This window comes from Pelobates fuscus, chromosome 7, assembly GCF_036172605.1.
Source record: "Pelobates fuscus isolate aPelFus1 chromosome 7, aPelFus1.pri, whole genome shotgun sequence".
Classification (NCBI taxonomy): Eukaryota; Metazoa; Chordata; class Amphibia; order Anura; family Pelobatidae; genus Pelobates; species Pelobates fuscus.
The window spans coordinates 202,690,501-202,834,679 of record NC_086323.1 but is presented as its reverse complement, the minus strand read 5'-3'; the positions used below and the strand labels follow the sequence as shown (position 1 = coordinate 202,834,679).

Below are 144,179 nucleotides of genomic sequence, written 5' to 3'. Positions count from 1 at the left end.
GTGTGGTCTGCGTGCCATTCACCTAATAATGTGCACGCAGACCTGAGCTATCTGGGGATATGTTACATGTCTGTGTTTAATGTATAAAAAGTAACTTTATATATTTTAAAACATAATCCTGTATTTAGGTCCCCACATGTGTAATGGAGTTTTGTCTTTGACCTGGGAGATAATTGGATTACTTCTCCAATTATCTCCAGGGCAGAAGGAAGGAAGCCAGGATGCATTGTGGGGAAGTTTTACTTTTACTGTTTGAGCCAGATTAAAATACTGCCAGCCAGGGCGAACAAAATATACTTTTACTAACTTTTGAACCCCTGGTTTGATTCATGCCATTTTTTAATATGTTTGTGACGAGAGCAATCTCGCCACATTGCATTGGAGAAGCCTGGCTGCCCGCCTGCTGCCTTTGGACTATGGCCCTGGGAGATTGGGCCCTTTAAAAACAGTATGCGACCATACCAGAGTGTATGTCACTCATTCTGGCCCTTTAAATACAGTGGGGTCATTTGGTACTTGCCCTGTGTGAGCTGTGGTAACCCAGATAGCTATGCCATGGAGCCTATTCGTGTGATTAAAGACTTTGGCTCTATGGCGATTAAACTGTATTTGGTTGGTCTGAGTGCCATTCACCTAATAATGTGCACTCAGACCTGAGCTATCTGGGGATATGTGAAATGTCTGTGTGTTATGTGTAAAATGTGACTTTATGTATTTTAAAGTGTTTTATGTCGTTTTGCAACCATGTGGTTAATGGAGTCTGCCTCTAGTCCTGGATAATTGGATTACTTCTCCAATTATCTCCAGGGCAGAAGGGAGGAAACCGGGATGCATTGTGGGGATGTTTTTCTTCTGTTTGAGCCAGATTTTGCCATGCTGCAAGCCAGGGCCCAAAAGATACTTTTACTAACATTTGAACCCCTGGTCTGATTCATGCAATTTTTGAGTATGTTGTTCCCCCGAATGGATTGATTGTGAATATGTATTTTTATGTGAATGTGATGTATGGTTTTAAAGTTATGAAAGTTGTGTAAAAGTATATTTTGAACTGTATGCATAATGGGATTATGTGTCACACTAAGGGGAGGGGATGTGTGGGATGTAACATCTATGTCATTGGTTATTTTATGCCTCCCCCTGGGTGTGGCCTGTATGTGTACTCATGTAATAAAAACCAGGCTGGGTGCCCCAGCACCTCAGACCACTGCTTGACCTTCAACACGGAGCCTTGTCTCGTTCTTGGGGGGATTCACTGTATGCTGTTGGAGATTGACTGCTAGGAGTGTAAGCTGATGTCTGCTTTTCCTATTCATCTGCTAGGAGCTATTCGTGAGGTTCCAGCTTGGAGTGCTATCTTATTCCCTGGTATGCAGTTCGGGAGTTTGATGCATTCGCCTGTATCTAGTTCGGGAGTTTTGATGTTCTGCAGTAGCTGTGCCTTTCTGAGAAAAGGGGATTATCGCCTAAACGGATTTTAACCCCTCATATGCTGAAACGGTCCGTTACAATGTTGTTCCCCTGAATGGATTGATTGTGGATATGTATTTTTATGTGAATGGGATGTATGGTTTTAAAGTTACAGAGTATGTGTGGAAACTGTATTTTTACTGTATGTAATAATTATGTTAATTGCTTATCTGAGGGGAGGGGATGTGTGGGTTGTACTGTTACTTGATTGGTTGTTTTATACCTCCCCCTGGGTGTGTCCTGTATGTGCACAACTGTAATAAAAAGCAGGCTGGGTGTTCCAGACCTGAGATTCTGCTTAACCCTCAAAACGAAGTGTCGTCTCGTTATTGGGGGAATTGGATTGTATGCTGACTGCCAGGAGTGTAACCCCTTTTGCATGGTTTTCCTGTTCAGCTGATTCCAGGGTTCGTGTATTGGAGTTCGGAAGGTTGGTGATTGTAGTAGCTGCTGGTCTATGGAAAAGGGGATTATCGCCTAAACTGGGTTTTATCCTCTTGTAAGTGAAACGGTACGTTACAATTGGTGGCAAGCGGCGGGATCGTTCCTACAGCCAGAAGGACAGCTCCAGACAACACCAATTCCTTGGAGTTACAAATTGAGGGCAACGTTAGCACTCGTGCAGCGCCCCTGGCAGCAGAGGTATCCAGCGACTTGGAGCAGACAAGTATGGAAGGCTCTGACGCTGAAGATTATGGGCTGGCCGAGGTGAGGCAGCGAGTGGCCCAGTATGGGGGTTATGTATCCATGGAGATATTCCAGGGGATCTGGAACCAGGTCATGGCTAAGCGAAAATCAAGGATGGACGGAGAGTATACTCAGCGGAAAGAGTGTTACAGCAGCAGAGTAGAGGCTGCATCCGAGGAGGTTAGCCGTCTTCCCCTGAGGCGGCAGTGTGTAACCCAGGGAGCTAAAGGTTCCGTCCTTCCTCCCCAGCGGCAGATTGTATGACAGGGAGCTGAAGGTGTCGTCCTTCCTCCCCAGCGGCAGATTGTATCTCAGGGAGCTGAAGGTGCCGTCCTTCCTCCCCAGCGGCAGTGTGTGTCCCAGGGAGCTGAAGGTGCAATCCTTCCTCCCCAGCGGCAGTGTGTATCCCAGGGAGCTGAAGGTGTCGTCCTTCCTCCCCAGCGGCAGTGTGTACCCCAGGGAGCGGAAGGTGTCGTCCTTCCTCCCCAGCGACAGTGTGTATCCCAGGGAGCTGAAGGTGCAATCCTTCCTCCCCAGCGGCAGTGTGTGTCCCAGGGAGCTGAAGGTGCAGTCCTTCCTCCCCAGCGGCAGTGTGTACCCCAGGGAGCTGAAGGTGTCGTCCTTCCTCCCCAGCGGCAGTGTGTACCCCAGGGAGCTGAAGGTGCAATCCTTCCTCCCCAACGGCAGTGTGTATCCCAGGGAGCTGAAGGTGCTGTCCTTCCTCCCCAGCGGCAGTGTGTATCCCAGGGAGCTGAAGGTGTCGTCCTTCCTCCCCAGCGGCAGTGTGTACCCCAGGGAGCAGAAAGTGCAATCCTTCCTCCCCAGCGGCAGTGTGTACCCCAGGGAGCTGAAGGTGCCGTCCTTCCTCCCCAGCGGCAGTGTGTATCCCTGGGAGCTGAAGGTGTCGTCCTCCCTCCCCAGCGGCAGTGTGTACCCCAGGGAGCTGAGGGTGCAATCCTTCCTCCCCAGCGACAGTGTGTACCCCAGGGAGCTGAAGGTGTCGTCCTTCCTCCCCAGCGGCAGTGTGTCCTGCAGGGAGCAGAGACCGTCAGTCTCACACCCCAGCAGCAGGACAAAATAATGAAAGGGGAGACATCTGGTCCCCCTCTCCACCAGCAGAGAGAGTGTCAGGGAGAGGAGCCTGTTAACCCCTCTCCCCAGCGGCAGTTGACAGTCCAGAGAGAGGAGCTTGTTACACCCTCTCTCCAGCGGCAGCCTAACCCACCAAGGGGAGATGTTGAGCCCCGCAACTGTGCAGATGGGACCGTAGTCTCTGCACTTACAGCACAAGGGGTAGGGACGGTCGGTCCTGTCCCCCAGCCCCAGAGCTGTGTACCCAGAGGGGAGACGGTCGGTCTCCCCCTCCCACAACCCAATCAGGCTACTGCCCACTCAGCAACCCACCAAGGCAGTCTACCAGCTCCCCGCACAGCCGTGGTGAGGAACCTGGACCTGGACAAGCTGCTACTTTATCCAGGTGGAGTAAACATTTATTGTGGGTGGGAGGTACTGCTGTTTGTGCTTCGTGGGTGGGTTGCTGGACTAACCAGGGCACTGACCGGCAGGAGGTCAGATACCCTGTTAGTCTGGTGGGTAAAGGGGAGAAGTGTGGCGAAACCGACCTCGCCACGTGTCCTTGGAGGGGGCTGCTTGCCCACCTCTTGCCTTTGGACTATGGCCCTGGGAGATTGGGCCCTTTTACAAAACGTATTCGGCCCTAACAGAGTGCATGTCACTTATTCTGGCCCTTTAAACACAGTGGGGCCATTCGGTACTTGCCCTGTGTGAGCAGTGATACCCCCAGATAGCTATGCCATGGAGCCTATTCATATAATGAAAGACTATGGGAAAGACTTTGGCTCCATGGCAATTAAACTGTATTTGTGTGGTCTGCGTGCCATTCACCTAATAATGTGCACGCAGACCTGAGCTATCTGGGGATATGTTACATGTCTGTGTTTAATGTATAAAAAGTAACTTTATATATTTTAAAACATAATCCTGTATTTAGGTCCCCACATGTGTAATGGAGTTTTGTCTTTGACCTGGGAGATAATTGGATTACTTCTCCAATTATCTCCAGGGCAGAAGGAAGGAAGCCAGGATGCATTGTGGGGAAGTTTTACTTTTACTGTTTGAGCCAGATTAAAATACTGCCAGCCAGGGCGAACAAAATATACTTTTACTAACTTTTGAACCCCTGGTTTGATTCATGCCATTTTTTAATATGTTTGTGACGAGAGCAATCTCGCCACATTGCATTGGAGAAGCCTGGCTGCCCGCCTGCTGCCTTTGGACTATGGCCCTGGGAGATTGGGCCCTTTAAAAACAGTATGCGACCATACCAGAGTGTATGTCACTCATTCTGGCCCTTTAAATACAGTGGGGTCATTTGGTACTTGCCCTGTGTGAGCTGTGGTAACCCAGATAGCTATGCCATGGAGCCTATTCGTGTGATTAAAGACTTTGGCTCTATGGCGATTAAACTGTATTTGGTTGGTCTGAGTGCCATTCACCTAATAATGTGCACTCAGACCTGAGCTATCTGGGGATATGTGAAATGTCTGTGTGTTATGTGTAAAATGTGACTTTATGTATTTTAAAGTGTTTTATGTCGTTTTGCAACCATGTGGTTAATGGAGTCTGCCTCTAGTCCTGGATAATTGGATTACTTCTCCAATTATCTCCAGGGCAGAAGGGAGGAAACCGGGATGCATTGTGGGGATGTTTTTCTTCTGTTTGAGCCAGATTTTGCCATGCTGCAAGCCAGGGCCCAAAAGATACTTTTACTAACATTTGAACCCCTGGTCTGATTCATGCAATTTTTGAGTATGTTGTTCCCCCGAATGGATTGATTGTGAATATGTATTTTTATGTGAATGTGATGTATGGTTTTAAAGTTATGAAAGTTGTGTAAAAGTATATTTTGAACTGTATGCATAATGGGATTATGTGTCACACTAAGGGGAGGGGATGTGTGGGATGTAACATCTATGTCATTGGTTATTTTATGCCTCCCCCTGGGTGTGGCCTGTATGTGTACTCATGTAATAAAAACCAGGCTGGGTGCCCCAGCACCTCAGACCACTGCTTGACCTTCAACACGGAGCCTTGTCTCGTTCTTGGGGGGATTCACTGTATGCTGTTGGAGATTGACTGCTAGGAGTGTAAGCTGATGTCTGCTTTTCCTATTCATCTGCTAGGAGCTATTCGTGAGGTTCCAGCTTGGAGTGCTATCTTATTCCCTGGTATGCAGTTCGGGAGTTTGATGCATTCGCCTGTATCTAGTTCGGGAGTTTTGATGTTCTGCAGTAGCTGTGCCTTTCTGAGAAAAGGGGATTATCGCCTAAACGGATTTTAACCCCTCATATGCTGAAACGGTCCGTTACAATGTTGTTCCCCTGAATGGATTGATTGTGGATATGTATTTTTATGTGAATGGGATGTATGGTTTTAAAGTTACAGAGTATGTGTGGAAACTGTATTTTTACTGTATGTAATAATTATGTTAATTGCTTATCTGAGGGGAGGGGATGTGTGGGTTGTACTGTTACTTGATTGGTTGTTTTATACCTCCCCCTGGGTGTGTCCTGTATGTGCACAACTGTAATAAAAAGCAGGCTGGGTGTTCCAGACCTGAGATTCTGCTTAACCCTCAAAACGAAGTGTCGTCTCGTTATTGGGGGAATTGGATTGTATGCTGACTGCCAGGAGTGTAACCCCTTTTGCATGGTTTTCCTGTTCAGCTGATTCCAGGGTTCGTGTATTGGAGTTCGGAAGGTTGGTGATTGTAGTAGCTGCTGGTCTATGGAAAAGGGGATTATCGCCTAAACTGGGTTTTATCCTCTTGTAAGTGAAACGGTACGTTACAATTGGTGGCAAGCGGCGGGATCGTTCCTACAGCCAGAAGGACAGCTCCAGACAACACCAATTCCTTGGAGTTACAAATTGAGGGCAACGTTAGCACTCGTGCAGCGCCCCTGGCAGCAGAGGTATCCAGCGACTTGGAGCAGACAAGTATGGAAGGCTCTGACGCTGAAGATTATGGGCTGGCCGAGGTGAGGCAGCGAGTGGCCCAGTATGGGGGTTATGTATCCATGGAGATATTCCAGGGGATCTGGAACCAGGTCATGGCTAAGCGAAAATCAAGGATGGACGGAGAGTATACTCAGCGGAAAGAGTGTTACAGCAGCAGAGTAGAGGCTGCATCCGAGGAGGTTAGCCGTCTTCCCCTGAGGCGGCAGTGTGTAACCCAGGGAGCTAAAGGTTCCGTCCTTCCTCCCCAGCAGCAGATTGTATGACAGGGAGCTGAAGGTGTCGTCCTTCCTCCCCAGCGGCAGATTGTATCTCAGGGAGCTGAAGGTGCCGTCCTTCCTCCCCAGCGGCAGTGTGTGTCCCAGGGAGCTGAAGGTGCAATCCTTCCTCCCCAGCGGCAGTGTGTATCCCAGGGAGCTGAAGGTGTCGTCCTTCCTCCCCAGCGGCAGTGTGTACCCCAGGGAGCGGAAGGTGTCGTCCTTCCTCCCCAGCGACAGTGTGTATCCCAGGGAGCTGAAGGTGCAATCCTTCCTCCCCAGCGGCAGTGTGTGTCCCAGGGAGCTGAAGGTGCAGTCCTTCCTCCCCAGCGGCAGTGTGTACCCCAGGGAGCTGAAGGTGTCGTCCTTCCTCCCCAGCGGCAGTGTGTACCCCAGGGAGCTGAAGGTGCAATCCTTCCTCCCCAACGGCAGTGTGTATCCCAGGGAGCTGAAGGTGCTGTCCTTCCTCCCCAGCGGCAGTGTGTATCCCAGGGAGCTGAAGGTGTCGTCCTTCCTCCCCAGCGGCAGTGTGTACCCCAGGGAGCAGAAAGTGCAATCCTTCCTCCCCAGCGGCAGTGTGTACCCCAGGGAGCTGAAGGTGCCGTCCTTCCTCCCCAGCGGCAGTGTGTATTCCTGGGAGCTGAAGGTGTCGTCCTCCCTCCCCAGCGGCAGTGTGTACCCCAGGGAGCTGAGGGTGCAATCCTTCCTCCCCAGCGACAGTGTGTACCCCAGGGAGCTGAAGGTGTCGTCCTTCCTCCCCAGCGGCAGTGTGTCCTGCAGGGAGCAGAGACCGTCAGTCTCACACCCCAGCAGCAGGACAAAATAATGAAAGGGGAGACATCTGGTCCCCCTCTCCACCAGCAGAGAGAGTGTCAGGGAGAGGAGCCTGTTAACCCCTCTCCCCAGCGGCAGTTGACAGTCCAGAGAGAGGAGCTTGTTACACCCTCTCTCCAGCGGCAGCCTAACCCACCAAGGGGAGATGTTGAGCCCCGCAACTGTGCAGATGGGACCGTAGTCTCTGCACTTACAGCACAAGGGGTAGGGACGGTCGGTCCTGTCCCCCAGCCCCAGAGCTGTGTACCCAGAGGGGAGACGGTCGGTCTCCCCCTCCCACAACCCAATCAGGCTACTGCCCACTCAGCAACCCACCAAGGCAGTCTACCAGCTCCCCGCACAGCCGTGGTGAGGAACCTGGACCTGGACAAGCTGCTACTTTATCCAGGTGGAGTAAACATTTATTGTGGGTGGGAGGTACTGCTGTTTGTGCTTCGTGGGTGGGTTGCTGGACTAACCAGGGCACTGACCGGCAGGAGGTCAGATACCCTGTTAGTCTGGTGGGTAAAGGGGAGAAGTGTGGCGAAACCGACCTCGCCACGTGTCCTTGGAGGGGGCTGCTTGCCCACCTCTTGCCTTTGGACTATGGCCCTGGGAGATTGGGCCCTTTTACAAAACGTATTCGGCCCTAACAGAGTGCATGTCACTCATTCTGGCCCTTTAAACACAGTGGGGCCATTCGGTACTTGCCCTGTGTGAGCAGTGATACCCCCAGATAGCTATGCCATGGAGCCTATTCATATAATGAAAGACTATGGGAAAGACTTTGGCTCCATGGCAATTAAACTGTATTTGTGTGGTCTGCGTGCCATTCACCTAATAATGTGCACGCAGACCTGAGCTATCTGGGGATATGTTACATGTCTGTGTTTAATGTATAAAAAGTTACTTTATATATTTTAAAACATAATCCTGTATTTAGGTCCCCACATGTGTAATGGAGTTTTGTCTTTGACCTGGGAGATAATTGGATTACTTCTCCAATTATCTCCAGGGCAGAAGGGAGGAAGCCAGGATGCATTGTGGGGATGTTTTACTTTTACTGTTTGAGCCAGATTAAAATACTGCCAGCCAGGGGGAACAAAAGATACTTTTACTAACTTTTGAACCCCTGGTCTGATTCATGCCATTTTTTTTAATATGTTGTTCCCCTGAATGGATTAATTGTGGATATGTATTTTTATGTGAATGTGATGTATGGTTTTAAAATTACAGAGTATGTGTGGAAACTGTATTTTTACTGTATGTAATAATTATGTTAATTGCTTATCTGAGGGGAGGGGATGTGTGGGTTGTACTGTTACTTGATTGGTTGTTTTATGCCTCCCCCTGGGTGTGTCCTGTATGTGCACAACTGTAATAAAAAGCAGGCTGGGTGTTCCAGACCTGAGATTCTGCTTAACCCTCAAAAGGAAGTGTCGTCTCGTTATTGGGGGAATTGGATTGGATGCTGACTGCCAGGAGTGTAACCCCTTTTGCATGGTTTTCCTGTTCAGCTGATTCCAGGGTTCGTGTTTTGGAGTTCGGAAGGTTGGTGATTGTAGTAGCTGCTGGTCTATGGAAAAGGGGATTATCGCCTAAACTGGGTTTTATCCTCTTGTAAGTGAAACGGTCCGTTACAGAAACCCCTTCCGGGAGAACACTCTCATCAGGGCATCAGCCACAGTCTCTGCCCGAATTTTGCTCAGGGCGACTGCCTCGGGTTTCCGAGTTGTGTAGTCCACGATGGTCAGAATGTACTTCTTCCCAGATGGACTAGGCTTGGCTAGAGGACCTTTGATATGATATTGACAGCTACTTTGCTGAATGAATCTTCGATAGTGGGTAGGGGATAGAGGGGGGCCCTGCGCCAGTCCCCCCACTTCCCCACTCTCTAGAAGACATCGCAGGTCTGGCAGTACTGCCTCAGATCCTTGGAGATTTTCCTGGGAGATGCCTGCCCAGAAGAAGCTTTGGATGAGCCGAGATGCTGTCCCGCTCCTGCCCAAATGCCCTGCCAAGGGGCTATCAAGAGCTAGCTTCAGCTGCTCATACCGATACTTCTTGGGCGCCACCTGCTGCTTGGTGGTAGAAGGGGGTGTAGCTGGTTCCTTGGTTACATGTAATTTAATTGTAAATTCATATACTTTGACAGAGTATATCCACGGAAGAGTCTCCCTAGTCCTCCATTCAGTTTAACAGTAAGCCCGCCCAGATGCCTCCGTCTGTGAGATAAGTGAGCACTCGAGGAAAAATACAAAACCACAAAACACCCCAAAATGCATAAAAGTTTGATGGGAACCACCACAAGTATTATATCCCCGATTTCGGGCGCCAAGTTGTGCAAATATCACTCAAATCCATGTAATATAGCTGCATCACCACCACGGAAAGGAGATGGTGGCAAATCCACGGTGTGGAGTTCCTGTATCAACATAATCTAAGTCTCCCTCCGGCTCATACATCGTAAATGGTCCTTGTAACGGACCGTTTCACTTACAAGAGGATAAAACCTAGTTTAGGCGATATCCCCCTTTTCCATAGACCAGCAGCTACTGCAATCACCAATCTCCCGAACTGCAAACTGTACGAATTCTGGAAACTCCCGAACTGGAAACACACGAACTCTGGAATAGCTGAACAGGAAAAGCATACAATCCGCTTACACTCCTGGCAGTCAGCATACAATACAATTCCCCCAAAAACGAGACGACACATCGGTTTGAGGGTCAAGCAGAATCTGAGGTCTGGAACACCCAGCCTGGTTTTTATTACAGATGTGCACATACAGGACACACCCAGGGGGAGGCATAAAACAACCAATCAAGCAACAGTACAACCCACACATCCCCTCCCCTCAGATAAGCAATTAGCATAATTACTACATACAGTAAAAATACAGTTTCCACACATACTCTGTAACTTTAAAACCATACATCACATTCACATAAAAATACATATCCACAATCAATCCATTCAGGGGAACAACATATTAAAAATGGCATGAATCAGACCAGGGGTTCAAAAGTTAGTAAAAGTATCTTTTGTTCCCCCTGGCTGGTAGTATTTTAATCTGACTCAAACAGTAAAAGTAAAAACATCCCCACAATGCATCCTGGTTTCCTCCCTTCTGCCCTGGAGATAATTGGAGAAGTAATCCAATTATCTCCCAGGTCAAAGACAAAACTCCATTAAACATGTGGGGACCTAAATACAGGATTATGTTTTAAAATATATAAAGTTACTTTTTATACATTAAACACAGACATGTAACATCCCCAGATAGCTCAGGTCTGCATGCACATTATTAGGTGAATGGCACGCAGACCACACAAATACAGTTTAATTGCCATGGAGCCAAAGTCTTTCCCATAGTCTTTCATTATATGAATAGGCTCCATGGCATAGCTATCTGGGGGTATCACTGCTCACACAGGGCAAGTACCGAATGTCCCCACTGTGTTTAAAGGGCCAGAATGAGTGACATGCACTCTGTTAGGGCCGAATACGTTTTGTAAAAGGGCCCAATCTCCCAGGGCCATAGTCCAAAGGCAAGAGGCGGGCAAGCAGCCCCCTCCAAGGACACGTGGCGAGGTCGGTTTTGCCACAGTCCTCTTGTGCGAGAGGGTCTTTTCTCCGAAAAGTGCTCTCCTTGCTTGTCTGGGAACTGACCAGGCAACGTTATCATTTTTCCCGGTGTTTGTGAGGCATAGTTTCATTTTACATTTTGCCAAGTGAATAAAAGTAAGTGTGTATACGCAGTTTTTAGATTATAATGGGAATTGGAGCACACAAATATTTTCTAATTTTTAAGGTATTACTTAATCGCCATAATGTTTCATTGTCATATTTCTGATGTTTCACGAAAATCAAGTCAGTTTTTCTAAGTATTGGTAAACAATAAATCATTTATAGACAGATTTTTTATAACTCCCAGTACATTTTGTTTCAGATATTTCCAGCAGCAGAAGTTTTTCTGAAGGACAGGACACCAACAGAAATATACTAAGCAAGATTATGAAGAAATCTTTTAATAAAAAGACCAAGGATTCTAACTCTCCAACCTCAAGCAATCTCTCAGAATCCTATATGTCTACAAAGGAGATAGTAAACCTCAACACAAAACCTTTATCATGTTCTGTATGCGGAAAATGTTTTCGCTGGCAGTCAGAAATTGTAATACATCAGAGAACTCACACAGGAGAGAAACCGTTTGCATGTTCTGAATGTGGGAAATGTTTTAGCTGTAACTCGGCTCTAGTTATACACCAGAGAACTCACACAGGTGAGAAACCTTTCTCATGTTCTAAATGTGGGAAATGTTTTAGTGATAGCTCATCTCTAGTTGTACACCAGAGAACTCACACAGGAGAGAAACCGTTTGCATGTTCTGAATGTGGGAAATGTTTTAGCTGTAATTCGGCTCTAGTTATACACCAGAGAACTCACACAGGTGAGAAACCTTTCTCATGTTCTAAATGTGGGAAATGTTTTAGTGATAGCTCATCTCTAGTTGTACACCAGAGAACTCACACAGGAGAGAAACCGTTTGCATGTTCTGAATGTGGGAAATGTTTTATCTGTAGCTCATCTCTAGTTGTACACCAGAGAACTCACACAGGAGAGAAACCTTTCTCATGTTCTGAATGTGGGAAATGTTTTAGCTGTAACTCATCTCTAGTTGTACACCAGAGAACCCACACAGGAGAGAAACCTTTCTCATGTTCTGAATGTGGGAAATGTTTTAGTGATAGCTCATCTCTAGTTGTACACCAGAGAACTCACACAGGAGAGAAACCTTTCTCATGTGCTGAATGTGAGAAATGTTTCCGCCAGTACTCTCATCTTGTTAAACATCAATTATCTCACACCGGAGAGAAACCTTTCTCATGTTCTGAATGTGGGAAATGTTTTAACAGACATTCAACTCTAGTTGCACACCAGAGAATTCACACAGGAGAGAAACCTTTCTCATGTTCTGAATGTGGGAAATGTTTTAGTGATAGCTCATCTCTAGTTGTACACCAGAGAACTCACACAGGAGAGAAACCTTTCTCATGTTCTGAATGTGGGAAATGTTTTAGCTGTAACTCATCTCTAGTTGTACACCAGAGTACTCACACAGGAGAGAAACCTTTCTCATGTGCTGAATGTGATAAATGTTTCCGCCAGTACTCTCAGCTTGTTAAACATCAATTATCTCACACCGGAGAGAAACCTTTCTCATGTTCTGAATGTGGGAAATGTTTTATCAGACATTCAACTCTAGTTGCACACCAGAGAATTCACACAGGAGAGAAACCTTTCTCATGTTCTGAATGTGGAAAATGTTTCAGCCGTAGCTCAAGTCTAGTTGTACACCAGAGAAATCACACAGGAGAGAAACCTTTCTCATGTTCTGAATGTGGAAAATGTTTCAGCCGTAGCTCAGGTCTAGTTGTACACCAGAGAAATCACACAGGAGAGAAACCTTTCTCATGTTCTGAATGTGGGAAATGTTTTAGCTGTAACTCGGCTCTAGTTATACACCAGAGAACTCACACAGGAGAGAAACCTTTCTCATGTTCTGAATGTGGGAAATGTTTTCGTGATAGCTCAGTTCTAGTTAGACACCAGAGATCTCACACAGGAGAGAAACCTTTCTCATGTTCTGAATGTGAGAAATGTTTTAATATGCATTCAACTCTAGTTGCACACCAGAGAACTCACACAGGAGAGAAACCTTTCTTATGTGCTGAATGTGGGAAATGTTTTAGCTTTAACTCAGCTCTAGTTTATCACCAGAGAACTCACACAGGAGAGAAACCTTTCTCATGTGCTGAATGTGAGAAATGTTTCCGCCAGTATTCTCAGCTTGTTAAACATCAATTATCTCACACCGGAGAGAAACCTCTCTCATGTTTTGAATGTGGGAAATGTTTTAGCTGTAACTCAGCTCTAGTTGTACACCAGAGAACTCACACAGGAGAGAAACCTTTCTCATGTGCTGAATGTGGGAAATGTTTTAGCAAAAGCTCAGCTCTAGTTGTACACCAGAGAACTCACACAGGAGAGAAACCTTTCTCATGTGCTGAATGTGGGAAATGTTTTAGCTTGAACTCGGCTCTAGTTATACACCAGAGAACTCACACAGGTGAGAAACCTTTCTCGTGTCCTGAATGTGGAAAATGTTTCAGCAATAGTTCAGGTCTAGTTGTACACAAGAGAACTCACACAGTAGAGAAACCTTTCTCATGTGCTGAATGTGGGAAATGTTTTATCTGTAACTCCTCTCTAGTTGTACACCAGAGAACTCACACAGGAGAGAAACCTTTCTCATGTGCTGAATGTGGGAAATGTTTTATCTGTAGCTCAGCTCTAGTTGTACACCAGAGAACTCACACAGGAGAGAAACCTTTCTTATGTGCTGAATGTGGGAAATGTTTTAGCTTTAACTCAGCTCTAGTTGTACACAAGAGAACTCACACAGGAGAGAAACCTTTCTCATGTGCTGAATGTGGGAAATGTTTTATCAAAAGCTCAGCTCTAGTTGTACACCAGAGAACTCACACAGGAGAGAAACCTTTCTCATGTGCTGAATGTGGGAAATGTTTTAGCTTGAACTCGGCTCTAGTTATACACCAGAGAACTCACACAGGTGAGAAACCTTTCTCGTGTCCTGAATGTGGAAAATGTTTCAGCCATAGCTCAGGTGTAGTTCAACACCAGAGAACTCACACAGGAGAGAAACATTTCTGATGTGCTGAATGTGAGAAATGTTTTAGCCAGTACTCTCAGCTTGTTAAACATCAATTATCTCACACAGGAGAAAAACATTTCTCATGTACAGAATGGAGAAATAGTTTTGTCAGTAAACCAGAGTTTGTTAAGCATCAGATAACTCATACAGTAGAGTTTGTATAATGTGTTTATGAATTAACATCAGAATTAAACAACTAATACTATGAATTGCTTTATTGCTGACACAAGAAAATATACCTGTGATAGTAGCAATGTATAAATGATGCATTGGTATTGCGATTGTGTTAACTCTACAGAGCCCCTCTTTACTTTCCTCCCCTTTGATATTACTGTTAAATTTGAAAACGTCTGTGCCTTCCATGCACAACTTTTGTTTTCTTTAATGTTTGTTTATTTGTGGTTAGTGTGAGTTATTGCACATATTGAATCTGAATGTTGAAAATATTTTGCCTGTAAAGGAGAGCTTGTTATACATCAACTAATTCACACAGGAGAGAAACCTTTTTCTTTTTCTGAATGTGGGAAATGTTTTAGCCTGCGTGTACACCTTGTTAGTCATCAGAGAACTCACGCAAGAGAGAAATTGTGTGATGTTTTGATTGTTCCAAATGTCTCAACTCTAGTAATATATGAAGCATCTATGTATTAATTTGGGAATAAAATATATTTTACTGTGAATGTGAGACATTCTAAAATCATAATTCGAAGTTTGCTTATGTTTCAGCACCTTGTGTTATAGCAAAGCCTTTCTCATGCTAACACTATAAATAATAACTGTAACAGTAGCAGTCAGTGTACCAATGATGCATTGGTAATGTGATAACTTGTAAGCATCCCCTGTTAACTGAATGAAAATGTGCAAATTGACATAATGCTGACGTAATTTAGTGCAACTATGTCTATCTATATGTGCACTTTAATGTGTTTTAAAGAACTACTTGTAATATATATTTGATATAGTATTAGAATTGCTTATTCCCTATTTCTCTGTAATGTTGTATATTAAATGATTTTCCCCCAGGTGTTGAAGGACAATTCACTAAATGAATAGTCCTTGTTTAAAAAAAAGTATTGTGTGGTACTTCTTTTGGGAACTGTGTGTCCTATTTCGCTTGTTCGGGGATTCCAGTAGCAGTCTTTAACCCCTTAAGACCGCAGCCAAATGTACAAGTTGTGATCCAAAAAAAACGTAAACAAAACCTGGCATTTGCGCTATATGTCTGTCCAGCCGTAATTCACCTCTTTCATATTAAATGCATTGTGGCGAAACCAACCTCGCCACTGTGAACTGGAGAAGCCTGGTGTCTCGCCTGCTCCCTTTGGACTATGGCCCTGCAGGTTAAACCGTTTATTTTCCCTGCAGAAAGGCTTATTCGTGTGATCTGAGTGCCATTCATCTAATAATGTGCGCTCAGATCCCAGCTATCTGGGGATATGTGAAATGTCTGTGTGTTAGGTGTAAAAGGTGACTTTATGTATTTTAAAGTGTTTTATGTCTTTTTGCAACCATGTGCTCAATGGAGTCTGCCTCTATCCCTGGATAATTGGATTACTTTCCCCATTGTCTACAGGATAGAGGCTCTGTAAAACCTATTTGAGCCAGATTGCCATGCTGCCAGCCCGGTCCCAAAAGATATTTTTACTAACTTTTGAATCCCTGGTCTGATTCATGCCATTTTGTAATATGCTGTTCCCCTGAATGGATTGATTGTGAATATGTAATTTTTATGTGAATGTGATGTATGGTTTTAGAGTTATGAAGGTTGGGTAGAAAGTATGTTTTAACTGTATGTGTAATTGAGTTTCCTCTCAGGATAAGGGGAGGGAATATGTGGGATGTTACTGATATGTGATTGGTTGTTTTATACCTCCCTGTGGGCGGTCCTGTATTTGAAAAGACTGTAATAAAAACCAGGCTGGGTGTGCCAGCACCTGAGATTCTGCTTGACCCTCAAACCGATGTGTCGTCTCGTTTTTGGGGGGAATTGGATTGTATGCTGACTGCCAGGAGTGTAAGCGGATTGTATGCTTTTCCTGTTCAGCTATTCCAGGGTTCGTGCGTTTCCAGTTCGGGAGTTTGGAGATTTGTGTAGTTTGGAGTTCGGGAGGTTGGTGATTGCAGTAGCTGCTGGTCTATGGAAAAGGGGATTATCGCCTAAACGATTTTTATCCTCTTGTGAGCGAAACGGTCCGTTACATGCACCCACACTTATTATATATCATTTTATTCAGGGGAAACAGGGCTTTCGTTTAACATCAAATATGGGAGAAAGTAAGAATTTTTAAAATTGTTTTAGTTCTACGTGACATTTTAACTGTGAATGTCAAAATACTGTTTGCTTTTACTGCAATACAATACACACATTTGTATTCAGCGATGTCTCACGTGTAAAACAGTACCCCCTATGTACAGGTTTTATGGTGTTTTGGGAAGTTACAGGGTCAAATATAGCGTGTTACATATTTCAGTTTTTTCACATTGAAATTCGCCAGATTTGTTACGTTGCCTTTGAGACCATGTGGTAGCCCAGGAATAAGAATTACCCCCATGATGGCATACCATTTGCAAAAGTAGACAACCCAAGGTATTGCAAATGAAGTATGTCCAGTCTTTTTTAGTAGCCACCTGGTCACAAACACTGGCCAAAGTTAGTGTTAATATTTGAAAATGCAAAAAACTAATTTGAACGCAAATTTTGGACAGTGTTTGTGACTAAGTGGCTACTAAAAAAAAATGAACATACCCTATTTGCAATACCCTGGATTGTCTACTGTTGCAAATGGTATGCCATCATGGGGATAATTTTCATTCCTGGGCTACCATACGGTCTCAAAGGCAACTTGGCAAATTGTAATGTGAAAAAACTGAAATGCAAACCTTATATTTGACTCTGTAACTTTTGAAAACACCATAAAACCTGTACATGAGGGGTACTGTTATACTCAGGAGACTTCGCTGAACACAAATATTAGTGTTTCAAAACAGTAAAACGTATCACAACAATTATATCGTCAGTGTAAGTGCCATTTGTGTGTGAAAAATGCAAAAAAATGTCACTGTCATTGACGATATCGTCGTTGTAATATATTTTACTGTTTTGAAACACTAATATTTGTGTTCAGCGAAGTCTTCCGAGTAAAACAGTACCCCCCATGCACAGGTTTTATGGTGTCTTGGAAAGTTACAGGGTTAAATATAGTGCTAGAAAATTTAATTCCCTGAACTTTCGGCCTGGGTTGTCAGGCAGGTCCTGCAAATTGTAATTAATAAAATGACCTAATTATGTAAAATTATTACATAAATATATACGTAGAATTATTATATATATATGTGTGTAGAAATACAGAATATCCTTGCACTCACGCTAATGAACTGGTATAAGCCGGGTGCTTGTAATCCAGGGAAAAATATGCTTCTGGTGAATAATGATCAGCACTCTCGGTCTTTAGAAGATTAAAACTTACAGTTTATTGTAAATCTATTTAAAAGATCAACGTTTCAGTTCCATCTGGAACTTTCATCAGGATCAGGCATACATAACAAGTAAAAACAATGCATTTATATACCTAAAGTATAAGTGAAATTAGCCAAAAATGACTGTGACAAATCCATCTGTATAGACTTATATTGCTGGTTCGTCTGTTTGCCTTGATTTCCTGTCCGTATGCCCCTGTTCGTGTGTTTCCCCAAGTACCGATTGAAACTACCGAACAAACGGCCACCCAGGAGAGGAGTGTGCTGCTTGTTAACACCGTTGCGGTTAACCGCAGACACCTCTCCATTCCATTCGTACGGGTGGTCGTCGTTCGTATGCCGACCACGAGGCGGCGGCCATTTTGGGACACGAGGTGAATCAGCGGTGTTCGGTGCAAAACCTATGGAACTAAAAACGGATACTTTATCTGCCGAACACCGCTGGAAGCTGCCGCCCACCTTCTATTTTCGTCGAGGCGTACGAACACCGGTCAGTTTGGGAGTTTCTATCCTTCGTATGGACTTTACCCAGGTAGCCGTCCCATGGAGTCATTCGTATACGAAGGACTTGTGAGAGACTTTGACTCCATGGCGATTGAACTATGTACATCGGATCTGAGCGCTATTCGGTAGGAATATGCCCTCAGATCCAGGCTATCTGGGGATACGTTACACGAACCATATGCAATCGGTATTTCTGAATTTATGTATTTTATTGTATTTTTCTTATTATGATTTAAAATGGCGATGGTCTCTATCCTTGGAGATAATTGGATTTCTTCCCAATTATCTCCGGGATAGAGAAGAAGGATTTATGGGTAAAATGGGAAGGGCTTATATTGAAGCCACTGCGATTGGCTACTGTCTTAAATATTGTACAGTCTTCCACAAGGTCCCCTAGGGGAGTGTCCACCTTGTGGAGACCCGCATAAATACCGGGCAGGTAGCCCCATTAAACACATTCCTGTTTGACCTTCAAGACGGAGCTTTGTCTCGTTTGTGGAGGGATTTACTATTGGGACAGCGTTTTCGTTTATTTCTAGCTGTGAAAGGATTTCGGATGGATTGCTGATCGGGAGTTGCCGTGTTCGTATGCTCCGTTAGGGAGTTTGGCGATCAGCTGGACTAAAACTGCATTTCTGGAGAAAGGGGATTATCTACTAAGCGGCGGCTTCACTCCCCTGGCAGTGAGTGTCGTAACAATTGGTGGCAGCGGTGGGATGAATCCCACTGCCCTGAAGGCCAGCTACACACCCCAGATTGGAAATGCAGTATGAGGAACTAAGGCGTGCTACCCTTAAAGATATTTTGGAACGCAGAGGACGATCAGCGAGTAATCTCAAGAAAAGGGAGATTATTGCTATATTGTTGGAGATGGATGCAGCACAGGGAATGGAGAGAGCTAATGTGCCGGGCCGGATGGATTTAACACCCGAGGAGATACAGTTTAACCGGGCAGTCCAGATAAGGCTGGCACACTTTGTCCCCAACCCTGCAGCGGATATTGTGGTGCAAGTACAAGCCGCAGTAGCAGCACAACAGGCGCTCCAGGGAAGAGGAGCTGCAGCAGCAGAGGTACCTTATAATAATAATGGAAAGAGAAAGGTACCATTTGCTGCTTTTAGAAACTTTGTTGAGACTGAAGGAGAGATAGACGGGTTCCTGGCAGACTTTGAAAGGCAGTGTGCCCTACACCAGGTGCCCGCAGAAGAATGGGTTACTATCCTCTCTGGGAAGTTATCCGACCGGGCCAGTGAGGCTTTTCGGGCCATCCCAGAGGAGGAAATTACAAGTTACCGGGCAGTAAAAGATGCCCTTTTGGCCCGATACGCTGTTACCCCTGAGGCGTACCGGAGGCGATTCCGGGACACGAATAAGCAGGCTGCCGACTCCTATGTGGAGTGGGCATGCAGGGTACACCGCACAGCAGCCCACTGGATGGCAGGGTGCCAAGCGGTAACTGGGGAAGAGGTGCTGCAAGTATTTCTGCTAGAACACTGTTTTGACCGGTTACCTGCAGGAGTCAGAGAGTGGGTCAGGGACCGCAAACCCGCTACCTTACCTGAAGCTGCTCGTCTGGCCGATGAATACACGGATGCACGAAAGCTAGACCAGACAGCAGCCAAGGTCCCTACTCGAGTGTAGTACAAACCGGCAGCACCTCCAACCACTACCGTGTACCACCCCCCAGTGCAACGTACCCCCACAATGCCACCAGCCAACAACTATGGGCAGCCAGCCCGGTTCAACGCCCGGGATTATTCGCAGCAGATCCGGTGCTATGGATGCAAGCAGTTGGGGCACAAAAGACCAGAGTGCCCCTTGAACAATGCCAACCAAGCACAGTCCTGGAGAAGACCAGCCGGCGGAGCCCAGCAGCCACCTCAGCCTTCTGCTCACTGCTTTGAGCAGGAGGAGTTTTGGGGTATCCTACACGAGGCAGACCCCGTACAAGCAGCCCAGCAGGACAACCGCCAACAGCACAGACAGACCGTTAAGCTGAATGGTAAAGTGGTCACTGGTCTGAGAGACACCGGAGCCACTATGACCCTGCTCCAAAAGAACCTTGTCTCGGAACACCAACACACGGGAAATACTGTAGCAGTGAGGGTAGCAGGAGGCGCCGTGTTCCGTCTACCTGTTGCCCGGGTTCATTTGGACTGGGGAGTGGACTCTGGACATATGAATGTGGGGGTTATGAAGGATTTGCCTGCTGACGTTTTGCTGGGAAATGATTTGGCCCCTTTGGTTTCTGCCTATGCTCCGACCTGCTGAGGCCAACCCAGTAACTACCCATGCTGCTGGAACCAGCCCACCTGCTGCTGAGACCCAGGTAAGAACCGATTCCCCGACTAATACCCCAGGGCCGACTTTGGTTAGCTGGGATTCCCCAGAGGAGTTTGGGAGGGAAACCCAGATAGATCCAACTCTCCAGAAGTATAGGGATAAAGCAGATACTGGAGAGGAAGGAGTAGATGGGGAGCGGTATGAGTGGGTGGGGGACAGGTTATATAGGATCCCTAAGCCGTCCCAGAAGAGTGTTGCCCATCCGCCGAATCGACAGTTGGTGGTACCCGCAAAATACCGGCAGGAGATTCTGCGGATAGGGCATGATGTTCCGCTAGCTGGACATCTAGGGTCCCGCCGCACAGCCTATAGGATCATGCAGAATTTCTTTTGGCCAAGTTTTAATCAGGCTGTGCGGATATATTGTAGTACGTGTGACACTTGTCAACGGGTAGGAAAGCGGGGGGACCACCCAAGAGCTAGGCTTATGTCTATGCCTATCATTGGGGAGCCCTTTGCCCGCATAGCCGTTGACATTGTGGGTCCACTGGCCAGGGCTAGTCCATCCGGTAAGAAATATATTCTCACCGTGGTGGACTATGCCAGTCGCTATCCAGAGGCAGTAGCGCTGTCTAACATAGAGGCAGAGACAGTTGCTGATGCCCTGGTTAGAATTTTTACTAGGGTCGGGTTCCCTAAGGAGATTCTCTCCGACCAGGGAACCCAATTTACCGCTGTGCTCACTCAGCAACTGTGGAGGGTATGCGGCATTAAACCGATACTTAGTTCCCCATACCATCCACAGACTAACGGTCTCTGCAAGCGATTTAATGGCACCCTCAAACAGATGTTGAGGACCTTTTCTGACACTTGCAGAGACTGGGAGCGATTCCTGCCTCATCTGTTATTTTCCTACAGAGAGGTGCCCCAGGAATCTACTGGGTTCTCCCCCTTTGAGTTGCTCTATGGGAGAAGGGTCCGCGGACCCCTAGATCTCATTAGGGGCCACTGGGAGGGGGAGACAGAGCAAGAAGGGACCCCCATAGTCAGTGGTGTATCTTGGTTTTGTGCTGCCCTAGGCAGGACAAAACTCAGACACCCCCCCCCCGCGCCACCCCCACCCAACCCTTCCCCCGCCTTCTAAATACACACACATTCACTGACAGATACGCATACACTAGCTAACAGACACACACAGTCAGACACACACAGTCAGACACACACACACACACTAACAAACACACACAGTCGGACACACACACTAACAAACACACACAGTCGGACACACACACTAACAGACACACACAGTGAGACACACACACACTAACAGACACACACTCTCGGACACACAGTCAGACACACACACACACACACACACACACAGTAACAGACACACACAAACACACAGTCAGACACACATACACACACACTAACAGACACACACAGTCAGACACACAGTCAGACACACACTAACAGACACACACAGTCAGACACACACACACACACAAACACACAGTCAGACACACACACACACACACACACTAACAGACACACACAGTCAGACACACACACACACACACACACAAACACACAGTCAGACACACACACACACACACACACACTAACAGACACACACAGTCGGACACACACTGGTGGGTAGGGGTGCTGCTGGGGGGGTGGGGTGGGGTGTTGCTGTGGTGGGTAGGGGTGGTGCTGGGGGGGTGGGGTGCTGCTGGGGTGGTGGGGTGGTGCTGGGGGGGTACGGTGCTGCTGGGGGGGTGGGGTGGTGCTGGGGGGTAGGGTGCTGCTGGGGGGGGTGGGGTGGGGTGTTGCTGTGGTGGGTAGGGGTGGTGCTGTGGTGGGTAGGGGTGGTGCTGTGGTGGGTAGGGGTGGTGCTGGGGTGGTGGGGTGTTGCTGTGGTGGGTAGGGGTGGTGCTGTGGTGGGTAGGGGTGGTGCTGTGGTGGGTAGGGGTGGTGCTGGGGGGTGGGGTGCTGCTAGGGGGGTGGGGTGGTGCTGGGGGGGTAGGGTGCTGCTGGGGGGTGGGGTGGTGCTGGGGGGGTAGGGGTGGTGCTGGGGGGTAGGGTGGTGCTGGGGGGGTAGGGTGGTGCTGTGGGGGGTAGGGGTGGTGCTGGGGGGTAGGGTGGTGCTGGGGGGGTAGGGGTGGTGCTGGGGGGGTAGGGTGGTGCTGGGGGGTAGGGTGGTGCTGGGGGGTAGGGTGGTGCTGGGGGGGTAGGGTGGTGCTGGGTGCTGTGGTGGGTAGGGGTGGTGCTGGGGGGTAGGGTGCTGTGGTGGGTAGGGGTGGTGCTGGGGGGTACGGTGCTGCTGGGGGGTAGGGTGGTGCTGGGGGGGTAGGGGTGGTGCTGGGGGGTAAGGGTGGTGCTGGCGGGGTAGGGTGGTGCTGGCGGGGTAGGGTGGTGCTGGGGGGGTAGGGTGGTGCTGGGGGGTAGGGGTGGTGCTGGGGGGGTAGGGTGGTGCTGTGGGGGGTAGGGGTGGTGCTGTGGTGGGTAGGGGTGGTGCTGGGGGGGTGGGGTGCTGCTAGGGGGGTGGGGTGGTGCTGGGGGTGTAGGGTGCTGCTGGGGGGGTAGGGTGCTGCTGGGGGGGTGGGTGGTGCTGGGGGGGTACGGTGCTGCTGGGGGGTGGGGTGGTGCTGGGGGGTAGGGTGGTGCTGGGGGGGGGTGGGGTGGTGCTGGGTGCTGTGGTGGGTAGGGGTGGTGCTGGGGGGGTAGGGTGCTGTGGTGGGTAGGGGTGGTGCTGGGGGGTAGGGTGCTGCTGGGGGATAGGGGTGGTGCTGGGGGGGTAGGGGTGGTGCTGGGGGGGTAGGGTGGTGCTGGGGGGGTAGGGGTGGTGCTGGGGTGGTAGGGTGGTGCTGGGGGGTAGGGGTGGTGCTGGGGGGGTAGGGTGGTGCTGGGGGGGTAGGGGTGGTGCTGTGGTGGGTAGGGTGCTGGGGGGGTAGGGTGCTGCTGGGGGGGTAGGGGTGGTGCTGGGGGGGTAGGGTGGTGCTGTGGGGGGTAGGGGTGGTGCTGTGGTGGGTAGGGTGCTGGGGGGTAGGGTGCTGCTGGGGGGGGGTAGGGTGCTGCTGTGGGGGGTAGGGGTGGTGCTGGGGGGGTAGGGTGGTGCTGTGGGAGGTAGGGGTGGTGCTGTGGTGGGTAGGGTGCTGGGGGGTAGGGTGCTGCTGGGGGGGTGGGTAGGGTGCTGTGGGGGGTAGGGGTGGTGCTGTGGTGGGTAGGGGTGGTGCTGTGTGGTGGGTAGGGTGCTGTGGGGGGTAGGGGTGGTGCTGTGGTGGGTAGGGGTGGTGCTGTGTGGTGGGTAGGGTGCTGGGGGGTAGGGTGCTGCTGTGGGGGGTAGGGGTGGTGCTGGGGGGGTAGGGTGGTGCTGTGGGGGGTAGGGGTGGTGCTGTGGTGGGTAGGGTGCTGGGGGGTAGGGTGCTGCTGGGGGGGTGGGTAGGGTGCTGGGGGGGGTAGGGTGCTGCTGTGGGGGGTAGGGGTGGTGCTGGGGGGGTAGGGTGGTGCTGTGGGGGGTAGGGGTGGTGCTGTGGTGGGTAGGGTGCTGGGGGGTAGGGTGCTGCTGGGGGGGTGGGTAGGGTGCTGTGGGGGGTAGGGGTGGTGCTGTGGTGGGTAGGGGTGGTGCTGTGTGGTGGGTAGGGTGCTGGGGGGGTAGGGTGCTGCTGTGGGGGGTAGGGGTGGTGCTGGGGGGGTAGGGTGGTGCTGTGGGGGTAGGGGTGGTGCTGTGGTGGGTAGGGTGCTGGGGGGTAGGGTGCTGCTGGGGGGGTGGGTAGGGTGCTGGGGGGGTAGGGTGCTGCTGTGGGGGGTAGGGGTGGTGCTGGGGGGGTAGGGTGGTGCTGTGGGGGGTAGGGGTTGTGCTGTGGTGGGTAGGGTGCTGGGGGGTAGGGTGCTGCTGGGTGGGTGGGTAGGGTGCTGTGGGGGGTAGGGGTGGTGCTGTGGTGGGTAGGGAGGGTGCTGCTGGGGGGTAGGGGTGGTGCTGGGGGGGTAGGGTGCTGCTGGGGGGTGGGGTGGTGCTGTGGGGGGTAGGGGTGGTGCTGGGGGGTGGGGTGCTTCAGGGGGGTATGGGTACTTCTGGGGGGGTAGGGGTGGTGCTGTGGTCGGTAGGGTGCTGTGGTGGGTAGGGGTGGTGCTGGGGGGGGGGTAAGGGTATTTCTGGGGGGGTAGGGGTGGTGTGTTAGTATCCCACCCCCCTCCTTCTTACCTTCAATGAAGTGTGGGGGGGGGACACAGCCATCCCTGGTGGTCCGGTGGTGGTAAGTACTGCAGGGGGAGGGATCTGTGTAGCAGCTCCCCCTGTCCTCCCGCGCGATGCTGTGTGGAGCGTTGCCATGGTAACGCTCGGCAACGCTCCACACAGCTTCGCGCGGGAGGACAGGGGGAGCTGCTACACAGATCCCTCCCCCTGCCTCCCGACCCGGAAGCAGAATAGGCGCCTGCCGTTTCGGGCAGGCAGGCGCCTATTCTGCAGTGATGGCGGACCTGTGGCCGCACGCGTGCCATAGGTTCGCCATCACTGCCCTATGACAACCCCCTTACCGTATCCCTGAAGCAGTCCGAGAAGGAATGCGGAAGGAGATACAGGAGATGACCCAGCTTGGAGTCATCGAACAGTCCGATAGCCCTTGGGCCTCCCCTGTAGTTCTGGTGCCTAAGAAAGATGGGACCACCCGGTTCTGTGTGGACTACAGGAGGCTCAACGAGCGGACCACCACTGACGCCTACCCGATGCCCCGGGTAGACGAATTGCTAGACCGCATTGCCAGGGGACGCTATCTGACCACCATAGACCTGTGTAAGGGCTACTGGCAGATCCCCCTGGCCGAGGACGCTATCCCCAAGTCGGCCTTCGTCACCCCATTTGGCTTGTACCAATTTAAGGTCATGCCATTTGGGATGATTAATGCCCCAGCCACCTTCCAGCGCATGGTGGATATGCTCCTCGATGGATTCCAGGAATTTGCGTGTGCATACCTGGATGATATTGCGATCTACAGTGGGTCCTGGGAGGAACACCTGGTGCATGTAGGGGTAGTACTGGACAACATTCGGGCCGCTGGCCTGACATTGAAGCCAGAGAAGTGCCATCTAGGTATGGCTGAAGTGCAATACCTGGGTCACCGAGTGGGGTGTGGGAGCCAGAGACCAGAGCCAGCCAAGATCGAAGCAGTAGCTAACTGGCCCACACCTATCACTAAGACCCAAGTATTAGCCTTCCTAGGGACAGCAGGGTATTACAGACATTTTGTCCCTGACTACAGCTCTATCGCTAAGCCCCTGACTGACCTGACTAAGAAAAATCTCCCTAAGCAGGTCCTGTGGTCTCCAGCTTGTGAAGCTGTGTTTCAAGCACTTAAGCAGGCTCTCGTGAATGCCCCTGTCCTGGCTGCCCCAGTTCCTAAGAAACGTTTTCTCGTCCATACAGATGCTTCCATGTATGGACTGGGGGCTGTACTGAGCCAGGTCGGGAAAGATGGAGGAGAGCACCCTGTCGCATATCTCAGTAGAAAGCTGTTACCCCGAGAAGTGAGTTATGCGGCAGTGGAGAAAGAATGCTTGGCCCTGGTCTGGGCATTGAAAAAGTTAAGCCCTTATTTGTATGGACAGGAATTTTCCCTTGTGATGGACCACAATCCCCTTGTTTGGCTTAACCGGGTCTCTGGAGACAATGGTAGACTGCTGCGGTGGAGTTTAGCACTCCAACCCTATAACTTCACCATCAGCTACCGACCCGGTAAGCAGAATGGGAATGCAGATGGGTTGTCGCGGCAAACCGACGTTCTTGCTACCTCCTAATCCGGTCATCCCCAAGTTGACCCGCTAAAGGGCCAAGCCGGGTCTGCCGGAGTGTCCCACAAGGGGGGAGCCGTGTGACAAATCCATCTGTATAGACTTATATTGCTGGTTCGTCTGTTTGCCTTGATTCCGTGGATTTCCTGTCCGTATGCCCCTGTTCGTGTGTTTCCCCAAGTACCGATTGAAACTACCGAACAAACGGCCACCCAGGAGAGGAGTGTGCTGCTTGTTAACACCTTGACCACAATTAGAACGTTGCGGTTAACCGCAGACACCTCTCCATTCCATTCGTACGGGTGGTCGTCGTTCGTATGCCGACCACGAGGCGGCGGCGGCTATTTTGGGACACGAGGTGAATCAGCGGTGTTCGGTGCAAAACCTATGGAACTAAAAATGGATACTTTATCTGCCGAACATCACTGGAAGCTGCCGCCCACCTTCTATTTTCGTCGAGGCGTACGAACACCGGTCAGTTCGGGAGTTTCTATCCTTCGTATGGACTTTACCCAGGTAGCCGTCCCATGGAGTCATTCGTATACCGAAGGACTTGTGAGAGACTTTGACTCCATGGCGATTGAAATATGTACATCGGATCTGAGCGCTATTCGGTAGGAATATGCCCTCAGATCCAGGCTATCTGGGGATACGTTACACGAACCATATGCAATCGGTATTTCTGAATTTATGTATTTTATTGTATTTTTCTTATTATGATTTAAAATGGCGATGGTCTCTATCTATCCTTGGAGATAATTGGATTTCTTCCCAATTATCTCCGGGATAGAGAAGAAGGATTTATGGGTAAAATGGGAAGGGCTTATATTGAAGCCACTGCGATTGGCTACTGTCTTAAATATTGTACAGTCTTCCATAAGGTCCCCTAGGGGAGTGTCCACCTTGTGGAGACCCGCATAAATACCGGGCAGGTAGCCCCATTAAACACATTCCTGTTTGACCTTCAAGACGGAGCTTTGTCTCGTTTGTGGAGGGATTTACTATTGGGACAGCGTTTTCGTTTATTTCTAGCTGTGAAAGGATTTCGGATGGATTGCTGATCGGGAGTTGCCGTGTTCGTATGCTCCGTTCGGGAGTTTGGCGATCGGCTGGACTAAAACTGCATTTCTGGAGAAAGGGGATTATCTACTAAGCGGCGGCTTCACTCCCCTGGCGGTGAGTGTCGTAACAATGACTTACCCCTGTGCTCTGAGTAGTGGGAGTGGAACCCCTGGCGTCCACCATCGTTCCGTGCGCATGCACGGACGTGGCCACGCCCCTACGTGCCGTGATGACGTCACGTGTTGCCGCGGCAATGCTAAAGTCACATGGGGAATGAAACCAGGAAGTGACTAGTAGTGAATTGCAACCCGGCTAAATCACAAAACCTATTAAATTAAATAGAAATCCCACATTACAAGTCAAATCATCCTGTAAGAAGAGATAAAAAGGAGATATAAAGGATGGAAGTTCAAAAAGTATATTAATATGAAGTGATACTAATATGTGCTTACAGTGCTTAGGGAAATATACATACTTAATCCATTGGTTAATACCATTATGTTGGCAATTAAAAACTTGCCTTAAAGTGCCAATAACTGCTTTAAAGTGCTAAGACCAGTACTTAAAATTTATACTGGAGAGTAAATGTATTGTGTAACGGACCGTTTCGCCCACAAGAGGATAAAAAACGTTTAGGCGATAATCCCCTTCCAGATATTATTTATTTATTTATTTATTAAAAATTCTTAAGAAACGCAGTCTTGTTACCCATAGGGTCTCGATGCGCATTCGGTACTTGCCCTGTGTGAGCGGTGATACCCCAGATAGCTATGCCATGGAGCCTATTCATATAATGAAAGATAGACAAGCAGCTACTGCAAGCACCAATCTCCCAAACTGCAAACTGTACGAATCTTCCAACTCCCGAACTGGAAACACACGAACCCTAGAATAGCTGAACAGGAAAAGCATACAATCCGCTTACACTCCTGGCAGTCAGCATACAATCCAATTCCCCCAATAACGAGACGACACTTCGTTTTGAGGGTCAAGCAGAATCTGAGGTGCTGGAACACCCAGCCTGTTTTTTATTACAGTTGTTGCAAATACAGGTCCGCCCAAAAATGGCATGAATCAGACCAGGGGTTCAAAAGTTAGTAAAGTATCTTTTAAAAACCCCTGCCAGCATGGCTTTCCGGCTCAGACCGGTTTTACAGAGCCCTCTCTCCTGGAGACAATGGAGAAGTAATCCAATTACCTCCCAGGACACAGACAAGACTCCATTATGCACATGGGGACACAAAGACAGTAAAACACTTTAAAATACATAAAGTCACCTTTTACACATAACACAGACATTTTACATATCCCCAGATAGCTGGGATCTGAGCGCACAAAACTACCGAATAGCGCTCAGATCCTAGTCACACAGTTCAATTGCCATGGAGCTAAAGTCTTTTCCATAGTCTTTCATTATATGAATAGGCTCCATGGCATAGCTATCTGGGGTATCACCGCTCACACAGGGCAAGTACCGAATAACCCCACTGTATTTAAAGGGCCAGAATGAGTGACATGCACTCTGTTAGGGCCGAATACGTTTTTAAAGGGCCCAATCTCCCAGGGCCATAGTCCAAAGGCAGCAGGCGGGCAAGCAGCCCCCTCCAAGGACACGTGGCGAGGTCGGTTTCGCCACATATTGTAATTAAAGTGCCATTAATAATGAAAAGTGCAAACAGTGCTATAGTCATAACTTAAAGTGCAAAAAGGTGCTGACATGTTCAAATATACTTGTAACGGATCGCCTGGCACCCCGACTGGGTACCTCCGTTAAAGGATGCTCCTAGCGTTTCCTGAGGACTCCAAACACTGCAGCAGACACCACAACCACCGAACATGAGAAGCGTATAAATCCTCTCAAGCATATGAATGCTGTAGACAGTTGAATAGGAAACCATACGAATAGGTTTACACTCCTAGCAGTCAAACTGGAACAGCATACAATAAATCCTCCCCCAATAATGAGACGACACTTCACTTTGAGGGTTAAGCAGGAACTCTGGACTGGCTCATCCAGCCTGGCTTTTATTTCCATCTCACACATACAGGCCACACCCAGGGGGAGGCATAAAATAACCAATCCGAGATATGGTACAACCCACACATCCCCTCCCCTTAGCCTGAGAGATAATCCACTTATTATACAGTTTAAAACATAACTTTTACACAATATCTGTAACTTCAAAACCATACATCAGATTCACATAAAAATACATATCCACAATCAATCCATTCAGGGGAACAACATATTAAAAAAAATGGCATGAATCCGACCAGGGGTTCAAAAGTTACTAAAAGTATCTTTTGTCCCTTACTAGCCGCATGGCAAACCGTTTTAGACAGATTTTACCTAGGCCTCTATCCTGGAGACAAAGAGGAAAGTAATCCAATTATCCAGGCTAGAAGCAGACTCCATTAACCACATGGTTACAGAAAGACATAAAACACTTTAAAATACAGAAAGTCACCTTTTACACATCACACACAGACATTTCACATATCCCCAGATAGCTGGGATCTGAGCGCACAAAACTACCGAATAGCGCGCAGATCCTATTCACACAGTTCAATTGCCATGGAGCTAAAGTCTTTCCCATTGTCTTTCATTATATGAATAGGCTCCATGGTATAGCTGTCTGGGGTATCACCGCTCACACAGGGCCATAATCACTGCATAAAAGTCCCTACATTTTCAGGGGCCATAGTCTTAAAGGGTATTGTTACCCAAAGTCTCAATATGTCCCCAGACAGTTCTTAAAGGGCCAGCAGCAGTATAATAAAATACCATTCACTGTGCTTAAAGGGCCAGCAGTCACACAATAAAATACAATATGCCCCAAATAACCCAGGGGCCATAGTCAGCAGGTAGGAGGCGGGCAAACAGGCTTCTCCAGGGCCCAGTGGCGAGGTTGGTTTCGACACAATACTTAATAACAAAACTATGTTAATGAAGCATTCCCTGGTATATAAATGTATCAAATCATTAAAAACTTTATCATTTAAAATTACACATAATAAAAACAGTATTCCTATTGCATTTTTAAGGGTTCATAATGAAAGAAACGAATGGTAAGAAATCATTTCATTAAGTCCTCTAGGTGCAATCGTATTTAATTGGAAGATCCACTCTGTCTCTCTATTAAGGAGAATTTTACCACGATCCCCATTACTTGTTATGTATGCCTGATCCTGATGAAAGTTCCAGATGGAACTGAAACGTTGATATTTTAAATGGATTTTCAATAAACTGTAAGTTTTAACCTTCTAAAGACCGAGAGTGCTGATCATTATTCACCAGAAGTATATATGTGTGTATATATATATGTATATCATTTTTTTTTATTATTTTTATTTATATATAGGTATATATATTGTGATCAAATCAAGACTTGTTGTTAGTTAACAGGATTATATGCTAATGATTTTGTCCCTATACACATATTCTGCCAATAGGCATTAGGAAATTGCAAGACAGAAAAATCAGGACTTGTTGCTAGTTAACAGGACTATAGGACATAGTGAGTATTTTTTAGGTTTATTTTTTAGGTTTACTTAATAATTTTATAATTTTGTAAATAGCCTTCTGTGTATTTAATTAGTATTAATTCACAATTATTAGTCTTTATTTTTTAATTGTGTAAATAGCCTTCTGTGTATTTAATTAGGATTAATTCACTTTTTTTAAATCTTGATTGAGTCAAGAATCACCTGGCTAATATTCTGTTTAAACACGTCAATTATGACGTCACCTGTCCTCGTTTTAAATCTTTCACCCTCCAATAGGAATTCTGTAGTAACATATATAATCACGGTTTATTCAATGCATGAATTGTCTTAAGAAAAGTCTACTGTGACTGAAACGTCGACATTTTTTTGTATTCTGCACAATAAAGCAGTATTTATTTTGATATAATATTAAGACTCCAGAGTGCTCTCTACTTGGACGCTATACTTTGGTCAGAGATTACCTGCACCGGAGCACAGAAAAGACCGGGAACATTGAGTGCTGGGACCTGGGAAGATAGATACAATTGGAAACCTTTACCAAGTTTTCTACCCATGCACCGGACCCAAGTGGGGTGAAAGTTTTCACCTGGAATATTCACTATGGAAGATTTCCTGACTAAAGCAGGGGCTTATCTGGATCATGCTGAAACCGTACAGATTACAGATGAACAGGCACAAGCCATTTTATGGCCCCAGACAGATGCTGATTTACCAGCTTCATCGGATTCTAAGGATATTATACGTGAGTTAAAGAAATATTATACGTGAGTTAAAAAAATTCCGAGAGGATTTAGAATCAAAAATGTCCCTACCATTGGCAGAAATAATCCGGAGGTATGCCGGAAGTGGATTGGGATATTAAATAAATGTTCCTTAGACCTGATTCTGGTGGTGATTGAGAAAGTTGGAAGAGAGTTAAAAATAACTAAACATAAAATCAGTGAATATGAAATGAAACACACAGCGACGATGGCATTACCGAATTGTGACAATTTGATACAGAAATTATCTGAAGACCTGAAAGCTTACAAAAAAGATTTAGTCAGATTCAAACGCCAGAAGCTGGACAAAGTTAACTCTGACTATTCTGACCACCGTGTATACAGATGGCTATCTGGAGACCAACCCAGATTTTACCAACGACCTTACCGCCCAAGAATTAGGAAACCTTTAGCTTCTACTGTGGACTGTACATCTGGAGAATCTGCATCGGATGCTGAAGTAAGCAGTCAGTCTCAACATGTAGTCACTTCAAGGAGCAGAATGACTAGCAACGACAATTCATCTTTTTTAGACCCGGGTTTGGGACTCATGAGAGAACCAGTTCAAACAAGTATTCGTTACAAAGATACAGGAATAACAAATCCTATTTCACCCGGAGTAGATATACAAGGAGAGGCCAGAAGGGGAAGACGCACCGGAGTAAGAGGGAGACCACCACGCCGATGAATATTTGCCCTATTATTAATTTATCTAAAAGGACATTGAACATTTCTGAAAAATCCATACTTTCCAAGGGTTTGTCATTTATCCCTACATCTAACATTGATCAGTTTGACTAGGAAGTAGATCAATTTAAGTTCAATAGGAAATTACGCCTTGCTGACCACCGCAGACGGATTCATGCCATTCATGCATCTGAGGTGCTGGAACACCCAGCCTGTTTTTTATTACAGTTGTTGCAAATACAGGTCCACCCAAAAATGGCATGAATCAGACCAGGGGTTCAAAAGTTAGTAAAGTATCTTTTAAAACCCCCTGCCAGCATGGCTTTCCGGCTCAGACCGGTTTTACAGAGCCCTCTCTCCTGGAGACAATGGAGAAGTAATCCAATTACCTCCCAGGAAACAGACAAGACTCCATTATGCACATGGGGACACAAAGACAGTAAAACACTTGAAAATACATAAAGTCACCTTTTACACATAACACAGACATTTTACATATCCCCAGATAGCTGGGATCTGAGCGCACAAAACTACCGAATAGCGCTCAGATCCTAGTCACACAGTTCAATTGCCATGGAGCTAAAGTCTTTTCCATAGTCTTTCATTATATGAATAGGCTCCATGGCATAGCTATCTGGGGTATCACCTCTCACACAGGGCAAGTACCGAATAACCCCACTGTATTTAAAGGGCCAGAATGAGTGACATGCACTCTGTTAGGGCCGAATACGTTTTTTAAAGGGCCCAATCTCCCAGGGCCATAGTCCAAAGGCAGCAGGCGGGCAAGCAGCCCCCTCCAAGGACACGTGGCGAGGTCGGTTTCGCCACATATTGTAATTAAAGTGCCATTAATAATGAAAAGTGCAAACAGTGCTATAGTCATAACTTAAAGTGCAAAAAGGTGCTGACATGTTCAAATATACTTGTAACGGATCGCCTGGCACCCCGACTGGGTACCTCCGTTAAAGGATGCTCCTAGCGTTTCCTGAGGACTCCAAACACTGCAGCAGACACCACAACCACCGAACATGAGAAGCGTATAAATCCTCTCAAGCATATGAATGCTGTAGACAGTTGAATAGGAAACCATACGAATAGGTTTACACTCCTAGCAGTCAAACTGGAACAGCATACAATAAATCCTCCCCCAATAATGAGACGACACTTCACTTTGAGGGTTAAGCAGGAACTCTGGACTGGCTCATCCAGCCTGGCTTTTATTTCTATCTCACACATACAGGCCACACCCAGGGGGAGGCATAAAATAACCAATCCGAGATATGGTACAACCCACACATCCCCTCCCCTTTTACACAATATCTGTAACTTCAAAACCATACATCGCATTCACATAAAAATACATATCCACAATCAATCCATTCAGGGGAACAACATATTAAAAAAATGGCATGAATCCGACCAGGGGTTCAAAAGTTACTAAAAGTATCTTTTGTCCCTTACTAGCCGCATGGCAAACCGTTTTAGACAGATTTTACCTAGGCCTCTATCCTGGAGACAAAGAGGAAAGTAATCCAATTATCCAGGCTAGAAGCAGACTCCATTAACCACATGGTTACAGAAAGACATAAAACACTTTAAAATACAGAAAGTCACCTTTTACACATCACACACAGACATTTCACATATCCCCAGATAGCTGGGATCTGAGCGCACAAAACTACCGAATAGCGCGCAGATCCTATTCACACAGTTCAATTGCCATGGAGCTAAAGTCTTTCCCATTGTCTTTCATTATATGAATAGGCTCCATGGTATAGCTGTCTGGGGTATCACCGCTCACACAGGGCCATAATCACTGCATAAAAGTCCCTACATTTTCAGGGGCCATAGTCTTAAAGGGTATTGTTACCCAAAGTCTCAATATGTCCCCAGACAGTTCTTAAAGGGCCAGCAGCAGTATAATAAAATACCATTCACTGTGCTTAAAGGGCCAGCAGTCACACAATAAAATACAATATGCCCCAAATAACCCAGGGGCCATAGTCAGCAGGTAGGAGGCGGGCAAACAGGCTTCTCCAGGGCCCAGTGGCGAGGTTGGTTTCGCCACAATACTTAAATAACAAAACTATGTTAATAAAGCATTCCCTGGTATATAAATGTATCAAATCATTAAAAACTTTATCATTTAAAATTACACATAATAAAAACATTATTCCTATTGCATTTTTAAGGGTTCATAATTAAAGAAACGAATGGTAAGAAATCATTTCATTAAGTCCTCTAGGTGCAATCGTATTTAATTGGAAGATCCACTCTGTCTCTCTATTAAGGAGAATTTTACCACGATCCCCATTACTTGTTATGTATGCCTGATCCTGATGAAAGTTCCAGATGGAACTGAAACGTTGATATTTTAAATGGATTTTCAATAAACTGTAAGTTTTAATCTTCTAAAGACCGAGAGTGCTGATCATTATTCACCAGAAGTATATATGTGTGTATATATATATGTATATCATTTTTTTTTATTATTTTTATTTATATATAGGTATATATATTGTGATCAAATCAAGACTTGTTGTTAGTTAACAGGATTATATGCTAATGATTTTGTCCCTATACACATATTCTGCCAATAGGCATTAGGAAATTGCAAGACAGAAAAATCAGGACTTGTTGCTAGTTAACAGGACTATAGGACATAGTGAGTATTTTTTAGGTTTATTTTTTAGGTTTACTTAATAATTTTATAATTTTGTAAATAGCCTTCTGTGTATTTAATTAGTATTAATTCACAATTATTAGTCTTTATTTTTTAATTGTGTAAATAGCCTTCTGTGTATTTAATTAGGATTAATTCACTTTTTTTAAATCTTGATTGAGTCAAGAATCACCTGGCTAATATTCTGTTTAAACACGTCAATTATGACGTCACCTGTCCTCGTTTTAAATCTTTCACCCTCCAATAGGAATTCTGTAGTAACATATATAATCACGGTTTATTCAATGCATGAATTGTCTTAAGAAAAGTCTACTGTGACTGAAACGTCGACATTTTTTTGTATTCTGCACAATAAAGCAGTATTTATTTTGATATAATATTAAGACTCCAGAGTGCTCTCTACTTGGACGCTATACATTGGTCAGAGATTACCTGCACCGGAGCACAGAAAAGACCGGGAACATTGAGTGCTGGGACCTGGGAAGATAGATACAATTGGAAACCTTTACCAAGTTTTCTACCCATGCACCGGACCCAAGTGGGGTGAAAGTTTTCACCTGGAATATTCACTATGGAAGATTTCCTGACTAAAGCAGGGGCTTATCTGGATCATGCTGAAACCGTACAGATTACAGATGAACAGGCACAAGCCATTTTATGGCCCCAGACAGATGCTGATTTACCAGCTTCATCGGATTCTAAGGATATTATACGTGAGTTAAAGAAATATTATACGTGAGTTAAAAAAATTCCGAGAGGATTTAGAATCAAAAATGTCCCTACCATTGGCAGAAATAATCCGGAGGTATGCCGGAAGTGGATTGGGATATTAAATAAATGTTCCTTAGACCTGATTCTGGTGGTGATTGAGAAAGTTGGAAGAGAGTTAAAAATAACTAAACATAAAATCAGTGAATATGAAATGAAACACACAGCGACGATGGCATTACCGAATTGTGACAATTTGATACAGAAATTATCTGAAGACCTGAAAGCTTACAAAAAAGATTTAGTCAGATTCAAACGCCAGAAGCTGGACAAAGTTAACTCTGACTATTCTGACCACCGTGTATACAGATGGCTATCTGGAGACCAACCCAGATTTTACCAACGACCTTACCGCCCAAGAATTAGGAAACCTTTAGCTTCTACTGTGGACTGTACATCTGGAGAATCTGCATCGGATGCTGAAGTAAGCAGTCAGTCTCAACATGTAGTCACTTCAAGGAGCAGAATGACTAGCAACGACAATTCATCTTTTTTAGACCCGGGTTTGGGACTCATGAGAGAACCAGTTCAAACAAGTATTCGTTACAAAGATACAGGAATAACAAATCCTATTTCACCCGGAGTAGATATACAAGGAGAGGCCAGAAGGGGAAGACGCACCGGAGTAAGAGGGAGACCACCACGCCGATGAATATTTGCCCTATTATTAATTTATCTAAAAGGACATTGAACATTTCTGAAAAATCCATACTTTCCAAGGGTTTGTCATTTATCCCTACATCTAACATTGATCAGTTTGACTAGGAAGTAGATCAATTTAAGTTCAATAGGAAATTACGCCTTGCTGACCACCGCAGACGGATTCATGCCATTCATGCATCTGAGGTGCTGGAACACCCAGCCTGTTTTTTATTACAGTTGTTGCAAATACAGGTCCGCCCAAAAATGGCATGAATCAGACCAGGGGTTCAAAAGTTAGTAAAGTATCTTTTAAAACCCCCTGCCAGCATGGCTTTCCGGCTCAGACCGGTTTTACAGAGCCCTCTCTCCTGGAGACAATGGAGAAGTAATCCAATTACCTCCCAGGACACAGACAAGACTCCATTATGCACATGGGGACACAAAGACAGTAAAACACTTTAAAATACATAAAGTCACCTTTTACACATAACACAGACATTTTACATATCCCCAGATAGCTGGGATCTGAGCGCACAAAACTACCGAATAGCGCTCAGATCCTAGTCACACAGTTCAATTGCCATGGAGCTAAAGTCTTTTCCATAGTCTTTCATTATATGAATAGGCTCCATGGCATAGCTATCTGGGGTATCACCGCTCACACAGGGCAAGTACCGAATAACCCCACTGTATTTAAAGGGCCAGAATGAGTGACATGCACTCTGTTAGGGCCGAATACGTTTTTTAAAGGGCCCAATCTCCCAGGGCCATAGTCCAAAGGCAGCAGGCGGGCAAGCAGCCCCCTCCAAGGACACGTGGCAAGGTCGGTTTCGCCACATATTGTAATTAAAGTGCCATTAATAATGAAAAGTGCAAACAGTGCTATAGTCATAACTTAAAGTGCAAAAAGGTGCTGACATGTTCAAATATACTTGTAACGGATCGCCTGGCACCCCGACTGGGTACCTCCGTTAAAGGATGCTCCTAGCGTTTCCTGAGGACTCCAAACACTGCAGCAGACACCACAACCACCGAACATGAGAAGCGTATAAATCCTCTCAAGCATATGAATGCTGTAGACAGTTGAATAGGAAACCATACGAATAGGTTTACACTCCTAGCAGTCAAACTGGAACAGCATACAATAAATCCTCCCCCAATAATGAGACGACACTTCACTTTGAGGGTTAAGCAGGAACTCTGGACTGGCTCATCCAGCCTGGCTTTTATTTCCATCTCACACATACAGGCCACACCCAGGGGGAGGCATAAAATAACCAATCCGAGATATGGTACAACCCACACATCCCCTCCCCTTAGCCTGAGAGATAATCCACTTATTATACAGTTTAAAACATAACTTTTACACAATATCTGTAACTTCAAAACCATACATCACATTCACATAAAAATACATATCCACAATCAATCCATTCAGGGGAACAACATATTAAAAAAAATGGCATGAATCCGACCAGGGGTTCAAAAGTTACTAAAAGTATCTTTTGTCCCTTACTAGCCGCATGGCAAACCGTTTTAGACAGATTTTACCTAGGCCTCTATCCTGGAGACAAAGAGGAAAGTAATCCAATTATCCAGGCTAGAAGCAGACTCCATTAACCACATGGTTACAGAAAGACATAAAACACTTTAAAATACAGAAAGTCACCTTTTACACATCACACACAGACATTTCACATATCCCCAGATAGCTGGGATCTGAGCGCACAAAACTACCGAATAGCGCGCAGATCCTATTCACACAGTTCAATTGCCATGGAGCTAAAGTCTTTCCCATTGTCTTTCATTATATGAATAGGCTCCATGGTATAGCTGTCTGGGGTATCACCGCTCACACAGGGCCATAATCACTGCATAAAAGTCCCTACATTTTCAGGAGCCATAGTCTTAAAGGGTATTGTTACCCAAAGTCTCAATATGTCCCCAGACAGTTCTTAAAGGGCCAGCAGCAGTATAATAAAATACCATTCACTGTGCTTAAAGGGCCAGCAGTCACACAATAAAATACAATATGCCCCAAATAACCCAGGGGCCATAGTCAGCAGGTAGGAGGCGGGCAAACAGGCTTCTCCAGGGCCCAGTGGCGAGGTTGGTTTCGCCACAATACTTAAATAACAAAACTATGTTAATAAAGCATTCCCTGGTATATAAATGTATCAAATCATTAAAAACTTTATCATTTAAAATTACACATAATAAAAACATTATTCCTATTGCATTTTTAAGGGTTCATAATTAAAGAAACGAATGGTAAGAAATCATTTCATTAAGTCCTCTAGGTGCAATCGTATTTAATTGGAAGATCCACTCTGTCTCTCTATTAAGGAGAATTTTACCACGATCCCCATTACTTGTTATGTATGCCTGATCCTGATGAAAGTTCCAGATGGAACTGAAACGTTGATATTTTAAATGGATTTTCAATAAACTGTAAGTTTTAATCTTCTAAAGACCGAGAGTGCTGATCATTATTCACCAGAAGTATATATGTGTGTATATATATATGTATATCATTTTTTTTTATTATTTTTATTTATATATAGGTATATATATTGTGATCAAATCAAGACTTGTTGTTAGTTAACAGGATTATATGCTAATGATTTTGTCCCTATACACATATTCTGCCAATAGGCATTAGGAAATTGCAAGACAGAAAAATCAGGACTTGTTGCTAGTTAACAGGACTATAGGACATAGTGAGTATTTTTTAGGTTTATTTTTTAGGTTTAATAATTTTATAATTTTATAATTTTGTAAATAGCCTTCTGTGTATTTAATTAGTATTAATTCACAATTATTAGTCTTTATTTTTTAATTGTGTAAATAGCCTTCTGTGTATTTAATTAGGATTAATTCACTTTTTTTAAATCTTGATTGAGTCAAGAATCACCTGGCTAATATTCTGTTTAAACACGTCAATTATGACGTCACCTGTCCTCGTTTTAAATCTTTCACCCTCCAATAGGAATTCTGTAGTAACATATATAATCACGGTTTATTCAATGCATGAATTGTCTTAAGAAAAGTCTACTGTGACTGAAACGTCGACATTTTTTGTATTCTGCACAATAAAGCAGTATTTATTTTGATATAATATTAAGACTCCAGAGTGCTCTCTACTTGGACGCTATACGTTGGTCAGAGATTACCTGCACCGGAGCACAGAAAAGACTGGGAACATTGAGTGCTGGGACCTGGGAAGATAGATACAATTGGAAACCTTTACCAAGTTTTCTACCCATGCACCGGACCCAAGTGGGGTGAAAGTTTTCACCTGGAATATTCACTATGGAAGATTTCCTGACTAAAGCAGGGGCTTATCTGGATCATGCTGAAACCGTACAGATTACAGATGAACAGGCACAAGCCATTTTATGGCCCCAGACAGATGCTGATTTACCAGCTTCATCGGATTCTAAGGATATTATACGTGAGTTAAAGAAATATTATACGTGAGTTAAAAAAATTCCGAGAGGATTTAGAATCAAAAATGTCCCTACCATTGGCAGAAATAATCCGGAGGTATGCCGGAAGTGGATTGGGATATTAAATAAATGTTCCTTAGACCTGATTCTGGTGGTGATTGAGGAAGTTGGAAGAGAGTTAAAAATAACTAAACATAAAATCAGTGAATATGAAATGAAACACACAGCGACGATGGCATTACCGAATTGTGACAATTTGATACAGAAATTATCTGAAGACCTGAAAGCTTACAAAAAAGATTTAGTCAGATTCAAACGCCAGAAGCTGGACAAAGTTAACTCTGACTATTCTGACCACCGTGTATACAGATGGCTATCTGGAGACCAACCCAGATTTTACCAACGACCTTACCGCCCAAGAATTAGGAAACCTTTAGCTTCTACTGTGGACTGTACATCTGGAGAATCTGCATCGGATGCTGAAGTAAGCAGTCAGTCTCAACATGTAGTCACTTCAAGGAGCAGAATGACTAGAAACGACAATTCATCTTTTTGGGACTCATGAGAGAACCAGTTCAAACAAGTATTCGTTACAAAGATACAGGAATAACAAATCCTATTTCACCCGGAGTAGATATACAAGGAGAGGCCAGAAGGGGAAGACGCACCGGAGTAAGAGGGAGACCACCACGCCGATGAATATTTGCCCTATTATTAATTTATCTAAAAGGACATTGAACATTTCTGAAAAATCCATACTTTCCAAGGGTTTGTCATTTATCCCTACATCTAACATTGATCAGTTTGACTAGGAAGTAGATCAATTTAAGTTCAATAGGAAATTACGCCTTGCTGACCACTTTAAATCTGCAAGTAACTTTAAAAGCAGTGAGGATCTGGTTAAATTGAACAGTGGATATGACCCACCCAATATCAATGCTTCCTTGAAGGTATTTGCTCAGAATCTCAGAACAGATTCTATTAAAACGATTAAGGAGAAAAAGAGAGGAGCAAATATTTCTAAACAAGAACGAGAGTCTATTCAGAAATTCTCTCAAGATTCGTCTTTAGTCATTCGACAAGCAGATAAGGGTGGTTCTATAGTTTTGATGGATCATTCAGAATACAGAAGTGACATTTTAAGACAACTAGGAGATACTAGTGTCTACCGAGCGTCTAACACTGATCCGGGCAATGAATATAGCAAAAGAATTTTGAAATTATTAAAACATGGAGTTGAACGTGAATATATTACTCAGAATGAATTTGACTATCTATACGAATTACATCCTCGATGTCCTATATTATACACCCTCCCTAAAGTGCACAAAGACCCTGTTCACCCACCAGGCCGCCCGATAGTATCGGCGATTGGGGGCCTGTTGGAACCAATAGGGAGATGGTGGGATAAATTGTTTAAAGGACCCGTGATGTCATTGAATACATGCATCAAAGATAGCAACGAGGTGATTGAAATTTTGAAAGGATTAGCTGTTCCATCAAGTGGATTACTTCTGGCAACTATTGATGTTTGCAGTCTATATACTTCAATCCCTCATCAGGAAGGCTTGGAAGCAATGGGAGAAGTATTAAGGGAGGCGGCTTCCATTGAAAAACCTCCAATTGATTATATTTTGGATTTGTTACAAGCATGCTTGACCTTAAATTACTTCAGATTTGAATCTACATATTATACACAAATAACTGGAACGTCCATGGGAGCGCCGATGGCTCCTATGTACGCCAATTCTTTTATGTATATTTATGAGAAGCGGTACATTCTTGAGAAATATGCAACAAAGATTTTACAGTTCATGAGATTTATTGACGATATTCTATTGCTTTGGACTGGCACTGTAGATGAGTTTGAATTAATGATGCAGGAATTAAATAATTGACCATCTTCGATCCGCTTCACTTGGCAGACCAGTGTCTCAAAGATAAATTTCCTTGATCTCCAGATTTTTATACATAATAATGAATTTGGATATACGCTATATTCTAAGGAAACAGACCGCAATACATTACTTCATGCTTCAAGTTTCCATCCAGATAGATTGAAAAAATCTCTTCCGATTTCACAATTCATTAGAGTGTTACGCAATAACTCCAATCCAGACGTTGCAGAAAATCAACTCCAGGAGATGTACCAGAAGTTTAAAGCTCGGGGTTACTCAGAATTGATTTTGGATACAGCGTATGTCAAGGCTTTGCAATCAATTTCAAAGCAAAGGATTCATCTCAATATGGGGGATCGATTTGTTTTCCCTTAATCTTTCCATCCTAATTCTAATAAATTATGTCTAAATATTTTGGAGAATTGGAGAACTATCAGTAAAGATTAATCTCTACCTACAGTATTTCAGAAGCCACCTATTATAAGTTATAGGAAAGGGAAAATCCTGAAGGACTTATTGGTACATACTGATCAGTGGACTTTTGTACAATCTTCTAGGATAGCCTCCAATGTTGGATGTTTCCGTTGCTTAAATTGCCTAGCATGTAACTTTATGACACCAGGAAAGACATTTAACCATCCTAGATCTGGAAGAGTGTACAAAATTAAATATCACATTACATGCCAAACTACCCACGTAGTATACAAAATAATATGCCCATGTGGGTTGATATACGTGGGTAAAACGTCTAACGATTTGAGGGAGAGAATGCGTGGACATCGATCGACTATTCGCACAGCACTCAACAGTGCAATAGCGACGACTCCCGTGTCACGACATTTCCTTGAGGCAAGTTATAATTTGGCAACTCTACGCTTTATTGGTATAGATCATGTACCCATCTCCCCGAGAGGAGGGGATAGAGACTTGGCCTTACTTAAACGTGAAGCATATTGGATTCATACTTTGGGGGCACTATCACCTAATGGGTTAAATGAGAAAAATGCCCTGTATTGCTTTTTAAATAGAAGATAACAAGGTTGCATATGAAGTATCTGTGGGAAATTATTACATTGTGTTCATATTGTGACAATTTTTGCAACTGATATTATATTACTAAGATATACATTGTTAGGAGTTTTTGTGGTATAAATGGGATATACTGATCATGTCTCTATACACATATTCTGCCGATAGGCATTAGGAAAGTATAAGACAGAAAAATAAAGACTTGTTGTTAGTTAACAGGACTATAGGACATAGTGAGTATTTTTTAGGTTTACTTAATCATTTTATAATTTTGTAAATAGCCTTCTGTGTATTTAATTAGTATTAATTCACAATTATTAGTCTTTATTTTTTAATTGTGTAAATAGCCTTCTGTGTATTTAATTAGGATTAATTCACTTTTTTAAAATCTTGATTGAGTCAAGAATCACCTGGCTAATATTCTGTTTAAACACGTCAATTATGACGTCACCTGTCCTCGTTTTCAATCTTTCACCCTCCAATAGGAATTCTGTAGTAACATATATAATCACGGTTTATTCAATGCATGAATTGTCTTAAGAAAAGTCTACTGTGACTGAAACGTCGACATTTTTTGTATTCTGCACAATAAAGCAGTATTTATTTTGATATAATATTAAGATTCCAGAGTGCTCTCTACTTGGACGCTATACATTGGTCAGAGATTACCTGCACCGGAGCACAGAAAAGACCGGGAACATTGAGTGCTGGGACCTGGGAAGATACTTATGTATATAGATATATATATTATTTCGTTCTACCTGTATTTTGATATCAATATATATATATTAATTTTAAAATACAGTTAGAACGAAATTACGCATGTTTATATATTTTTTATCTATTTATTTTTAATTTTTTTATTTTATTTTTTTACGTATTTATATATTTATTTATTTTTTATTATATATAAATATATATAATGAAAATTATATATATATATATATTTAATCAATATCATTGTACGTGTATTCTGATATTAATATATATATATATATAATTATGTATATATTAATATTAAAATACACGTAGACAGTGTATGTATATTTATGTGTATATGTGTATATATATACTTAGATCATATATATAATAAATATATATATGATCTAAGTATATATAATCTTATTTTTACACTGTTTTAAATTTTTTTTTATTTTTTTCAGACAGCAGGGGGAGTACCTGTCATTACAGGCACTCCCCCTTCTGGCATTGACATGGACGGCCTTGCAAGGACCTCACGATCACATGGCCCTGGGGGTCCGAAGAGGACAGAGGGGGACTCCCTGGGCTCCCAGGTAAGTCCCCCATACAGCGATCACCGGCGACCAGGTAAGTAAAAAAGATCGCAGGACGTTCTATGCCGTCCTGGGGCGTTTAGAGCCACCAAAATAAGGACGGCATAGAACGTCCTGCGGTCTTGAGGGGTTATTCCTGCTTCCTGGGGCACTATTTCCTGGTTACATGGATTGCATGATGTTAGGCTGAAAATCACCTCAGGGTCTGGAAACCCTTACACTGCCATGGCCTTACGCAATAACAAAGAAGATGGTTCTACTTTCCATTTAACTCTCCAGCTGCTGGGAATACTTAAAGAATCACACCACACAGATATTGTATCAATAAGCATTCAAAGGTTTTAATGCAGTACATTGTATATACAAATACAGTTTGTCTAGGGGTATATGCATCAACGGCAATATCAACCAAGCATGGGAAGCTTAAAGGTGAACCGTCACTGGTATTTACACCAGTGAATAAAACATTGAGAATCATCTAAAACGTTACCATTATTTCATGCAAAGCTAAATCTTCTTATCAATTTGAATTAAATATTTAGCAAGTGACATCATAATCCAGTTCAGTGAAGGTACACATTGCAAATGAAGTGGAGAAATATAAACAGTTTCACTTCTCCTCCTCTGTCTGCTCTCTCTATTCTGACTGCCAGGCGTAAAGGGCGGAGCTTATAACAATGATTGACAGGGAGCTAAGATGGAGGTGGCTCTCTCTATACTGACTGCCAGGTGTAAAGGGCGGAGCTTATAACAATGTTTAACAGGGAGCTAAGATGGAGGTGGCTCTCTCTATACTGACTGCCAGGTGTAAAGGGCAGAGCTTATAACAATGATTGACAGGGAGCTAAGATGGAGGTGGCTCTCTCTATACTGACTGCCAGGTGTAAAGGGCGGAGCTTATAACAATGATTGTCAGGGAGCTAAGATGGAGGTGGCTCTCTCTATACTGACTGCCAGGTGTAAAGGGCGGAGCTTATAACAATGATTGACAGGGAGCTAAGATGGAGGCGGCTCTCTCTATACTGACTGCCAGGTGTAAAGGGCGGAGCTTATAACAATGACTGACAGGGAGCTAAGATGGAGGTGGCTCTCTCTATACTGACTGCCAGGTGTAAAGGGCGGAGCTTATAACAATGATTGACAGGGAGCTAAGATGGAGGTGGCTCTCTCTATACTGACTGCCAGGTGTAAAGGGCAGAGCTTATAACAATGATTGACAGGGAGCTAAGATGGAGGTGGCTCTCTCTATACTGACTGCCAGGTGTAAAGGGCGGAGCTTATAACAATGATTGTCAGGGAGCTAAGATGGAGGTGGCTCTCTCTATACTGACTGCCAGGTGTAAAGGGCGGAGCTTATAACAATGATTGACAGGGAGCTAAGATGGAGGCGGCTCTCTCTATACTGACTGCCAGGTGTAAAGGGCGGAGCTTATAACAATGATTGACAGAGAGCTAAGATGGAGGCGGCTCTCTCTATACTGACTGCCAGGTGTAAAGGGCGGAGCTTATAACAATGATTGACAGAGAGCTAAGATGGAGGCGGCTCTCTCTATACTGACTGCCAGGTGTAAAGGGCGGAGCTTATAACTATGATTGACAGGGAGCTAAGATGGAGGTGGCTCTCTCTATACTGACTGCCAGGTGTAAAGGGCGGAGCTTATAACAATGATTGACAGGGAGCTAAGATGGAGGTGGCTCTCTCTATACTGACTGCCAGGTGTAAAGGGCGGAGCTTATAACAATGATTGACAGAGAGCTATGATGGAGGCGGCTCTCTCTATACTGACTGCCAGGTGTAAAGGGCGGAGCTTATAACTATGATTGACAGGGAGCTAAGATGGAGATGGCTCTCTCTATACTGACTGCCAGGTGTAAAGGGCGCAGCTTATAACAATGACTGACAGGGAGCTAAGATGGAGGTGGCTCTCTCTATACTGACTGCCAGGTGTAAAGGGCGGAGCTTATAACAATGACCGACAGGGAGCTAAGATGGCGGTGGCTCTCTCTATACTGACTGCCAGGTGTAAAGGGCGGAGCTTATAACAATGATTGACAGGGAGCTAAGATGGAGGCGGCTCTCTCTATACTGACTGCCAGGTGTAAAGGGCGGAGCTTATAACAATGATTGACAGGAAGCTAAGATGGAGGCGCCCAGTTACAGGATTAACAGATGTTTATTCCTACAGTTAATTTTATTTTTCACATCTCACAAATACATATGTACTAAATATAAGAATAAATGTAATATGCAAATTGCCATCATACAGCAAAAACTGAAACATACCTGATGAGCATCCAGATCTATTATGGTTGCCGTGGATACTCCATGCACTGCAGCGGCCACAGCCGCCAGAGATATCCTTCCCTTCCTAGTGTGAGTAGTGCTGCAGCATTCCCGAGTGTGATGAATTGCACTTCGCCACTGGGTTTTGGAGAGACCTGCTTGCCAGCCTTTTGCCCTGTGACTATGGCCCCTGGGGTATTGCCTTCTAAACACTCTATTTGGGCATATTGGATTTTAAAGCACTGTTTCTGGCCCTTTAAATTCTATTGGAAAGGATTTGCACTTTTGAAGTGGCACTTTGGATACGGAACGGAACTTAGTAATGGAAATAGACCGGCCGTACATCCTAATTCTCTGGAACTGTTTTAGGCATGAAAATGTGCGTGCGGTCGGTCAAATGTGACTTCCACAAAACTTTTGAACCCCTGCTCTGATCTGGGTGATTTTTGGATATGTTGTTCACCCAGATCAGGGCTATCCAGGGATGTATAATGTATGGGGAAATGTTGGAGTTTTGGGGTGTTTCTGCACATTGGGTAAAAATTGGTAATTTCTGCCTGTGGATAATTAAATTATTCCATTAGCTATCTTAATTATATCAGAGGAAGAGGGAAGGACTTGCTGAGTGTATGTGGGAGTGTTATAGTAATAATTATTGTTCCCATTGTTTTATGTTCCTTGTGTCCCTGTGTTCCATTAGGTCCATTTGGTGTGCCTCAGGCCTCAAAAACTCTATAAAAGAAATGCAAGTTGCTCAATAAACCAGTCCTTCTTTACCCTCAACTCACAGCCTTGTGTTGTAGGGAACAGCTATAACTGCTATATCACTGCTAGCTCTTGTAAGAGCTATACTCTCCTATACAGCTATACTCTCCTGGAAGAGAGGTCCTTCCCACACAGTCTTGGATCCAGAGGTTGGAACAGGGTGGGAAGGAGACGGCTTGTTTTGTGGTGTTTTCTGTTTTTTGGGTAAAACTTTATATTTTCTGCCTGTGGATAATTGTTATTCCATTAGCTAGCTTAATTATATCACAGGCAGAGGGGAGGGTTTGTGTGCCTGCTGGGAGTGTCTTACTGTACTGTAATGTGTTGATTGGCTGCTGTAACTGTGTGTCCTGTGTTCCACAAGGTCCACGTGGGTGGTAACCTTGTGGAAAAACCTGTATAAAAGAAAGTCCTTTGGTGCTCATTAAACAGTTCTACTTGACCCTCAACTCATAGCTTTGACTCGTGTTTGGAGGGGTCAGCTATAATCACTACAGGTATTGCTATGCTCTTCATACTCCCTTAGCTGATCCTGCTTCGCTCTACAGAAGGAAGAGGTTCACCTACTGGAACCTAGAGCCTGGTCATAGGTCCAGGGTGGATAGCAGATGGCGAGACCCCAACCCAGCCGCGGCGGTTTGTGGGGTCTTTAGTACTTATGGTGTCGACGGTGCTGATGGTACTTTGGTGAGCACTAGGTGCATCCTTTCTACGGTCCAATAACTTCTGTTCTGGACAGCCTTAACTTGCCCCGAAAAGGAGTCAACCCGTGTCTGCCACAGTGTTCCACAAGGAGGGAGCCATGTTACAAAGTCCCCTCTGTCTGCTACACTTTCGTTACAATGTTTCGTGAGTTTCTAATAACCAAGTAACAAGTCATTTGTCTGTACGAATGACCGACCATCCGGCCCCTGATGTGTGCCGCCAATTAACCCCGTTCACCCTCCCTATGCTGAACTGAGTACCAAAAGAACTGTTGAATTACCAAATGTATATTAAAGTATATGATGTCTGAGTTATGTATTTTATGCTGTTTTCGTGTATCTGTAAAAGTTAGAATATTGCCTGTACTTGGAGATAATTAAGTTATTGTAACTGTTGGAACTAATTATCTCCAGGCTAGAGGGGAGGGTTTGAAAATATGCATTTTGTCCTCATTGGTTGTTGTCATTTGTCACCCTGTGTACCATCAGGTCCAGAGGGTTGTGCCTCTGAAAATATGTATTTAAGCAGTGCATTGCCAATCAATAAACCAGACGTATTACCCTCAACTCGCAGCCTTGACTCGTGTTGTAGGGAAATGCTTAATACTAGTGGTCCAACTCTCAGCCAGCCTGAGGCAACCATAACAATTGAGTTTAGTATAGTGCTTGACTCAATTATCTCCTAAGTAAAGGGTAAGGCTTATTGTATTGTATATGGGAGTGTCATGCATTGTAATAGATGATAAAACAAGTAATTCATTTTAAAACCAAACATGCAAAGTGACAAAGCTGCTTTGTGTGAACCCATCCCAACGTAATTATATGTGCTGAGAGAGCTGGGCTAACTGAAGGATAGAATATCCATATAAGGGCAATTTGAAACTTTATGGGGAACTTTTGCTTTTATGTTATTTCATTTATCGGAAAACCTTACTGCTTACGTCATATGTTCTTATTATTGTCCAAATGTTCCTTTCCTTTGGTATTTGTAACATCTGGTCATAATCAGCATATTTGTGTAAATCAACATAGGATATAACGAAAGAAAACTGCTTGTGATAAATAACAACTGTTACGCAACTGTTACACCCATACACCCACACACCCACAAGCATAAACAAGTATGTATAAAAATAACTTGAGTCTAAATAAATTTGGACTTGTTTGGAAAGCATTTTACAGTGTGTGTGTTTTTCCTCACTGGTTCCCGAAATGATTCGTAAGAGGGGGGGCCGGTCTACATCCATCAAACCAGAGGGTCTTTGTCCTGTGTATAGCTGAATTTTCCCCAACACTAACCTGCCGCCCAGTGCTCTCGGTCACTATTCTGGTTGAAATAATTTACAGTGAAAATGCTTATCGCTTAAGAATAATTTCTTCATTATAACAAGGGGCCGTTTATGAGTGTTTTTAATATGTACCAAAACAGTTTGATGAGAAACTGGCTGATGGCGCCTAAATTTGAAGCACTATAACCAGTGGTGTACACATGACCCATGGGGCCCCGATGCGAAAATTGATCCGTGGGCCCCCCTCCCGCGCTTACTCTGCGCGGGTCGGAACCGCAACACATGGCGGCGGGCACCTGGTGGTAGGGGTTGCAGGGCTGCGACTCCTGCGACCGCGGTGTGTACGCCAGTGCATGCAGATGCACACACACTTAAAGGACCACTACAGACACCCAGATCACATCAGCTCAATGAAGTGGTCTGTGTGTCAGATCCCTCTAATTTTAACCCTGCAGCTGAAAACATAGCAGTTTCAGAGAAACTGCTATGTTTCACTGAGGGTTAATCCAGCCTCTAGTGGCTGTCTCACTGACAGCCGCTAGAGGCGCTTCCGCGATTCTAAGACACTGAACGTTCATAGGAAAGCATTCAGTAATGCTTTCCTATGGGCGGTTTGAATGCGTGCGCGTCTCTTGCCGCACATGCGCATTCGGAGCTGACAAGCGGAGGGATCCCCAGTGCCAAGGGAGTCCGGCGCTGGAGAAAGGTAAGTGCTGAAGACACACACACACTCTCATGAACAGGCGCTTACACACTAACTAACAGACACACACATTTACTGACAGAGATACACTCAGCGACAGACATACATACACACTCACTTACAAAACAAACTCTCACTGACAAACACACACTAACAGACATCAAACAGACTCACTAACACACACACAAACACACTCAGTAACAGACACACACAGTAACACTCACTGACACTCACAAGCAGACACACTAACACTCACACACACACTAACATTCACACTAACACACTCACTAACACACACACTCACACATGTTTTTTTTTTAATTTAATCCCCCCAGCCTCCTTACCTTTTGGAGTGCTGAGGGGATTCCCTGGGGTCTAGTGGTGCTGCTGGGCTCCTGGGCAGCCGGTCACTGGGAGGGCGGGTAGGCTGGCGGGCGCGCGAGGGATCACTCTCCCCTGAGTGCTTCCTCTTCAGCTCCCTCGCGCGCCGCGTAGCGATGCCGGCGCCGGAAGATGACGTCATCTTCCGGCTCCGGTATCAGTACGCGGCGCGCGAGGGAGCTGAAGAGGAAGCACTCAGGGGAGAGTGCTCCTTCGCGTGCCCGCAGGACCGGCCGTGGTGTGACAGCAGGGCCAGCCTCGGGGGGGCCCTGAGGTGGCCGACTCCTGGGTCCCCCAGGAGAAGAGGCTGGCCACAGTGCGTACATACCGGGTCGCAGGGGCGGCCGGGCCCCCTGGTGGGCCGGGCCCGGTCGCAGCCGCGACCCCGGTATGTACGCCACTGACTATAACCACAACACTGAGCTGTAATAATACTACGAACTACAATGGTTATGATACTTAGTGTCCCTTTAAAATATATATCATTTTAAATTACTTTATTACATTTAATGGGATTTGTAACAATTTTTTTTTAACTTGTATTTGTACTACATGACAATTTCTGTAAATACTGTATTCCTCACTGCATCCATTTAGTCCAGCAGGGGGCACTTTTTCTTTCATATGACAAAGCTGTGATATGTACTGTCTTGTCACCTTGGGTCATCATTTATTCTTGTATTGCTGGGGCATGCAAGCAATGAGGCACTTCTGACTTTCTGCCCCTTGAGAGTGGCAGGACTGGCACAGGTTGCCCCAACCTTCAGATTTAGAGTGTTAATCCACCTGTAACATGACAATTAAGGAAATTAGATTCTGAGTAACATTTACTTTTATTACATACAAAGAATCAAGACAACGTAGGATTTACCAAAGCTCTATTTAATATACAAAAAGTGGTTGATTTTACAATTTTTAAAACAACAACAAACACTAAATGGTAACTGCAAAAAAATTATTTAGAAAAATATACTTCAACACAGCTCGGCTATTTTCACCTACATGTTTCATTCACGGCGATTTGGGGGGGATCTGTCCTGCTCCTGAAAGTACAATTGTGCTTAGGCCTACTGTTACTTAAAAATAATGAAAATTGTTATCATACGTACTGTAAATTTATTTTCCTAGCTATTATCGCAACAGCATCACTTATGAGTAAAACCCAAGCAAAAAAAAATTATGATAGCACACCTAGTTTTATTATCGAGAAGTAACAGAAGACAAAACAACTCTGCCAAAGTGGCAGATGAGGCCAAATCAAGACTGTAATGTTTATTAAAGGTCATAGGAGAAGACCAAGTAGCTGCCTTGCAGATTTCATCTGATGGAACCTCTGCCCATGAAGCCCAAAAAGTTACCAGGGGTCTCGTAAAATGTGCCTTGATTTTTTTTAATGAGATTTTCTAATTTCGTTAGTTACAGATATTTATTTGATAAGGCAGTTGCGGGCACCAAGTTCATGTAGCTTAGACTCCATTTGTGTGGAAGGTGCTGGTCAAAATGAGTGCAGAACAACTTTCAGAAGAAGGTGGAAGTTAGACATCAGTTTTGGTAAGAAATCACACCTGGGTTTTAGCACCACTCTGTCATTAAACACTGGTGTATGGAAATCCTCACAAGAAAAGGCTTGTATTTCAGAGACCCTTTTATCGGTCGTGACAGCAATGAGGAACAAAGTTTTAAATGTCAACAAAACTCAGGAAAGCCCTTTCACTGGCGCAAGGAAGATTATGTTTAGGCTGTTAGGACGAAAGGGAAATCCCAAGGAACATTTGAGTTTCTCCTCGGAGATCTAATGCAAATGATGGCTTTGAAAATCTTGAAATAAGAGGATCCAAGACCCAGAAGGTGTTACAGAGGGCCGGCAAGGCTGAAGATTGAACTTTCAAAGTACTAAGATTCAATTCCTTCTGCAAACAGGATTGAAGAAATTTCAATACTTGAGTTTGAGAAGAATGTAGGAAAACAAAAGACTTTTCAATTGTCCAATATCTGAAGACTTCTCAGATGCAGTAATAATAAGCAGATGTTGGTTTATTCATAGATTGTAGTAGAGTACTCTGATAAACCCTGGTTTAGTAGAGTTTCCTTTTTAAGTCATGCTGCTATGTACCACTGGTTGAAGTTGGAATGCACTGCTGGCCCTTGTAGCAGTAAATCTTTTCTTACTGGTAACATCCAAGGAGGTTCCCGACTTAATCTGCTCAACAGAGATAACCAGGGTCTGCTTGGCCATACTGAGATGATGGCTATAACTTTCTTTCCATCATTTGATATTTTCTTCAGAAAATGATGTATCATAGGTAGGGGAGGGAAAAAATACAGCAGATAAAAGTTCCAAGTCTGAGACAAGGCATCTTGACCTAGTGAGAGAGAGTCTGGTCTTGAGGAGCAGAATTTCCAAACTTGTGTATTCTTGGAGTTGGCCATCAAATCTATCTAAAGGCATGCCCTACCTGAGTGAAACTTCCAGGATAACTTCCGAGTTCATTCTCCATTCTCCAGAATATCCACTCTGCTCAAATAATCTGCCAGAAATTTTTTGGGACCTGGGATATAGACTGATTTTAGACCAAGAAGGTGAGTCTAAGCAAAGTTCATCAGAGGACACCATTATATCAAAATCTGGGTGCAGCGGGTGCCTCCTTGGTGATTGAGATATGACGCCACGGCTCTGATGTTGGTTTGAATCACCACCCACGGTTCTTTGAGACATGGTATAAAAACTATAAGAGCTTAGTAGATGACTCTCAGTTTCCTTATGTTAGAATGTAAATTTCCTTGGCAGACCATTGTCACAGTACCTTGTGTGACACTGCCTAGAGAGCTCCATGAAAGGGAGAGGGACCATTTCCACAGTCCTTCTCATCTCACTAGCAGTTGCGAGGCCAGCCACTGTAGCTCTGCCCCTTTTTATGACAAGCCACGTAAGCACCAACGTCATGATGTCAGTTGATGTCATGGCCCATCAAAACATTCAAATTTTAATGTTTTGGGGACGTAACTTTAGATTTAAGCTATAGGATATAAAAAGGGCACTTAGGGAAAGGATCCTTGCCCTATTGTGGTTTCTGTTTACATTTCCAAAGCCTGGCACCCCGACTAGGTACCTCCGTCAATCACTGCTTCTTAGTAATCCTTGAGTACCATAATCACTGCACCTGACACTATAACCACAGTAAAATAAACAAACCGCCGTAGCTTGGTTGGGGTGGACCCAACACCAGGATCCAGCTTCCAGTGGGTAGACCTCTCCTAGTCTAGAGAGCGAAGCAGGCTGTTCTTACAAGAGCAATCGTTGTGATGCAAAGGAGTATACTGATTATAGCAATCCCAGGAGTGAATATAGCTCATGAAGGGTAAAACGAATCTCAGTTTTAATGGTAGCCACAACTGGCCTTTTATGACAGTCCCCATGCAAGGGGCACTCCCTCCTGGACCTCAGAGTAGACTACAGTAAAAAGATATAGACAATTACAAAACCCCCCACAAAAGTTACATCTCCTGATAGCCCTGATCTGGGTGACCATCATATCCAAAAATCAATCAGATCAGTTTAGGGGTTCAGGAATTTCCTGGAAGTCTTATTTTTGACCGTCCGCATGCATGGTCCCATCCCCAAAACCGTTCCAGAGAATCAGGGCTTTTGGTCGGTCTAGTTCGGTAGTTTGGAAAACGAACAAACTACCGAACATAGTCAATGTTCTTACCCTGAAGCTTGTTCCCCTCATTGAGACAAACATTTTTAACCGAGCAGTGCCCGCCCTTCTAAATTGTATAGAACCGAATGCAATCCAGAGGTGTTCAGGAGTTTTTGTGTCCGATTTTAGTTCCATGAGATTCATACCCAAACACCGCTGCCTGCGTTCATGCGAACAAGAATTCTGCCACCTCGTGGTTGTCAATAGGAATTGTGGCCACCCAGACGAACAATTAGAACATTGCGGTGAGCTTGGAGTCTCGTTCTTCTTGCCACAAGGGTCAATTTTTATGTGCCTGATTATTGTTTTTATCTTGCAAGTGCAACCTGTATTAAACAGTTTCTCTGTGATTGGAAGCTCTGCACTTTTATTTATTTCAGTATATCTTCATATATTCATATCTTCATATATCTTCAGTTATAAGCAATATGCCTTCAATCGATTTGAGTTTGTGAGTAAATTTTATCGTATTATACCTCACCCCATTTTGTGTACAAAGCTTCTTTATTATTATTATTATTATTATTGACATTTATATAGCGCCAACAGATTCGTAGCGCTTTACAATATTATGAGAGGGGGATTTAACTATAAATAGGATAAATACAAAAAACTTATGGGAACAATAGGTTGAAGAGGACCCTGCTCAATCGAGCTTACATTCTATAGGAGGTGGGGTGTAAAACACATTAGGACAGGAATTTGCAGTCAAATAAGGTGGGCTGCCCTTTAGGAGAGAGCAAGAGACAGGTATGTGAGGTAGAGGTTAGTCTTGGAGGCCATAAGCTTTCCTAAAGAGATGGGTTTTAAGGCACTTCTTAAAAGATGCAAGACATGGGGAGAGTCTGATGGTGGTAGGCAGGCTATTCCATAAGAAGGGAGCCGCCCGCGAGAAGTCCTGCAAGCGTGAGTTGGCGTAAGGGTGCAGACAACGGACAGGAGGTGGTCACGGGCAGAGCTGAGAGACGGAGAAGGGACATACCTATGGATCTGTGAGAAGATATAAGAGGGGCTAGAGTCGTTCAGTGCTTTATAGGTGTGAATTAGTACCTTGAATTGACTCCTATGGCATACAGGAAGCCAATGTAAGGACTATGTTTTCTTGTTATGTTTTGTATTGTAGATAAATACCCCTTTGGGTATTTTTTGCATTCCTTATTGAAGACTTTGAGGTACATACCTACAGTGAAAAGGGGTAATCTTTTTGTTTGTTATATCACCCCTACTGAGTGTTTTTTTCCACTATTCAGAGGTGTTTCTGTTACATTTTTGTATTCTGAGATATGTATCTTCCTGTGGAGATTCCAAATCTTTCTGAAGATGTTACTATTTACGTTTCTCATATCTATAACTGCATCTAGGATGATTGTCTGATGAGAATGAATCAAAGAACGTTTCTCCTTGCTTAGCTTTCATCCATGGTCTTGAATGCAGTTGTGCAGTTGAGGACCTTTTGTGTATGAGCAGTTAATGTCTGAAATGAGGGAGCACACATGAGGATGTTGTCTAAGTAATGAAAGGCCACCAATGTTATTGGAATTTTAGAAACTGTTCTTAGTGCAAGGCTTATTCTGAAGGATGACCCTTGAATAATCTGAATTTAGAAAAGTCTCCCTAATATCTAGAATCTCAGAAACTGTACATGGTTCTTGTAAATTGAAATGTGGTGATAGGCTTCCTTCAGGTCTATTGAAAACGCATATCTATTAAACTGTTAATGGCTCCAAAAAAAACCACACTAAGTCTTTATTGAATACTATTCTACCAATCTACTTCCCTAATACTTCCCTTACCTTTTGTGTCCCTCTAGCACAGGGGTTCTCAACCTTGTCCTCGAGGACCCCCTACTAGTCCAGGGTTTAGGGATTACCTGGGTGTGTCTAAGGTGTTTAGAAAAAAAAAAAAAACCACCTTAGAGTCTAAGGTGTTTTTTCCCCCTTTTTTTAAACACCTTAGATACACCCAGGTAATCCCCAAATCCTGGACTGGTAGGGGGTCCTGAGGACTGGGTTGAGAACCCCTGCTCTAGCATGTAAGCTCATTGAGCAGGACCCCCAGCCCCTCTATTTCTGTGCGTCAAACTTGTCTGGTTACAACTACATGTTTGTTAGTCCACCCATTGTAAAGTGCTACAGAATTTGTTGGCACTATATAAATAATATAATTATAATAATGATAATAATTGATGCTATGCAGTCCCCCTTTTTGATACCTGGATAGATGAGATTAATACCATCTTAAATGTTCCTATTTTGAGTGATGTATTCAGACCTTTTAGATCCAAAAAAAAAAAGTGTCCATGTCCCCTTGTGGCTCGAATTGTTGGGCACACCTTTCAGCTAGGGGAGTTTTTTCAATCTCGCCTTTACCCACCATCTCAGTTTCAGACCAGTCCTCTAATGACAGAAAAATGTCATCATTGTGCTGTAGCAAGAGAGAGAAACTGACACTGGAGCCTGCTCTGTCAAGATGTTGCAAGGTGAAGAGATGTTCCAACTGCACATGTGTGAATCTGCCAATGCACGTTTCATAAAAAAGAGGCTGAACATTTTTTTTTTTAATTAACCTGCGTATTTCAGCTGGCAGAGTGAGGCAACTGTCTCATTTAAAGCTAAAGTTTTGACTAAGATGGTTCTCTCATTATAATACTTGACCATTTAATTTGGGTAATGACCTTAGGATGGATTTGAAAACTAGTGACAAGTTAAAATGTACCTTTCTGTTTAATCTGCCCCTCTCGCTCAGTCTCCAATTCTCCATGTACTGAATGTCAGTGGGTGATCTCTCTATCTCCACATGATTATTTTATCCCCATGTCCTTATTCTACCCAATGTCACTAGCCCTAATCAATGGCACAAACTCAAAGTTATTTTTTTTTTTTTTAAAAATGAGAATTTAAGTGAATTCAAACTTAATTTAAAATTTAAGTCAAAATTGCAGCACAGCGAATCCAGAAATATTATGCAGTTCGGCTATTTTGGCCTTAAATTTACTGACAATTCTTGCGTATTGAACAACCCTGAGAACCACTACACCTCTTGCTAAACATCATAAGTCCCAAACAGGGGATTTGAACCTGGATCCTTCAATGTGCTTGGCATGCTATACTGCCTCTACGCCACAGCAGATTTTATTGTTGAGAATAGTTCTATCCCTGTTACACCTTGTCATGTCTGCAGCACTGGGGAGCTGGACTTCATATGTGGCTATTTACCTTTGCTTCACCTGAGGCAGATCACTCATCAACCGGGTATTTAAGCACTGCCTCGCCCTGGGAACTTTGTCAGTTCTTTGACTCTGGTGATTGTGTGTAGTTCCTGTTTTCTTGTCACCTGCACTTGTTCTGCAGATTAACCCTGGCTTCTGACCTTGGCTCCACTCTCCATTTATCCTGACCTCTGGCTTCCTCTGACTTCGGCTTACCCTTGACTATCCTTCTGCTTGTGACCTTGTCTGTACTGAGTATTGGAGCACCTTTCCTGCACAGCCCACGTGCACAGATTACCTGGTCACCTTGGACCGTGTTTATCTGCGCTACAGACTTCAACCAAGGTAAGCTGTGACAGCTGGTAGTCAAAGTGTGTACAGCAGTGAAAGGGTTGATACGCTGATAATTCAAAGAATGGGTTAATAGGATGTAAAGGTGTTGAAAAACAATAAATCATAGCTACCTTTGAGTAAAATATTTTTGAAATGAACACTCTATAGTTCAATAAAATAAAAGATTACTAATCTTAGTTAAAGGACTTACCTATGTAGAGCGAGAAGCTGACAATCACATTGGAAGGGATTGTTTGCCAAGTTTATGACTTCCAGCCTATTAAAATTCTTCATGTTGGGAAGGTTATTCAGTTTATTATTTTCCAGATAAAGACTTTTGAAGCCCCGTCCAAGACCCGTAAATCCATCGCCCGAAATCTAAATGTATGAGATTAAACGTGTAAATATTTTGCCCGTACCAATATGTAATTTTTTCAAATTTGGTAATCATTGTAAAAAATGTCTGTAGTACAATTTATGATCAATAAAGTGTTTTTTCCACATTATATTTATTAAAATTACAATTGTGTATATATATATTTTTTTCCATGGTCTATAAAATACACACTGCCTGTCTAACGCTCAGTTGTAGAGGCCCTGGGCAGATAGCACAGCTAAGAAGACAAGGGCACAGGTATGAGTGTGGGGATGGATGCTTTTGATCGGTTGTATGTGTGCATGGTTGTGGTTATGGGTTTGGGAGTGGAATAGGGACAATCTTGCCTCAGTGCCTCTTGGGAGACGGGCCAGAAAACCACTTACCCTGTCTCTGTTGCTCCTGTTTTTCTTGGGGCTGGAAAACTGTTCTGCTTGAGGATGGATGTGGAAGGAATCCTCTCTGCCCTCAGAGCTGCAGCTGCCCTGGATGGGGGTAGGCACATTTGTGATGCACTTTTCTCACCTCCAACTTGGTGTGACTGCCGGTGTGGGATGGCCCCCCCAATAATCAGGCCCCTGGTCCTACGTGGCTGTCCGCCTGCTCGCTTAAGCCTTGATGCCCCAACTCTGCCCTGGTATAGGAGCCAGAGCCCGGGTCCGAGGCGCCCTCAGGCCCGCGCATCAGCTCCATCAGACAGGCGGCCTGCTCCCACTGCAGCATCCCGCACGCCCCCGGCATTGGACAGCTGGCCGGGGGCGCCAGAAGGACTGTGCAGCACGGACAGCCTGGGGCGTCTGGGAGGCCCTCCCGGGCCCCACTTGGTCAGTGCGACGGCTCTGGTGTGTCCTCTGGGGATGAGGGTCGGCTGGGGGAATCCCCCCCTCCCTGTTGGATTCCCCCTTCCCTCCCCCCCGGGATGTCCTCTTTCATTGCACCTTCTCCCTCTGTAGTCTCCTCTGCCTCTCTAGTCCCTTCTTCTGCCTCTCTAGTCCCCTGTATCTATTTTGGGTCCCTATTGTTACGACACCGCCAGGTAGATGAAGCCGCCGTTTAGTAAATAATCCCCTTCTCCAGAAATGCAGATTTAAACCAGCCGATCGTCAAACTCCCGAATGGAGCATACGAACGCGGCAACTTCCGATCAGCAATTCAGTCGAACTCCTTCCACAGCTAGAAATAACAAAAGTACTGTCCCAATAATAAATCCCTCCACAAACGAGACCAAGATCCGTCTTGAAGGTCAAACAGGAATGTGTTTTAATGGGGGCTACCTGCCCGGTATTTATGCAGGTCTCCACAAGGTGGACACTCCCCTAGCGGACCTTGTGGAAGACTGTAAAACATATTGGACAGTAGCCAATCGCAGTGGCTTCAACATAAGCCCTTCCCATCTTACCCATAAATCCTTCTTCTCTATGCCGGAGATAATTAGGAAGAAACCTAATTATCTCCCAGGATAGAGACGATCGCCATTTTAAAATACAATAAGAAAAATACAGTAAAATGCATAACTGAAGAAATACCGAATGAATATGGTTCGTGTAACGTATCCCCAGATAGCCTGGATCTGAGTGCATATTTCTACCGAATAGCGCTCAGATCCGATGTACCTAGTTCAATTGCCATGGAGTCAAAGTCTTTCACAAGTCCTTCGGTATACGAATGACTCCATGGGACGGCTATCTGGGTAAAGTCCATACGAAGGTTAGAAACTCCCGAACTAACCGGTGTTCGTACGCCTCGACGAAATAGAAGGCAGGTGGCAGCTTCCAGCGGTGTTCGGCAGATAAAGTATCCGTTTTTAGTTCCATAGGATTTGCACCGAACACCGCTGATTCTCCTCGTGTCCCAAAATGGCCGCCGCCTCGTGGTCGACATACGAACGACGACCACCCGTACGAATGGAATGGAGAGGTGTCTGCGGTTAACCACAACGTTCTAATTGAGGCCAAGAGGTTAACCAGCAGCACACTCCTCTCCTGGGTGGCCGTTGGTTCGGTAGTTTCAATCGGTATTCCAGCATCACACGAACAGGGGTATACGGACAGGAAATCCAGCGAACATAAGGCAAACATACGAACCAGCAATATAAGTCCATACAGATGGATCTGTCACACCTATGTTCCCCCTTTCTCCCCTGGCTACTTACCTCGGCTCCCCTCCTCTGCGGGGTGTGAGCTTACCTCTTCTCCGCTGCTATTCTCACAGGATCTGGCTGCTGTTCCTGGCACTGACCAGCAGGTGGTGTCTGGAACTCCTACAAGGCTGAAAAATGCTGAAAATTGACTTAACTCATTGCCTGGGTCTTCTTCAATTCCTTTGCCGCAAGTGGGCCCCCCTAGGCATTGGCTGGTGAGTATCGTAGTTTTTCTTCTTTGAAGTCAGGTGGGTACCTTGTTGAGGGGTTTCTGGTGTGGCTTCTGGGTTTTTCTGGATCAGTGGGAACAGGGGATCCAAGCGTGTTGGGATTCACCCTTACACAGTCAAGTTGGTCCACCACTCAGCAGCCGCAAGGTGTTGTTCAAGAGGTTTTGGGGTCCCCCTTCCCGTGTTTAGTGTCCCTTCTGCAGGGCTGGGTACCACAGTGCCTGCTGTAGTGGGGGTTCATCTAGCGACAGGTGATCCCTCTGGTGTTTTCAACGTAGCATTGGGGTCCGCGTATGTGTTGGTCCGGAACCTTGCGGGGAAAAGGCTCCGCACCTATGGCAGGCTGAGGTGGTGGCAATATGACGAGCAATTCTGTCAATGGTTGGCGGGCTGCCAGAGTCCTGTCAGAGGGCTTTGAGTATGGTTTCGGGATTCTGTTCACTAGTCCGCACCCCCCCACCCCTTCTCTGCTGGTTCGGAACCGTCGGTCAGGGATTTCCCGCATGTGGTCCGGGAGAAGCTTAGTAAGGAAGTGTCTCCAGGTTGCATGGTTGGTCCCTTTAGTGACCCCCCCTTGTCGGACTTGCAGGTCTTCCCCCTGGGCGTGGTGCCCAAGAAGGAGCAGGGGAAATACTGTTTGATTCCTCATTTGTCATACCCTCACAGGGGTTCGGTGAATTATGACATCTCGTTGGAACTCTGTCGAGTGTCCTATGCATCCTTGATGTGGCAGTCAGCATGGTCAGGGCCATGGGCCCTGGTGACTTGTTGGCCAAGGCCGATGTGGAATCTGCTTTCTGTTTGCTGCCGTTGTATCCTGAATGTCATCATCTTCTGGGTTGTGTATTTGAAGACATGTACTATGTGGATATGTGTCTCCCGATGGGTTGTTCCATATCCTGTTTCTACTTTGAGTGCTTCAGCACATTCTTGGAAAGGGTGGTTAGGAGGGAGGCCGGGATCGACTCCCTGCTGCATTACCTTGATGACTTCCTTTGTGTGGGTCCTGCAGATTCTCCACCTGCTGCTTGTTCTTCAACGCTTTGGGGTTCCATTGGCCCACAACAAAACGGTGGGTCTGGTTATGTGCCTCAGCTTCTTTGGCATTGACATTGATTTCTGTGGCAGGGGAATGCCGTTTGTCCGATAAGATTCAAAGTGGCCATGGCCCAAGGGATGCTCAAGATCGAGCTGCGGTGCCTGTAGTAGCTGCTGGGTAAGCTAAACCAATCATGCCGGTGGAAAGGGTCTTTTACAGGTGTCTGGCTGTGGCAACATCCGGGTCAGCGGGCTTTGGCATTTTATTCGGCTGACTCAGCCGCTGAGGGATGATCTGGCGGTGTGGGATTCCTTCTTGGCTACATATAATGGACGGTCCTACTGACAGGCGCCGGAGGTTTCTAACCCTGATCTGCACCTATTTACAGATGCGGCGGGCTTGGTGGGGTTCGGGGCAATTCTGGGCTCTAGTTGGTGTGCTGCCGAGTGGCTGGACAGTTGCTATGTCTCTGCCCTCACTAGGAATCTGGCGTTTCTGGAGCTTTTCCCTATATTGGTGGCAGTGGAGGTTTGGGGGTCCCACTTTCAGGATAAACGAGTCGTGTTTCACCGACAATCTGGGGGTGGTTCAAGCAATCAATCGGCTGACTGCTTCCTCCCCCTCCAGTGGTTCGCTTGCTTAGGAGATTGGTGCTCCGGTGTTTGTGTCAAAATTCGTGCTGTAGGGTGTGATGGACCCTCCGTCAATCGATTGCTTACCAAGAACTATCAGCACCGCACCAGACATCATAAGCACTGTAGAGCCCACGAACCACCGCAGCTTGGTTGAGGGTCTTGCCGTCTCCTACCCACCCTGGACCTACAACAAGGCTCCAGGCTTCGGTGGGTGAACCTCTTTCCCAAGAGAGTGAAGGAGGAACAGCTCTTAGAAGAGCTAGTGATTAGAACCCAGGGCAGTATACAGAGTATAGAAATCCCCAGTGTGATTTTAGCAGTACCCTACAACACGAGACGAGGCTGCGAGTTGAGGGCAAGAAGGTCTGAAGGTTTATTGAACACCTTGAGTTTTTATACAGTTTTTTCAGCAAAGGTGATGCCCAGGTGGACTTACTTGGGCACCGAATACAAAACATACATACCAATAAAAACGGTAATTAACAGCACGACACTCCCACATACATTAAGTGATATCTTTCCAGCCTTGTGTTTAAGAGCTTTTCTGGGAAACTCCCACCCTACCTGAACACAATGCTTTCCCCGGCTGTTCCCACTTCCTATAATCTCCGATCCAGTACCAACACTTTATTTAGTCTACCTCAATACAAAAAGAAAGCAACCCAATCCTCCTTCTCCTACAGAGCACCGCAATTGTGGAACGACCTCCCACACAATTTAAAATCTTCCATAAGCCTAAAGTCCTTTAAGACATCCCTCTCTACATACCTCAAAACAGAATGCACCTGTCATGGTTGATTATATATTTCCTACCTGTTCTATGTCAAATTTTGTATTTATTGTGTATTAATAGTTTTTGTATTTTATTGTACCCTAACTGTAACAATGCAATGATTTGTGGACCCAGGGCATACTTGAAAACAAGAGAAATCTCAATGTATCTTTCCTGGTAAAATATTTTTTAAATAAATAAATATTTTTGCCCAGGCGAACCCAGGATTTCATGCCCAAAACAGTTCCATAAAATCGCGGCTAAGTGCTGCTGGAGGACTGACCAGGAACCGCTAGGTTTTCATGCCAAAAATAGTTCCAGGGCATTCACGGCTCGAATGGTGGCCACTACGACTGTTCAGGAGTTTGAAAAAAACAATGTTTAAAGTGCCAATAGGCACAATTAGGGTGTCTCAACCAAAATACCGTATTTATTCGAGTATAACGCGCATTTTTTTAAAACTATTTTTTATTTAAAATTAAGGGTGCGCGTTATACTCGTCAGAGCTGGCCGCGGGTCTCGCGAGATTTACACTGGGAAGCTGGAGGAACTGCACGGAGGTGAGTAAACGCTTGCTGCCCACCCCCCCAGGACCGCTGGGCTTGTAATGAGCCCGGCGGTCAGTATTATTTATTCGAGTATAACAAGCACCCTAATTTTAGATTAAAAATCGGTATAAAATTTTATACCGATTTTTTTAATCGAAAATTAGGGGTGCGCGTTATACACGTGTGCGCGTTATACTCGAATAAATACGGTAAATTAAAAGGACCATAGTCACAGGGTAAAAGGCTGGCCATTAATCTTCTCCAAAAACCAGTGGCGAATTTGCTTTCGTCACATAAAGCTGAGTCTATACCTGGGGTTCACAATGTAATGGCGGATGCTCTCTTGTTCGCAGTGGTCGGAATTTCGGGTGGTGGAGATGTGGTCACGCGGTCAGGCAGAGTGATGGAATTGGTCCGTGGATCAGTCTCCAGGGCCACGTGGACCCAATACAGTATGTTGTGGTGTGAATAGGGAAAAAATGGGAGCACGATTTAGGGGTTTTGGTACCCTGGCTGACCGCCTCGAGGGGCTTTTGCAGCTCTTGGAACACTGGGAATTGGAGGGTAAGTCACCTTCTGCGATCTCCGCATGTTTTTCGGGTCTTAGCTTCCTGTTTAAGCTGCATGGGTGGGAAGATTTTCCTAAGGTGTGGCAAACCTAGCCACTTACAGAATGTACTTATATATATCTTGCTATTACTGCATTGCTATTCCTATCTGTGGCCAAACCAGACACTTAAAGTGTAACCCCCCCTGAATGTAATATGATGGAAAGTGTATCCCTGTGTACTGCTTGGTATCTCCTAAGGCAGGAGATGACTATCTGTAACCCATCCCCCTCCTGCCTGGGAAGTGTATTGTGTGGAATGCAGACCCCCCTGCGGAGGTCTGTGCTTAAAGTAAGCTGTAATAAATAAAGAGAGTGACTACGCTACCTACATTTTACCTGCTTCATCCTGTCTACCAGTGGAGATACCGTGAATAATACTACTACTCCGCTACATAAGGCATTTGTGATTTGCCAGGCGCTGAAAGGCTTGAGATGTCGGGTTGTTTCCGCAGACGCGGGAAGACCAGTCTCCGCTGTGCTTCTGACCAAAAAGCAGTTTAGCTAAATAAAGCAGTTTTAGTGTATAGATCATTCCCCTGCAATTTCACTGCTCAATTCACTGTCATTTAGGAGTTAAATCACTTTGTTTCTGTTTATGCAGCCCTAGCCACACCTCCCCTGGCTATGATTGACAGAGCCTGCATGAAAAAAAAACTGGTTTCACTTTCAAACAGATGAACAACGTTAGCTTAATGAAGCAGTTTTGGTGTATAGAACATGCCCCTGCAGCCTCACTGCTCAATCCTCTGCCATTTAGGAGTTAAATCCCTTTGTTTATGAACCCTAGTCACACCTCCCTGCATGTGACTTGCACAGCCTTCCATAAACACTTCCTGTAAAGAGAGCCCTATTTAGGCTTTCTTTATTGCAAGTTCTGTTTAATTAAGATTTTCTTATCCCCTGCTATGTTAATAGCTTGCTAGACCCTGCAAGAGCCTCCTGTATGTGATTAAGTTCAATTTAGAGATTGAGATACAATTATTTAAGGTAAATTACATCTGTTTGAAAGTGAAACCAGTTTTTTTTTTCATGCAGGCTCTGTCAATCATAGCCAGGGGAGGTGTGGCTAGGGCTGCATAAACAGAAACAAAGTGATTTAACTCCTAAATGACAGTGACTTGAGCAGTGAAATTGCAGGGGAATGATCTATACACTAAAACTGCTTTATTTAGCTAAAGTAATTTAGGTGACTATAGTGTCCCTTTAAGTCCTGCGAGGTGGAGCCTGTGGCGGGACATAGCCACTAAGTACCATGCCCACTATATATGCCTATGTGTTTGACTTGTATTATGTGTGCCCAATGTGTATTGTTATGAATACCACATGGAAGTCCGTGCCGACCGATAGAGGGAGCGCCCATTCAAACTGGGTTCGTGCTATTCTTCTGGTTGGTAGGCACGAGTGAGCGCTGATTGCGCATAAAAGAAGCCTGTGTTGAATAAAGATTGTGAGACAGCCTGGCAGAGTCCAGTGCTTAAACCTCCAGAACTGTGTCTCGTCCTTTTACTGGAGGGAGGGAAGATTTAACCCCTGTTTCTGCTGTTCCAGCTTGCACGGGATGCAATGGAGAAAAGTCCTGGTAAGGACTATGGGCTTCCGGGGCTGAGTGTCGTCTCTGCCTGGGAGCACATAGAGCTAAGTCCCCTAACCATGCAAGCATTCCTGACTGGGTGAAGGAAGGGAACTAATGGGAGGGAACTGGTTGGGTTAACCGGGAAGAGGACCATTACAGGGCCTCCATGGATCAGATTTGTTATTCCAGCACATCCCACAGATGCTTATTCAGATTGAGGTCTGGGGAATTTCAAGGCCAAGGCAACACCTTGAACTTTTTGTCATGTTCCTAAAACATGTTTTTCAGGTTGCATTATGCTGCTGAAATTGACTACGACCATCAGGGAACACCATTGACATGAAGGAATGTACGTGGTCTGGAACAATATCTAGGTGTGTGGCACCTGCCCTTGTAATTACTTGCATTATTTACTTTAATTCTCTCCTAAAGGTTCTCCCCAGAAGTCATACTGCCTTGCTACAGTCTGTAATGAATGTTGCCGCCAGACTGACTTTTCTATCCAGTTGCCCCTCACACTTCACCTCACCTGTCTACCCTTACATTGGCTTCCTGTTCCCTATAGGAATCAACTTAAATAACCTATACAGCTTGAAAAAACTCTAGCACCGCTTCATTTATATAGGTGACCTTTTCCTGTCCGCTGCTCGCAACCTTACTGCTAACTCCCACTTCCAGACTTGTCATGGGCATCTCATCTCCTCTGGAACAGCCTGCCTACCCCCATCATACTCTTCCCCTAGGATCCTCAGAGGGTTGTTTTGAGAATTGTAGGAAATTCAAAGTGTATTTCAAATTGAAAGGGACACTATAGGTACCAAAACGACTCTAGTTTATTGAAGCAGTTTTTATGCATAGATCATACCCTTGCAGTCTCTCCAAATGCGTACCTAGTAAAGATAGCACCTAACTGAGGGCGTGGCTTGGACACGGGAGTGAATGGCCGCATGAGAGCTGAGCTCCGCTCGGGACTGGCCTAATCCATAGGAATCTCGGAAGTTACAAAGACATGGCGTAGAATAAAACGAAGGCACAAGCGGGTAATGCACCCTCCATGACACTTACCGCTTCCAAAACCTCCTTAAGGCGATATTTTGCCGAAAAAGAGATGGACCCGCAATCCAAGATGGCGGTGAAAGGGGGAAATCCCCCGCCAGCAGCGCTCCAACCAGCCCTGCTCCCTCAGAAGGTTCTATAGACGGAACTGATCTAAAAGCACTCCTCACACAGTTACCATCCAAGCTGGATCTCGAAGCGATGTTTTCCAAAATGGAGATGAGCTTTGGAGACAAAGTACAAACACTCCATGAGGAGGTAAGCCACATAGGCAACAGGGTGCAAATATTGGCGTAAGAGGGAGAAATGACAGCACTACATTTAACAAACATGCAATCCCTGCCACAAGTCCACAATGAGGCCATACTATTCCTGCAAAGGAAAATAGAAGATCTGGAAAATAGAGGAAGGCACAACAACCTCAAAAAAGGAGGCCTGCCTGAAGCCAGAGATGGAGAAAGTGAGAAAATAATACACACACTCACAAGCCTCTTCAACAAACTGCTAGACAGGCCGCAAGACACAATCGTTAAATTTGACCAAGCACACAGAGCGGTTAGGCCTAAAGCATTGCCCCATGAGAAACCAAGGGACAAAATATGCAGACTACATCACTACCCACTTAAAGAAACTATCCTACAAAAGGCCAGACAACTCAGCAACATTAGACACAACGACCACAAGGTGATGCTCTTTCAAGACCTGGCACAATCGACACTCATTGCAAGAAGAGCACTACGCCCGGTTACGTCGGCCCTGTCAGAATGCAACATAAGATTCCGGTGGTTATTCGCTTTTGCACTGGTGGTGAACCGACAGGGAAATATACACTCAATCTCTACCCCCGCAGATGTACCAGCGTTCCAACAGGCCCTGGAACTCCCAGCAGAACCAGTGGAAGACTGGACAGGCCTACCATCAGAGAAGGACAAGCAACTCCCCCAAAGGGCTAAATGGCAAAGCACTCCGAGAAAGAGATGAAAACACGACACCAAAAAGGCGCGATGCACAGAACTTACTGAGAGACTTACTATATCCTTTCTTTCTGCTAAATTGCCTCTATGGCACATGATATTACTTCCTAACTGACGCCATGCCTCATGTTATAACATGTTCAATGTATATTCACATATATGCTGCCAAACTCTGTGTGACCAGGTTCCGCGTCTCCCCGGGGGCCCGGGCCTCGGCCACAAGAGAAAAGGGAACCAATTTAAATCACTGTCTTATGGATAACTGCAATCACAATGACATAAGCTAACAGTAAAAAATATGTATTTTGTTATATATGATATATACCATAGAATACAGGCCTTAAGTCCTGATGGTTCAAAACAACCTAACCCCTCATGAGGTGTCAAAGGGAGCACACGGAACTCAAATGATCCTGTGTGCTTGACACCATCTGTATAACGCATGTCCCACACATGCCTAATGTTCATAGTTCCCCAGGTTTAAATTTACTCTTTCCTACCCCCCTTTTTCTCTCCCTTCCCTCACTGGGTACAGATACTTATGTTATAAAATAACTACTGTATATGGTTATTCCCAAATTGCTGACTTCAAAATTATGTCCCTAAACATAAGGGGACTTGACACACCTGGAAAGTGCACAGTACTGGTGCATGAAATAGACCGACAACAGGTCGATATAATATTTCTACAGGAAACCAACTTCAGGGGGGATCAAACCCCCAAACCGAGGGCTAATACGATAGGGCAATCATACTTTAGTAACTACCACGGGGGCAAGTCTAGGGGTGTAGCCATCCTGATATCATCCTGGAAAACGTTCACGCTTAGTGAGTCCAAACTGGACCCCTGTGGTAGATTTCTATTCCTTAAGGGTAGACTGAACAACACACTGCTCACACTAGCGACTATATACGCTCCCAATACCAGAAAGGTATATTTCATAAACTCGTGCATTAGAAAACTTGAGAAATTCGCTGAAGAAATGGTAGTGCTGGGGGGAAGGGGGGCTGGAATATGGTCCTAGACCACTCCATGGACAGTTCCACGACCAGTAAAGAATTTAAAGAGTAAAAAATCAATTAGTGGCCTGTTGGAGAATCTCACACCTACAAGTGAAAGACTTTACATACTACTCACAGGTAGCACATAGCTATTCTAGGCTAGATATGTTTTTTTCTGGGGCATAGATACTTATAGCTTCTAAAGGAGGCCTCCATTGGAAAAATCACGTGGTCTGACCACGCCCCAATATTCCTCACACTATCCCTCACAGACACGGGGGCACCTACCAACTCACGGCGTCTTAATGAGTCATTATTAGACGACCCCAGAGTAACAGACAACCTTAATAACTCCCTCCCCGAATATTGCCTAGAAAATATAAACAAAGGCACTGCCGACACTTGGGTGTGGGAGGCACACAAGGGCACAACTCGTGGGGTCCTGATCAAGTGGAGGGCCCGCATAAAAAAGAAACGTATAGCGAAAATCTAGTCGCTTACCAAGGCAGAATTAATACACAAATCCAACCTCTCAACCGAAGCATTCAACACTTTAACAGCTCTTCGTATGGAGCTACGTAACATTCTCCTAGTGAAAGGACATAGGGCAGTTCAATTAACTAGAGGGACATACTATGCACATGGTAATAAGAGTGGGAAATAGCAATAAAAGACAAACACCAAAAATCTCCCATATTAAGACGACAGAGGGCACACGCCACGATAAAACAGAGGACATAGTCAAAACGTTTTAAGACTACTACAGTAACCTATATAACCTAGGCCCGCCAACGAGGCCCCAACATGAAATGAAGGCATATATTTCCTCCCACCTCCAGAAAACCTGAACCCTTCACCAGGCCACCCTCCTAGAGCTGCCCATTCAGGTTGAGGAACTACAAAAAGCAATAGCAACCTTCCCTAAAGGCAAAAGCCCAGGCCCAGATGTCTTAGTGGCTAGTTACTACCAATCCTTCCAACACATTCTAGCCCCTCAATACTTAGGAGTACTCAATGGCCTAATATTACACCACAAACTACCACCCCCGATGCTGAAAGCATCGATCACTATACTACCCAAACCTGGTAAAGATCCAAGCCTATGCAGCAGTTACAGGGCCATATCCCTAATTAACCTAGATCTTAAGCTGTTTGCAAAATAATTTGGCCAACCGAATTAAGTCCTTTCTGCCTGAATTGATCCATACAGACCAAGCTGGGTTTATACCTGGCCGAGAAGCCAGGGACAATATCACCCACATCCTTAATATCATACATGGCGCCTCAGATACTAAAACCCCAACAATACTACTCTCGGTCGACGCCAAAAAGGCGTTTGACCGAGTGGACTGGAACTTTCTATTTACCACTCTAGAGGCACTGGGGATGGGCTCCAACTACATAACGTGGGTGCAAACACTGTATAGAGGGCCGTCGGCCACAATAGGAGTTAATGGACAAAACTCACCCCCATTTAACATCAGCAACGGCACAAGGCAGGGTGCTCCCTTTCACCTCTCCTTTTTGTCATGGCCATGGAACCCCTCTTAACAGCAATTAGGACAAATGACTTCTTAAAGGGCTTTTGCACAGGAGGGAGAGAGACTAAGGTATCTGCCTTCGCAGACGATGTGCTCCTCACCCTCACATACCCAGAGCAGTCACTCATACATGTCAAAAAAGAAATAGACCAATTTAGTGCATGCTCAAATTTCAAAATTAATGCTCACACATGTGAAATAGAATTAAACACGACATGAACCACCAAGATCCTCGACCACTACAACTATAAATGGACAGACTCAGGCCTCACATATCTGGGCACTAAGCTAACACCCACAATCAAAGATAGATAAAAGTAGGTATAAAAACCTACACGTACTAGGAGATCCCTGACCAGATGTAATCTCTAATATATATTGGAAATCAATACAAAAGAAATAGAATACTAATTTGAACTCTAAAATGAAATATAGTAAAAAGCAGCAATTGAAATATAAGGAAATGTGGGCAATATGAACCACTTAAAACGGATAAAACAACGAAAAGCACATAGGAAAATACAAAAATAGAATTGTAGTGCTATTAGTAGTAGCATATGCAATATATGTGTGCTCACTAGGTGGCAGCCTTGTCTCATAAAAAAACCTCACGGGGGGGGGGGGGGGGGGGGGGGAGATTAACTAAACATTGCGTTGCCAGCAGACATTTTCTTTGAAAAATAAAATAGAAATATAAATGTAGTCCAAGCAGGACGACAACACAATCGAGCCCTCCCAACCAGACGACTACCCGGCAGGGACCGACCTCACTTACCCAAAGCACCCGGGCGGCAGGGTCAAGAACCACAATGCCGCTCACAGGCACAAAGAAACCAAAAGGGACCTGCTCTGGCCTGCAGACCGGGAAGTGGGCCCAGCCAAAACCGCACACTACCACCCCTAACTCCGACCTCCACAACTCCACAAGAAGGCGGGCCTGTCGGCGGAGACACCATGGGGCGCTCGGATACAGCACAGCCTCACACTCCTACCAACGGGGCAAGCCTACAGGACTTACCGACGGTGATATGGAGAACCCCAGAGGAAACTCCTACCTGCCGATCCACCACAGGATGGGTCAGCCTGCTGTATGCCACATGGCCACGGGACTCTGTGCACCATCAGGCGGGCATTGGCTAGGCAGTCCCCACTGCGATGACCCCACTATATCCAAGGGACTTGGCATGTATCTATGCAGCAAGGAACGATATCCTACCTATACCCAATCGTTAATTCTCATTGTTTATATGTTGCAGTTACACAATTTTCCTTTTGTCCGTATTTTGGAGACCCAGGTCCTCCTTATCTAAAAAGTTGTTCAATTGTAAAATATAAGTAAACTACCTAAGACTAGCCAGGATTTAAGCTACTTATGTACTTAAAGAAAATTTGGCTTTGCGCCATGTTTATAAGCAGCTGCTTAGCGGATAGGCCCTAGGCGAAATATATGCTCCCGTACCCACACATCTTGCTGGAGCTCCATATGATCAGCTAGGTAGGAGCCCTACCATATACCTCAGCTAACGTCTGATCCGGCTTAATATTTACTTACTCACACAAGATCAGCCCAGAATTCTGCCAATGTTATACTTTAGATGGTTTCGTTTTGCGCAATGTTTTTACACTACTGCTTAGTACATAGGCCCCGAGCGATACATAAGCACCGACACCCACAACTACTGCCGAAATGCAATACTGTATACAGCACATAAGGCGTACACCAACATGCCACTTAGCCACTTACACACTTTTGCTCACACAGGTGTTGACGCGTACACCGCTTAAGATTGTCTTTCCTGTTCACTAAATTGCAAAAACGTACTAAGTTAACTTATGCCATGCCATGAAAATGTTTTACTATGTTACACATGAATGCGTCTGTTATGGCTACACAGACACGGTTGACCACGTTTCGTCCTACATCTTGCTATCCATCACATAAAAAAAAAAAAAAGTGCAATTTCTCTGCCACTGCATAACTACTGTAACCTTGCAATACGCTGTTGTGGCGCTGTTAATTATCTGTAAACACCTGCACAACCAAAATAAAGAATTAAAAAATAAATAAATAAATAAATATAAATGTAGATGCGTCCTTTGGAATCAAATATAAATATATAAACTATCAGTAAAACTTTCAAAGTTTTAAAAATAAATAAATCGTTCAAAACTTAGTAGGGCACTGTAATATTCCAAAAATATATAGCAATAAAAGCCAAATGACAGTCTCTGGATATCAAAGTTCTTATAGTGTAAGGAAAAAGATACCAATATCACAGCCAACACAATGTGTTACTGTCAAATAAAACTGACAGCAGCATTTGTCAAGTTGTAAATACAATATAACCAATAATGGTCTGAATTAGTAAAAGCAGGGATATCCGATTGCAGCAGAAAAAACAGTTACTCATAGACCACCATTGCAGGTATATGGTGGTAATGATTCCTTAATGGTCTTGAAATGATGATAGAAAGCTGACAGTGCTTTTCAGTTAAAATCTTCACATTTATTAAGAAGAAAGGTTAAAATACACTTACAAAGATGAAGTGTAATATAGCAGCAAATGAGTCTTGTGGGGTCATCAAGAACGGGTGATGTTTAAGCAAACTGTGGAAGATCTTTCTCCGGCCGATGAGATGATCTCGCTGTTATGGGAGAGATAGAATACTCCTCGCTATATAGCTGAGATATCTATATAGCTGAGAGTACAGGTCTCAAGCTATTTCTTTATCAAAGATATAATTACTTTGATAAACTTTGACTAATTACTGCACGGAACTATACCCCGATCATCTAACTTCCTTTGTTTATCGGCATCTTAGCAGCCTAATGCACGTCTCTATCGTGGCACGTCACGTGATCGCAGGTATTCACTTCCAGGTATACACGGAGGGAATGAGGGATTTCTTCACTATTGGTGAGTACACATTTATGTTTCCTATATATAGAATATATTTGTATGGGTACATTGATCTTGAGGAAGACCCGAATGGGTCAAAACATCGATCGTATTTGATGAAATACCTCTATTTGGGATACCGTATTTATTCGAGTATAACGCGCACACGTGTATAACGCGCACACCTAATTTTCGATTAAAAATCGGTATAAAATTTTATACCGATTTTTTTAATCTAAAATTAGGGTGCTTGTTATACTCGAATAAATATTCGAGTGGGTGCTCGATAATACCGACCGCCGGGCTCATTACAAGCCCGGCGGTCCTGGGGGGGCGGGCAGCAAGCGTTTACTCACCTCCGTGCAGCTCCTCAAGCTTCCCAGTGTAAATCTCGCGAGACCCGCGGCCAGCTCTGACGACGTCAGAGCTGGCCGCGGGTCTCGCGAGATTTACACTGGGAAGCTGGAGGAGCTGCACGGAGGTGAGTAAACGCTTGCTGCCCGCCCCCCCAGGACCGCCGGGCTTGTAATGAGCCCGGTGGTCCTGGGAGGTATATTTATTCGAGTATAACGCGCACCCCTAATTTTAAATTAAAAATCGGTAAAAAAAATTGCGCGTTATACTCGAATAAATACGGTAAATTATTGTTTAACTATATAAAAGTCCTGAGAGTGCATCTCTTCATTTATCTTTATATACCTACAATGTGGGATTGCATCTAGGCATAAAACACTGTTATTATATTGGAAAAAGGAAAATATATAAAAAAAAAAGTATCTTTTACTCTATATTTACCTCCACCACTATTTTAGGCCTCCAGACAACCAGGATAGTCGTATCCACCTCAGGATCATAGAGTACTTACAACCTTGGTAGCTACAAGGTAAGTAATTTTCCAGGGTTCCGAAATCACACACGCCCCCGGTCAGGTCACACACCGGACAGACCAACAGGCATAAAAAGCCACCACAGAGGGGCCATTTAATACACACTAGTAGGTCCATCTAGCCAGGGCTGGCTTTAGGCGCATTGTGTGAAAAATCTTCATAGTGCCCCCCCTCCCTTGTTATCCATGTATAGGAGTGTAGTGATTGTATAAGGGATTTATTAAATTAATAATGATTTAAAAACAAATATTCATTTCTCCTTTCCTGTTACCCAGTTGGGAGAGGGGCATGATGATCTGAATCTGGTCTGCCCCTCCACTGGGTACAGACCATGCATAACTGTCTCACAAGCTCAGGGACATGCAGTGTCCTCTAGTAATCTGCAGCAGCTCCCTGATTATCCCGAGTTAGGAAGACCACTACTTATGGTCTGCAGCCCACAGAAGTACCAGGTTGCCTCCCCTACATTACAGAGCAGCGAACAAAGTATGTCACATAATACTGTGAGTGGTTTTGCTTTGGAGCTCTGGATTATACTTATTTACCTTGACCTCTTTGTAATAAAAAATTGTAGTAATGCGCTACTTCTCCATTTATCACAGAGCTCCACACCAATAAAACTCCCAGTAATGTGGAGCTCTGTGACAAGATCATACACTACACAACAATACAACTCTAATGTGTCTATTAGTGTATCACCGAGCTCCCTAACTATAAAACCTGGCACTCCGACTGAGTACCTCCGTCAATCGCTGCTTCCTAATACTGATGAGTACCATAAGCACTGCGCTGAAGCACCTGAAAGATAGGGGGTGATGGACACCCAATCATCAACCTGAGACATACCGGCAGGGCCGGACTGGGAGAAAAATTCGGCCCGGGCATTTTTTATCACAGCGGCCCACTAAGAAGGGGGCGGGGCAGAGGAGGTGTGTTTTGTCATCACCAATGACAAGCACGCCCCCTCTCAAAGTGAGCATGTTGGTTCAATGCTCTTCCAGGGCAGACCATGCGCAGGGCTCTGCTGAAGAGCTCTAGCATGAGAAAAAAAACTGTATTTGTTCTGCACAGTGCAAGCAAATTTAATAACATGCTTGCACTGTGTTTCCTTGCAACTTGTCTCTGGTGTCTCTATAAATGGATACCAGGAGACAAAAATGCCAGGAAAGAGTATTGTGCATGTGTTTGGAGCCTGCTTGTGGTATTGTGTGTGTGTGTGTGTAGAGTGAGCTGATTGTGGTGTGGTATTGTGTAATAAGGTTTGTTTTAGTCATGTTGTGTTTGTGGTGTAATGTGATGCATATGTGGCTAGGGAATGTATGTATAGGGGATTGTTACGGTTACCCTTAGGCTAGCTGAGAGCTGGACCGTTTAGTCGTCTGGACTCCTAGTTGCTGAAGAGGGGAGAGCCGATTTCCATAGTATTCCATACGAGTCCTGTAAGTGTAGAATCATCCCACTAGCTATAGCATAGCTAGGATACCTTTCTACCCACAAAACGAGTCAAAGCAGCGATTTGAGGGTCAAGTAAGAACTGAGGACTGGGCTGACCAGCCTGCTTTTTATTGTGGTTACATGCAAACAGGATACTCCCAGGGGGAGGCATAAAATCACCAATCACATATTGGGTACCTCCCACACATCTCCTCCCCTCAGATAAACAGTTAACCCAATTATACAGTACATATTTTTAACCAAGTTCTGGATGTACCCCAAAACCAGGGGGTACCCCTTTAAATCCTACACCGCTGTACAGATCTTGTTCAGGGGAGCAACATATCCGAAAACCAACCCGTTCGGATGAACGGTTCGGGAGTTAGGGGTTTTCAAAGTTTTGACCGACCGCACAGACTTTCTGGCCGAAAATAGTTCCACACGTTTAGGCCTTGCGGTCGGTCTCCGTTCGTACGGTAAAACTCCACGAACCCATTGCCATCCATAGTTATCCTGGGGGTCGCTGTACTCCCCATGCGAAGAGTAATCGTCCTACCGAACGGTGGGCCGTTCGGTAGGTCCAGCACGAAGTTATGCTATCCTGGAGGTCTCAGCGGTGTTCGCCTGTGTGCGTCTCCGTTTTTAGTTCCAGACGATTGCTGGCAAACACCGCTGTTCGTACGTAAGATGGCCGCGAACACGTGCAAAGTCCCGAAATGGCGGCCACCTATACGTTTACACAAAGGATTCGTGCTGAACCATACCAACGACTGCAAATAAGTCAGAAAGGCGAAAATAGCATTTAAAGGCACACAGTGCAATAAGGTTTTTGTAACAGGGATGTATGTAGAGAATGTATGTATAGGGGATGTAGCAAGTGTGTGCATACAGGCTATAGAGTGTGTGTGTATAGGTGATGTAGTGTTTGTAGAAAGTGTGTGTTTAGGGGTGTAGTATGTGTTTGCTTACAAGGAATCTAGTGTGTGTGTGTGTGTGTATAGGGGATCCAGAGTGTGTATGTTAAGAGTGTAGTGTGTGTGTGTGTGTGTGTGTGTGTGTGTATAGGAGTCTAGTGTGTGTTTGAAGGACCCAGAATGTGTAGGAGATCTAGTGACTGTGTGTTTATAACAGATTCAGAGTGTATATAGGGATCTAGTGTGTGTATGTGTGTAGATGATCCAGAGTTGGGTAAGGGATCTAGTGTGTGTCTGGAATGTAATGTGTTTTGGGGTGCAGTATGTGTGTGAGGGGTGCTGTGTGTGTGTGTGTGTGTGTGTATATATATATATATATATATATATATATTGTGTTTGGAACTATTGTGTGTGTGTGTGTGTGAGGGGTGATGTGTGTGAGAGTGCTGTGTGTGATGTGTGAGAATGCTGTGTATGATGTGTGAGAGAGTGCTGAATGTGCTGTGTGTGATGGGTGTGAGAGTGCTGGGTGTGAGAGTGCTGTGTGTGAGAATGCTGTGTGTGAAGGGTGTGAGAGTGCTGTGTGTGTGAGTGCTGTGTGTGGGTTAGAGAGTGCTGTGTGTGAGAGTGCTGTGTGTGTGTTTGTGAGTGCTGTGTGTGTGAGAGAGTGCTGTGTGTGAGAGTGCTGTGTATGATGTGTGTGTGATGGGTGTGAGAGTGCTGTGTATGAGAATGCTGTGTGTGATGGGTGTGAGAGTGCTGTGTATAATGTGGGTGAGAGTGCTGTGGGTGAGAGTGCTGTGGGTGAGAGTGCTGTGGGTGATGGGTGTGAGAGTGCTGTGTATGATGTGGGTGAGAGTGCTGTATAAATGTTAGAATGGATTTTGTGTGTAGGGGGGGTAAATAAACAAATAAAATAACAGACATTATGTCCCCCCCCTCCCTTCTTACCTTTAGCCTGGGAGGGGGGGACTGGTACCTGGGACTGGGAGGCGGGGTGGCGGTGTTCCCTGGTGGTCCTCGTGGTGAGTGAACTCTAGCCTGCGGGCTAGAGTTCACTCTCGCGAGATCCGGTCGTTGCCATGGCAGGCTGTCTCCCTCCCTCTCTCCCCGCCGGCGGCCGCATTTGGCAGCATGTGGGCCGGTGAGGGAGATCTTTGATATCCCCACCGGCCCTCCATGGAATACAGCGGGGCCGGCGCTCGGATAGTGCCGGCACTGCATAGACCGGCAGGGGAGATCCTGGGACTTCCTCTACCAGCCTCGGCCTCTGGCCACCGCGGCCCACCGGGCTTTTGCCCGGTGTGCCCGATGGCCAATCCGGGCCTGCATACCGGACCAACTAAAAGAGTCATCAGGGCCAGTAATTGTTTGTTGTGGGTGGGCTATTCGACTAACTCATGAAGCCATGGCATGAAGCTATGATTGCAGCTGGTCAAAAAGAGACCTGTTCTACCCTTCATGAAGTCTTGACTCATGTTTGGGGGATTGGAGAACTACCACACTCTGGGGATTGCTAGAATCACTATACTCCCCAGAGTAAGCTCTTGTAAGAAGTTGTTCCTGCTCTCTGGATTACAAGAGAGGTCTACCTACTGGAAGCTGGATCCTGGTCTTGGATCCAGAGTGGGTGAAAGATGGCGAGACCCAACCAAGCTGCGGTGGTTTGTGGGGTCTGCGGTTGAAAAAGACCCGCAGGGGTCGAAACGTCGTTTTTTGTTTGCTGTATGCACATTACTTAAATAAATCACATTATTTTTGTCAAAGTCCTGCGAGTGCATCCTGGATCCTTCTTTGTTTATATGCACACACACATATATATATATATATATATATATATATATATATATATATATATATATATGTATGTTCCAATTGCTTGCACTCCAGGATAGGGAGTTAAAGCCTGGTGCTTAACAGCCTGACGAAAGTTCCATTAGAGAACTGAAACGTTGATCTACTACTGGCAGATGCCTGAATAAAAGCTAAGTTTTTTCACAAAATATTTATTTGAAGTCCTTGGAGTGCTATCATTACTAAATTTCTATAGAATTTCTAATACGTAATGGAATGTAGAAGGAGATGCAAAGTTGGTTGAGGTGTGCCGAAACCAACGTACGAGTAGGCCTGTAATAAAAAGAGGGCCCACGAAGTGAAATGTGTATATATAGATGGGTGTAGGTGGGTGGGGACAAACAACTTGAATGTTAAAGGTGAGTAGGGGGGTAGGAGTTTATATAGGGGACATAACTCCTCCCACAAATACAGGCCTAATGGCCTTTTAACTTGTGCTCGGAATTTCTAACACATAATGGAATGTAGAAGGAGATGCAAAGTTGGTTGAGGTGTGCCGAAACCAACGTACGAGTAGGCCTGTAATAAAAAGAGGGCAAAAAGAGGATTCAAAGTAAACACACTTACTGAAGGCTTGCTTGAGCTCCCTCTCTGGTCGGGTTATATAAGTAAATAAAGGATTAGCTCATGGAATGGTGGTATCCTGGATGGTAGGTGGTGGCCGTAGGGAGTGCCTGGTAGACCTGATATAGACCTGATACGCCAGGAAATGAATGCAGACTAGATGGAAACCAGAGGTTGCTGCCAGCTGGGTCAGCTTGTGAATCAGCCTTATAATGGTTAACGAGGATGACCGCCCCTTGTCAACGATTTCACAAGCTGCGGAGTTGATTGAGTAGCATTTTTTGCCTTGCCAGTCCAGAGATGACCCGATGTGTGGGTGGCGGCCATTATGTGGTAGATCTCAAACAATGTGGATGTCTCTCTAAAGGCCAGCAAGGCATCCGTATCAGTGGGCCAGTAATCCCTAAACTAGTGGTTGTCGAAAATGGCTGTGAACCCTGCCATGATAAATTGTAGGTGAGCTCTGAAAGTGGAAGAAAGATCTGGGGATATGTTACATGTCTGTGTTTAAGGTATAGAAAGTAACTTTATATATTTTAAAACATAATCCTGTATTTAGGTCCCCACATGTGTAATGGAGTTTTGTCTTTGACCTGGGAGATAATTGGATTACTTCTCCAATTATCTCCAGGGCAGAAGGGAGGAAACCAGGATGCATTGTGGGGATGTTTTTACTTTTACTGTTTGAGTCAGATTAAAATACTACCAGCCAGGGGGAACAAAAGATACTTTTACTAACTTTTGAACCCCTGGTCTGATTCATGCCAATTTTTAATATGTTGTTCCCCTGAATGGATTGATTGTGGATATGTATTTTTATGTGAATGCGATGTATGGTTTTAAAGTTACAGAGTATGTGTGGAAACTGTATTTTTACTGTATGTAATAATTATGTTAATTGCTTATCTGAGGGGAGGGGATGTGTGGGTTGTACTGTTGCTTGATTGGTTGTTTTATGCCTCCCCCTGGGTGTGTCCTGTATGTGCACAACCGTAATAAAAACCAGGCTGGGTGTTCCAGACCTGAGATTCTGCTTGACCCTCAAACCGATGTGTCGTCTCGTTTTTGGGGGAATTGGATTGTATGCTGACTGCCAGGAGTGTAAGCGGATTATATGCTTTTCCTGTTCAGCTATTCCAGGGTTCGTGTGTTTCCAGTTCGGGAGTTGGAAGATTTGTACAGTTTGCAGTCCGGGAGATTGGTGCTTGCAGTAGCTGCTGGTCTATGGAAAAGGGGATTATCGCCTAAACTGGGTTTTATCCTCTTGTAAGTGAAACGGTCCGTTACATGTCCCAAGACTATGCCCAAGAAACCGAGCCTGGTAGAGGGACTAAGTGTTTTGCTTGGTGACAAAAAGGGGTGCTGTGGTGCTGTGAATACTGCTGGGTGTTTGTGATCCTGTTTTGATCGACATAAATCATCCAGATAGTGGATAACTGATGGATACCTGATTATGTTTAGGAGCAGTCAGCTGAGAGTTTCTGCGAAGAAGACAAATCACTTTCGGCTGCTCTTGGAGCCGAACGTGAACCGTGTAGAAAAAGTACTTATTCCTCCATTTAACATCGTACAAGTGTCATAGTGAAGGGTGAATGGGTAGGAATGGAAGGAAGAATGTGGTGCAGAGAGGTCTATAATCAAATGTTTTATTGGAGAATTTGTGAATGGCTACCCGGATGTGGTTGGTATGCCTAGATGAGAATGGTGAAGACAAGAAAGGGCCGATCATGAAACCAGCCTTGATTTCTGTGGACAGAAGGTGGTCCACCGTAAGTGGGTCATTGGATGCAAGTAATAGGTTAGGGCATCGAGTGTACCTGTGGGGATGGCGATAAAGCTTGGGTGAAACCCCTGTGAGAAACCCGTCACCAGAAAATCGAACAGATTTCCTAGCTGGATGTGAATGCAGATAGTAATCCAGTATGTCCATGTTAACCTCGGTTAGTCGTTACTTAGGTGACAGTTGGGCTGAGAACCTAGACTTGGTATGAGCTCTGAAGCAAATGGAGCAGATGTGCAACAACCTGCACGCAGTGAAACTGCGTGTCCACGCATTAAAGCTATTGCACACCCGAACCCTGCCCAGGAAATTAAATGGTCTGTCCAGCTTGTCCCTCTGCCCACCTTGCTGTGTTGTGTGTGTGGGGTGAAGGAGTGGTGAGAAGTGGAAGGGGCAAGGGCACGTGTCGGTGAAGTGGGAAGTGAAAGAGCAGTAGGCTCAGGACGTGGGCCTTGACCGGCAAAGTGACGCAAAACAGTTCTATGTCCATCTGACATCTGCTAAATCTACCAAATTAGCAGTTAGGGTCTCCTGGGTGGAAACTGAGGTGTTAGTATGACGGCCCTAGTGACCTAGTGTCTGGCCTGAGCTTGTTGGCCTGTGCCGTCATGAGCCTGTATAATTCTGCCTTTCTGGTGGTAGCTGGAAAGGGGATACCCCTGAGACTGAGCTCTGCTGATATTTTGGAATAGATCAATATCTCAGGGATCTGGGGGTAGAAGGGTTTTCACTGATCCGCGGGGGAGCAGTTCTGCCCAGAGAGTCCAGACAGCAACTCCCAGCCTGCAGAGACCACCAACAGCTCAGGTAAGTGAGGAATGGGGACACAGACACTGGGGGACACTGAGACATTAGGGGGCACTGTGAAACATGGGGACACTGGAAGACATAGGGACACTTGGGAACACTAAGACACTTGGGGGCACTGGGAGACCTGGGGACACAGACCTTACAGGAAACTGTGAGACATGGAGATCGTGAGAGACTTGGGGACACTGGGAGAAATGGGGACACTGAGACAATAGGGACACAGTGGCTCCATGTCTCTGTGTCCCCATGTCTCTGTGTCCCCTAGGGTCTGTGTCCCCCTGTCTCAGTGTTCCAATGTCTCTAAGTGTCCCCTAGTGTCCTAGTGACATGGGGACACTGGGAGACATGGGGACACAGACTCTAAGGGACATCGGGAGACATAAGGATACAAACACTAGGGGATACTGGGCGACATGGGGCCCTGAGACACTAGGGGGCACTGAGAGACATGGGGACACTGGTGGACATAGGGAGATATGGGGACACTGTGCGACTTTGATACCTGGGAGATGTGCAGCACTCCCAGTGTCCCCATGTCTCCAAGCCAGTGTCCGTAGTGTGCCAGTGTCCCTGGTTTTTCAGTGTTTCCTAGTCTCCCAGTGTCTGTGTCCCAATGTCTCCCAGTGTCCCTATGTCTCCCAGTGTCAGTGTCCTCTAGTATAAAAGAAACAATCTCAAGCACTCACTGTGATAGATTTAAGCAGGTTTATTAGACACCGACATGTTTCAACCTGTATCCAGGTCTTTATAAAGTCTTCAGTGTCCCCTATGTATCACAGTGTCCCCTATGTATCACAGTGTCTCAGTGCCCATGTCTCCCAGTGTCCCTGTTGTCTCTGTGTCCCCCAGTCTCCCAGTGTCCCCATGTTTCACAATGCCCACAAGTGTCTCAGTGTCCCCTAGTATAAGAGAAAAAAGTCACAGGCACTCACTGTGATAGATTTAAGCAGGTTTATTGGACACCTCAACATTTTGACCTGTACCCAGGTCTTTATCAGGTCTCCAGTGTCCTCTTTGTATCACAGTGTCTCAGTGCCCCATGTCTCCCAGTGTCCCCTCGTGTTTGTGCCCAAAGGTCTCCCAGTGTTCCCTAGTATCTGTGTCCCCATGTGTCCCAATGTCTCTCAATGTCCCTTAGTGTCCTAGTGAAATGGGAACACTGGGAGACATGGGGACACAGACAATGCCCCCTTTTAGGGTATGCTCGCCCCTTTCTGCAGTTCTTATGTGATTTGGGTCAGTGGCCCACCATTTTACTCCGTCCATAGACTTCCAGCTTTACTGGACACTGCTGTTAATGGGTGTGGATTACATGATACAGAAATTGGGCAGGTGGAAATCGGTAGCCTACAGCAAATACATCCCACAGCCAGAGAGAGAACTCAGGAAAGCATTCAAAGAACTGGTCATGTAACAACAGAAGCATTAAAAGTGTTCTGATTAAATCTTTTTTTTTTTTTTTGGTCTGCCAAAACTTCCAAGTTAGAACTATAGATGAATATGTGCAATAGAGATGTCCCGAACAGTTCGCCAGGAACTGTTCGCTGGCGAACATAGCATGTTCACGGTCGCCGTGGCGGGCGAACATATGCGATGTTCGGTCCGCTCCCTATTTGTCATGGAAGTGGGAGGGTCTGCTGCTGATTGGCTGGAATGTGTCTGCTGACTGTGAGGTACAGGGTCAAAGTTTACTCAATGATAACGAATAGGGGGCGGACCGAACTGTTCGGGACATCTCTAATGTGCAATGGTGAGGTTCCTAGTTTGTTAGATCTGGGTATGGCAGCTGGAGTCTCTGGCTGTAATAGGGTATAAGATTTTTGTATTTTTTCTGACAAGCACCAGGCATGGAATGATATATGGTGAGGAGTGCAGGAATCTTTGGATAATTTATATATGTAGAGAGGCCATTAGGCCTGAATTTGTGGGAGGAGTAAGTACCCTACTTAAACTCCCAGCCCCTACTCACCTCTGCCGTTCAGCTGATTGCTTATCCCCATAGCAACCAGCACTTCCGGTCCGAGCTTCCCGCCAGATCAGCTTCAGTGTCCTGCAGCAAGAGGTCCATAGCTTTCCTACGTCTGTTTGGAGGCCCGCCGCGCGTTTTTTCTCCCGGTCGCGGTACCCGGCTTCCGGTCACAAGACCGGCACACTCACGTAAGCTAAGTGAGGGAAATAGCGTTTGGCTATTTCCCTCCGATCGGGCCTAAAAACGTAGGGGTAGGCTCCCTCTATCTTCTCTACACGTATCCATGCTTGTTTTAACATATTCAGCGTTTGCGCCAAAACGGACGAACGCTCGTCACACTTACGCATCGTTCACGTATTCGTATGGAAAACTACCGAACTATGTATAAGTATAACTCTAATATTACTTGCGGTATTTATATGTTCCGTCCGGTCATTCAGTACCGATCTATTTCGTACGGTTTAAACAAACTCATGGTACAAATCCCCATTACGGTAAATTTTTCTAAACCATGCTATACAATTCATGTATTTCATTTACACGCATGCTACAAAACGTATATTCCCTGTTCGATCAGTTAACTGCTGATACCTACATGTCAATATTTGATTAGACAATCCGGTCTAACTACCAGTCTTTTTCTAAAATGTGTTGGCCGGTGGATATATCTTAAACATTTAAAAATCTCTACAATTATTTATAAACATATGGTTCTTTTCCTACACCTAATTAACTAGTAACCCACGTTCTTATAAAATAAATTGTATTAATTCTTATAGAGCTCCCATGTCACCATATATAAAAACAAGTTTTCTTAACTATACACCAACCCTATTCAAACCTTTCATTCAGATATTATTTTATTAACCCCTTAACGCCGTTACGGCGTTCCATGCCGTCCCGCATTTAGTGGGCTTTAAAGCCGTTGCGGCCAGTGGTGTATCCTGGTTTTGTGCTGCCCTAGGCAGGACAAAACTCAGACGCCCCCCCTCCCCCCGCGCCACCCCCACCCAACCTTTCCCCCCGCCCCGCATTCTAAATACACACACACACACATTCACTGACAGATACGCATACACTAGCTAACAGACACACACACTAACAGACACACTCACACTCAGTAACAGTCACACACACTAACAGACACACTCACACTCAGTAACAGTCACACTCAGTAACAGACAAACACACTCACTAACAGACACACACTCACTCACTAGCAGACACAAACTAGCAGACACACACACTCACTAACACACACACTCACTAACACACACACACTCACAGGCAAACACACACTAACAGACACACACACTAACAGACACACACACTAACAGACACACACACACACAGACACACACACACACACTAACAGACACAGACACACACACTAACAGACACAGACAGAAACACTAACAGACACAAACACTAACACACACAGAAACACTAACAGACACAAACACTAACACACACACACTAACAGACACACACACTAACAGACACAGACACACACTCACCCACCCACATTAACACATTTTTTTTTTTTTTTTTTTTTTAAACGCATTTTTTTAAAATTTATTTTTAACACATTTTTTTTTAAATTTAATTCCTTACCTTTGGGAATGCTGGGGAGGGGGGGTGTGTCTCTTCCTCCCTGGTGGTCCAGTGGCTGCTGGGCGATCGGGCGGCACTGCCTGGCGGGCGGCCGGCCGGCCGGCGAGGGAGCACTTCCCCTGAGCTGTCTGCTCAGCTCCCTCGCGCGCTTCAGAGTGAGGCTGGGAGCCGGAATATGACGTCATATTCCGGCTCCGCCTCCCAGCCTCACTCTGCGGCGCGCGAGGGAGCTGAGCAGACAGCTCAGGGGAAGTGCTCCCTCGCTGGCCGCCCGCCCGCCAGGCAGTGCCGCCCGATCGCCCAGCAGCCCGCCGGCATGTCTGTTAGCCGCAAGGCTAACAAGACATTTGCCTTGGGCATTTGGGGGCGGCTTTTTTTGCCGCCCCCTGGAAAATGCCGCCCAAGGCAAATGCCTTGTTTGCCTCGTGGCTAATACGCCCCTGGTTGCGGCGGCAAGGAACGCCGTAACGGCTTTGAGCCCTGGAGCGCCCGGGATACTTACCTACCCGGCGCTCCGCTTCGGGAGGACTGCCTGAGAGCCCAGGCAGCCCCCCCACGGCAAATCAGGCCCCCGGGGGCCATGTGATCGCTCTCAAAGAGCGATCACATGGCCCCCTATAGCTGGCTGTGGATCTGCCAGCAGGGGGACTGTCTGAAATATTAGACAGACAGTCTCCCTGCTGGTAGGTAGTTTAAAAAAAAATATTAGACAGGTTATAAAATAAATTAAATGCATTTATATATATATATATATATATAATATATATATACATATTATATATATTTAACGTCATACATAGTGTATTTTAATACTAATATAAGTACATATATTAGTATTAAAATACACTTAGAATGACGTTACATATATATAATATGTATATATATTATATATAATAGATCTATATATATACGTATAATTACAATAATAAATAAATAAAATAATAAAATGAATAAATAAAATATTGAAACAAAATGTAATATAAATTATATATACATATGTAATTTCATTCTAACTGTATTTTGTTATTAATATATATATATATATATATATTGGTAACAAAATACACTTAAAATGACATTCTATATATATCTATCTATATATAAAATGCAAATAACCGCAAATATATATATATATATATATATATATAGATAAATACATATAATTACATTAGTATACACGTAGAATTTAAATACCTATAAATGCACATATATTAAAATTCTACGTGTATATTTAAGTAATCTTTTAACATAATTAGGTGATTTGATTAATTAAAATGTGATTGACATACCTGACAACACGGAGAAAGTGCAGAGAATTTAATGCGCAAGCACTATATTTGACCCTGTAACTCTCCAAGACAACATAAAACCTGTACATAGGGGGTACTGTTTTACTCGGGAGACTTCGCTGAAGTAAAATATTAGTGTTTCAAACTGGTAAATTGTATTACAACGATGATATTTTAAGTAAAAGTGAAGTTTTTTGCATTTTTTACAAACGAACAGCACTTTTATGGACTATATTATTGTTGTAATATGTTTTACTGTTTTAAAACACTAATATTTGTGTTTAGTGAAGTCTCCCGAGAATAACAGTACCCCCATGTACAGGTTTCATGGTGTTTTGGAAAGTTAGAGAGTCACATATAAGGCTTGCATTTCATTTTTTTGACATTGAAATTTGCCAGATTGGTTATGTTGCCTTTGAGAGCGTATGGTAGCCCAGGAATGAGAATTACCCCCATGACGGCATACCATTTGCAAAAGTAGACAACCCAAGGTATTGCAGGTGGGGTATGTCCAGTCTTTCTTAGTAGCCACTTAGTCACAAACACTGGCCAAATATTTGTTGTTTGCTTTTTTAACACAAAAACAAATATGAACGCTAACTTTGGCCAGTGTTTGTGACTAAGTGGCTACTAAAAAAGACTAAACATACCCCACTTTCAATACCTTGGCTTGTCTACTTTTTCAAATGGTATGCCATTATGGGGGTAATTCTCATTCCCGGGGTACCATACACTCTCAAAGGCAACATAACCAATCTGGCAAATTTCAATGTCAAAAAAACAGTATTATGACATTCACAGCTAAAATGTCAGACAGAAATACAGGATCTCACGTTGCGCTCCTAACAGCCAATCCTCACTACAAACCATACGTCACCACGATACGCATAAATACATCAACATCTGTCTTAAATCCTCAGGCTTATTTTTCAAGAACAGCAGCAGACAAGACTCGTCACATTAAAAATACTAGAAGGTTCCAGTTATCATTTACAACATTTCAAGGTTAAGTATATTATTGAACTGGCTACTGGGTCTAGGCTACTGCTTTAGCTCACCCTATTAGGAAATCCGGTCCCGCAAGGCCATCTCCCACCTCAACATGGAGGTACGGCCCCACGCCCAAATCATAGTTATACGCCTCGCCCGCCCTACTACAGGGCTTTAGTCAGGGCCTCTCCTGTCATGGCCACACGTTTTGAATTCTCTTTACAGTCACCGAGAGGCCAACACCCTGCCACCACGTCTGTGGCCTCAATTTCCCAAGCCAAATCATAGGTAGAGCCTCTCACCGCCACTTGGCATTAGCAGGGCCTCACCTACCAAAGATCTCACAGATAAGTTTTTCGCCTTGGCACTAGCATTACAGTCCAGTTCTTCCAATAAATACCACCTCTCATACCCCCCCCCCACGTTTCCGCACTCCCCTTCTAATGCCTCATTCACAAATCATTTATTTTAGAATGTCCCAAGAAACAATCCCCATCGAAGAACTGCCAGAAGAGATACCGTTCACGCCAATCAGACCAGAGTCTCCAGGCGAATCTCTCACCCCTTCAACTCCCACGTCCTTGAGAGCATGGACTATTCCTATAATTACGGCCGCCCTTTTCCAGCCACAGCTAGAAAGGCAGAACTTTACAAGTTACTTACCTACCAAGCCCCTGAGCCTAGGCCAAGCACTAGCTCTCAAGGACATCCACCAAGCAGCGGCACGGCCACCCAGGATACCCTGGCACCAATCTTGGCCAACCTACAGACCCTTAATAGTAACATAGAAACATAGAAACATAGAATGTGACGGCAGATAAGAACCATTCGGCCCATCTAGTCTGCCCAGTTTTCTAAATACTTTCATTAGTCCCTGGCCTTATCTTATAGTTAGGATAGCCTTATGCCTATCCCACGCATGCTTAAACTCCTTTACTGTGTTAACCTCTACCACTTCAGCTGGAAGGCTATTCCATGCATCCACTACCCTCTCAGTAAAGTAATACTTCCTGATATTATTTTTAAACCTTTGTCCCTCTAATTTAAGACTATGTCCTCTTGTTGTGGTAGTTTTTCTTCTTTTAAATATAGTCTCCTCCTTTACTGTGTTGATTCCCTTTATGTATTTAAATGTTTCTATCATATCCCCCCTGTCTCGTCTTTCCTCCATGCTATACATGTTAAGATCCTTTACCCTTTCCTGGTAAGTTTTATCCTGCAATCCATGAACCAGTTTAGTAGCCCTTCTTTGAACTCTCTCTAAGGTATCAATATCCTTCTGAAGATAGGGTCTCCAGTACTGTGTACAGTACTCCAAGTGAGGTCTCACCAGTGTTCTGTACAATGGCATGAGCACTTCCCTCTTTCTACTGCTAATACCTCTCCCTATACAACCAAGCATTCTGCTAGCATTTCCTGCTGCTCTATTACATTGTCTGCCTACCTTTTAAGTCATCAGAAATAATCACCCCTAAATCCCTTTCCTCAGATGTTGAGGTTAGGACTCTATCAAATATTCTGTACTCTGCCCTTGGGTTTTTACGTCCAAGATGCATTATCTTGCACTTATCCACATTAAATGTCAGTTGCCACAACTCTGACCATTTTTCTAGTTTACCTAAATCATTTTCCATTTGGCTTATCCCTCCTGGAACATCAACCCTGTTACATATCTTAGTATCATCCGCAAAAAGACACACCTTACCATCAAGACCTTCTGCAATATCACTAATAAAAATATTAAAGAGAATGGGTCCAAGTACAGATCCCTGAGGTACCCCACTGGTGACAAGCCCAAGCTTCGAATATACTCCATTGACTACAACCCTCTGTTGCCTGTCACTCAGCCACTACCTTACCCATTCAACAATATTGGAATCCAAACTCAAAGATTGTAGTTTGTTGATAAGCCTTCTATGTGCAACAGTGTCAAAAGCCTTACTGAAATCGAGGTAAGCAATGTCTACTGCACCACCCTGATCTATAATTTTAGTTACCCAATCAAAAAAATCAATAAGATTAGTTTGGCATGATCTCCCTGAAGTAAACCCATGTTGTCTCTGATCTTGAAATCCATGTGTTTTTAGATGTTCAACAATCCTATCCTTTAACATGGTTTCCATCACTTTCCCCACTACTGAAGTTAGGCTTACTGGCCTATAGTTGCCCGACTCCTCCCTATTACCTTTCTTGTGAATGGGCACAACATTCGCTAACTTCCAATCTTCTGGGACTACTCCTGTTATCAATGATTGGTTAAATAAATCTGTTAATGGTTTTGCTAGTACACCACTAAGCTCTTTTAATAGCTTTGGGTGTATTCCATCAGGTCCCATTGACTTATTTGTCTTTACTTTTGACAGTTGAAATAGAACCTCTTCCTCTGTAAACTCACGTGTAATAAATGACTCATTTATCCTTTTTCTTAACTGAGGTCCCTTTCCTTCATTTTCATCTGTAAATACCGAACAAAAATATTCATTGAGGCAGTCAGCTAGACCTTTATCCTCATCTACATACCTTCCTTCTTTTGTTTTTAATCTAACTAATCCTTGTTTTACTTTTCTTTTCTCATTTATGTATCTAAAAAAGGTTTTGTCCCCCTTTTTTACTGACTGTGCTATTTTCTCTTCTGTGTGTGATTTGGAAGCTCTTATAACTTGCTTAGCCTCTTTCTGCCTAATCTTATAGGTCATTCTGTCTTCCTCACTCTGGTTTTTTTATAATTACTAAATGCTAACTTTTTGTTTTTTACTATTTTGGCTACATCTGTGGAGTACCACAGTGGTTTCTTGATTTTTTCGCTTTTACTGACAAGCCTAATGCAATTTTCTGTTGCCTTCAGTAGTGCAACTTTTAAATAATCCCATTTCTTTTGGACTCCATTTAAATTGCTCCAGTCTGATAATGACTCCTTTACACATATTCTAATTTTGGAAAAGTCTGTTTTTCTAAAGTCTAAAACTTTTGTTTTTGTGTGGTGTGACTCAGTCACTGTTCTTATATTAAACCACACTGACTGATGATCACTGGATCCTAAAATTTCACCTACAGTAATATCTGATACCAAATCTCCATTTGTTAACACTAAATCTAGTATGGCCTCTGTGGCGAAACCAACTTCGCCACTGTGAACTGGAGAAGCCTGGTTGCTAGCCTCCTGCCCTGCGACTATGGCCCCTGGACATATTGTACTGGAAAAACTATATTTGGGCATGTAATAATGTATATTACTGCTACTGGGCCTTTAAGGGCCATCCGTGGATCTATGGGGACTTTTGGGATACTGTACCTTTAAGACTGTGGAACGTAGTACAGTAATCCTGCCTTTAATACTTTAATGTCATGTATGTATTTTTGTATGCATTTAACCTGGGTTATATATATATGCAGCATTCATCTGATTGTTCGGTAGAATCACTCCATTCATTGTATTGAGGAAACTACCGAACAACCAGACCACCCAGGACTAAGTGTGCCTCCAATTACCGTTTGCAACAATGTTGCAAACGGGTAATTGGCAATCAGTGTAATGTGGTCTTTGTCCTCTGGGTGGCCGCCATTCGGGAAACAAACACGTGGCGGCGGCCATCTTAAACTACCGAACAGCGGTGTTTTGCCGTCGAGTGTCTGGAACTGAAATCGGACACTCGACTAGGCAAACACCGCTGAGACCTCCAGACTTCCAGGATTTCGTGGGGAAACTACCGAACGGCCCGCCGTTCGGTAGAAAGAAACGTACGAACTAGGGGATTCATGCGAATCCCCCTTAGTCTCTATAACACCAGTAATTCGTCTGTTTCATTCACTTGTTTGTGACCGACCGCAGGGCCAAAATGCATGGAACTGTTTTCGGATACGTTACTCATGCGGTCGGTCAAATCTTTGGAACCTCATATCTCCCGAACCATTCATCCGAATGACCTGATTCTTGCTGTTTTGGAGGTGTAGCATATGTATTTGGGGTACATCCAGGAATTGGGGAAAAAGGTGTACGGTATAATTATGTTAAGTGTTAATCTAAGGGGAGGAAATGTGTGGGAGGTACATCCATGTGATTGGTTAATTTCATCCTCCCCCTGGGAGTGTCCTGTATGTACTTAGAGAGAAGAGAGGAATACTATGGAGCGGGTCAAATCCACACCTAGATTCCTGAGGGGTTACAGAGATATCAAGGGGCATGAACCCCAAACACTAGGAGAGAGAAAAGACTAAAGTGGAACAGTAACACAACTACAGCTGAAACAGTAGGGTGTCTATTCCACTAGATGATATCTCTAAATATAAAGTAAAAATAATTGTGGGATATACCCTTTATTAAGCCGCTTGCGGACAAAACAGACACACAGTGATGGTGAAGCACTCGTGTAAACTAGAAGTGAATTAAAAACTGGGTGGATGTGATATTGGATATTGCCCAGTAGCAGTAAAGTTAGTAGAGAGGGATATCTGAGATATAGTATTGAGTAGATGCGGTATACAGTATGATCTATATTCAATCAGATATTTATAACCCCCTCACCCTTACATGCACGTAGGGTTTAGTAGATATCCTGGCTTTTTAAACTTAGAATGACAGTTCCTATTTTTAGACTCTGTTTAGAGATACATATAATTGAGAACGGACACACAGAATCTCTGTGTGGACGTGTCCGTCCAGAAATGCTACTCTAAGTATACAACAGTATGGTAGTGCGTACGGAACTGTTCAGTCAATGGGGACAGGAGTCAGAATCCATTAGTTTATATACATCTCTAATGGGTACAAAATAGGAGCCTTGGTATCGAATTTAGTCAGGTTTAGAGTATCTCAGAGGCAGACTTCATGTTTTGTCTAGTAGCCTCCGGATGGTAGAGGAGTAACCTAGTCCCCACTAGCCTTTATAGTTGTTTAGATCGAAACACAGTTTGTGAACCCTGCTGAGCAGCTGATGCTACAGGGTATGCCTGGACAACTTATATGAAGCACATCTATATACAGTCTCCCCCAAGGAGGTCAGCGATAGCATTGGCAATTAAAGTATATATACATATGTACAACGGTGGAAGGTATGTAACACAGCCGGTCCAGTGCTTATATACACTTAGTTAGACTGCTGCTTCGAGGCAGCCTGCCGCTAAATTGTGCAAGTAAGTATTCCAGCTAGCTATGATATCCTCACCCTCCGGTCTGACTCATGAGTATATTTGATTTAAATAGACTGCTGCTTCGAGGCAGCCTAGCGTTAGATAATCCCCACTGTCTGACTGACTAAGGAGGTATAGACTGCCTCAAAGGTCGTCTAATTATATATATAAAGGCATAAACTGCAAAGCCCCCTAGTACAATGCACTGCCAGGACTGGATATTGCTGTTGCTGATTGAGAGATTGCTTATCACTCTGGTCGAAGCCCAGTCACCCAGTCCAAAACATTAGCAGACTTCCCCCATTATTGAGTTAGCCAAATGCATCCCCCAGTATTAAAAACAAAATACGGCAAAACGCTCGACGCGCGTTTCGGCGTGCTCACACGCCTTTCTCAAGAGCTACTGGCACAGCTGAGGGGAAATGAATATATACCGAGGCAGATCCCGCCCTCCTACCCGTGTCTTCCAATTGGCATGGTTGCAGGCTGACCGGGGGCGGGGTTACACCTCGATATGCGTACTCATTGCTCATAGGTTCATTCATTAGGGAATCAAAAGTCTCCAACCTATCAGTTGCGTTGGCGGTCACCATGGTGACATACGTCGCTTTGTGATGTGCGCGCGCAGTGTCTAATAGCTGCACATAGTCCTAGATTTTAGAGACTCGGTTCCAACATTCAGTCACCACTAGATTTGTCCTAAGAAGATAGCGAGATAGCTGAACTGACTCCCGATCTTTCTGGGGGGTTAGTTCTAAGAGTCGATCCGCTTGTTTTATAGGGGAATATATATTGTAGTTATCCCGATCTAAATAAAAAGGTTAGATCGCTATATCTATTCCCGATAGGATTCATCAGAGGGCTTCCGCTTACCAGGGCAGTCACTCTAGTGGAATGCTGATGTGCGTAAATGTACCTTTGAATTAGCGCTCACTATTACTGGTGAGTTTACTGAAGTTCAAAAATAAAAATAAAAGATAGCTTTACATTTATTTTATCATTCATTTACATACGTTGACTAGCATGGTAGATTTGGCCAGAACTTACTTGAATCATTTTTCAGTGATGGACCCAAGTGTACATAGATCTACCTATCTACTTGTCATTATCTTAGTATTTTGAACCTGTGCCAGGTATAGGGTATACATAGTATAAAATTATTATATACAAATCAAAAAATTATTATAATTACAAATTGACAATATATACAGGTGAAGGTTTATTCTTAAACAGAATGGTGCCATTCATTTTCTATTATTTTTATCATTATTTATGTTGGCTGGAGAGATGGTGTTTTACATGTATGTGTTGCATGATTAGAGAGGTCACAGAATTGGAGGTAGATGGATCTTGTGTAGATGGTTATATATAAGGGGAGAACGAAAAGCCTTCATTCAAGCCTTTTGGGCTCAGAGTCTTGAGTTTATAAATCCACCTACACTCCTTTTGGCGTAAGAGCTTGTCAAAATCGCCTCGTCTCTGATCGCGTTTTACCCATTCCAATCGGCAAAACCTAATCCCACTCGAGACACCTTCATGAAAATTCTTCAGATGTCTGGAGATTGGGGTTTCCATGCGGTTTTTTGGGGACCTTACGTGCTCTTTTATCCGTTCCTTGAAAGGTCTGAAGGTTTTACCCACATATAGCATACTGCAACTACAAACTAGAAGGTATACCAAACCAGCTGTGTTGCAGTTGAAAAAATGGGTAATCTCAAACTCTTGTTGTCCGTCACTATCTTGGATTTTCTTTGAATCGCGTAGGATATATTTGCACGCGACACATCTGCCGCACCCGAAAGAGCCACATGGGGGATTGCGTCCTAACCATGTTGTTTTACTCTGTTTTATTGAAAAATGGCTTGGTACTAGCATATCGCGGAGGTTTTTGCCTCTACGCGCTGTGATGGTTGCTTTAGAGCTAAGGACGTCTTTCAGGTGGACATCCTTCAAAAGGATGGGCCAGAATTTCTCAATAGAGTTCTTCACTGTGTTCCAACCTGTGTCAAAAGTACCAATCATACGAATGAGTGTATTAGATGGTGTATGTTTCGGTTGGTCTAGGATAAGGTCCTCTCTATTCATTTCCAGGGCTCGTCTATATGCCTTTTTCAGACATTTGTTCGGGTAACCTTTCTCTCGGAATTGTTGCCTTAGTAGGGCTGCTTTTATTTTAAAGTCCGATAGATCTGTACAATTTCTGCGTACCCTTAGGTATTGCCCAACTGGTATGCCCTGCTTCAGAGGCCTCGGGTGATAGCTGTCCCATCTCAAGAGTGCATTAGATGCAGTTGGCTTCTTATAGAGAGTTGTTTTCAGAGAGCCATTAGTGTTAATAGAGATGGTTATGTCCAAGAAGTTTAGTGATTGCCCCCCAAATTCTGCTGTGAATTTAAGGTTCTCCTCGTTAATATTCAGGAGGGAGACAAACTCGTTGAATTCATCCTCTGTACCCAGCCAGACAACAAAGACATCGTCTATATACCTGAGCCATGTGTGTATTTTAGGTATGTATGTTAGGAGGGTATCCGATTTCATAATTTGCGACTCCCACCAGCCCAGATGGAGATTGGCGTAGGAGGGTGCACACGCCGTGCCCATCGCTGTCCCCCTTATTTGATGGAAGAATTTATCGTGAAACAAAAAGTAATTGTGGGACAGGATATACCTTAATAGTTTCAATACAAATCTTGTATGTAGGGTATGAATTGGGCCTCTCTGATCTAGAAAGTATTTTGTGTGCTCGATGCCTCGTTCATGGGGGATTGAAGAGTACAATGCCTCAACGTCAAGGCTACATAGTCTTGCTGAGCTGGGTAGTTGTAAATTCGAGAATAGTGATAATGCCTGTTTTGTGTCCCTGATATACGAGGGGAGTTGTTCCACAAAAGGTCTTAGTATTTTCTCGATGTATAAGCTACCATTCTGTGTTAAATTGTCAACACCGGAAACGATGGGACGGCCCGGTGGACATTGAGTGTTTTTATGGATTTTGGGCAAGCAGTAGAAGGTTGCTATCCTGGGACAACGGTTCAAAATGAATGCATATTCGTCCCCGGATAGCAACCCCCCACTGCGGCCCTCATCCAGTATCTCCTTGTATTTAGACAGAAAGAGATTTGTAGGGTCGGTTTTCAGCAGGTTATATGTGTCATCATTTCCCAACACTTTCTGCACCATGTTTTCATAATCAGATGTATTCATGACCACCACATTGCCCCCCTTGTCCGCTGGTTTAATAACCAGCTGGTCATTTTCTTTCAGTGACTTCAGAGCTGTGTATTCAGTTCTGGAGAGATTGTCATTGGGGAAGGATTCAAAGATACTGCTATCTATACCTTCGATTTCACTCTTCACTGCTTCTAAGAACAGATCAAGGTTCCTGAAGCTAGAGAAGTTTGGAGTGAATCGGCTCTTTGGTTTCAGTTTGGTGTAGTCAGTATGTAGCTGGACATCATTTTCGTCCAAAAGAGATACTAGTGTGTTCACCAGTGCTAGGTCTTTACAAGATAGACCATAGGCTCTTGCTTTTTTCTCTTCATTGATAATGTGATATTTGTGTAAGGCTAGTTTACGTACGAATAAATGTAGATCCTTGATCCAAGTAAATTTGTCGAAAACGGGCGTTGGTACAAATGACAATCCCTTCTCCAGAACCCTAATGTGATGTATATTCAGCTCAAATGTGGACAGATTTATCACATGTTGTTTTTGTAATGGGGTTGGTGGGGTCTTTACGTTTCTAGTTAGTAGCGTCTCCTGCGTGTCCTCCCTCTTCCCCTCCCTCCTCCCCCCCTGCTCTGGTTCCTGAATTGATAGCGTGTTTGGTAGTTGGGGGTGTCCTCTTGTTGACCCAACTCTAAAAAATTAACGCCTTTCTTCAGGATGCCTCGGGGGTGTGGCGAAACCAGCTTCGCCACTGTGAACTGGAGAGGCCTGGCTGCTAGCCTCCTGCCCTGCGACTACGGCCCATGGACATATTGCTCTATAAACACTATATTTGGGCATGTAATAATTTATATTGCTGCTACTGGCCCTTTAAAATCAGCGATGGACATATTGGGACTTTTGGGACTAATGTCCCTTTAAGACTTTGTAACATATCACAGTAATACTGTCTTAAATATTATGTAGGTATTTATGTGTTCAGTTAAACTGGGGATATGTAGAAATGTGTGTTTTATGTGTTAAATGTATCAGTATGTAATTTTATGTCTTTTACTGTCTTTTTGCAACCATGTGGTTAATGGAGTCTGACTCTAGTCCTAGATAATTGGATTACTTCTCCAATTAACTCCAGGGCAGAAGGGAGGAAGCCGGGATGCATTGTGGGGGATGTTTTACTTCTGTTTGGGCCAGATTGTGCCATGCTGCAATCCAGGGCCCAAAATATACTTTTAGTAACTTTTAAACCCCTGGTCGGATTCATGCCATTTTTTAATATGTTGTTCCCCTGAATGGATTGATTGTGGATATGTATTTTTATGTGAATGTGATGTATGGTTTTAAAGTTATGAAAGTTGTGTAAAAGTATATTTTACTCTGTATGCATAATGGGATTATGTGTCACACTAAGGGGAGGGGATGTGTGGGAGGTAACATCTATGTCATTGGTTCTTTTATGCCTCCCCTTGGGTGTGGCCTGTATGTGTGAGTTGGAAATAAAAGCCAGACTGGGTGTCCCAGTCTAGAGTTCTTGCTTAACCCTCAAAGCGATGTGTCGTCTCGGTCTTTGGGGGAATGGGATTGTATGCTGACTGCCAAGAGTGTAAGCCGATGTCTGCTTTTCTTGTTCAGCTGTTCCAGTGTTCGTGTGGTTCCAGTCGGGAGAATGGTGTTTGCAGTAGCTGCCTGTGCATCTGGAAAGGGGATTATCGCCTAAACTGGGTTTTATCCTCTTGTAAGTGAAACGGTCCGTTACAGGGGGTTATTGGGGTTGGGGGTTGAGGTGGTTTGTTGTGAATCTACAGATGTCTGTTGTGTATTGGAGTCTGTATCAGAAGAGTCATAGTCTGACGTCAGATTATTCTCAGAGTTGGTTCTCAGACGTCGATTTGGGAATCTGTACACATTACCCGATTGGTAGTCGTTAAGGTCCCTCATGAATTTATGGTGTTTCACCGGAGGGTGAGGATATCATAGCTAGCTGGAATACTTACTTGCACAATTTAGCGGCAGGCTGCCTCGAAGCAGCAGTCTAACTAAGTGTATATAAGCACTGGACCGGCTGTGTTACATACCTTCCACCGTTGTACATATGTATATATACTTTAATTGCCAATGCTATCGCTGACCTCCTTGGGGGAGACTGTATATAGATGTGCTTCATATAAGTTGTCCAGGCATACCCTGTAGCATCAGCTGCTCAGCAGGGTTCACAAACTGTGTTTCGATCTAAACAACTATAAAGGCTAGTGGGGACTAGGTTACTCCTCTACCATCCGGAGGCTACTAGACAAAACATGAAGTCTGCCTCTGAGATACTCTAAACCTGACTAAATTCGATACCAAGGCTCCTATTTTGTACCCATTAGAGATGTATATAAACTAATGGATTCTGACTCCTGTCCCCATTGACTGAACAGTTCCGTACGCACTACCATACTGTTGTATACTTAGAGTAGCATTTCTGGACGGACACGTCCACACAGAGATTCTGTGTGTCCGTTCTCAATTATATGTATCTCTAAACAGAGTCTAAAAATAGGAACTGTCATTCTAAGTTTAAAAAGCCAGGATATCTACTAAACCCTACGTGCATGTAAGGGTGAGGGGGTTATAAATATCTGATTGAATATAGATCATACTGTATACCGCATCTACTCAATACTATATCTCAGATATCCCTCTCTACTAACTTTACTGCTACTGGGCAATATCCAATATCACATCCACCCAGTTTTTAATTCACTTCTAGTTTACACGAGTGCTTCACCATCACTGTGTGTCTGTTTTGTCCGCAAGCGGCTTAATAAAGGGTATATCCCACAATTATTTTTACTTTATATTTAGAGATATCATCTAGTGGAATAGACACCCTACTGTTTCAGCTGTAGTTGTGTTACTGTTCCACTTTAGTCTTTTCTCTCTCCTGTATGTACTTGTTTGTAATAAAAGCCAGACTGGGTGTCCCAGTCCAGAGTTCCTGTTTTACCCTCAAAGTGATGTGTCGTCTCATTATTGGGGGGAAGGATTTATTGCATGCTGTTCCAGTTGACTGCTAGGAGTACAAGCCTATTCGTATGGTTCCTATTCAATGGTCTACAGCATTCATATGCTTGGGAGAATTTAAAAAGGTTTCTCGGATCCAGTGTTCGTGTGTCTCCAGTCGGGAGAATGGTGTTTGCAGTAGCTGCCTGTGCATCTGTAAAGGGGATTATCGCCTAAACGGATTTTAACCCCTCATATGCTGAAACGGTCCGTTACAGCCTCTTTACGAGTTGGCTCCTCAACGACTTGTTTTAGAGACAATCCCAGTAGGGAGTTTAGAATATGTGTGCTCCTGCCACAAGTAGCTATTTTTGTTTTCCAATTTATATCAGGAGGATTAAAGTCACCCATGATGATAACTTCCCCCTTCATTGTCATTTTAGCTATTTCTTCAACTAGTAGATTATCTAACTCTTCAATTTGTCCTGGGGGCCTATAAATCACACCTACACGAGTTACTGTGTGATTACCAAATTCTAATGTAACCCAAACTGACTCTATGTTCGCCTCACTAACTTTTATTAGGCTAGATTTTATGCTATTCTTTACATACAGGGCCACCCCTCCCCCTTTCTTGCCTTCCCTGTCTTTTCTATATAAAGAGTACTCTGGTATTGCTATGTCCCAGTCATTTTTCTCATTATACCATGTCTCAGTAACAGCGACTAAATCTACACTATCAGTTGCCATTATTGCCCCAAGTTCATGGATCTTATTCCCTAAACTGCGAGCATTTGTAGACATGACTCTAAGCTTATCATTTTTTAACACACTTGCTACAGGCACCTTCTGTCCTTGTTTTGGGGGACAATTGGATTGATGTTTTATCACCCTTTTGCCCCCCCCTCCTAGTTTAAATACATCCTAGCAAAACCTCTGAACTGCTCACTGAGAACATTTGTTCCCTTTTGAGAAAGATGCAAACCATCTTTTTTGTACAGTTTATTTCCATTCCAAACAGAGCTACCATGAGCAATAAAGCCAAATCCTTGCTCCCGACACCATTCACCAAGCCACAAGTTAAAGTCCCTAATACGCATCCGCCTGTCATTCTGAGTGTTATGCACAGGCAGAACTTCAGAGAATGACAATGTGGAAGCAACCTGCCGTATATCATTGGCAAAAACACTAAAAACTTCCTTAACCTCTGAAACCTCATTGCAAGCCAAGTCATTTGTCCCTAAATGGACAAGTACATCCAATTCCCCTTCCTGCTTTGCTTGCTTAACAATATTACCGATACGTCTCCTGTCTCTGTGAGCAGTAGCTCCGGGAAGACACCTCACAAGACCACCATTGTCCATCTCCACACCTCTTATGATGGAATCCCCCACCAACAACTGCTTTCTATTAGGCCTCACCATAGTCTTCAAGCCTCTCTGCACAACACCACTAGCCTCAGTGCCTCTCTGCACAACACCACTAGCCTCAATGCCTCTCTTCACAACACCACTAGCCTCAGTGCCTCTCTTCACAACACCACTAGCCTCAGTGCCTCTCTTCACAACACCACTAGCCTCAGTGCCTCTCTTCACAACACCACTAGCCTCCGTGCCTCTCTGCACAACACCACTAGCCTCAGTGCCTCTCTGCACAACACCACTAGCCTCAGTGCCTCTCTGCACAACACCACTAGCCTCAGTGCCTCTCTGCACAACACCACTAGCCTCAGTGCCTCTCTGCACAACACCACTAGCCTCAGTGCCTCTCTGCACAACACCACTAGCCTCAGTGCCTCTCTGCACAACACCACTAGCCTCAGTGCCTCTCTGCACAACACCACTAGCCTCAGTGCCTCTCTGCACAACACCACTAGCCTCAGTGCCTCTCTGCACAACACCACTAGCCTCAGTGCCTCTCTGCACAACACCACTAGCCTTAGTGCCTCTCTGCACAACACCACTAGCCTCAGTGCCTCTCTGCACAACACCACTAGCCTCAGTGCCTCTCTGCACAACACCACTAGCCTCAGTGCCTCTCTGCACAACACCACTAGCCTCAGTGCCTCTCTGCACAACACCACTAGCCTCAGTGCCTCTCTGCACAACACCACTAGCCTCAGTGCCTCTCTGCACAACACCACTAGCCTCAGTGCCTCTCTGCACAACACCACTAGCCTCAGTGCCTCTCTGCACGACACCACTAGCCTCAGTGCCTCTCTGCACGACACCACTAGCCTCAGTGCCTCTCTGCACGACACCACTAGCCTCAGTGCCTCTCTCCACGACACCACTACACTCTGAAAGTGCAGAAAATTAATTATGTAGAGCGACAGACTGTGCAATATGCCTTTTATCCACAACTCCAAGTCTACCAGATCCTACAGTAATCCATCTGCCATTCCTAGTATGTCTCTGCGGCAGTGGCTTTGCAGCAGTTCCAGCCTGAGTTTGTTTACCAGATAATTTACAAATCTCAGACTTCAAAAATACAATCTCCTGCCGCAAAATAGAGAACTGTCTACAGATTAGACAACAACCAAACCTCCAAAAAGTGGAACGTGAAACAAATGCAAAGCAACTATTACACTGAACTAAGTCTGCCATTCCAATGAGGTGAATAATTTAAATCAAACAAACCTTAACTTTTTATTTATCCTCCTGAATACCTTGGGTTATCTCCAGAATATCTCCAACCACACACACACTTAGAAGCAACACTCTCCAGAATATCTCCAACCACACACACACTTAGAAGCAACACTTAGATGAAGCAACCAAGCTCTATTAGCCAAGCTAATGACAACTACCCTTATATACTCCTAAAATCACCTCCCACTAGGAATGTTTAACACCTGGGTAGGCCTCTGCTTATTAGCAAACAATAGCTAATTTAAATAGCAATCAATAGCAAGTAGCTACCTAATCCAATCAAATGCCTTATACTTACCAACAGGAAATCAAACCTTGTGCAGTCAGTAACCTTTTCCTACAGATGAATCTTACCTGTAACAGTAAAAAAGAACTCTTAGCACAACTCTTAGACAGTTGAAGCTTCTGTAAAACTCTCCAGAATATCTCCAACCACACACACACTTAGAAGCAACACTTAGATGAAGCAACCAAGCTCTAGTAGGCTATCTAAGGTGGAGAGCGCCATCGCCTCCCCAGGTAATACCCTGGGCCTCCCAGTCTCCACCCCGGCTGTCCCCGCCGTACCAGCATGCCCCCCCCATACTCCCTTCGCCTACACCAGTCACAGCTATAGCTCCTTTTGAGTCACCAGCTCACTCCGTCCCAGACTCTATCAGGAAAGAAATCCTAGACGGGAAGGACGTGTGTCTGGTGTCTCTGCTTATAGCTTCACAGGACATACTGGAGAACAAGGCTTACAAATACGGGGATATTTCTGTAGTGCTCAAGACAAGAGATCCTAGGCTTAATAAAACTCTCAATTCCCCAGTTCGTGATAGCTTTCGGGATATACCGTGACATCATCTGCACGGTATATCCCCACAGAAGAGGGGAGTTAGACCTTTACCTTCACAAGGTGGTGGATCTAGGCATCAAGTACAGGGGCTTTTCTTTCTACGACTATCATAAGTCAGTATCAGCGAAGGCGGCAACCCATCTGAAACAGTTCAACGTTAGAATTAACTGGTGTCAGATAGATACAGAATTATTCTGTCGCCACTTTGCTGGTCTCAGGCCCCCGTCTTGTGCCATATGTAATTCCACCTCCCACATGGCGGACTTATGTCCCTCTGAAGCAGACCCCACCACCTCCACTCCCACCCCTCATCCTTCTTTCGCCCCTCACAACAAACCAGCGGGTGGTCTACGTGACAAGCTGGGGAGGCCCATCTCCTTTTTAGGCAAGGCGCAAGTGTGCAATAATTTCAACGCAGGCTCCTGCAGTTTCAGCGCATGTAGATTATTGCACATCTGCTCCATTTGCTTCAGGGCACATACCAAGACCATGTGCCCGGCCCCCTAACAAATGACTAACCGACATTAATGTCGATAACCTGTTTTTTTACTTAAGGTCTCACCCTAGCAGGCACCTGGTGGTGGAATATCTGACCATGGGGTTCACACAGGGGTTTCTCACGGGTATAGTAGCCATCCCCTCCGGTACACTTCAATGTCCTAATCTCCTGTCAGCACGACTAGACCCAGTCTCCACTGACACTCTACTTTCCTCAGAAATTACCAATGGTTTCATGATCGGCCTTTCACCTCCTCACCTTTTTCCTCCTGGCGCACTAACCCAATCGGTGTCGCAGTTCACAAATGTTCTAATAAAAAACGTCTAATTATCGATTTATCGGCACCGCACTCCTCTTTTGTTCCTAGCATAAACGCACTAATTCCAGCAGATGAATTCTCACTCCAGTACGTAACTATTGATGACGCTATACAGGCCATCATCTCTTCTAGTAATCACCCCTGGCTCAGCAAAACTGACATCACAAACGCGTTTAAGTTATTACCCATGCACCCCTCACTCTGGCACTTGCACGGTGTTAAATGGCGTACTACTTCTCCACACAACTCCCTTTCGGTTCTCGAAGCAGCCCCAAACTTTTTGATATCTTCGCTGAGACACTATGCTGGCTGCTTCTGAACGTCCTCAGGTGTCACTCCGTTATTCACTACCTAGATGACTTCCTACTGATAGAGCCAGGGGCACAAACACCCACCGCCATCAGCCGCACTAGAGCACTTTTTCCCACACTTGGAGTACCTTTGTCCCCAGCTAAAACAATTGGCCCCACAACTAAATTAACTTTTTTGGGGATAGAGCTAGATTCCGTTACCCTCAGAGCTAGCCTTCCCCATGACAAACTGACCCGCTTGAGAGGGGAGATAGACATGTTCCTGTGGATGATGTTTGCACCAGGAAGGAACTCCAGTCCCTTCTGGGATCCCTGAACTTTGCCATGCGCATCATCCCGCAGGGAAGGTCTTTTATATCCAGGCTCCTTTGCCGGCTCCACGGGGTACCGGACTCTTGCCCAGTTTCATTGGACCCCCACGCCAAGGCCGACTTAGCTATGTGGGGGAAGTTTTTGGCAGATTGGAACGGTATCTCCATGTTTATCCCCCCTCTCTCCACTTCTTCACCCATCATTCACACAGACGCTGCAGGCAACACTGGTTTTGCAGCCATCTTTGGCAACCACTGGTTTAGGGGTCTGTGGCGAAACCAGCTTCGCCACTGTGAACTGGAGAGGCCTGGTTGCTAGCCTCCTGCCCTGCGACTACGGCCCCTGGACATATTGCTCTATAAAAACTCTATTTGGGCATGTAATAATTTATGTTGCTGCTACCGGCCCTTTAAAATCATCTATGAACAGATTGGGACTTTTGGGACTACTGTCCCTTTAAGACTGTGAAGCATATTCTAGTGTACTGCCTGTAATATTGTATATGTATTCATGTGTTAAGTTTAACCTGGGTGATATGTATGCAGCATTCATCTCATTGTTCGGTAGAATCACTCCATTCATTATATTGAGTGAACCTACCGAACAACCAGACCACCCAGGAATAAGTGTGCCTCCAATTACCGTTTGCAACAATGTTGCAAACAGGTAATTGGCAATCCATGTAATGTATCCTTTGTCCTCTGGGTGGCTGCCATTCGGGAAACAAACACGTGGCGGCGGCCATCTTAAACTACCGAACAGCGGTGTTTTGCCGTCGAGTGTCTGGAACTGAAATCGGACACTCGACTAGGCAAACACCGCTGAGACCTCCAGACTTCCAGGATTTCGTGGGGAAACTACCGAACGGCCCGCCGTTCGGTAGAAAGAAACGTACGAACTAGGGGATTCATGCGAATCCCCCTTAGTCTCTATAACACCAGTAATTCGTCTGTTTCATTCACTTGTTTGTGACCGACCGCAGGGACAAAATGCATGGAACTGTTTTCGGATACTTTACCCATGCGGTCGGTCAAATCTTTGGAACCTCCTATCTCCCGAACCGTTCATCCGAATGGGCTGATTCTTGAATATGTTGTCCCCCTGAATAAGGGCTATCAGGGGATACCTGTTTTGGAGGTGTAGCATATGTATTTGGGGTACATCCAGGAATTGGGGAAAAGGGTGTACTGTATAATTATGTTAAGTGTTAATCTAAGGGGAGGAAATGTGTGGGAGGTACATCCATGTGATTGGTTAATTTCATCCGCCCCCTGGGAGTGTCCTGTATGTACTTGTTTGTAATAAAAGCCAGACTGGGTGTCCCAGTCCAGAGTTCTTGCTTAACCCTCAAAGCGATGTGTCGTCTCGTTCTTTGGGGGAATGGGATTGTATGCTGACTGCCAGGAGTGTAAGCCGATGTCTGCTTTTCTTGTTCAGCTGTCCCAGTGTTCGTGTGGTTCCAGTCGGGAGAATGGTGTTTGCAGTAGCTGCCTGTGCATCTGGAAAGGGGATTATCACCTAAACTGGGTTTTATCCTCGTGTGTGTGAAACGGGCCGTTACAGGGTCACTGGCCCGCTGAGACGGATGCCTTGCCAGGATTCAGGGAGACCTCAGCCCTATTTGAAATATATCCCATTGTGGCTGCCACACACACCTGGGGTCATCTCTGGTCCGGCGAGGCAGTAAAATGCTACTCTGACAACTCGGCAGCTTGCGAAATCATTAACAAGGGGCGCTCATCATCCCTGACCATCATGCGGCTGATTCGCAAGCTGACCTGGCTAGCAGCAACCGGTCAGTTTCACTTAGTTTGTTGTCACATCCTGGATATCCACAACACTGCAGCTGACGCTCTTTCTCGCTCTCAATTCCAGGTATTCTCTCAGGCACTCCCTACAGCTCACCACCAGCCATCCAGGACACCAAGGTTTCACGAACTAATCCTGGATTGAGCACACTAATGCATCACTCTAGGATTCTCACTCACCAAGCACTATCACCTAACACAGCTATCTCTTATAATAGGGCACTTACCATATTTAACAAATTCACTGCAGAATTCGGTTTACAAGGCGACCTTTCTATACAAACCATGGTGGCTTTTGCCTCTTTTTGCCACTTACATCTTAAACTTTCCCACAACACCATTAAACTTTATCGCACTGGGGTACAGCACCATAGCCTCACAAATTTCCCTAACACCCCCTTCTTGTCATCATATCCCATTAATAAGGTATTAAAAGGTATGTTAAATGTTTCAGCTCCTCTCACTATCACAAGACTACCTATAGATGGGCCTATCTTCAGAGCACTTAGCAATCTCCTTGACGAATCCCCGTTTGATCCCGACACTAACCTGGTGATCAAAGCAGCTATCTATCTGGCTTTCTACGGTTTTCTCAGACCTAGAGAGTTCACTGTTGTTCGTCAAGGGGACATCATGCACAGCCTAAAAATATCGCACCTTACAAAGGTGGAGGATCACTATCTACTTTCGATCCCATCAACTAAAACCAACCATTCACTACACCCAACTGTAATTCCTCTCTTCCCTACTGACAATGCCTGGTGTCCGGTCAAGGCGCTAGACCACCTACGGTCAACCCTTCACGCACACTTACCAGACTCTCCGCTCTTATCAATGCAAGTGCACCCGCTTACCACTGCTAAATCCACGGCTCACGTCAGAACGCTATTATCTAAACTGGGTTTCAATCCGACTTCATTCTCCGGGCACTCCTTTCGCATAGGAGGCGCCTCTTCAGCCTCCAGCACTAATACTCCTGTTCACATCATCAAGAGACTGGGGCGATGGAAATCCTCCATATACCATACTTATATCCCACGACCAGAGAAAGAGCTTCGTCTAGCTTTCAGGAACTTGGTTATGTAAAAAGGCAATAAAGTGTGTATTTTCATGAACTTCTCTTTTGCCCTCTTTTATTTACAGGCCCACTCGTACGTTGGTTTTGGCACACCACAACCAACTTGGTCCTTACAGATACTATCCATTACGTATTAAATTCCAAGCACACGTAGAAAGGCCATTAGGCCTGAATTTGTGGGAGGAGTAAGTCCCCTACTTAAACTCCCAGCCCCTACTCACCTCTGCCGTTCAGCTGATTGTCCCCACCCACCTACACCCTGTCATAATTACATTCTCCTTGGTGGGCCCTCTTTTATTTACAGGCCCACTCGTACGTTGGTTTCGGCACACCACAACCAACTTGGTCCTTACAGATACTATCCATTACGTATTAAATTCCGAGCACAAATATATATATATATACACACTTCAAATGCAAAGGTGCACTAGACTGACTAAAAGCACATTTATTGATAGTTGACCGTTTTATCATTCAGAATATCATACACTTACCTTTTCCAGCCCCATGTTATTTAGATACAGGTGTTTTAGAGATCGAGATATGGGTAAAAATGCACCATTTCCTATATATCTTATTGGATTATTGGACAATTTTAACTCTTCAATTGAAGGATTTCCTTTAAGGGCTTCAGTAGGCACTTTTGTTAACAGATTATCATCCAAGTGAAGTTTCTTTAAATTTTGAATGTTTCTAAAAGCTGTTGGAGCAATATGGCTGATATTGTTTCCTGTTAAGTAGACCCAGTGTAACTTTTTTGCTCCATACATGTTATTGTTAGTGAGCGTGGCGATGGAATTATGCTGCATATGAAGGGAGAACAGATTGGGAAGGTATCTAAAGGTCCCTGTGGGTATCTTACTGAACCTGTTATGGTCTAGGTATAGATAGCCTAGGTTAGGAGTGTCTTGAAAGACTGCCTGGTTGATACCAGAAACAAGATTATTGGATAAATAGAGGTACACCAAACTTTTCATTCCTGATAGTGCCCCAAGTTTCAGCTCTCTGATCTGGCAGTTCTGAAGATGAAGAGATATTACATTTTTCATGTTCGAAAAAATGTGCCTTGGAACAGAGTTAAAGAAATTCTTGTGTAGGTCTAAAAGTATGGTCTCATCAGGAAATCCCCTTGGTATCTCCTGCAGTCCTTTATTGTCACAAGTGGCGTGTTTGACATCGGTTTTACAATCGCAGCTTTCTGGGCACAAACTTTGGTTTTTCTCCTGTGGTACCGAAATTATATAATCCTCTTCCACATTATGGCCATCACATTTCAAATCTTTGGCTCTCAGAGAATCTAGGTGATCACCATGAATGTGTCCAGGGCCAAAGCACGTGAGATCGACTTTCAGTCTTAACTGGTCAGCCCACTCTTTGAATGGACTTAAATAGCAATCACAACGTATAGTATTTCCTGTCATATTTAAATAATTTAGCTTTTCCATACCTGTCAGTACTTGTATTGTTCTTAATTGGTTATTACTGAGGTCAATAAGGGACAATTGTGGACTTCTTTCAAAGGCTTTGAAAGATACATCTTGTAAAGCCATGTTGTTGAGAAAGAGTTGCTTGAGAGATGTCATATGAACAGCTTCTTCTCCAAGAAAAGTAATTGGATTCCAACCTAATTCCAGCTTAAGGAGTCCTGACATGCGTGAAAAGGCTTCTCCTGGTAGATATTGAAGTTCATTATGGTCAAGGCTCAGTCTTCGTAGATTTGGCAACCCTGCAAAGGCCTCATTAGCTAGAACATTTATCATGTTGTTCGACAAGCTTATCCACTTGACCTGTTGCAGTCCTTGAAACAGCATATCTGCTAGGTATACCAAAAAGTTATCTCTGAGATTTAAAAAGTTTAGGAAGCCCAGTTGGCTGAAGGCACCAGGATTGATCTCTTCTAGCTGGTTCTTCTCCAGGATTAGATGTTGGAGAGATGATAATCCATCAAAGGATTCCTGGTAGATAAATCTGATATGGTTGAAGCCAAGATTAAGATAAACCAGACGTCCAAGACCACGAAAGGCTCCTTCCTGTATCATCTCAATATTGCATTTCTGAAGATTGAGGTATGTCAAATAAGGAATAAAGGCAAAGGTTGCTCCAGGAATTAACTTGAGGTCATTTGATCGGAGATCCAGTTTTTTTGTAAACTGTACAAACAACAAAAGAAATATAAGATGTATCAAGAGAAACTGCAATTATGCAATACACTGACTTTTTAATGTAGTATTTAACGACTCATATATCTGGACATATGATAAAGCAAGGGGAGAGATAAATGAAAAAACTAACGAGAAATGTTATTCACTAATCTGTAAATAAGGCTGGCTGAGTCTCATGTGGGCTGTGTTACTACTACACCCAAGCATTGTAAAGATCTGGGCGGAACTAGCCTACCAGGGTTTACCTGATTCATCATCCTAATCTAAGATGGTTTAACTGTGACAAGTGGCATTCATGGGTGGCTTATTAGTCACTACATAGGCCTTGGTTTAATTATTTCATACAAAAACTGTTTTGTTTAGTTTTGAACAATATTTTTTTCTAACTTTAAATTAATTTAGATTCCGATTCAAGCAGCTGAATCTTATAAACAGGTTGGCTTTTTGAAATAAAATCACTGATTAATGTACTTCATCAGCCTGAAATTCATTGGAAAATTACAAAAAAATCCCATAGGAGTTAATATGACCCCTTATTTAGTGTAAGGGACGTATTAAAACTATTATGCCCCTGTGGCAAACCTAGCCACTTCAGACTACAAAACTGTGTCTTTAAAGGTTGTCCAGAACACTGCTGCCCTATTCTGTTTAATGTACTGTGCTTACTGTATTGAAATGTCTATTTGCTTGTAACCCCTATAGAATTCGTATGCTAGCAGCCGAAAGCCGCTAGCATTTACATGGGTGTTTCACGAACAGCAGTTTTACCGGCTGTTCGTGAAACGAATTAAGTACCGAACCCAAGCCCACACACTGAGGGTCGTGTGGCACCAATTACCAGATTGCAACATTGTTGCAATCGGTAATTAAGTGCGTTCCTGGGTGGCCATCATTCGACTACCGACCACGCGGCGTGCGGCCATCTTGGATCGTTTGTCTCCCCAACGGTGTTTGGTCATTGAGCGCGTGGAACTGAAAACGGCTACTCGACGGCACGAACACCGCTGTACTTCCAGGCCGTTTGGGAGCTCCAGTATTCTCCTATTGTGGTTCCCCATCGGTGTTCGGTACTTTCAAACGAAGTTAACAGGAAAGTGTATTTCGTGCGGCGTTCGGTTGTTTTAGCTGGGATCTGAGCGGGATTCACATGAAATGTGCACTCAGACCCCAGCTATCTATCGAACATCCATCCGTACAAATAATGTGAATATTGTTGGAGTTATGGATTTAAATGTAAAATGCCGGTTCTGCTGCACGGAGGGATAATCCACTTAACGGTATATTCCAGTGGGAGTGTCCCTCTCGTGCAGCAGTGCCTGATGGGAGAAAGGCTCCAAATGTTAAGTCCCCCATGTAGTCCCTTACTGTATTACCCCTGCTATGTCAGTATGGAAACCCCTTGCATGGGGAACCACATAAATACTGGAGCTTGTGAATAAAATCGTCAGTTGACTCCCAGAACTGTGTTTCGTTCGGTTACTGGGGGATTTGGGATATTACCTTCATTTCCAGTGCTTCACTTGGATTACTTTCTGTACCAGTGGAGATATTGGGATTTAATATTGCAGCTCCGCTACAGCCCCCACTCGCAATGCCATAGGTTGGGCATGACCACTAAACAGTGAGCAGGCAGTGCCTGCACAATGTTATAGAAGCCTAGAAAATGATTGCACAGCTGCTAGTACAGTACAGGGGGGACCTGGCACAGTTTCCCCCCTCTCCTCTCACCTGTGGGCATCTGGTTGTGCTTCTAATTAAATGATGAAGGAAAGATGGGTCACTCTCCACCCCTCTGGCCACAGCCAGTTGGTGGGGGCTGTTACATTAAAAAAGCGGGAACCCTCCATCCCCATAGTGGGGACATTGAATTGAATAATATATATTATATGAGGGGACACGTCTTGAGCAGTGAAAAAGTGCACTGGTGAAAGATTTCCTGTAAGAGTGCACTGGTTGGCTTATAAACCAATTAATCAGAAACCTGAACCCCCTCCCCCACCCCCAGTTATTAATTGGATTGCTCTGACACAGCCTGGAGGGGCCTATGGGTGGGGGCTGGCATTAGGTCCCCCCCCCCCCCGAACCAGTAATTACACTAAGTGGGGGTCAGTATCAGTATCTTGGTAGAGTTGCTATTGCAATTAATTTTAGATGTTATGTTTGTAAAATGGTAGAGAATAAGTGGTGGTCCGTATCAGTGAAAGCAATCCTATCAATCAGTGATGGACCATTAAAAACTGATGTATATTTTTAACCACAAACCTCTAATGGGTGCTGCTACTAATGATGCTTCAATGGGCCCTGTAGGCACCCATACCACGTCATCTCAGTGATGTGAACTGGGTTACCGTGTGCTTGTAGTGTTTTTTTTTTTGTTTTTTTTTTTACATCGACAGCCTCTATAGACATTTCCAATGGAAAAGCAGAGTAAAACTCTGCTATTTAAATACGATGAAATAGAGATACCATCTGACTAGTGCAGTGAGGTGTTTTGTCAATGCTTTCCTATAGGAATGTATTGGATTGGCTGAGATAATCAATCGCGATTATCTCAGCCAAGGAGCAAGGAGGAGTAACAAAGGGGGGACATGGACTTAAACATTTAACAGGGCACTATAGCGTTTGTATTCCTAATCTTATAGTATTCCTTTAATGATTGATTTTTAACGACAAACAAGGAGAAACAAGATCTTTCTTATTGATGGACTTGTTTTAAATCAATGAATCTATGCCAGCGGAAAAGAAAATTGAAAAAAGGAGTTGTACACGAGAAACCGCAATACAGAAAGCATGACAAAAAGACAGAAAGCATGAAAGACAAATAATTTGCATGATGGAGACAATCTGTGAAAAGACAGTGATTATAAGGGAAAAGGACAGAAGTTGGATACAGATCTGGTAAACACAGCCAAACTACAAGCCTGGACATAGACACAAAAGTTCAAACCCAAAGTTTCTAAACTGACTGCAGGACAAAGTCTTTGAAAGGCGTTCTCAATCACTTTAGAATAAGCTAAAAAACCAACACCAACCTGGGGAATGGAAGCCGGAACTTTGGTCAAGTTTTTGTTGGTACAGATCACAGAAGATCTGATGTTGTCACAAATACAGGTTTGAGGGCAGCGGCTGGATTCCACGAGCCTCATACAACAGATGAGAAGGATGGAAGGAATCCATATCATTGTAAAACCTATAATTAAAAAAAAAATACAAAAAAGGAAGTTATGCTATAAAAATATTAAAATACATTTCAGGTTAAATTACAATACAATTTGTTGGACACAGGACGCCACAAGAGAAGATGAGATACTTAAAATATTATACATTCATCTACCATCTGTAGGAGAACCCCAGATACTTGGTACTATGTGAGGACCACATATCAGTCAATGCTGACTTTTTCCATACTATAGTCTGCTATGGCATATTATAAATGAGCAGGTACGAAAAGACTGCTTTAACCTCTTAAGAACCCATGACAGAATAATTTGTAAAGCAGCCTTTTACCAGCAGGGCTCGTTTTCCTGCAGGTTACTGGAGAAACAAAGATCTCACTTGGTATCTAAGACTAACCACTTTTGTGTGCACCCAGCCTTTTAAAACACTATGGCTGAACGTCTGGCTTCAGTCACAGTCCTGGTGACATTATTGGGGATTCCCTACGAGAGAGAGAGAGACACCCTTGGCATCTAAGAAGTCTCTATTAATGGATTTATTTAACCAATCATTGCTAACAGGAGTAGTCCCAGAAGATCGTTAATTATTGTTCCCATTGGTTTGTATCCCTTTTGTCTCTTTGTGCCATCAGGTCCATGTGTATAAAAGAAATGCCTTTGTGCTCATTAAACAGACCTTCTTACCCTCAATTATCAGCCTCGACTCGTGTTGTAGGGTACTGCTATATCACACTGGGGATTGCTATACGCTTTATACTCCCCTGGATGCTAATCACTAGCTCTTGTAAGAGCTCTACAGCTGATACTACTTCGCTCTCTGAAGGAAGAGAGGTTCACCCACTGGAGCCTGGTCGTAGGTCCAGGGTGGGTGGGAGACAGCGAGACCCCAACCAAGCTGCGGCGGTTCGTGGGGTCTGCTGTGCTTATGGTGTCTGGTGCAGTGCTGATGGTCCTTGGTAAGCACTAGGAGCATCCTTCGATGGTCCAACCCCCAGGGGTGGATGCCAGTAGGGGGGACATTAGACCCCCCTTATTCTAATTTAGGACCCCTACCCACCGCTCAGGGGTGGGGGCCAAGGGGGAGGACAGAAGGTCCCCCTCCTTATTCTAATTTAGGGCCCCCACCCACCGCTCAGGGGTGGGGGCCAGGGTGGAGGACAGTAGGTCTCCCCCCGTTATTTTACTTTAGACCCCCCGTTCAGCAGTGGGTGGGGGCCGGGGGAAAAACAATAGGTCCCCCCTCATTATTTTACTTTAGACCCCCCGTTCAGGCGTGGGGGTCAGGGGGGAGGACAATAGGTCCCCCCTTCTTATTTTACTTTAGGGCCCCCATCCGCCATTCAGAGGGGGGGGGCGGTGGGGGGCAATAGGCCCCCCCTTCAGGTTAGAAGCCCCCACTCGCTTGGCACGGGTGGGGGCTCGGGAGAGGGGGAACACGTTTTTTTTTTTTTTTTTACGTGAGCAGCCACAGGCTGGAAGATAACAATGCAATTCCATTTCTTTTCATCCTTCCTGGGGTAAAGTGCCATAAAGTCCTATTAAATCCACTTTATTTTACATCAAGATAAAAACAATAAATACCCAACTTGTCCCCGTTCCTATTCTGTTACCAATGTAATTATTATATCGTTCTGTGGCTGACCTGCCATCAGTCCCTGGGGTTGTCGGAACCCATATTGAGTTCTTGTGATCAAATCTGTATCCCCCTGTTTGGGAACAGAACGTGTACAGTTCCCCCTGTTATTGAATTAGAACACTGACCACTCCTGTATCAGGATTACAGTATGATCCAGCACGTAGAATTGTGTAACACAGAGGACTGATAGGTAACGTATACCGGACCTTAGAATGGCCGGACTAACGTACCAAAGAATAGTCAGGAATTGCCAAGGTCAAGGGATATAGAAAGAGACACAACGATAAGGAAAAGCCAGGATGTAACGGACCGTTTCACACACAAGAGGATAAAACCCAGTTTAGGCGATAATCCCCTTTCCAGATGCACAGACAGCTACTGCAAACACCATTCTCCCGACTGGAACCACACGAACACTGGAACAGCTGAACAAGAAAAGCAGACATCGGCTTACACTCTTGGCAGTCAGCATACAATCCCATTCCCCCAAAGACCGAGACGACACATCGCTTTGAGGGTTAAGCAAGAACTCTGGACTGGGACACCCAGTCTGGCTTTTATTACAAACAAGTACATACAGGACACTCCCAGGGGGAGGATGAATTTAACCAATCACATGGATGTACCTCCCACACATTTCCTCCCCTTAGATTAGCACTTAACATAATTATACCGTACACCCTTTTCCCCAATTCCTGGATGTACCCCAAATACATATGCTACACCTCCAAAACAGGTATCCCCTGATAGCCTTTATTCAGGGGGACAACATATCCAAGAATCAGGTCATTCGGATGAATGGTTCGGGAGATATGAGGTTACAAAGATTTGACCGACCGCATGGGTAAAGTATCCGAAAACAGTTCCATGCATTTTGGCCCTGCGGTCGGTCACAAACAAGTAAATGAAACAGACGAATTACTTGGGTTATAGAGACTAAGGGGGATTCGCATGAATCCCCTAGTTCGTATGTTTCTTTCTACCGAACGACGGGTCATTCGGTAGTTTCTACACGAATTTCTGGGAGTATGGAGGTCTCAGCGGTGTTTGCCTAGTCAAGTGTCCGATTTCAGTTCCAGACACTCGACGGCAAAACACCGCTGTTCGGTAGTTTAAGATGGCCGCCGCCACGTGTTTGTTTCCCGAATGGCGGCCACCCAGAGGACAAAGAATACATTACATGGATTGCCAATTACCTGTTTGCAACATTGTTGCAAACTGTAATTGGAGGCACACTTATTCCTGGGTGGTCTGGTTGTTCGGTAGTTTCACTCAATATAATGAATGGAGTGATTCTAGCGAACAATCAGAGGAATGCTGCATACATATCACCCAGGTTAAACTTAACACATGAATACATATACAATATACAGGCAGTACAATAGAATATGCTTCACAGTCTTAAAGGGACAGTAGTCCCAAAATGTCCATCGCTGATTTTAAAGGGCCAGTAGCAGCAATATAAATTATTACATGCCCAAATATAGTTTTTAAAGTGCAGCATGTCCAGGGGCCATAGTCAGCGGGCAGGAGGCTAGCAACCAGGCCTCTCCAGTTCACAGTGGCGAAGCTGGTTTCGCCACATTTCTCCCCTTTGCCAATTAGACTAACAGGGTACCTGACTTTCTGCCGGTCAGTGCCCTGGTTAGTCCAGCAACCCACCCACAAAACAGAAATAACAGAGCAGCCCACCCACACTAACCGGTTACTACATCTGGGTGAGGAAGGATTTTGTCCAAGTTCTGGTGTTTCACCACTGCTGGGTGGGAGACGGGTAGGTTGCCTTGGTGGGTTGCTGAGGGGGCAGAGACCAGCGGTACTCTGTCCTGTTGCCAGCACTACCACGGGAGTAGTCTGGTGGGCGCCTGGTTGCTGGAGACTGGCTGTCTCCCCTTTAGGTGCACAGCTCGACTGCTGGAGGGGGAGACCGACTGTCTCCCCTTTGGATCCATCACACTGAGGCTGGGGAACAGGACCGACCGTCCCTATCCCTTGTGCTGTAAGTGCAGAGACTACGGTCCCATCTGCACAGTTGTGGGGCTTAACATCTCCCCTTGGTGGGTTAGGTTGCCGTGGGAGAGAGGGTGTAACAAGTTCCTCTCTCTGGATGGCAAACTGCCGCTGGGGAGAAAGGATGGCACCTTCTGCTCCCTGGGGTACACACTGCCGCTGGGGAGGAAGGATGACACCTTCATCTCCCTGGGGTACACACTGCCGCTGGGGAGGGAGGACGCTGCTCTCCTCTCCCTTCACTTCACACTGCCTTCCTGGCACCTCACTTTGTTGCTGGGGGGCCGGAACAACAACCTCTGCCCCCTGTAACTCAGCCTGCCGCTGGGGAGGATGGACGACACCATCAGCTCCCGGAGACACACACTGCCGCTGGGGAGGAAGGACTGCACCTTCTGCTCCCTGGGGCACACACTGCCGCTGGGGAGGGAGGACGCTGCTCTCCTCTCCCTTCACTTCACACTGCCTTCTTGGCATATCACTTTGCTGCTGGGGGGCAGGAACAACAACCTCTGCCCCCTGTAACTCAGCCTGCCGCTGGGGAGGAAGGACGACACCTTCATCTCCCTGGGGTACACACTGCCGCTGGGGAGGAAGGACGACACCTTCCTCTCCCTGGGGCTGCTCACAGGACCAGTCTAGGAACTCTGCTACCTCGGGTACTGCTGGTTGCTGTTGGGCGGGAGGACCGGTTGTCTCTTCCCAGGCCTCATTGATGAGTCGCAGGTAATTCCCCTCCAGGTTCCATTCCTTGGTGACCAAATATCGTAGGTCTGCCTCGAGGTCCATAGCGCCAAAGAGACCCAGCATGTTCTCTCGGATGCCGTACAGGTCCCAAAAACGATAGTCGGTATCTTCCCCAAAGTCCTCGTCACCACTATTATCCCAAAATAGACCGGGGCCAGTGTATTCTCCGCCCTCTGGGAACTCCTACTCTGCCATCCTGGGGACACACTGAGCCGCGTACCACTGTAGCGCCTGGTACGCGTTGTCGAGCGTCAGTTCTGCGTATACTAGAATCTCGAGTCTAGTCACCCACTTTTCTGTGGTCTGTTTTCTCAGGAGGGGCATCCGCTCTGCCATTCTAGCCAGAATTCGCTGCCTTCTGCTGCGGCGCCGATCCCCTCGTGAATACTCTACTTCTTCCAGGGCTTCGTCCCACAATCTGGCTCTGGCCATATCTCTGTACCTCATCATGTCCTCCTCTGGGACTACTCCACCCCACAGGCCTACGTAACTGGACATTACATCCTGAAGCTTCTTCTCCATTTTCTGAGTTCCTTTGTAGATAGGGTCGCTGTACGGATACTAGCGTTGCCCTCAATTTGTAATCCAGAAATAGTGTTGTCTGTAGCTGTCCCTCTGGTTGTAGGAACGATCCCGCCGCTTGCCACCAATTGTAACGGACCGTTTCACACACAAGAGGATAAAACCCAGTTTAGGCGATAATCCCCTTTCCAGATGCACAGACAGCTACTGCAAACACCATTCTCCCAACTGGAACCACACGAACACTGGAACAGCTGAACAAGAAAAGCAGACATCGGCTTACACTCTTGGCAGTCAGCATACAATCCCATTCCCCCAAAGACCGAGACGACACATCGCTTTGAGGGTTAAGCAAGAACTCTGGACTGGGACACCCAGTCTGGCTTTTATTACAAACAAGTACATACAGGACACTCCCAGGGGGAGGATGAATTTAACCAATCACATGGATGTACCTCCCACACATTTCCTCCCCTTAGATTAGCACTTAACATAATTATACCGTACACCCTTTTCCCCAATTCCTGGATGTACCCCAAATACATATGCTACACCTCCAAAACAGGTATCCCCTGATAGCCTTTATTCAGGGGGACAACATATCCAAGAATCAGGTCATTCGGATGAATGGTTCGGGAGATATGAGGTTCCAAAGATTTGACCGACCGCATGGGTAAAGTATCCGAAAACAGTTCCATGCATTTTGGCCCTGCGGTCGGTCACAAACAAGTAAATGAAACAGACGAATTACTTGGGTTATAGAGACTAAGGGGGATTCGCATGAATCCCCTAGTTCGTATGTTTCTTTCTACCGAACGACGGGTCATTCGGTAGTTTCTACACGAATTTCTGGGAGTATGGAGGTCTCAGCGGTGTTTGCCTAGTCAAGTGTCCGATTTCAGTTCCAGACACTCGACGGCAAAACACCGCTGTTCGGTAGTTTAAGATGTCCGCTGCCACGTGTTTGTTTCCCGAATGGCGGCCACCCAGAGGACAAAGAATACATTACATGGATTGCCAATTACCTGTTTGCAACATTGTTGCAAACTGTAATTGGAGGCACACTTATTCCTGGGTGGTCTGGTTGTTCGGTAGTTTCACTCAATATAATGAATGGAGTGATTCTAGCGAACAATCAGTAGAATGCTGCATACATATCACCCAGGTTAAACTTAACACATGAATACATATACAATATACAGGCAGTACAATAGAATATGCTTCACAGTCTTAAAGGGACAGTAGTCCCAAAATGTCCATCGCTGATTTTAAAGGGCCAGTAGCAGCAATATAAATTATTACATGCCCAAATATAGTTTTTAAAGTGCAGCATGTCCAGGGGCCATAGTCAGCGGGCAGGAGGCTAGCAACCAGGCCTCTCCAGTTCACAGTGGCGAAGCTGGTTTCGCCACATTTCTCCCCTTTGCCAATTAGACTAACAGGGTACCTGACTTTCTGCCGGTCAGTGCCCTGGTTAGTCCAGCAACCCACCCACAAAACAGAAATAACAGAGCAGCCCACCCACACTAACCGGTTACTACATCTGGGTGAGGAAGGATTTTGTCCAAGTTCTGGTGTTTCACCACTGCTGGGTGGGAGACGGGTAGGTTGCCTTGGTGGGTTGCTGAGGGGGCAGAGACCAGCGGTACTCTGTCCTGTTGCCATCACTACCACGGGAGTAGTCTGGTGGGCGCCTGGTTGCTGGAGACTGGCTGTCTCCCCTTTAGGTGCACAGCTCGACTGCTGGAGGGGGAGACCGACTGTCTCCCCTTTGGATCCATCACACTGAGGCTGGGGAACAGGACCGACCGTCCCTATCCCTTGTGCTGTAAGTGCAGAGACTACGGTCCCATCTGCACAGTTGTGGGGCTTAACATCTCCCCTTGGTGGGTTAGGTTGCCGTGGGAGAGAGGGTGTAACAAGTTCCTCTCTCTGGATGGCAAACTGCCGCTGGGGAGAAAGGATGGCACCTTCTGCTCCCTGGGGTACACACTGCCGCTGGGGAGGAAGGACGACACCTTCATCTCCCTGGGGTACACACTGCCGCTGGGGAGGGAGGACGCTGCTCTCCTCTCCCTTCACTTCACACTGCCTTCCTGGCACCTCACTTTGTTGCTGGGGGGCCGGAACAACAACCTCTGCCCCCTGTAACTCAGCCTGCCGCTGGGGAGGATGGACGACACCATCAGCTCCCGGAGACACACACTGCCGCTGGGGAGGAAGGACTGCACCTTCTGCTCCCTGGGGCACACACTGCCGCTGGGGAGGGAGGACGCTGCTCTCCTCTCCCTTCACTTCACACTGCCTTCTTGGCATATCACTTTGCTGCTGGGGGGCAGGAACAACAACCTCTGCCCCCTGTAACTCAGCCTGCCGCTGGGGAGGAAGGACGACACCTTCATCTCCCTGGGGTACACACTGCCGCTGGGGAGGAAGGACGACACCTTCCTCTCCCTGGGGCTGCTCACAGGACCAGTCTAGGAACTCTGCTACCTCGGGTACTGCTGGTTGCTGTTGGGCGGGAGGACCGGTTGTCTCTTCCCAGGCCTCATTGATGAGTCGCAGGTAATTCCCCTCCAGGTTCCATTCCTTGGTGACCAAATATCGTAGGTCTGCCTCGAGGTCCATAGCGCCAAAGAGACCCAGCATGTTCTCTCGGATGCCGTACAGGTCCCAAAAACGATAGTCGGTATCTTCCCCAAAGTCCTCGTCACCACTATTATCCCAAAATAGACCGGGGCCAGTGTATTCTCCGCCTTCTGGGAACTCATACTCTGCCATCCTGGGGACACACTGAGCCGCGTACCACTGTAGCGCCTGGTACGCGTTGTCGAGCGTCAGTTCTGCGTATACTAGAATCTCGAGTCTAGTCACCCACTTTTCTGTGGTCTGTTTTCTCAGGAGGGGCATCCGCTCTGCCATTCTAGCCAGAATTCGCTGCCTTCTGCTGCGGCGCCGATCCCCTCGTGAATACTCTACTTCTTCCAGGGCTTCGTCCCACAATCTGGCTCTGGCCATATCTCTGTACCTCATCATGTCCTCCTCTGGGACTACTCCACCCCACAGGCCTACGTAACTGGACATTACATCCTGAAGCTTCTTCTCCATTTTCTGAGTTCCTTTGTAGATAGGGTCGCTGTACGGATACTAGCGTTGCCCTCAATTTGTAATCCAGAAATAGTGTTGTCTGTAGCTGTCCCTCTGGTTGTAGGAACGATCCCGCCGCTTGCCACCAATTGTAACGGACCGTTTCACACACAAGAGGATAAAACCCAGTTTAGGCGATAATCCCCTTTCCAGATGCACAGACAGCTACTGCAAACACCATTCTCCCGACTGGAACCACACGAACACTGGAACAGCTGAACAAGAAAAGCAGACATCGGCTTACACTCTTGGCAGTCAGCATACAATCCCATTCCCCCAAAGACCGAGACGACACATCGCTTTGAGGGTTAAGCAAGAACTCTGGACTGGGACACCCAGTCTGGCTTTTATTACAAACAAGTACATACAGGACACTCCCAGGGGGAGGATGAATTTAACCAATCACATGGATGTACCTCCCACACATTTCCTCCCCTTAGATTAGCACTTAACATAATTATACCGTACACCCTTTTCCCCAATTCCTGGATGTACCCCAAATACATATGCTACACCTCCAAAACAGGTATCCCCTGATAGCCTTTATTCAGGGGGACAACATATCCAAGAATCAGGTCATTCGGATGAATGGTTCGGGAGATATGAGGTTCCAAAGATTTGACCGACCGCATGGGTAAAGTATCCGAAAACAGTTCCATGCATTTTGGCCCTGCGGTCGGTCACAAACAAGTAAATGAAACAGACGAATTACTTGGGTTATAGAGACTAAGGGGGATTCGCATGAATCCCCTAGTTCGTATGTTTCTTTCTACCGAACGACGGGTCATTCGGTAGTTTCTACACGAATTTCTGGACTCGACGGCAAAACACCGCTGTTCGGTAGTTTAAGATGTCCGCCGCCACGTGTTTGTTTCCCGAATGGCGGCCACCCAGAGGACAAAGAATACATTACATGGATTGCCAATTACCTGTTTGCAACATTGTTGCAAACTGTAATTGGAGGCACACTTATTCCTGGGTGGTCTGGTTGTTCGGTAGTATCACTCAATATAATGAATGGAGTGATTCTAGCGAACAATCAGAGGAATGCTGCATACATATCACCCAGGTTAAACTTAACACATGAATACATATACAATATACAGGCAGTACAATAGAATATGCTTCACAGTCTTAAAGGGACAGTAGTCCCAAAATGTCCATCGCTGATTTTAAAGGGCCAGTAGCAGCAATATAAATTATTACATGCCCAAATATAGTTTTTAAAGTGCAGCATGTCCAGGGGCCATAGTCAGCGGGCAGGAGGCTAGCAACCAGGCCTCTCCAGTTCACAGTGGCGAAGCTGGTTTCGCCACACAGGAGTCAGGGATACCAGAAAACAGGGAAGTCAAAAACAATGCCAAAGTCAAAAACCAGGTAGAAAACTAATAACAGGAACGTGCTCTCGGACAACCACAAGGGAAACCACGACAGGGCACTGAGCAGGATGAGAACTGGGCCTAAATACCCCTCCTCTAGATCTGATAGGCTGTAACTGGCCTTTGACCACAAAGTCAGTTACCAGGTTTCCATTTGCATAATTGCTGCTCAGCATTAACCCTTCTGTGGATTAGGTTGCTGCTCGGCACAACTTTTCCTGTGTAGACAGTAAATTTAATTAACCACATTTTTATAAGCGGATGAATACGTGACACCCTGGCTGTTAACTGCAATTAAGGAGCACTTAAGTGCTTTCCCGGGTGGCCATTTTGTTTCCCAAACGCAGGCAGCGGTTCTTGGTCGGTGAGTGTGTGGAATTAATTTCGGCAACACATTCTTGCAAACCCCGGTCAAGATGGTACTGCTGCCTGTATATTTTCCTGAACAACTACACGAACTACCGACTGGGGGGAGCATTTGCTACTAAAAAGTCAGGTGGAGTGTTCGTTGGTGTTCATGCAGGAACTCCCGAACCAAGTCCGGCTACTGCCCTGGATTCTCTGGAACTCTTTTGGGGCATCACCTCGTGGCCGGCTGGTGAAATCTTCACCCGAATAGTGATCTCATTCCACCGAACCAATCTGAGTGCTTTTCGGATGTGTTGGGCGCTCAGATTCAGGCTATTCGGGGATATGAGAATTGTAGGGTTCCTGTACTGTTTTATTATGTTTTAGGGATGTTTTATAAAAGTTTATATATTTCATGTAAATGAGAGATAATTGAGTCATCTAAAATGACTAGCTTAATTATCTCTCAGACCCAGTGCATCTTGGCAAAATTCCCTGTAAACTTGTCCTGGAGACCCCATACTATGGGGCTGTGCATAGAAAGTCATGTGTGTGTGTGTGCTAATAAAATCAGTTGACTCCCAGAACTGTCCAGTTACTGGGGGAATGGGCTATAGCTACTAACCGGCGCTTCCCTTCCAGCTCCAGAGGATTACAGCGGTGATATTAAAGTCTCTGCATTGCAGCTCCGCTACACTTTTCAATAACTAAATAACACAGAAGATAACTTTCGTTTTGTCATCAACCAACACACCTTGCTCCATCTCTACAATAGTTTGATTTGAAATAAATATATTTTCTGACCTTGTGAGATATTTTTTGAAACTTAAGATTTGAACCCTCAAACATACCCTAAAAATTATAACTTTGTACATGTAGAAATAAGTCGCAGATCCCAGACATTTCACAATGTCGTTAGAAAGTTTCTCTCGACATTCCAGACTCCCTCCGAGCACGTTGGCCAAAAGCTCTGTCCAACCCCTTAATTCTTCTTCTTAACAACAAGATTTACCAGTTGATGGGCAGTTTGGTAATTCTATCCCAGCATGGTACTGTCCTGAGCTGAAAAGTTCTGCTCCACAGAACTATCCATATGTTAATCTTTTGACTGTATCCTTTATTAGGTCTGTAACACATTTATGTTATGTTGTTGTTAACATGTGATATGTGATTTTGCTCTATAAAATAATGTAAAAAACCCAAATATTTTTATTCAGTTCCTGAGTTCATATTTTGTCTAATAATCATCCGTTTCAATCACATTACTACACCAATGAATGAAATTGGTGTTAACACAATTTATTTCATTGGATTCATATACACGTTTATCATCATTTAATATATTTTGACATTCCTGATATAGATCAGACCAAAAAAAATATAGTAAAGGTGATCAGAGAGAGTTGGGAGAAAACTTAAGTTTATACAAAAATATTCGATCTCTTGAAAAGTTTATTTAAACATTTTTTTAAAATGGAAGCCTTTATTTTAGTGCTATTTCCCTTTAGGTAAGCTTGTTTTTTGCAAGCTGCATTGGCAACTTTCTGTCCATGTCTACGGGTTGCCTTAATGAATGAAAGGTCTTTTCATGAGTCTGTTAAATATTATGAAAGGAAAATGAGCAGGGTCTGTGTGCTCGCAACCGTCTTCCAAAAATGTCAGGTTTGGCAATATTTCTAACTTTGATCAAATTACTGAGAAAATCAGCAAATAAGCAGTGTGCAACTTTTTATAAACTCAAGTAATATCCAAATCAGGGGATTGATTCGACAATTATATTTATATTTGTATTTACTTTGTATCACACAGCCTGGTTACAATGCTGCTACCCATCCCATGTGTTCCCTATTAAGGGTTAATAAGTAAAGGGGTGTATATAAAAAATACCCCTTTCTGTCTCATTAGAGATATCTTTGCCAGAAGCTCAAGGAAGCAGGCTGAAGGGTCAGTGTTAGGACCCGCTTAGGGGGGTCTGCCTTGACGTTGGCAGGCGGGCATCCCTCCAATGGCCATTGGAGCAACTAAATGACCTCCATTTGTCTAAATATACATAGGGATTAAGGAGAAAGCGCAAGTAACATTTTCTTTTCTTTGGTTTTTACTATATATTGGGGCTGATGTGTGTTGTAGTCCTTGCTGCTTAAGCGCAGGACTTCTCTTTTTGTATTTGTATTTACTTTGTATCACACAGCCTGGTTACAATGCTGCTACCCATCCCATGTGTTCCCTATTAAGGGTTAATAAGTAAAGGGGTGTATATAAAAAATACCCCTTTCTGTCTCATTAGAGATATCTTTGCCAGAAGCTCAAGGAAGCAGGCTGAAGGGTCAGTGTTAGGACCCGCTTAGGGGGGTCTGCCTTGACGTTGGCAGGCGGGCATCCCTCCAATGGCCATTGGAGCAACTAAATGACCTCCATTTGTCTAAATATACATAGGGATTAAGGAGAAAGCGCAAGTAACATTTTCTTTTCTTTGGTTTTTACTATATATTGGGGCTGATGTGTGTTGTAGTCCTTGCTGCTTAAGCGCAGGACTTCTCTTTTTGTATTTGTATCTACTTTGTATCACACAGCCTGGTTACAATGCTGCTACCCATCCCATGTGTTCCCTATTAAGGGTTAATAAGTAAAGGGGTGTATATAAAAAATACCCCTTTCTGTCTCATTAGAGATATCTTTGCCAGAAGCTCAAGGAAGCAGGCTGAAGGGTCAGTGTTAGGACCCGCTTAGGGGGGTCTGCCTTGACGTTGGCAGGCGGGCATCCCTCCAATGGCCATTGGAGCAACTAAATGACCTCCATTTGTCTAAATATACATAGGGATTAAGGAGAAAGCGCAAGTAACATTTTCTTTTCTTTGATATTTATATAATTAACTGAGTGCATTATTATGAATTTCAATTTTTTTTTTTTACATTTAAAATTAACTTTCAACAACTCATTGACCCTAATAGTGGATAAACGTGATAGTTTTTAACGCGCTAATACTTTGTGAGAGAAACCATACCTTGATATATTCTACATTTTGGGAACAAATCCAGATGACATCTTGAATTTACGGTTTGCCCTTAAGGGACACTCTACTGCCCAGATACAAATAATACTACTAATAAATTGCTGTATAGTAGATATAACCCAAATGAAAACATGCAAGTATTTTATTATGCACTTTTTAATTGGGGGTATATTCAAAAACAATTGTAAAAGCTGTAGATCTCTTGTCTGTAGTCTTTACAAGCCCTCCCCTTCTAACCCCGCCCAGACTTTCTGTGTCTGTCCAATCACAGAATACCCAATGCAGCTCAATGAGAATGCTTTGCAAGGCAGGTGCTCTGGGTTTTGCTCCACTGAGCTAATCAAACCAGGAAGTAACAGGACCAGCTGTTTATTTATATAAGTGTCAATTTCTATTGCACTCTTCACGCATAAAACACTTTAGCAAGTTAAAGTGCTTTAGGGGCCTGGCGTGTCCCTTTTATGTCTGTATATCTGTTCTGCTAAACATAATGGAACATTTCTGGAAAGAGCCTGATATATTTGAAATAAAAAGACTACATGTACTTTGATAGATCTCCCCCATTATGTCTATTTCTACCTCGGAACCCCCTGTATATCCCCCCCCCCCCCCCCCCCCGCCCCCCGGCAATCTCGCTTGCCTATCCATCTGTGCCCAGTGCATTAGAGCTGAGAGAGAGCAATCATTCTGGAAATTGTTCTTATAATAAATAAGAAGCAGGGAGACAGGGAGTCTTAGTACTCCAGATCCCTCCACCCCCACTGGCTGCTATTACTGTTGGTACTTTTAGACGGGTGTAAGTCCAGCAACTGGACAAGCAATGAGCAACTCAGAGCAAAAGTTCCTATGGGCCGGACACATAAACCAACAGGACAGACACAGAAAATGAAAATTAATTACATTGTAATAAACTAGCAGCAGCCGTAGAACTACTTTCGGTGCAGACAGTTGGGTAACACCGGGGCTCACGCGCAATGTGTCCACAGAGGCCCAGTCACACTGTTAAAGGTCACATTTAACAATGGCAGTGCTGGGAGAAAGTGAGAGCCGGTCATTTCCTCCCAGATACACATTGAGCTAAGCGAGAAAGAATAAGAAAGCAGACAGGGGGGTTCGTATTGGGAGAACCAGCACCTAACTCCCAACAGCCTCAGCCTGTACACTTGACCTCAGAGAAGCCACAATCATGAACCCAAAAGGTAGTGTGTCTGTATGTGTGTCATTGTGTGTCTTTGTATCTGTTAAGGTGTGTTTCTGTCTGTGTATCTGTATGTATGTTTGTCAGTGTGTGTTTCTGTGTATCCGTATCTGTGTCAGGGTTTGTACCTGCATTCAAACATAATCACTGTATACAGGCACACCTCTGTATTAAAACATCAACATTATACATAAATACATCCTTGTATTAAAAAAACAACGCTATATACAAATTCACGCCACCATTCGAATGTCAACACTACACACAAACACATCCCTACATTCACTCACACGTACTCCATACATGCTTACATTCAAACAAACAAACACACACTGCTCAGGGCTAAATAGACCGTGCAAGGATGTGCAAATGGTAGACCCCGAGCTGGCAAATCATTGTGGGCATTGCACGACAGATGAGGATCTACCTTTTTGCCACCCAAAAACATTCTTGCATCACGGCCCTATCTAAATTAGTCCCACCACTGACTAGCAGATTAAGATTTAGCGTGCACATCTTAAAAACACGTCACGACAATTGGTGATAAACTGCGCGCTTTAGGCGCGGTTTATCACCAATTGTTGTGACATATTTTGTATCTTTACACAAAGTTTTTGGGAATGCTTGTCGATTCACCGCTGCCACCCATTATATGCTATACTGAGTACCTACTCTATCTTTGCTTTACATCTTAAAAACATGTTCGTAATAGAAATTCAAGTACAGTAAAAAAAAAAAAAAAGCAGGTCGTTTTACCCAAAGCTTCTGATTCATATATTCACAAAAAGATGTAATTATCACATTTACAGATTACAGCCAGGTAAGTGTGCAGATATTTGAATGACAGTTACATGTTGTGCTTGTAATTTCTTTTTTTTAAATTTCTCCACTTTCAATTGAAGAATCACACAATGAAACCACGAATGGTGTCTTTGAAATACGGTGAAAACCCGGATTGTAAAATTTAAGCAAAAAGTGCTGATTTGGGAAAATTCCAGTCACTTCTTGGCTCTTTTTCTTTTCAGTTTACTGCAGTTCAGCGTTTAATAAAAAAATAAAAACAACAACGAACGGTTGTATTCCAGTTTGTCTTGTCATTCGTAACACATTCATACATATATATATATATTTATTTATTTTTGAGAGAGAGAATTATTCAAAATACTGAAATAACTTTTTACAACAGATAGTGTTATGATATACCCAGAAGGGACACAAATTCTTCTGATTTACTTACAAATGCATTCTCTGTAAATGACATTTTTAAAGTGATTATCAATCTACAAAGAGTTATTTACACCTACCTAAAGTGTTGAATTCAAGTCCTTTTAAACATACTGCACAAGATGATAACGGTACATTTATCTTTCTGTTTTAGTTCACTAGAATAATACACTTAATAAGCAATAATAAGATAGTGATAATGTTTTTTTTAAAAAATGATAACTTACTGCGAAACATCAAACCAACAGTCTGGGTAAATGAGTCAGGATGAAGATCGAAACGTTTAAATGGATTTCTGATTTTTCTCTCTGTAGCTATAAGGATGTCTAAGTTATGGCTTCAAAAAACAAATGGACGAAGAGAAGCGGAGAGTATAATGACACCAGTGTTTTTGAAGCAGGCATGCCACAAATTTTGACGCCCAACCTCCACACTCCCCCCTCTCCCTCCCCGCCTCCCACAGAAGTATTCAGTATTTTATGCACTCCTTGCAACTCACTTAAAAAGGTGCATGTATAAATGTACAGATGTGCAAGCAGAATCAATGAATTGTGGGGCTTTAAAACTATAATTGTATTGTAGTAAACTGAAAACAGAATGGTTAAGCGTTAGAAATAAGCCCCGGGCTCAAACTCCCACTGCTACTGGTTGGGTAACAGCAATGGCTATCGTAATCATCAGCCCAAATACATAATAAAAACAAAGGAAGTTATCTGAGCACTATCCTGGGTCCCTACTTATATTCAAATAACAATGGAATTCATAGAAAGAATCATCATTAAAAAAAATGTGTCGAAAGCCAACTTCTTTGCAATTCTTCCAGACTGACCGAGAGGAGCTTGTTATATGGACCAGTTTGTTCTGACCAGAGGTAGTTGCTGGACTCATCCTGTATTCCTAGAAGTTCTGGAGTATGGTGTAAGAGATCTAGAGAGATTTAAACTGACTGTTTGGTTTTTTGGTCGTTTATTTTAAAATTAAGAGGTTTGGAGTTGGCTGCATGACAAGAAAGCTTTGCCTAAACTAATTTAATACAGTCTATCATGCTTAATAACATCATGGCTCCCACACCTAAAATTCTTCAGTTCCTACAACTTGTACTTTCTAAGGTCCTTAAACTAGCAACACTAAACTTGCAGATTTCTACAGCGTCCTTATTCTGCCAAGAATTTTGCTGCTGAACCATTGATGAAAATATGTACAAAGGATCAGCACTAATATACTAGACCTTACAGAGATAAATATAAGGCAGCACACCTGAAAAATAGGCCTCCCTCACAGGCCCTATAGAGTAGACAAAACTAAAAAAAAAAGTGGAGGAGGAGGCAGCACCACAGGTTAAAAAAAAAAAAAAAAAAAACCTGATTATAAACTATACAAGCATATATACAAGACACTACATATAAGAGAATACATATAAGATTAAAAAAAGTTTGAAATATAGATAATGAATAATATTGAGTCCAAAAAGTAAGTCCAAAAGAGTCTATGCCTGATAAATACAGCAAAAAGTCCAAATTAAACCTTGTAGACAAAGTCAATCACAATCTTGTCAGGGGAAGTATTCAGGGCAATCTCTGACATCAGACCTGCTACCAAAGGGTTTGTTCTTCGATGGGACCTTATTTTGTTTTTTGTTTTTTACTAACTTTATTTTAAAGTTTAATAAAGAAAAATATAGCCAGGATAAACATTGACATTTAATACCTGAGAAATTGGAAACACATTATGTTGTCGTAATAGAACTCACACCGCAACAACATGATAAGACGTAACATTCAAATAACTCATTGTCTCAGGGCAGAACTAAAGTGTGGTAATGTAAGAAAAAGTGTAAGTTTCTAGGTTGTGCATTTCCTTCTAAGAGAAAAGAGAAAGGGTACATCACCCCTGGCATGTAGAGAGAGGAAAAAAGAAGAGGCGAGCTAGAGGGGACCATGAGAAGTGTGATCAACTTCTCTGAAACAAGCCTGTTGAGATTGACAGACAACCTCAAATCCATCTCTCTGCATGACCCGCTTCAGTCTGGATTCTGCACTTGTCACTCTGTCAAACCAGCTGTGATTAAAGTATCCAAAGATCTAACCGCTGCACCATTTCATGGTCACTATTCTGTCCTACCTTTTTGCTGCTTTTGACACTGTTGATCATCAACAACTTCTTCTTATCCTCTGCAATGTCAGTTTTGAGCTACTGCTCTCTCCTGCTGCTCCTTCTACCTCTCAATATTTCGTTCTCTTTCATATCATTTCTATGTGGATGACGTGCAAATATATGTGTCATATACTGATCTCTCATTGTCCATCCTGACTTGTGTCTCTGACTGCCTCTCAATTTCCAACTGGATGGCTGCTCACTTGATTAAACTTAAGCTGTCCAAAACAGAACTTCTAACCCTACCTCCCTTAAGTGTTGCTAGTCCCGGTGCTACCATTGCTGCCTAGGTGTTCTCAGATTCAGAGCTCTCCTTCACAACTCATGTCCCGTCAATAGCCAAATCCTGCCACTGTCATCTCAAAAACACAGCGCCTTTCCACCCCTATTTAACACCGGGCATGGCTGAGGTGCTTGTTCATGCCACTATCCTCTCTCGCCTTGACTACGGCTATCCATTTTTCAGTGCTCTTATGTATTCCCAACTTGCTCCGCTACAGTCTGTAATGAATAGTAGGAAAAAGGTAGCCTATGGGCAAAAGCCCAGAGGACAAAAAGAAGTACCTATAGGTCCGTATGTTCTAAAATTAACAATTTATTGTAGTATCTTAAAAGTAGGAAGATAGTAATGAAAATAAACATAGGTATAACATATTTACAAAATCATATATAATCTCATGAAAGAGAGGAAAAAATGGAAATGAACCATGTGAGTGTAAAGGGATGTAAACAATGCAAGCAAGCTATTATACAAATGGTGAATTATGTTTGCTATGGCTTCAAAGAATTACATCCACCCATTCAGCTTATCCTATATACATGGAAACAAATGAATTGTTATACGATCTTGCACCCACCCGCGCTACAATTACGGAAGTTGCTCTGCTTGGATACCCGAAAGTAAGTATCTATCTGTATGGAGCATATTTACGAAAAATAATCTAGCTGTCTAGCCCTTCTGTACAGTCTCATACTAAATACATAAATAGACAAAAAGCGCTAGATCAAAAAGGTCATTACGTAAAGCAGACACGGCTGGAGATTCTATTTAGATAGCTGGTCCCCCTATATTGATGTAGACAGCTTGAACTGTCTAAAACTTTAGACAGCAGTAATAACCTAATTCACTGGAGATCAGAGTGTAGCAAATAGAACTGGAGCCACCTAGCCTTTGTAGCTAACACCAAAGACAGCTAAACACTCACACGGTAACCAAATGAATATGTTGTATCAGTAGTTGCCTGTTGCTATTGACTCAGTATAAACCAAAAGTTACATAAGGCTGAAGAGATTGGTTCTAGCATACGTCCCCTGTCTGTGGACCATTAAGATACTACAATAAATTGTTAATGTGACGGTCACCCCTAGAGTAGTCGGGGTATTTACCGCCTAGATGTCATTCCAATCTGGAAGGGCGCTGTGGAGTACCAATACGACATCATAGTAGCTTCCTATGAGGAGCAAGTTCTTCAGAGCTCTGAAAAGAGCTAGTGATTAAAGCAGGTATTGCATTTCCCTTCAATGTCGAAGTGCGTTCGGTAGACTACTTTTACTGAACGGCGCACTTTTCGTATGGATTTAGTCGAAGTTACCTGGAGGTGGAAGTTTTAGCGGTGTTCGTGCCGTCGAGTGTCCGATTATAGTTCCATGCACTCAATGACAAAACACCACTGGCCGCATTTGACTAAACAAGATGGCCACCGCCACGTGTTCAGCTCCTATTACATGGCTCCCTCCTTGTGGAACACTCTGGTAGACCCGGCTTGACTCCTTTTCGGGGCAACTTGGGGATGTCCAGCTCTATCATTTCGGGCTGAGGTCAGTATGTCGCGACAACCCGTCGGCGTTGCCGTTTTGCTTCCCGAGCCGATACTGAATGGTGAAATGATATGGCTGTAGTGCCAGGCTCCAGCGTAATAGTCGCCCATTGTCTCCTGCAACCCGGTTCAGCCACACCAATGGGTTATGTTCAGTAAAAAGGGTAAATTCTCACCTATACAAGAAGGAGGTCAGTTTCTTTAATGCCCACAGCAAGGCCAAACATTCCTTTTCGACTGCCGCATAGCTGACTTCTCTGGGTAGAAGTTTCCATCTGATGTAGGCGACAGGGTGTTCGCCTCCGTCCTCTCCAACCTGGCTCAAAACTGCCCCTAGTCCGAACATGGAAGCATCTGTATGGACGATAAAACGTTTGTTAGGAACTGGGGCCAAGATGGGAGCATTCACCAATGCTTTCTTAAGAGCTTGGAAGGTAGTTTCACAGTGGGGTAAATTATTTTTGGTCAGATCTGTGAGGGGCTTGGAGTGGGCGCTGTAGTCTGGGACAAAACTTCTGTAATACCCGGCGGTCCCCAGAAAAGCCAGTACCTGGGTCTTGGTGCTGGGTATGGGCCAGTTAGCTACCGCCTCCAACTTAGCTGGCTCGGGCCTTTGTTTTCAGCACCCCACCCTGTGGCCCAGATACTAAGCTTCGGCCATCCCAAATTGGCACTTATCTGGCTTCAGAGTCAGGCCGGCGGCCCGAATCTGATCCAGCACCGTTCCTACACGTGCCAAGTGTTCCTTCCAGGACTCACTGTAGATTGGTATGTCATCCAGGTACGCCCAAGCGAAATCCTGGAAGCCATCAAGAAGTCTATCCACCAAGCGTTGGAACGTGGCTGGGGCGTTTTTCATCCCGAATGGCATGACCGTAAATTGGTACAAGGCAAACGAGGTGACAAAGGCCGACTTGGGGATATCCTCCTCGGCCAGGGGAATCTGCCAGTAACCTTTACAGAGGTCAATGGTAGTTAGGTAGTGTCCCCTGGCTATGCAATCCAAGAGCTCATCTACTCGGGGCATCGGGTATGTTACGGTTGCCTCCATGCTAGCTGAAAGTTGGGCCGTAGAAAGGGTGCTCCTAGCGTTTAAAAAAGTACCATCAGCACTGTAGACACCATAAGTACTGCAGACTCCATGAACCGCCGCTGCTGGGCTGGGATCGCGTCGTTTGCTATCCACCCTGGACCTATGACCAGGCTCCAGTGGGTGATCTCTTTTCCATCTGTAGAGCAAAGCAGGATCAGGAACAAGAGTTCATACAAGAGCTCAGTAGCTAAGGGAGTTTGAAGTGCATAGCAATCCCTGTAGTGATTATAGCTGTCCCCTCCAAACATGAGTCAAATCTGTGAGTTGAGGGTCAAGAAGACCTGTTTAATAAGCACCAAAGGACTTTCTTTTATGTAGGTTTTTCCACAAGGTTACCACCCACATGGTCTTGTGGAACAGCCAATCAAACACATTACAATACAGTCAGACACTACCAGCTAAGACACACAGACCCTGCCCTCTGCCTGTGATATAATTACTGTACACAATGGGTTAACTTAATTATCACAGGCAGGAAAATAGACAGTTTCATACAATATTCATAACTCCTAAAATATACATGCCATTCACATAAAAGTCATATATTATGAATCAGCATAATCCATATACAAATTATAAACCAACATGAGTATGTGAGCGCTCCAAATAATAAATCATAACCACTTGAAAACTGCACTCCAGAGAATGGCAACTACCGATTAAAATAACTATAAATATAAATGATACTCTATGAATAGTCACATGTATAAACGAATCAGTAGTGACTAATTCAATAGAAACTGATCACTCTGGGATTGTCTAAAATTATATATCGTAACAATTAGATCAATATCAGATCAAATATCAAACACAATATTTATTGAACATGTTAAAAGCAATAAAATCCAATGAGACACAGGTATAATATTAGTAAATTTATTACACAAACAGTAACAATGTTGTCCGGAACAGTGTCAAAAACCACAGTGTGGGGCTCCCTACAATAAGGGAAATATGTAGCAACTGGAACTGGAAGTGTGCACATGTAAAAAAGTAGAAAAAATATATAATAAAAGTGTCCAAGGGTCACATAAAATACGTATCACAGACCGGGATGTGAAGGGTGTCTCAGCGATGCCCAAATACATCCACTATCCAGGTCTAAGCTAAGGGTGCTGCTATGGAAAATATCCCCAAGCTTGAAAAAACTCTGGGGGTAGGCCAGAGCAACTTACCCTGTCCGCCCGACCTTCGTGTAAGGTTAGAGGAGGACGCCAAACTACCCACCACGAGATAGGGTGTATGTGTAAATCCGGTCACAGCAGTTGCCGAGAATCACTCCCGGATCGTAAATGAAACCGAGCTGGAGGTGCAGTGAAGACGGAAAGCAGATCGAGGTAGACAACATTGTAGGGAGGGGTCTAGGGCTACCTCACTGCCAAATTCTAAGGGAGCCTCCCAGGGAAGAACAGAGGGGGTGTTGGGTAGGTTGCTTACCTGAGCCTCAGAGTGGTTGGATGGAGCCACGGTGTGGGTCTGCTGCCGGGTGACGACTGGGTAGGCTTCTTGTACAGTGGTTTGGGGAACAAAAGCTGAAGCGAGCTCCCCCAAGTCCTTTCCCAAAATAATGTTGGCTGGCAAGTCTTGCATGATCCCCACCTCCACAGCCCTGGCCCCCAAATGCACCTTGGCAGTGGGAATTTGTAAATTGCTCCCCCTGCTACACAATCCCCAGTGAGGGCGTTCTTTGGGACAAGGTGGTTCCGGACCAAGGTTAAGGTGGCCCCAGAATCACGTAATCCCTGTACACTTTTCCCTTTCATGTGTACAACCTGGCGATGACCCTGGTGATTATCGGAGGCTGCTTGGATGGGGTTGACCTCATGCAGTGCCTCCAGTGGTTCCTCTACTGGTGTGGCTGCAGTGGGTTGGACGTGGTGTTTGCCTCTGGAAACAATGTACCGCAGCCCGAGGACAGGGAGGTTGGCCTTGGTTATGCCAGGTGTAACGGATCACCTGGCACCCCGACTGGGTACCTCCATTGATGGATGCTCCTAGTGCTTCCCGAGGGCTCCAAGCACTTCTCCAGACACCATAAGCACTGCAGACCGAACCTCTCTTCCTGCAGAGAACAAAGCTGGAACAAGCTCTTAAAATAGCTTAGTGATTATAGCTAGGGGAGTTTGAAGAGTATAACAATCACCCAGTGTAGATGCAGCCGTATCCCCCCAATCATGAGACGAGGCTCTATGTTGAGGGTCAAGACAGGAACAGTCAGAGCTGTGGTTTTATTGTTTCTTATATACACATATTTACACAATGTTACCACCCACATGGTTTTGTAGCACAGCCAAGCAAATACACTATAATACAGTTAAACACTCCCAGTCAGGACAAACAAACCCTCCCCTCTGCCTGTGATATAATTACTTTACACAATGGGTTAATGTAATTATCACAGGCAGGAAAATATGGTTTTATACCATTTCTATAACTTTAAAAGTATACATGCAATTTTAATAAAAATTTTAATAAAAATTACATATTATTAATCAGCATACTTCAAACATACACATATCCAAAAATCAGACAATTCCCTCCAGTGGTTAAATCGTTAGTTGGAAGTTCTTTTTGACCAAGGAGGGACAAAGCAGCCAGTTCCAACTGGTCTGGCAGGGTCCCTGGGACGACGCCCAGTCCTGGAGAACAATGGGGGTAGGGGGAAAGGGGAAGAGGCACACCTTCCCATGAATTCAAAGGGGCAGAAAAAGTGTCCCAAAATCCAATAAGCCCAAACAGACTTTTTAAATGGCAATATTTCCCAGGGGCCATAGTCACAAGGCAAGAGGCTGGCAAGCAGGCCTCTCCAGGACCAAGTGGCGAAGGGCACTTCGTCACAGTCCTTATCTTGTTTTTTAAGATCCCAGAATTTGCATCTATAGGCTTCTGGGGTGATGGCATAACGGGCTTGGATGGCCTGTTTTACCTTCTGTAGTCCCTGCTGTCTTCATCAGGAACTGCGCGGTACGCCTCTGCTTCACGGCCAGATAATCTACCAGCAAGCAGGGTTACCTGGTCCACTGGGCTGATATCATGCAGCTGGCACAGTCTTTCGAAATCCTGCAGATATCCGTCAAAGTCATCTTCTGTGTCGGCATAATTTTTAAAGGCTTGATAGGGAATCTTAGTTTTTCTCTGTGTAATGCTGGATGGGGCTGGTGACCCCTCTCTGGATCGCAGGTCTGATTGTAGTTGCCTGGCCATGATGTACTCCTGCACATCTGCCATCAGTCTGTCCAAAGTTTCCCTGGGTGGTGTTTCTGGATAGAACTCCAATCTGCTTCTGAGCTCCTTTTGGAATTCGGTTTGTTCTCTCTCCTGTGGAGGTGCCGCATCATTTGCTCGGTCTCCCTCCATGAGTTCGGCAATAAGGGGAGCTTTCATCTTGTTGCTGGGTATTTTTCCCTTGCTTCCAGCAGTTCCTTTAGTGTGGCTCGTTTCAGTGCTGCATAGTTCGTCTCCATTCACCGTCCGTTCGTATAGTCGAACATATTCCCGAACTCCGTTTTTTATACAAATGGTAGTTTTAATGAACTGCTGCTTTTCTTTCTCCATTTGTATAAATAACTCATGAACGCTGCTTTGCTGTGTGGCTTGAATCCCGTCGCTTGCCACCAATTGTAGAGGAGTAGTAGTATAATCCACGGTATCTCCACTGGTTGTCAGATTCAGCATACAAAGTATAGGTAGCGTAATTACAATCCCTTTTTCCCAAGAACTAGACGACACATAGTTTGGGAGACAACTGAGCTTTTATTCCAATGCAACCATTTATATACAAGTCCCCATGCAAGGTGTTTCCATACTGGCATTGCAGGGTTTTTTTTTATCTGGTGGACTCTGTGGAAAACGTAACCTGCAATGCTATTTCCCTTCATGCATGGCTGTACTGGAGAAGAGCTGAAGGCCGCTATTGAAGCATCCTGGTCTTCCATAACACCTCAGCAGTGCCACAGACTGATAGCTTCCATACCACGCCGCATTGAGGCAGTAATTGCTGCAAAAGGGGCCCAAACCAAGTACTGAGTCCATATGCATGCTTATACTTTTCAGAAGTCCAGTATTGTTCTATGTACACTCCTTGTTTTATTGATCGCATATAATATTCTAATTTACTGAGATTGAGGATTTGGGGTTTTCATGAGCTGTAAGCCATAATCATCGCACTTATGACAAATCACGGCTTGAACTATCTTGCTTTGCATGTAATGCGTCTATCTCATATATTAGTTTCCCCTTTTATGTTGCATTACTGAAATAAATGAACTTTTGCACGATATTCTAATTTTTTTGAGTATCACCTGTATTAATTAAGATCCACAATTTCAGCATTGTATGCTATTTACAATGTACCTGGCACCTGAACTCAAAGTGCCTTGTGCAAGTTCACATTAAAATCACCTCTTCATGATAAAGATCTCTCTCTGAGTCTGGGCTACAAAAAGCTCATTAAATTCTTGATATTTCAAGACTTGTGCCATGACAAAGTATAAGAGGTTACCTAGGTATATATATATATATATATGTGGCGAAACCAACTTCGCCACTGTGGGCTGGAGAAGCCTGGCTGCTAGCCTCCTGCCCTGCGACTATGGCCCCTGGACATATTGCACTTTAAAGACTATATTTGGGCATGTATAATTTATATTGCTGCTACTGGCCCTTTAAAATCAGCGGTGGACATTTTGGGACTAATGTCCCTTTAAGACTTTGTAACATATCACAGTAATACTGTCTTAAATATTATGTAGGTATTTGTGTTCAGTTAAACTGGGGATATGTAGAAATGTGTGTTTTATGTGTTAAATGTATCAGTATGTAATTTTATGTCTTTTACTGTCTTTTTGCAACCATGTGGTTAATGGAGTCTGACTCTAGTCCTAGATAATTGGATTACTTCTCCAATTATCTCCAGGGCAGAAGGGAGGAAGCCGGGATGCATTGTGGGGGATGTTTTACTTCTGTTTGGGCCAGATTGTGCCATGCTGCAAGCAAGGGCCCAAAAGATACTTTTAGTAACTTTTAAACCCCTGGTCGGATTCATGCCATTTTTTAATATGTTGTTCCCCTGAATGGATTGATTGTGGATATGTATTTTTATGTGAATGTGATGTATGGTTTTAAAGTTATGAAAGTTGTGTAAAAGTATATTTTACTCTGTATGCATAATGGGATTATGTGTCACACTAAGGGGAGGGGATGTGTGGGAGGTAACATCTATGTCATTGGTTCTTTTATGCCTCCCCCTGGGTGTGGCCTGTATGTGTGAGTTGGAAATAAAAGCCAGACTGGGTGTCCCAGTCTAGAGTTCCTGCTTAACCCTCAAAATGAAGTGTCGTCTCGTTCTTGGGGGGGATTGGATTGTAAGCTGAATGCCAAGAGTGTAAGCCGATTGTATGCTTTTCTTGTTCAGCTGTTCCAGTTCGGAGTGTTATTTCGTATCCAGATCGGGAGTGTGGTGTTCTGCAGTAGCTGTGCCTGTCTCCAGAAAAGGGGATTATCGCCTAAACGGATTTTTCCCCTTTTATGCTGAAACGGTCCGTTACAATTGGTGGCAAGCGGCGGGATCGTTCCTACAACCAGAGGGACAGCTACAGACAACACCATTCCTGGATTACAAAGTGAGGGCAACGCCAGTACCCGTACAGCGCCCCTATCTACAAGGAACCAACTGCAGCAGAGCAAGCATGGCACCCAGCTACACTCAAGAGGCGTATGACAGAGAGGTCACCGCGGTGCTGGCTATTTGCGGACCCAACCTCTCAGAGAAGCTAATACAGTGTGTGAAGAAAGCAGTGCGAGAGTACTTGCCGCGGGAATCAGAGTGGGCCAGGGGGTTTGCAGACCTCCCTCCCCAGCGGCAATGTGTGGCCCAGGGAGCTGATGGTGTCGTCCATCCTCCCCAGCAGCCGTGTGTGTCCAAGGGAGCCGAAGGTGCAGTCCTTCCTCCCCAGCGGCAGGCTGAGTTACAGGGGGCAGAGGTTGTTGTTCCTGCCCCCCAGCAGCAAAGTGAGATGCCAAGAAGGCAGTGTGAAGTGAAGGGAGAGGAGAGCAGCGTCCTCCCTCCCCAGCGGCAATGTGTGCCCCAGGGAGCTGATGGTGTCGTCCATCCTCCCCAGCAGCCGTGTGTGTCCAAGGGAGCCGAAGGTGCAGTCCTTCCTCCCCAGCGGCAGGCTGAGTTACAGGGGGCAGAGGTTGTTGTTCCTGCCCCCCAGCAGCAAAGTGATATGCCAAGAAGGCAGTGGGAAGTGAAGGGAGAGGAGAGCAGCGTCCTCCCTCCCCAGTGGCAATGTGTGCCCCAGGGAGCTGATGGTGTCGTCCATCCTCCCCAGCAGCCGTGTGTGTCCCAGGGAGCCGAAGGTGCCGTCCTTCCTCCCCAGCGGCAGGCTGAGTTACAGGGGGCAGAGGTTGTTGTTCCTGCCCCCCAGCAGCAAAGTGAGATGCCAAGAAGGCAGTGTGAAGCGAAGGGAGAGGAGAGCAGCGTCCTCCCTCCCCAGCGGCAGTGTGTGCCCCAGGGAGCTGATGGTGTCGTCCATCCTCCCCAGTGGCAGTGTCTATCCCAGGGAGCTGATGGTGTCGTCCATCCTCCCCAGCGGCAGTGTGTCCTGCAGGGAGCAGAGACAGTCAGTCTCGCACCCCAGCAGCCGGACAAGAGAATGAAAGGGGAGACAGCTGGTCCCCCTTTCCACCAGCAGAGAGAGTGGCAGGGAGAGGAGCCTGCTAACCCCCCTCCCCAGCGGCAGTTTACCGTCCAGAGAGAGGAGCTTGTTACACCCTCTCTCCAGCGGCAGCCTAACCCACCAAGGGGAGATGTTAAGCCCCACATCTGGGCAGATGGGACCGTAGTCTCTGCACTTACAGCCCCAGGGGTAGGGACGGTCGGTCCTGTCCCCCAGCCACAGAGCGATATACCTAAAGGGGAGACAGTCGGTCTCCAGCAGCCAGGCTCCCACCAGACTACTCCCGTGGTAGTGCTGGCAACAGGACAGAGTACCGCTGGTCTCTGCCCCCTCAGCAACCCACCAAGACAGCATATCAGTCTCTCCCACAGCCGTGGGGAGACACCTGAACTTGGACAAAATTCTCCCTCACCCAGGTGTAGTTACTGTTTATTATGGGTGGGCTGCTCTACTACTTCTGTTCTGTGGGTGGGTTGCTGGACTAACCAGGGCACTGACCGGCAGGAGGTCAGATACCCTGTTAGTCTAATTGGTAAAGGGGAGAATTGTGGCGAAACCAACTTCGCCACTGTGGGCTGGAGAAGCCTGGCTGCTAGCCTCCTGCCCTGCGACTATGGCCCCTGGACATATTGCACTTTAAAGACTATATTTGGGCATGTATAATTTATATTGCTGCTACTGGCCCTTTAAAATCAGCGGTGGACATTTTGGGACTAATGTCCCTTTAAGACTTTGTAACATATCACAGTAATACTGTCTTAAATATTATGTAGGTATTTGTGTTCAGTTAAACTGGGGATATGTAGAAATGTGTGTTTTATGTGTTAAATGTATCAGTATGTAATTTTATGTCTTTTACTGTCTTTTTGCAACCATGTGGTTAATGGAGTCTGACTCTAGTCCTAGATAATTGGATTACTTCTCCGATTATCTCCAGGGCAGAAGGGAGGAAGCCGGGATGCATTGTGGGGGATGTTTTACTTCTGTTTGGGCCAGATTGTGCCATGCTGCAAGCAAGGGCCCAAAAGATACTTTTAGTAACTTTTAAACCCCTGGTCGGATTCATGCCATTTTTTAATATGTTGTTCCCCTGAATGGATTGATTGTGGATATGTATTTTTATGTGAATGTGATGTATGGTTTTAAAGTTATGAAAGTTGTGTAAAAGTATATTTTACTCTGTATGCATAATGGGATTATGTGTCACACTAAGGGGAGGGGATGTGTGGGAGGTAACATCTATGTCATTGGTTCTTTTATGCCTCCCCCTGGGTGTGGCCTGTATGTGTGAGTTGGAAATAAAAGCCAGATTGGGTGTCCCAGTCTAGAGTTCCTGCTTAACCCTCAAAATGAAGTGTCGTCTCGTTCTTGGGGGGGATTGGATTGTAAGCTGACTGCCAAGAGTGTAAGCCGATTGTATGCTTTTCTTGTTCAGCTGTTCCAGTTCGGAGTGTTATTTCGTATCCAGATCGGGAGTGTGGTGTTCTGCAGTAGCTGTGCCTGTCTCCAGAAAAGGGGATTATCGCCTAAACGGATTTTTCCCCTTTTATGCTGAAACGGTCCGTTACAATATATATATTATTTTATTTTATAGTTAAAGCTTCCAAGTACAAGCCCCATGTTGGGTGCCAATTGTAACCGCAGCTGGTTCCCTTATTGACCACTATAATGTCTTAAAGCATAGAACTTAGCAGGGCTAACCATACAGATATCTTAGCCATAATTTTACAGAGGAGAGGAGCGTCCTCCCTCCCCAGTGGCAATGTGTGCCCCAGGGAGCTGATGGTGTCGTCCATCCTCCCCAGCAGCCGTGTGTGTCCCAGGGAGCCGAAGGTGCCGTCCTTCCTCCCCAGCGGCAGGCTGAGTTACAGGGGGCAGAGGTTGTTGTTCCTGCCCCCCAGCAGCAAAGTGAGATGCCAAGAAGGCAGTGTGAAGCGAAGGGAGAGGAGAGCAGCGTCCTCCCTCCCCAGCGGCAGTGTGTGCCCCAGGGAGCTGATGGTGTCGTCCATCCTCCCCAGCGGCAGTGTCTATCCCAGGGAGCTGATGGTGTCGTCCATCCTCCCCAGCGGCAGTGTGTCCTGCAGGGAGCAGAGACAGTCAGTCTCGCACCCCAGCAGCCGGACAAGAGAATGAAAGGGGAGACAGCTGGTCCCCCTTTCCACCAGCAGAGAGAGTGGCAGGGAGAGGAGCCTGCTAACCCCCCTCCCCAGCGGCAGTTTACCGTCCAGAGAGAGGAGCTTGTTACACCCTCTCTCCAGCGGCAGCCTAACCCACCAAGGGGAGATGTTAAGCCCCACATCTGGGCAGATGGGACCGTAGTCTCTGCACTTACAGCCCCAGGGGTAGGGACGGTCGGTCCTGTCCCCCAGCCACAGAGCGATATACCTAAAGGGGAGACAGTCGGTCTCCAGCAGCCAGGCTCCCACCAGACTACTCCCGTGGTAGTGCTGGCAACAGGACAGAGTACCGCTGGTCTCTGCCCCCTCAGCAACCCACCAAGACAGCATATCAGTCTCTCCCACAGCCGTGGGGAGACACCTGAACTTGGACAAAATTCTCCCTCACCCAGGTGTAGTTACTGTTTATTATGGGTGGGCTGCTCTACTACTTCTGTTCTGTGGGTGGGTTGCTGGACTAACCAGGGCACTGACCGGCAGGAGGTCAGATACCCTGTTAGTCTAATTGGTAAAGGGGAGAATTGTGGCGAAACCAACTTCGCCACTGTGGGCTGGAGAAGCCTGGCTGCTAGCCTCCTGCCCTGCGACTATGGCCCCTGGACATATTGCACTTTAAAGACTATATTTGGGCATGTATAATTTATATTGCTGCTACTGGCCCTTTAAAATCAGCGGTGGACATTTTGGGACTAATGTCCCTTTAAGACTTTGTAACATATCACAGTAATACTGTCTTAAATATTATGTAGGTATTTGTGTTCAGTTAAACTGGGGATATGTAGAAATGTGTGTTTTATGTGTTAAATGTATCAGTATGTAATTTTATGTCTTTTACTGTCTTTTTGCAACCATGTGGTTAATGGAGTCTGACTCTAGTCCTAGATAATTGGATTACTTCTCCGATTATCTCCAGGGCAGAAGGGAGGAAGCCGGGATGCATTGTGGGGGATGTTTTACTTCTGTTTGGGCCAGATTGTGCCATGCTGCAAGCAAGGGCCCAAAAGATACTTTTAGTAACTTTTAAACCCCTGGTCGGATTCATGCCATTTTTTAATATGTTGTTCCCCTGAATGGATTGATTGTGGATATGTATTTTTATGTGAATGTGATGTATGGTTTTAAAGTTATGAAAGTTGTGTAAAAGTATATTTTACTCTGTATGCATAATGGGATTATGTGTCACACTAAGGGGAGGGGATGTGTGGGAGGTAACATCTATGTCATTGGTTCTTTTATGCCTCCCCCTGGGTGTGGCCTGTATGTGTGAGTTGGAAATAAAAGCCAGACTGGGTGTCCCAGTCTAGAGTTCCTGCTTAACCCTCAAAATGAAGTGTCGTCTCGTTCTTGGGGGGGATTGGATTGTAAGCTGACTGCCAAGAGTGTAAGCCGATTGTATGCTTTTCTTGTTCAGCTGTTCCAGTTCGGAGTGTTATTTCGTATCCAGATCGGGAGTGTGGTGTTCTGCAGTAGCTGTGCCTGTCTCCAGAAAAGGGGATTATCGCCTAAACGGATTTTTCCCCTTTTATGCTGAAACGGTCCGTTACAATATATATATTATTTTATTTTATAGTTAAAGCTTCCAAGTACAAGCCCCATGTTGGGTGCCAATTGTAACCGCAGCTGGTTCCCTTATTGACCACTATAATGTCTTAAAGCATAGAACTTAGCAGGGCTAACCATACAGATATCTTAGCCATAATTTTACATAGTGTGGCGGAACAGACCTCGCCACATGTTCTTGGAGGGGGCTGCTTGCCCGCCTCCTACCTTCTGACTATGGCCCTACCTTTCATATATGGCATTTGAAAACACTATTTGTGCCTGTGATTGTACCTTCTGACTATGGCCCTACCTTTCATATATGGCATTTGAAAACACTATTTGTGCCTGTGATAATAATATTCCATATTAATTAAGTATGATTGATTGATCACTATTGAACAACTCAAACATTTATAGATAGTTAAGATGGCACCGGTAAGCATATAAGCACACATAGCACATATTACTAGATGCAGTCTTGAAGGCCACAATTACTAGATGCAGGCTTGAAGGCTTTATGCCACAGCTATTAAGAGCTGACTGTCAGGATCGGGACAGGGATCCAACACGCAGCGTACAAACAGTAGCCAGATACGTATACCGGACCTTAGAATGGCCGGACTAACGTAAGTAGTACTGTAGAGAATAGTCAAAGACAAGCCGAGGTCGAGGGTAACAGAAGACAGGTGAGCGAGAGACAAGCCGAATCAAGGGTACAGAGGTAAGCAGAGTAGGATAAACGAGCCGGGTCAAAACCAAAAAGAATAAGCAGAATACAAGCACTGAGTGACTAGAACAAGCTAGAACCACGACAGGGCAATGAGCTAAAGAAAGATGCTCCATTAAATACCCTGTTCAGGAAAGTAACCACGCCTCCGAGGCGTCCTGATTGGTCCTGCAGCAATTGACTGACAGGTCGTTCCGGGTAGCGTCCTGCCGTCGACTTCCGGTCGTGATGCTGTAAAAGGCAGTCACTCCCTCGCGGCCGGCTTAACATGACCGGATAGACCGCGAGGAAGGAAGCCATCAGACCGTCTGGATGGAGGAACGGCTAAGTCTCTACCTCTTTCGGAGGTAGAGACCACAGGTACCCTGACAGTACCCCCCCTCTCAAATACGCCCACTGGGCGGAAGGCACCAGGGCGAGAAGGGAAGCGAGAGTGAAACGCCCTGCGGAGACGGGGAGCATGCACCTCCTCCTGAGGTACCCAACTTCTCTCCTCAGGACCATAACCTTTCCAATCGACCAGATATTGCAATCTCCCTCGGGAGATTCCAGAATCAACGATGGAATTGACCTCATACTCCTCCTGACCCTCCACCTGAACTGAGCGAGGAGGGGCGATTGCGGAGGAGAACCTGTTACATATTAGAGGCTTTAGTAAAGAAACATGAAATGAATTAGGGATGCGTAAGGCATTAGGCAACGCTAAACGATACGCAACTGGGTTAATTTGAGAGAGGACCCTGTAAGGTCCAATATATCGAGGAGCAAACTTCATGGACGGCACTTTTAACCGAATGTTTCTGGTACTTAACCATACTCTATCGCCTGGAACAAACACCGGTGCTGCCCTTCTACGTTTGTCAGCATGTTTTTTAACCAGCATAGAATTGTGCAGCAGGATTTGTCGAGTTTGATCCCACAACTTCCTTAAATTGGCCACATGAACATCCACCGACAGTACCCCCTGAGAAGAAGACTCCGAAGGAAGGATGGAGGGATGAAAGCCATAATTCAAGAAAAAAGGGCTAGAATGCGTAGAATCACAAATGAGATTGTTATGTGCAAACTCCGCCCAAGGAATCAAACCGACCCAATCGTCCTGGTGTTCCGAAACGAAACAACGTAAATATTGTTCAACTTTTTGGTTAGTGCGTTCAGCAGCTCCATTGGACTGAGGATGATAGGCAGAGGAGAAATTCAATTTGATGCCTAGTTGGGAGCAGAATGATCTCCAAAAACTGGAAACAAATTGGGAGCCTCTGTCAGAGACAATTTGGGAAGGTATCCCATGCAAACGGAAAATCTCCCTGGCGAATATCTCCGCTAATTCGGGCGAAGATGGGAGTTTAGGTAAGGGAATGAAGTGAGCCATTTTAGTAAATCTGTCTACAACAGTGAGGATGACAGTCTGCTTTTTAGAGATAGGCAAATCAACAATGAAGTCCATTGCCAGGCAGGACCAAGGCTTTTCAGGAACCTCTAAAGGGTGCAGAAATCCGCATGGAAGCGAATGGGGTAGCTTGGTCTTGGTACAAACTTCACATGCCCCGATGAATTCTTTAATATCCTTGCGTAAGTCAGGCCACCAAAAATCTTTAGAGACCAGCGCATAGGTCTTGCGGATGCCAGGA

At 44.9% G+C, this 144,179-nt stretch overlaps 2 protein-coding genes across 2 annotated transcripts; one reads left to right on the top strand and one right to left on the bottom strand.

The window, feature by feature from the left end:
* The first annotated feature begins 11,168 nt into the window (after positions 1-11,168).
* Positions 11,169-14,590, top strand: LOC134568467 (zinc finger protein 850-like). The gene has a single exon (XM_063427075.1). The coding sequence runs from the start codon at positions 11,277-11,279 to the stop codon at positions 13,995-13,997; it is 2,721 nt and encodes a 906-aa protein (XP_063283145.1). The 5' UTR covers positions 11,169-11,276; the 3' UTR covers positions 13,998-14,590.
* A 35,834-nt stretch (positions 14,591-50,424) lies between these two features.
* Positions 50,425-126,675, bottom strand: CHADL (chondroadherin like). The gene is made up of 5 exons (XM_063427077.1): positions 126,586-126,675; positions 110,990-111,147; positions 106,290-107,945; positions 57,413-57,579; positions 50,425-50,745 (listed from the first exon to the last, which is right to left on the bottom strand). The coding sequence occupies exons 1-5, from the start codon at positions 126,593-126,595 to the stop codon at positions 50,613-50,615; spliced, it is 2,124 nt and encodes a 707-aa protein (XP_063283147.1). The 5' UTR covers positions 126,596-126,675; the 3' UTR covers positions 50,425-50,612.
* Positions 126,676-144,179: the final 17,504 nt, after the last annotated feature.

Coding starts and splice junctions, on each gene's coding strand:
- LOC134568467 (XM_063427075.1), top strand. CDS start 11,277: ATGAAGAAATCTTTTAATAAAAAGACCAAGGATTCTAACTCTCCAACC.
- CHADL (XM_063427077.1), bottom strand. Junction 107,946..110,989: donor TTCCGGCTTCCATTCCCCAG/GTTGGTGTTGGT, acceptor TTGTTTGTACAG/TTTACAAAAAAACTGGATCT. Junction 50,746..57,412: donor CAGCTTCTCGCTCTACATAG/GTAAGTCCTTTA, acceptor GTCATGTTACAG/GTGGATTAACACTCTAAATC.